This window comes from Parus major, chromosome 8, assembly GCF_001522545.3.
Source record: "Parus major isolate Abel chromosome 8, Parus_major1.1, whole genome shotgun sequence".
NCBI classification, from domain to species: Eukaryota; Metazoa; Chordata; class Aves; order Passeriformes; family Paridae; genus Parus; species Parus major.
The window spans coordinates 9,621,148-9,735,314 of NC_031777.1; the positions used below are offsets into that span (position 1 = coordinate 9,621,148).

Below are 114,167 nucleotides of genomic sequence, written 5' to 3' on the forward strand. Positions count from 1 at the left end.
ATCTCTTTCATATTACTTATTTATTATTTTCTGTATCACTGCTTTCCTCTAAAAACAGAGAGAGCTCTTATAAAAAGAAGAAATGCCTAGTTCACTTTTACATGCCTGTTTAGAGTTAATTCTTAAGTTTTTATTGATACAAATCAAGGTTTCTGCTTTTTGCATTCATATTGGCATTAAAGCCCAGTAAACAGTTCTATTAATCAAGCATTTTGTGCTCCAAACTTTGGCTCCTAAAGATGCTCAACATGACGTCACTCCAGTAATGAAATTGACACCAAAAAAAAAAAAAATAACAACATTCAGCAGCATTTGTACCCCACTTCAATGGTTTGAGATAAACTCAATGTCATCACATTAATGCCAGTGTCACGGTGCAAGCAACAATGACATTGCAAGTTTAGTACTAAGGTTAATATCCTCTCCCCTGAGGAATACTTGTGCCTTACTGTATGGAATGGTGTTAAGCTATAAATTATTTTAGGTAGGAAATTTAGTTAAGAGTTCATTAAGATGAGTTAGCCATGAAAAAGTTCATTTGGATCTAATGAAAAGTGTTTTCTGCAAAGGAGAATAGCAGTACAGCAATCTATCTGTGGTGGAAACTTGTATTCTTTTTGTTCATAAAGCTTTAGGATGACTTAAAGATACAAATACTGCTTCAATTGCTGTATCCAAACATACATTATATTGCATATCTGTCAACCAACAACTTGTGAATAGCTACTACTGTCTAAGTTTATACCTGACTGCTCCTGAACCTTTCTGTTAAAACCATAAAAAAAATGTTATAGGGATGCTATTTGCACACACACCTCAATAAAGAGGGAAATTATTTAAACACAAAAATCACATACTTGGTAGTGGACCACATGAAGTGGATTTCACTAATAATTTTGCCAGGTCCTTTGACATCATATGGCTCACTATTGTACTAACCAAGTCATAAATGCAGGGTGTCAAAAAAAACCTGACTCGGAGATCACAGTAATAACTACACAAAAAGTGTATTTTTAAAAGTATATTTTGCCACAAGAAAATCCTGTTAATACTGTTTTTGAAAGTTGTGAGCCCTGCTTGGGCTCAGTGGGTGCTTATGTGTTGAGATTTGGTTTCATTTGGTTTGCCCCAGCCCATCACAGTCATCTGTATATGCTCTGCAACATGGTCCAAAATCAATGTGCAGTTGAAAAGCACCAGATTATCACCAAGCTGCTTCTGCTTATGTGCTCTCAAACCAGAGATGCTACAAGGTGTGACAGCAAAAGTAATCCACAAACTAGACTTCCACTGAAGGAAACTAAACTCCATCAAGTAGCAGCATTCACAGCTAAAGAGATGCAAGATGGAACAGTGGTTTGACTGGTGAATGCCAAGCACTCAGCAAGAATGCCATGTGCTAGGAAGCGTTGGAAATATATCTGTTCTTGAAAAACTGATCCCTAAGCTAGATACTTGAGGTTTGCCATACTATTCTGGTTTAAATTTTGCTGTCATGCTGAATAGGCACATCTCATCATACCAATGACCCACACAGCAAATCTCTCCATACCCTTCTGGTGGATTGTTGTAGCTGTGTCACATCCAAGTGCAGAGCTCCTGAAATTCGGATAATAGAGGTAGTATTGCCAGCATTGTTCCTTGCTGTAGAGTTTATTTTGGAGTAATTATTGCATTTATTTACACAGCCCCAAAATAAGACTTATTTAGTTAATTTCTGCCTAACCTTCCATTCATGTAGCATCACAAACAAATGAGGGGAAGATGGAAAATTAGAACAAGCATTTTTACAATACAGGGCAATCTTCTATAGAAAGCTCTATCCCAGTATAGCTCTTCTACTGTGGAGTACTAAGCCCAGGGATACAGATTCTGAGACAGCAGGAGGAAATACTAGCTCCTGTGTTAAAATGCAAATGTTTTGAATAGGAAGCATGTGGCATTTCTGATAGACTCATCTTTGGGGAATGAGGATACTGTTCCTCTCTGCTACCCTGACCAGCCATACTCTTATGCATATGTATTTGGTCAGAGCCAAGCACTGTAAAACTGCAATCTGTTTTGCTGAATATTATCAGTCTTTCTTAACAAAATACCATGAATATGTTGTCTTCTAATAAGAATGTCTCAGTTAGGAAGGATGCTTTGGAGCTGAATCAAGTTGAGCACATGAGGATCAGAGTGACCATAGCGAACAACAGAAGGGCATCAGAATAGTTTTGTCCACTGGTAGATTAAAGACAAAACACTAGTTTACAAACAGGGAGATAAGATTTGTTCATTGTATGCCTCCTCTGCATAGCATTGAGGAACATGTAGTTCTCATCATTTTACATTGTAATTTCCCTCAAGGATACGGTTGAAACAGCATTTAATTTTGACTCCACAGCCGAAGTCTCCACTGGTTCACTTGTAATGTCTCAGTTTTATCTTATCAGTGTAGCCAAGTCTCAGACAGTGATTTAAAGAGAACTTGATCACATCTCTCTTGTGCTCAAATACATTTTTCCCTAATCACCTACCCAGCGGATTTTGACAGCTTTCACTGCAATTACCTCACTGGTGACTATGCTGCCATCACATGGCAGAGTAGTTGCTCTGTGCATATTTCAATGAGTTCACCAGAATCATTAAAACTTTTTGGATAAACGAAGGCAGAGATAATAACAGATTGCCAAGGATGTAGCCCTCTATACCCATTCACCTCTGGAAAGACAACACAGTTGGACTCCAAACCCTTTTGCATGCATCTGTCAAGTCCTGTGGAGAATCCAGATCCCCTGGATCACTCCAAAAGTTGCCACACCTAATCCTGTGAAGAAAAAATAAAAACACTATATCACTCCAACTGGAAGAAATCTCAGAGCATCTCTGTCCAGCCTCCCACTCAGAGCAGCTTCAGCACTGAATCCACAGCAGGTTTCTCAGGGTCTTGCCAATTCCAGAAAACCTCCAGGGCTGATTGCACTTGTTCCACTGCTTCATTACACTGACAGTGATTTCTTTTTCCCCACACCAAACATTCAAATTCAATTTCTGACCACGTGCTTCAGTGAGAACCTGGGTCCATCTTCTGCTTTTGCATTTCTCCCTGCTTCCATCGTGCCTTCTCTCCAGACTGAGCAAGTCCTGGGTATTCAGCCTTTCTTCACAGATCCACTGTTTCAGCACCTAGGAAGCTTGATGGCCTCCACCAAATTCACCCCAATTCAATCCCTTCTTCTCTGTACTGGGCAGGACTCAAAACTGTGTGAAATAATTCAGTGCTTATATACACAATCACAGCTGCTGTTTCTTTGCATTGAGTTATAAAAGATTTTAAACCCTTCAGAATCAATGAAACAGGTCAAAGTGTTTTAGCTGAATATTTCTTGATGCTTAATGGACAATGGCTCAAGACTCCATTGTGCTTAAATTTCTGCAGAGCTTTAGAGCAACAAAAGGGAAGTACAGGCTGCCTGTTAAGTGCTGGCATTTTGACTTAGTTGTATTTTCACATCCTCCTGTTGTAAATGACTCTACAAGGTGATGGTCAATAGCAATTCAGGCTGAGCATCACTATTGCTTTAGAAGCATCTTCTGTTCATCGCACTAGATGGCATCCAGTCTGAATTCTCTCAAAATATGTATAAACTTAGTCAAACTCTTGATCAACAGCTTTAAAAGAAATATTGGCTTTGTGTTTGTGGCTTGGTCATGAAAACATTATTCAGTGACAAATATTCTAAAAGTCCCATAAAATACAATCCCCTAGTATAAATCAAAGAGGGTAAACCTTGCAAGGCAATATCACTGATGTCTATTATCCAAATATGATTGATTAGCTGCTTGCCCCAGCCTCATCTAAGTGCCAATCTAGGGTACCCAATATGATCACATTTGCTCCTAAAAATAGCAAGAAAATTTGCCCAGATAAAACCTGCCACCTTTATCCTAATAGCACTTCACATCAGCATCAGGAAGTTCTTAAAAAAAATAGGCCAAAATAACTCACTAGCAACAGCTACAATTCCTATCAGAAAAAATAAAAAAGATGCAAGGAAAATTCATTGCAATTCAGAATTTGATTAATAAATAGAATGGGGGTGTTACAGACATTCAGTGGCTTCTGTACTAACAAGACATTAAGAAATCAGAACACTTAACAAATCCTCATTTAATCTGCTGAAGTAAAAATCTCTGATGGAAGTTTCACAGACAGTTAATAGTATTAACCTCTATATATTGGAAAGGATATCCACACATTGATAATATTTTAGGGTCGCAGTAGTTCTGAATTGTACATCAAAATTGTACATATTCTTGTTCATCCTTGTCCTATCACTACATGACCTTGTAAATATAGGCTTAATGGAAATAAAAAAACCCAAACCAGATTATATAATATAGTAAATGAAAATAATAGGCAAAGGCTTTTCTGGAAGTCTGATCTCAGTCAATAAAATACAAATATACACACACATTTATATACACATATATAAATAACAACAAAAAACATGTCTGATCACAGATTCACAAAATTATGTGCAAAATTTTCATGCCAAATCTGAATAAAGTGTATCTGAGATATACTGGTGGCAGAAATTTCTCATTCTTTTAAAATTAGAAGTATGGGGATGGGGGAAATCATACTATATATTACTGTGTTGAAAGTGCATAAAAATCACTTCCAACATTCTCAGGAAAGAGTAAGATGAAAATATTGCTATCACATGACAAGTTTAGGGAACCTTTTTTCCAGGGTAGCTTTGTTGACTCCTGAAAGTGGAAGAACTGTTTAAAAAAGAGCCTAATCCCTTTAGAGCATGAAAACTCCAGTTATGAAGTGGTCAGACTTCAGTTAAGTGCCTCTAGCCCTGCCTCGTCCTCCACAGTGGTAAGATCTGACAAGATCTTCATACAGAATTATGCCAGAGTTTGGCACTGCCATGTAATCAACAGTGAATTAATCAATGGAATTTATATTTTAAAAATAATGATGCTAAAGTAATTTCCTTAGTAAAGCCACAATAAAAGCGGTATGATCAATGTGCATTAAAAAAAGTTCCTATTTTAAATTCCTATTTTACCTTCTACATGATTTTTATCTTAATGCCTTCATAATGCTTGTAAAGTGTACAGTACTTTACCAGCTTTGATACACTAAAATGCCCTCATAAATTGTATTAAAGTAGGTTTGTTAAGCATTCCTAATACAGTATAATGCTGGCAATGCCAAATGATAAGTGACAGCCTGAATCATAAATGCTTTTCTAAACATGTTAGAATTGGTTTTTAGCATTGGATGTTCTGGTCTGATAAGACACTCCTACACTAAGGCAATCAGTGGAAATTAGCAATTGGCATGAAAATGACAAGAAATTGCATTGGGTTTTTCTCCCTGCACTCTCATTATGCCTTTGTGAACTCTATAAAAAACAGATTAAAGTGAAAATTCACAACTAGGACTGATGGAACAGTAGGAAAGTACTTTCCAGAATTAACCAGAAGTATTTTAAATGTCCAGCTGTTATTCCATGCAAGTCACACTTGAACTCATTGAATATACCCTTTGCAATGGATCCAATCTCTGCCAACCTCAGTTGTGGCACTCAACTTGCCTTCTTTTATTAATAAGATACATGCAAATCTATTTACATATAGGATAATGCATAGTAAGTGAGGGTGAGCTAAGAATTAAAGTTTGGGGATTGTTTCTTTTTTTAACCAAAACCACTTTTGTCCTCTTACTTTCAAACATATGAAACCACATATCCCAAGTGAGATCTGAGATAGAGCTGCTAACCCCACCCAAAATTTATGTTATTTATTGCTTTCAACCTCCTTGGGAGTTAAGTTTTGTACATATATTTTGTATCACTACAAGACATACAGGCTGCTAAAGGCACCTGTACTAAGATTCAGTTGAGAATTGAATAATCAATGCCAAATCTTAAACACATTTAATTTTTAAAGGCCAAAATAAGCTCTTTCTCCCTTGTTTTCTTTCTTAGAACAGATGCACAGTGAACTTACTCTGCATGCTGACAGGTTTTTGGCTGCTTGTAAATCCTGAAAATATTGATCAGTTAAAAATATTCGGATGCTTGCATCCCTCAATTCTGCTTACCACAGCCTTTCTTCCTGGTCAGCTAGGAGAGCACCAGCAATTTTGTTATAATGATAAATGACCCTCATAGACAGGTCACTCTTTTTTACCTAAAGCCACAATTTTCTCCTTCCTTTAGGTCACAACCTGATTTTTCAGGGTGACAGATTTATTACTTTCTTTGTGTGCTAAAAAACAAATCACCAACAATTGCTCAAAATACAGTCCTGTCACAATAACTTTGAGCACTTCCCAGCCAGAATGATGCAATACGAGGTTTTTTTCCTGTTTTCAAAGCAGCAAAATCACTTGTACATTTACCAGAGCTATTGTGAAGAGCCATTTGGCTCATTTCATTATATGCAACATGTCCAGGCTACTCGCCAAAGAATAAAATATTAAATACATTATTAAAAGCACCAGTAAGTCTTTCATGATAAGAGATGTCACTTTTTTTTTTTAAGTGAGTATCATGAAAGAGTAGCTGGTCTGACAGTGAATTAAAGACTTTTGTGTGGAAGTAGTGAAACAATATTTTCAAAAAAACAAGTGAGCTTAAAGGGCATTTCTATCACATCCCAAATATCTGGACCACAGGGGAAACTCAGGATTGTTATTCAGTAATATTTGCCTTTCTAGTTCTCCTGTGTCTCCAGGAAGACTTTTTTCCAAACATGTGTGGATAACACAGGGGTCTCAGGATGACAGTCCCATGTAATGTCAAAGAAACTAAGACCTCTTTTGGATATAAGAAAAACCCAAATCCTCAGTCCCCCAAACCTTGTCCCAGCCACAGTTAGCTGAACAAGCTCAATTTGACTAGAATAAAAAAAAGAAAAGAACACTAAAGCATGAGGTTTGGTGCTTCTCACACTATGTGCTGAGGAACACTACACTGGAAGACACTCACCACAGCTGGCAACTCAAGGACAGAGTCATGAACAGCCTTGGACCAGAGACCCTGACCAGAGCCTATCAACAAATTTATATTTGCCAATATATAAGAGACATACAGGATCCACACTACTCACTCTAATGCAGGATCCACCAGTGTTCTCTGTGTACAGTGTAGTCAACACACTGACAGGGTTTAATTTTTTATCTTTACTCTTAAGTATTAAGTCTTCCAATTGGAAAGTTATGGGGTAGATATTTTATAGGAATACAGGAACGGCCAGGAAGCAAGCCAGTATTTGGGCAAAAGTAGGAGGTTTGGGTCATATCTATATAGGGTACCAGGTAGACCAGCTGTGACAAAAACCATTTTGTTTGTGACAAAATTATGCTGTCTAGCAAGAATCTTATTTAAAAGGCAAAAAAATTCTCAGCTACAAAGCACTGTGCCCTTTGTTATGAAGATGAAAATGTAGTACCATCATCAAAAGAACAGACAGCTTTGCGTCTCATATGGTCTTGGTAAAAATTACTTAATCACTTTGTACCTAGACCTATCCAAAATCTACAGCAATATAGCCCTTGCTTTTACCTTTGTGTCCTAGGATCACACAAACCTCAGAGAAAATACTAACATTCACCTTACATACTAATAGCCATCACAATAGGAACAGATTGGCTTGCATGCTTGGATGCCAGTTTTGTGCAACCAAAACCAAAGAAGAGGACACCAGAGGCAGATATACTTCTCTATTTCCTGATGAAGCTTGCAAACAAGTGCATTTTTCTCTTATGAACATCCTCTTATGAATCTGCTATCAAGGACAGCTTAATTGTATTTCTCAGAAGTTGGTAATATTCAGTCATATAAGAGTCATCATCTGCTTTCAGCACCCCTTCATTGTGATGCTGGTAGAGGGGTTTGCTCCAAAAAGCACCAAGATATTCTTCAAATATCAACAGTTACAAAATGTTCAAATCATTCCAAATACATAATTTGGCACAGGTAAAATTCAGTAGTGCTGCAACACAGCTCCAGCCCTACAATCCTCACACTGGTAAAGCTCCTGCTGAGCTCAAGGTGTTTCCCTGCATAGAGACAGGGGAAACAGACTGAACTGAGTACATTTTATAGTCTGTAAATTCCAAGAGCTGGGTTATCCAAACTTCTCATTTAACACAGAGTTTCAAACCTTGATTAGTTCTGGTTTTCACCTCATAACAATATACTTTTTACTAAGCTGCTGTCCTTATACCATGCAATATTTGTAGTAATATGCCATTAAACATTCACAGTGTAAACATGTAGTGCTGGTTAATGCATAATTTAATAGAACAACTTTTGATAACCTGTGTGTAGTGCTGTAGAGTTCATAAGGTAACAGATATGAGCACAATGAAAGAAATGAAGTAGAATTATTTCATTTAGAAACCAGTACATCCTTTGGAATAACTCCAAATAAGGTCACTGGAATGAATAGCATAGCTGAAACTTCTATAAAAAGATACTCTGACAGAGCAAGTGATGAAAGGAGGAAAGCAAGCACTAAGAAGTCCAGAGCTAAAGCAATTAAGTGAGACTAAGAAAGAAAAGCTCTTGGGCTAAAAGACCTGCTTGTGTGTGTCAATTCAAATATCATTAGAAGTCCAAATATACAGAGCTAGAGAAAGCTCAATTTTTTGCTGGAAAACTAACATTATACCTCAGTCTTCTGGGCACAAATTGAGACATTGTGGTCCTGTATGGTCTTCTATCTAACTGTGCTTAACATGCACATGGGGATCCCAAGGTGTCTCATGAGATCTCAATATAATGCTCACTTTGTCCTACTACTTACTTTTCATGAAAATGTTTGCAAACATGAATATTTTTCACCATTCTACAATGTATTTCCATTATCCCGAGCCTACACAACTTGCAATAAATGCAAGCACCATCTAGTTGCTTTTTAAGGAATTTTGACTGCACTCCCAGCTGCAATCCTGCACATATATATGGCTGCCTCCAGCTGGCAACCCTCCTTCAGAAGAGCCACATAATCAAACAAGTTATTTCCATTTCCCCCTGATGGTTTTAATGAGTTAATCTCTGAGATGTCTTCAATTAAAACCCAAAGATATACATAACAATAAACAAAATCACACAGTCATAAGACATGCAAAACTTGCACTGATCTCCAGCCTAAGTTCTGTGTAAGAGTATGGCTTGAGATACAGATTCTCAGGAACAGATGTACGTCAAGCAAGCTACACACACCATAGCTGTACGGGAAAATACAGCCTGAAAAGGGCTGCTTATCTTTACTGATATGTAATGAAGACTATTTTCTCTATGAAGCTTTCTGCATTGTCAAAAGAAATTACTACCTTTTCAAGAGTATTCCCTGAAAGAGTTGGTGATCATTAGCCAGCTTTATTCTATTTACTGAGATAAGGTTTACAGCTCTGATACAAGACAAAATTCTCTCAAGCAGCTCACACTAAACTTTTAGCACAGAAATATCAAGACATTAAAAGATGCATTCTTAGCCATGACAGCTGCTGATGGATAGAGGAACTGACTTACTACAAGGTAGAGATATTCACTAAATGAGCAAAAAGTAACTGAATTGTGTGACATTGTTGTGTCAGTTTACTGTCACTGGGTCACAGAATACTCTTCTTGGCAGACAATTTATTTTGCAAGCTATAACAAAACACAAAGTTAAAACTGACACTTTAATTTAACTTGTCTGGCCCATATTTGTACAGGTCACATTCTGTGACTGAATTACTCTTTTTTCCCCTCATACCTGAGAACTGGCAGAAAACAACCAGTTTATTAAACTAGATTTTTCCCTTCCTTCCCATTAAGGTAACATGTGAACCTATACAAGGTGCTTTAAACTGATAAGTAAACAAACCTTCCCACCTGGAGTCATTAGGAGAAAAATCTAAAGACTTGCAAGCTAGTTTAAACACACAAAACTGGGGAGAGCTTCTCACTAGAGTTGTTCACAAGCATCTCAAAAGCTCATCTGCCGGGCCCTCTCGTGATTACGAGCCGGAACATGCCCATTAGACTCACAGCAAAATAAAAATCATACTGTTGTACCAATACAGTGGAAAATGCTACATTTCCTTGCATGGGTGCCAGCCAGCACAGCTGCTAGAACAAAAGTTAACGTTCAGAACAAAATCACCGTGCTATGACCTCATTCTGAATGTGGCCCTTTCTGAATTGAAGGGATAGATAGACAAAAAAAATAAATCAAGAGTAGCAATGGGGGCCTGCCCTGGTCCTATCTTTACTCTGGGTGAAGCAAAACTCTGCCTGCTAATCCAGATTAAAGAAATTAATGCCATTAAACATATGGACAAACTTCTAAATGGGTTTTCCTCAGATAAACTTATTTCTGCAGAATTTTAGGAATAACTACTGCAAGCAGAAATAACCCTCAGAAACAGCACATATACAGGCTTTTACCAGCTTAAGCTACTTATACAGAAACCTTGGGAAATACTGGCATGAGAGAAAAGTGCAACTACTTATACTTAGGGGAGAGAAAAATTCTGTTAACACAGTTGCATTTTTGTTTGCTCACAGTAAGTTTTCCCCAGTATTTCTGGCTTTTTCCCCTTTGACTCTAATTGAGATCACTTCCTTGTAAGGGTGATTTTGTGCCTCTTTGTCTTTAGGAATTCAAAAAAGACAAGGAAGTCCCTGGTTAGAGAAGTCTGGCAGTTAAAATCATGGGCTTCCTTCCCTAACTTGTCTTATACATCACTTAATATTTGACAGTCTTGTTCACTGCTTCCCTTTCTGTTTTTAGTGATTTAATTAAGTGTTTACCAAGCTGTTTGCAATCTTCAAATCAAGGCCCAAAGATGTCAGTTAACAGCTGTTAATGGTCAGAGTTGACAAGGATTTGTCTCAGCTAGTCTGTTTTAAGAAAATAACGACATTAGTGACAAGACAGGTACATTTCCACTCACCTTGTTTGGATTATGTTGAAATAAGGATGATATATGTCAGTACCATACATTTCCAGAGCATGTTTCTAACAGCAGGTTTTGGTTCACCTAGGTAAAATGAGCAATTCTGCATTTCTGCAACAGCCTCAAGTCAATGTGAGGGATTTTCATTCATATTCTGTTCTGACTGTATGCACAGGGTTACTTAATGCTTATTCCACAGCTGTAACAACACCTACAACATCTCAGGTGCAGACAATGAGCCATAGACATTTGCACCTATGAATATCAGCTGCTACTTTTAGCTAGAGCATACATTTCTGCCACTGTCAATCACCAGGACCCAGCAGGACACACACTTGGATTGCACAAGACACCTGCACATGCCCTGTGGAGCCAGAATGGTGAAATCCCAGCAGACAGAGAGATAACCACCGAGTGGAAACAGTAGCACATTTAAATGCCTGCCTGCATACTATGAGGCAGCTTTATCAGGGGAAACTGAGCTTTTGGCAGGACATCCCAGAGCACAGTGCTTCCCACCCCCTCATTCCCCCAGTTTAATTTCTGCATGCCTACCCTTTAAGGACCTCACTCAAAGATCACTGATGTCAACAAACTTAGAAACACAGAATCACTTTTCCATGAAGGATCAGATCACATTGAACCACCACAGGTTTGTTGTTGGCTTTGTGCACACATGAGGCATTTACCATAGATCAGCTGTTACAGTTTGCTTGTTTCAGAGGTTATGGAGTCATATATAATCAGAGCTCTGGCTTTCATTTAATGGTCTAAAATACAAGTTCTGCTCAGTGAACTTAAGCTCCTGAGATACAGTCCATGTAAATCAAGCAAAATTGTTCAGCTCTTTCCATACTTAAAGTATTATTCTGACACTGGCTTCTTTCACTGGGACTCTTTCTAGCTTTCACTGTCTCCTCACAAGTTACTTGAGAGACAGTTTTCCTTTTCCCAGGCAGCACAAGCAGGCAATATTTACCCCTCATCAGTGAAACCCTCTCAGCCTCTTCTTGCTCCAGTGTGTATAGACATGGAAAGTAAAGCAGGCATACCTCATTGGAATAACCACTCAAATAAACTCACAAGTTATTTAATAAAACAAAACATTTAAGGAAAACTTGTCCATACCTATAATGGCATTAGGCATTCAGACCATAATAATACGGTTAGTCTTTATTCCTGGGCCTTTGAACGCCTTGCCACCCTGTACATCAGATCAGTAAGCACTAAAAAACATCAAATTGGGTAACCCTCTTTCTAATTTTTACCTCCTTAAATCTTCAGTTCTCATCTCTTGGTAAAATCCATTTAAACAGGGCCCACAAGTTAATGGTTAAACTTGTTGTTTGTAGTACGATTAATATAGGTCAAGCAGCACAATAGTTAGAACTGCTGAGGGGGAAGGTACATAAAGACACAGTAAGCAGTTCAGGACCTTATTACAACATGTCTATCAAATGCATGGTTACAAACAATGTGCCTGATTCATCAAAAAGATAACTTCTGCTGACAGTACACACTGTTCCCTGGAGTCTCTTACACATTGCTCAAAAATTAAAATTGGAAATGTAAACTACACAGACACATTCTTGCAAATGTGAGTATCTTTCAGCACAGTGAGCACTTCTATGCAAAAGAACAGATACAGGCTGTGGAATGAATTCAGCCTTCATTTGCATCACCAAGTACTGGAGAAATCAGCAATAGCTATGACTTTACTCTGCATTTTCTCTCAGGTAACCAAGGGAAGATTTGTCCCACCAGACCCAAGGACACACATTTTTCACTGTGGGATGCACATGCATAATGCCTACAAGAGGGATTACCTTATGCTTTATCCAAGAATATTCAAAAGGGGAGCCCTCTATGTCTCAAAAAGTTAGTATTTCAACAATACTGACAGTAAGCACTGTTTCAGAACTAATGGCACCTTAAAATTTCACAACATTAATTACTTATGCTCAACATCAGTCATTCACTCTCTGCCAGATTAAATAGACATCATTCCTGATTTGAGTCCCCAGACCCCTGGCAAAGGTTCCCAAATCAAATTCCCAGATACCTTGCTGGAGCAAAAGCAAACAGAATGGCCAAGTTTCAAGATTGACAGAACTCACCATATGTGGCACTGAAATACCTCCCTCTTCTCAATACTTAGTGTCATGAGAGCATGAACATGAGGTTCACTTCCCCCAGAAAAACCAAGCATGAAAAAACCAGCTCTTCTGAGCAAGCACTTGGAAAGTACAAATAGCATTTCAAACAGTTTCTCACTTTTCAACTGAAATACTTCTAATGATTAGACCAAAGCAAAAGGATTTGAAAAACTTCTATTCATGCCCAAAATCTAGCAACTTTAATTCCAAAAGGACAAATTAGTCTATTGTTAATATGGAATGGAGGAGACAGATTAAATTTAAGCAGGAAAATTTACTATGTAACAAATTACAGAACTGGTACCAGACAAACAGAAGTCATTGCATATTGATGATGTTCATAGTATTTTATTTCAGACTTCTGTGTTTTCCATTGTTAAAAATGGAAGATCATTTTCTTCCATTTTTCTCACTGATAGAATACTTTGCATTTTTCTGATAACTGCTATCCCTTATTTCAATGTACTTTATGAACTTTGGACTAGATCTTCAACAAGTGTGAATCACCGTAGCTCAATACTGACTTTAATAAAACTGTTTTAAATCATGCTACCTGTAGAGTGATTAACTGATGCTGCACCATCCTGTAGACAGAGAAGGGACATGTCACAACAGAGTGACATTAAAGCAGATCTCAGGTATGAGGTTACAAATATTTTATGAGATAAAAGCATCCTGTCAAATTGCAAAAACTTTAAAACTTTTAAACTTAAAACTTTTAGAACATTAAAACTGATTAAAGTTCACCAGAAGTATTTAACTTTGTAGATTTTATAGACTATTATGTATGTCTCATCTGGAGTATTTTCCTTTAAATGAAATCATGTCACACAGTTAAAAATTCACTTTTGGAACTTTTCAAATTAACTCCATCACATTTTATATATACATTACATAAAGACAAACCAACAACCATCTCTGCCTTCTCATTGTGTTCATGCTGATAGGGCAGGCCAGGTTATAAAATGGTTTTCTTCAACACAAATTACAGCACGATAAAGGGATTTTTATGTATTTATCTGGCCATCTTCTATATTCTATATTCTAGGTCCTCTCTAAAAGCTTCATGTGTTGCACTTCCCTCAGTGGGATGAGATGTGCTCCACTTTAGCACAGATGTACAGGAAACCCTGCTACAGAATAGTTCCTACTAACAAAGCTGAATCCTTTTTGTATAGAAATTGTTTATATTAATGAAAACACTATTGTCTTTCCTGAACATCAATAAAGCCTTGATTGAATTCATTTAGTAATTATAAAAAAGGAGATATTAAGTAACGCGAGGTAAAAAAAAAGTCGGCAGAAAGTTAAGAATAAGAAATGATAGAGTCCAGAGAATGTGATGTAATTGCCTGTAAACACATGTGACACGGTAGGAATAGTGCCTCAGCTACTCAAGGGATCTCTGCCCAGTCAGCCAGGAAGAACGAGTCAGCTGTGCCCTGCTGATGTTCAGATTCCTAAGGGAAGAAGGAAGGAGCTTTATCTTCTCCCACACAACACCACAACTTCACTGTAAGTAGATACTTGCTGAATTTCAGCTAACATTTTATTCCATTTAAAATGAGGAAATAAGACACTTATAAATCCAGCAGAAACTAAGTTAGCTAGACCAATTCTACTAGCCTCTAAAACATTGTTCTGATTATGAAGGTATGTGTTATATTTCAGTGAATTTTACCTTCTGTTATAATAACTGTTCTGTTGAAATGCAATTTTAGGATGGATGCAACTAAAGCTGATGATGTTGCTAAAGCATTTGGTAAATATTGATAAATCAGTACAATTCCACAGCAATACTTCCAATTAGGTTAGCTGGGAGGACAACAATTCTCTACAGCCCTAATTTAACGCCACATTTTTGTGAAACTGGTGTTAAATTCTGAAGACCATTAAACCCTAATAAAACCTTTTAACAAAACCTAGTTCCTTATTAATGAATACGTGTGTCCACTTGAGAAGCAGGTGGACAGCCCTGGAAATGAGACGTTTGGCTAAGAAGAACCACAGCCATGTACTGGTGGTGCCTTACCCAAGGCATGTGCACACTCTGCAGGGAGGGCCCTGAGGAGGTTTCATCTTGAAGTTTTATAGTTTAGTAAGGATTCTCCTCTTGGCTGGCATGCTTGAAATGTGAGAAACTATTCCAAAACTACAAGTAGTGAGCTCTCCTTTACAACATTTCAGTAACATGGTAGGACAATAGGGCCTTTGTGCTTCAGAGTGACTCTAGGACTGAATCATATCATCACAGTAGTTCAAAATTCTCTAAATGGCTTCTCAGAACAACTAAATAGCTTCTAAGAAGAATGGCATGAAACCATTTGAGGCTTAAGGAGAAGCACAAAGTACCACACACTGCAGGCAGCTTTCAACATTGTGAGCAACAAAGTCAAATAAGATAAAGTGAGGATTCACCTCCTTCACTAGCCAGCCAACTTGGGTCTGCCTGCTTTAAGGGTGGTTCTTTTTAAATTCTGCAAGCAGAATGCTTCAGGCTTTCAGGTCCAACCTGTAAAACACTGCCAGGTCTCAGAGTTTCCCAGTATATGCTGAGGTCTTGCATGGAAGATGTTTTCTCAGAGGTTTCATTTTAACATGTGTAACTTGTATTTTCTAATTAGCTCATCTCAAAGATTTAGCAGAATCAAAAAACAGCTGTGGTATTTCTGGGATGCTTACATTTTGCACAGGTTGCTCAAACTGCAATACATTGAAATGTGATCATAGTTGCTTTTCAAGTTCTCCAGCCAATAGACCACTTTCAGATAAATGTGCATTCAATTTGAAGTTCTCAGCAGAATTGCCTCCCATGTATGAGACCATTTAGACATACTGATATGGTCATCTGAGCTGAAGACTTTCTCATCAACCTTTTGCTAAAGGATCAGGATTAGTTTAAAATCCTATAACAATTATAAAGCCCCAGAGCTAAAGCTTTCTATCATTGCTGTGGAGATTGAGGTTTTTACCAACCAAAAAAAGTTGTTTGTTCTTTTTAAGAAAGGGTTTTTTAAGGCAGGACAGGCCCTTTTTACGTTGTAAACCACTCAGGCTGTAGTTTCACAAATGGTTCTGCTAAAATAGCCCAGACCAGGAATGGGATTTCAATACCCCTATCATGCAGAGCAGTCAGAGGGACTTGGGAACAGAAACATTGTGGATTTCAGCTTTCCAGCAGAACCTGAAGAACCAAATGCCATGCTGCAATTAAGGCAAACACTATCACAGGAGGTAAAGGAATATACTATAAATTCAAAGGTTTAAAGCAATCCTTACTTTTCCAGACTACAGTGCAAGAGCTCAGACTTGGACTGCTAGTACTGCCTATTGTAGTATTGCATATATAATTTACTGTACCCTTTTTGATATAATCATTTCTAGTAATAGCAGCAGTGCTATTACTGCAAGCAGCAAAAAAGCCTAACCTAGAAACATCCTCAACATCTCTATAGCAGAAGATTCTCTGTGCAGGTACCAAGATTTCAGAAATACATGGGAAGCAGTAGCCAAGGCAAAGCTGTCCACAAGCAGAGACAGGCCAGGCAAAGAGAAAAATAACATCTACAGCCAAAAGGGAGGGGGAATAAAATCAAACAGCAACAGAATAAAAAAAGCAAAAGACTAAAATGTTTGCGCTTGAAGTAACAACCTGTGCTGTGGAAAAAATTCATGCTGTGGAAACATTGTTAGCTAAAACTATTTCGTTTGAATTCTGCTAGTTTCTTAAGTCTGCTGATACTACAGGAGAAATGATATAAACATTCCACTTAACTTGCTGCCAAAATCCTAGGATCTGTTGCAAAATTACAAAAGTTTTGCAAACTTTTGAAATTTCAAAATAATATCTCATCTCTTCTCAATATTTTTAACAAGTATAGTGCCAGTGACTTCACTAAAACAGATCTTAGCAGGATGTTAGTAAAGGATTCTAGGTCAATATTTCTTCTTCTAAAGAAAACCACCTAGACTGTTGAATTCTCCATCAAATGAAGCCAGTGTCTCTCTGTACTTGTCTAAACACTGATCTCCAACCAGAAAGAATTCCCACTCTATTCCATCCTACTTCTGTTATTCATTGTTTGCCATTTCCCTCAGTGTGCTTTGCTTAAATAATTGATAAGCAATTATCTATTTTAAGCTGAACAGGTGCTTGCTCCAAGACAAAAAAAAAATCAGAAACATACATATATAGTATAGTCTGATGCCTTAATGAGAGAAACCTATACGAGGCAAGGGTCCAGGGAAGGCAAGGAAACTTCTTTCATAGCCAGATAGGAATGTCTATACTAGCATCCTACTCTGACTATCAGAGCTTGCCATGCTGTTAATATGAAATGAAAAATCAATAGCTATTGTTCAGCCACTACCTCCCATCAACTGATGCCCCTGTGTCAGACATGGGAGTGGGTTAATGGTAAAACAAGGCACAGAGGTTGCTAGAAGCATGATTGAGCTGCACATTACAAATGTCCTGGCCCTAGCTTCACACCTATCAAGTGCTCTGTCCCCTCTTGGGACATTAGTGAGCAGCTAGGACAAGCTATGCATCCACACAGCAATCACCTGTCTTGGAGCTACTGCAAGCTTTTCATAGGTAAGATCTTGTGAGGGTCAGTGAATGTCCTGTCCAGGCCTTACCAGAGGGAAAGAACATGGTCTTCTTAAGTGTCTCTTATGGTGAGCTATAGGAGCAAAATCCTTCCCCTTCATCCCCACCCTTAGAAAAGAAAAACAAAAAAATAAACAGAAAAGCCCTACACAACTATATATCTATAGGAAGAAGCCTTAGACAATCAGACTGGTCTGAAAAGCCTCCACATTCTAACTGAAAAGCACTTCAAGCCCCCAGCTTCTTTATAGGAGTAGTTATTGCTAGTTTATAGGAAGAGGTGAGGAGAGCACCTACAAAAAGCTTCAGGGGAAAGCAAGAGGCAGTTGCACCCTAAGAGGAGGCAAACTGGGAGTTAGAGCAGCAAAACCATAGACTGGGTAGGGAACTCACCAAGGGAGCACAGTCCCACAGCAGAAGAGCCAGCCAAGCAGAGCAGCAGCACCAAGTCCTATTGATGCTCCCATGGTGTTTTCCAGAGGTTGTGAGCAGTTCTCCATCTTAGCTGTACACATTGTTGTCTGGGCCACTGAAAAGCACTTCAGTCTAATTGGATTGTTGGCTGGGGTGACCAGAGGAAAGAGTAACATTTTTAGGATGAGAATAACATAAATTTGAAGTTAATGAGGGTACCTGCACATCTCTTCATATTTCCCTGTAAGGTAGAAGTACCCAGAAGCCAAAGTCTGAGACATAGAACTTGGTACAGGCACTACACAAATAAGATTTGCATTCCACTGCAAATGCATTCACAGCCTAATTTAAAGCCAGTTTCTGAAAGTCAGGACTTCTCAGAAGTCCCAGGTGCTACTACTTTCCCCAGAATTATAGGTACTCCAATTCCAGGGTCACAGCATTATTTTTTACTGTGATCTAAGTACATTAAATAAGTATACTGTTTAACAAACTATGGGCACGTTGTATAAAAGATACAAAAATATTAATTAATGTTATACTAATCTATTATTCATAAAACTGCACTAGGGAGATGATGTTCTTAAAGGAATTAGTATTCCTCAGATCTTAAGTCTATTTGGTCTGTTTTTAAGAACTGCAATATTTACCAAGAGTAGTGCCTAGATGACTTGGAAGACAATGAAAAAACATGTTATTTCAGTGCTATACATGCTCCTGAAATATATCCACTGGACAGAATACATTCAGCCTTTTATTACTAAGTTTACGTGTAAAGTAGTTTTTGTTCAGATTTCATTACATGCCTCCAGAAACCAACCACCTTAAGTTTCAAATTTCCAAGAGACAGACTAGTGCTCTGTTTAATTATTAGTGCCATAAACCAGAACAATATTTACCTGCCTATAAGAGAGCTTAGGAAAATCCACTTATCTCTCCTGCCAGGTGCTACATTTCTCACAGTTATTAATAAAATGATCAGAAATACTTATTTCTGAATGGCCTTTACCTGACTTTTCTCTCCTGCCCAGTGTTCTTCCTGATGAAAGTCAACTTGAAAACTGGAAAATATTCTGCACTTGCTCACTGGGAAGACAGAAAGAGTGACTGCTCCTCTACACAAGATCTGACCAGCCAGTTGACCACTAAGCCTTGATTTCTCCTCCCTCCAAATGGAATGTGGCCTGTCAAGTGTGTTTCATGTGGCTCTGCAGTTCATCAGCCTCCCTACATCCTTCTGTTCCTCGTGCAAAAAATGAGTTTCAGTAAGGAGAACCTCCTCTGCTGACATATTAAATGCCCCTCTGCACTGCTCTCTTCTGCCAGTCTTTCACCTTTCATTAGCATTCAGCTTGCACTCACTCCATGGTCTCAAGCAAAGCCAGTCTGTGTGGTGTAGCACACATGCACCTTCCTTCAGGAGTAGAAATTAATCAGAAACTCATCAGAGTACTCAGGGTCTTTCAAAAATTAGTTTCCTGAGGTAAGATTCAGTATTTCCATCCTGCCTCCAACTAAGATTTTGGAAGGTTTGTGTGATGGGAAGACAGGGGTAGGAACAGAGCCATCCCTATGTCCTATGTATGTGTCTTAAAAAAAAAAAAAAAAAAAGATAATCTAGATGCCATGTTCAGAAGGTTTTAAGTTCCACTTAAGATTCACTTTATGACCCCCTCTCACTTCTTTCTCCTCTCCTCCTATCAAAGTAATAAATTCCTGATATCTTATTGATAGTGTTCTACGAAGAAACTGTTGTCTGTTCCTGAGTGCTGTTTGAGATGATGGATGAGTTCACAACACCTGTTACTGCTACATACGTGCAAGTAATTTCCCCCTGCCTGTTTCACTGAAATCTGTTCTTTTCTCACAAAGTCAAACAATCTGCTTCCATTACCAGTAAATATCTCCTAGATAAGCTTTGGAAAGGTCCAAAACTATTTAATAACTTTCTCTTTGTACACTAATAAGATAGACTAGTGGGGGGAAAAAAGGTGTACAAGAAATTTAAATTGAAGCTACTTACAAAGATAGCCCAGCAGATTAAACTCCTCATGCCATGGAAATGTTTTATCTCTTCAGAGCAGAGAGCTAGCACTAAATCTGAGTCCCAACAAAGCTCATGCTATTCCTTTAATTAAGGCTAAAAGAGAACTTTTGTGATCCACAGCTGTATGCTTCCATCTGCACAGAACTGAGTTTTACCTGATTGCCCATTTAACCAAAAAAATTAGTTTACAAATGTCTGCACTTATCTCCTCCTCCTCTAGACATTCATTTATCACCAGGAATATTCACTGAAATATTCTGGAATTATTAAGGAAAAGTTACAGGAACCAATTTTATAATTCCTACAGTCCATTATTCATCTCCAAATATGGTTTACATTAAATTGTATTCATCTAAACAGAGAACAGAAACACAAGAGACTAATATATTCTGATAAATGTAATCGAGGAAAACAGTTCATATTTTGACACCCATAAAGAAGGTACCATGCAGAAACTTCTGCTCTCCAGAGTTCCTTTCCTATATGCTGAAGATCCTGAGTAAAGGAGCTGCAGACACTGAAATGTATTTTAATGTCATTGCACTCTACTCAGATGATAAACATAAGGTGTAAAATACATACAAGCAAAAAACCAAAACTAACAAGAAATTTCAATATTTCAGTCATACCATAAGACCAAACAGGAACTAAGGAATTAAGGATCCACTGATAGAAATTGCTTAATAAATTAAACCTTCAATTTCAGTGCTGAAATCACTGAAAAAATTGAAAAGGTAAGGATCATCAGATATATTGGGATTCTTCCAATTGCTTTTACAGAACTAATAGGGAAAAGGCATAAAACTGTATTTAAATGACTTGGTTTTGCATATGGGAAATAAAATAAATGAAGATGGAGAAAATACACTGAAGCATCCAAAAGAATTTCAAATGTCTGTGATAGATCAGGAGGAACATTGGAATGACTGAAATAGAGGAAAGTTTTAAATGAGTGATTTCTAGATCAAAGAACAGAGTTTGCAAATCTCTTTGCACCTATACAGCACTCCAGCTGAAACCAACCAGACTACCCTTGGGACCAGAGAGCTCATGCCTGGAGGGTGCCATGCCAGGATCAATGCCATGTTTGCCCTGAACCTTCAGCAGAATGAGGATCATGTCCCTCGTTTGATGTATGCTGTGCTGAGCACATAGCTTTTCTGAGTTGTATGGATAATAAAACAACAATACATTGAGATGGCATAGGAAAATGATAAGGAACATGCTGAATTCAGATAAGCGATATCCAAAATGTTACAGGAAAATTACAAAATCATGACTGAGCTCACTAAATTTACACCAAGATGTACTAGTCAGGGATTAAAGCTCTTTGAAAAGGTCATTTTTAATTTTAGTCCATTTTTGAGGCTCATTTCTTAATATTCTTATGTGCCCAAATGAAATGCTACCTATGGGAATGCCCATGAGAGTAGAAACTCCTTTTGACTCCATTTTTGTGGTAGATGGTTGCAAAATAATTTGATTTGCGAGTCAAAGAGGGATTGTTGCCAAGCTTTTGAAATCAGAAAGTTTCTTTGAGGGACATTTGTCGGAGGGACAAACAAGGGACAATTTCATCATGCAAGAATTAGCTAAACAAAAAAAAGAAATTAGAAGTTTATCAATTAATTATCTTCCTGGAAGATCTGAGACAGAAAAGCATGTTTGAAATAACAAAATTAACTCATCTCACCTTCTCAGGATGAAAAGAGGGAAAGGAAAGAAAGGCAGGGAGGAGTATTGAAAACCAAATAAATACAAGATGAGTCTATGATGCTCCAAGCACAGTTATGAAAAGCTGTTCTGAGAGAGGTCAGAGGCTACCTTACCAGGGACTTACTCGTGAGAAGTTACAGTTTCAAATTCCTGATCAAGAAAACTAATCAGCCATGAACTCAGGTCCTTCAGTGGCACAACTCATACACCTCATTTTGAATTTGTTTCACTTGGACTCCAAGTCCAAGTGCTAAACACATCGAGCTGCTGGACCACAGGCTGGTATAGGTTGTCCTGGAGTTTCCCTAGGAGCTTCTTTTCCCCCACTGGACTAGGTAAAAAGAAAGGCAAAGAAAGACTGTCTGGTTATGCACCTGGCATACATTCCTCTGTCCGTGGAGACAAAGTATCAGAAAGGGAAAAATAGGACATTTTTCAGTGACCCTGACATTTGATACTGATGCAAAAAAGGAAAGGAATTACAATGTCTGGAGCCAAATGCATGAAGTTTCTTTATATTTCCTATGATTTAATATCTCTCTCCCCCACATATGGCAGGTTCCTTTACAGAAACTATTGAAGACAGGCCAACAGTGCTTCAGCAATGTCTCTGATGATACAATGGAAAGTTCCTAACCACAGTATCATTTGCAGCATTTCTCATTTATTTTATCCCCAGCCCCCAAAGACATGCCTTTTCTGACGGAATAAATATTTCTTTCCACTTTTTATGAATAGAGTTGAAAATTTATTTGATAATCAAATTAATTAAAAGAGACAGAGCCAAATTACTTAGGTTTATATCAAATCTGTTTTAAAAGCTGGCTTCCAGCTTTCACTCAGTCTAAACAGATGAAAAATATCAGCAACCCTTAAAAAATACTCACAGTACCTGTTAAACCAGATTCGTAAATTAATTTCTTCCAGTGATATATAGGAAGATAAAAATTTGGGAAATCAAACCTTCCCTCTACAGCCTGTCCTCCTTCCTAACAGGGCCTCTAGAGGAGGGCAGTACTGCACAGACCAAGTGATAATGCAGGTTTCCTGGCTGCAAGGTCCAGTCACTGCTTGGTTTGCCACACCCTCCCCCATTTTCAAACCAGCTCTCAAAGTCTCATCCTAGCCAACAGAAGCAGTTCATTTTGTGCATGAAGTAATCTGTTTGCCACTGTATCACTATATCACCATGACAAAGTATATAAAAAGGCATGTGCTGCTTTACAGCCCTCTGCAAGTTTAAAGAGAAAAAAAAACTCTGACTTCAAGAGACTTCAAACCTAGCCCACAGTGGAACAGCTCCACTCTATTCTTCTTTTCAAAAGACCTGAAATATAAAATATCATCTGAGTATTCAGGCTTGGGTCTGATCTCACAAAGAGTATGCAGACTTAATCTATTGGCCTGGAGCTGCAGAGACAGTCAGTGGCACTGCTGACTGAGGCACACTGTGCTCAGCTTGGAAGCTGGTGTGCCCCTGCCCTTCCTCTGGACAGGGTGGAAGCAGAACCTGACCCACTCACAGCTGAGCTGAAACATCACCCAGTCATCTGCATAGCTGCCCATTTTTGTAAAAAATTGTTTAAAACCAAACACTTGACAGCCATTTCACATGCTGTGGGTAGGGTTTGTGCTTCACAGCCTTAGAGGTGAATGCAATACACTACATATCATAATCCTGGGATATCAATGTTTAACCATGTTGTAAAGCTCTTTAGCGAGAAAGTAGTATATGCTTTCAACTAAATGGCTACAACCTGGAGCTACTCTCCAGCCTGAGGACTGGGGCAATAAAATGGTTTTGTCTGACAAACTATCAGCAGAGATTTGCTGGTGCTGTTAGTCAGAACGTAGAATCCCCAGCACATTCAGAAGCCTCCCTTAAGGAATTAGAGTTTGATTGTTTTGCCATCCAAAGAGTGTTTACAGAAGACAAAACGACCATGCTTGCTGTCCACTGGGCAAAGAGGTGATGGCATCAAGAAAACAGGTCATAAGTCTGAGTTTATAGACATTACGCTCATGTTGGTATGGCTTTTCATCCACTCAGTATGATCTTATGACCCCACAACTTTACAACCTTCCCCTCTCTGGGCTTCACAGCACCTCTCCACTCCAGGTTAATCATTTCTCTGCCATTATCTGCCAACAGTTCTTATCTCTTTTGCTGTCACTTTATAACAGGGTCTCTTATCAAGCTGTACTAAATCACGTGATGGTGCCAAACCTATCACAAGTTGCAATGCTTCTGATTAGAGACTATCATGAAATGGGATATATGGTTTACAGCAGGTCACTAATGCTGGAAAAAGTACAGAGTCCACTCAAAGACATGCTCGTTACTTTCTGAATTCTTGGATAATTTTTTTGTTGTTGTTGTTCGTCACTCTGACTTTCACTTAAGGCTATCATAGCCTGGGTCTCAAGGCCAGAAAAGTTTACAGGCTGCACCTCTCCTGTACTCAATGCTGTACCCCTTGTACCCAAGGATACGATATATTTACACCTAACAATGTCTTCTGGTTCCCACGCAGCCATCATACAGGAATCTATAAAACATGGACTTACATCTGCTGGTAAGTAACAGTTTTCTAACAGTTTTGAAGATTCTGTATAAATATATTAGATTTGTGGCTATCCAAACTGAAAAAAATCACTACAATTGGGTGAGCCCATGACTAATTTGCACATATATTTAGGCTAGAAACAAATTTACAATGCCTTAGAAAATATAATAAAAAATATAAGAAAAGTAATAGTAATAAAAATAATAGTAAAAATATAAGAAAACAGATGATAATCCAGAGAGTAATAATTTTCTCTAGAGATGCAATTATCAAATATTTATTATTTAATAATTAACAGTATCTTTATTAGGATTGATAACAACTGTGAAATTGTGTGTGTGCATGTAGAAACATTTGCAAAAAAATTAGATTTAAATTGCTTCTGGCCTGATAATTCATATTGAAGAAAACCTCAGGAATAGTTTTGTGTCTTTTCAGTAATACTGTAGTTTCTGTCAAATGCAGATTCTTTCTTACAGCTAAAAATTAAGGTATGTCATTCAGTGGGAGTGGGCTGGATAATACACAAGTCAGTTAAGACTTCAGAGCAGCAAAGAAGTGAATACCTTCAGTAGCATATGGAAACAGCACCCACTCCCTTTCAGAAAGCCATCAGGCACAGGTTGCTCTGGCTTGCAGGCACAAAGGGCATTGCACAGCCAGCTGTCCCAGCATGTCCTAGGCTGTCCCAGGCTGTGGCTGAGTCCCAGTGGGTGCATGTCCCCACCACCTCCCTGCCCTTCTCCATACATTTCCTGTCTCAGGCCATTCTGTCTCTCACCACACACCTGGAGCAAGGTGTCTTTGCCAGGGCGAACATCCCCTGTCCCACCAAGCTGTCCCCAGGCTGAAACTGGGGCCAAGCAGGGCTGCAGAAGGCTTACCAAGGGAAGCCTCTCCTTCATGGAGCAGAAGGTGCTTCACAAGCCAGCACAGCAGCACTGCAAGTTCCACAGCCCAGGGTTTTGCAAGGTTGTGGCTCAGCACAGCAGTTCCTGGCAGAGATGAAAGAAGGGATCTTTGGCCCACAAGTGGAATCAGGGCACGCTTTCCTCCTCTTGTCCCAAAGTGCGTCATCACAGCTCACCCTGATGCTGGGTGTGATGTGGGCACCTTGCCATCCAGGGAAGCTTTGGGACCATGATGATGGAGGGTGCAGCACCAGCTGCAGGAAATAGCCTCAAACAAACTGATCTTTATCTTCTGGGTGGAGCTGCTGCTTCTCCCAAGGAAGGAGCCCCATCTTGGACCCAACCATGTTTCAGCCAGATGTCCCATCAGAGTCTCCATGCTTCTCTACAGGTATGGGGTGCTCCTCTGCACAGCTCTGCCCCCAGAAATATATGGAAAAAGGTGGCAAGTCCAGCTTGCCCTCCAGGTTTTTAACTGTTACTCCTTCTGGTTTGCACAGAGGAACCCTCTGGATCCCTCTCCTGAGAAATAGTAAAATAGCTATTCATCTCACGTATCTGAATAGTGGTCACTCAGATAAGGTTTCTTAAGGTGAAAGGATAAAACCCTAGCAGAAGGGGGAAATAAGACACCTGGGATATTTAGACCAATTAAATGCCATTTTCATGGTTCAGAAGACTGGCAGGGCTCGATTCCCAAAATCAGGTGGATATGAGAAAACAGATTGCTACAGAGAGTAGCAGAGACTCTCGTCACCATACCATTTATACTTGTGCTGTGTCATAAATATACCAAGACAGATTCACAAAGCATGGTCCAGAAATAAGCAGGCCTAAATCTCGTGAAACTTTCCAAAATCCTCTGTACTCTGAGTCAGGGGAAGGATTCTGTCCTTCCATGACACTACTCAGCCAGAACCCATGGTAAGCTCCCTGAAAAGCTCACCTAACTCAGCCTTGTGAACTGATCACCACATACCTGAGGGTTAATTGGAACCTGCACCAACCTGTTGGCCTCTGCTCACAGCTGGGGGAACCAAATAGGAAGGAGCCAGATTCTGTTCTTATTTGCACTGGGGAGTGATTTTTTAGGAGAAAAAGCTGTCCTCCCAGGGTATAAGTACAGTCAGCAGCAGGGTCATGTGCTCATAAGAGTAAATCCTATCCCTAGATTTTTGCTTTTGTCCAGTCACGCCTGGCATCTCCTTCACTTTTTTCTTTCTAACCAAGGCAGAGTGGGTGGGCTTGTGAGAGGCTGTCACAGCCTCTGCAGCTCAGCCCAGCAGCCCCTCAGGCCAGGGACACTTGTTGCTTCCCACCACAGAGGCTGAGTTGTCCTCGTCAGGGAGCACCTGCTTTGCTGGATGCACTCTGCACATTCCCCCATCTGGCAATAAGTTAGTTTTTGCTATAAACCACTGGCATGTCACAGCTTCCTCCCAGCAACGAAGGCATCTTCCAGCTCCCATGAATGCAAATCAGACTCCACTGATATAAATAGCAGTGGATCTCTCCCTTGGAGAGCAAACACAACCAGCCTGGAGCTGGAGTGTGAATGGGCACTACCGGTTGTTGACACCTGCTTTTAGGTTTACAGTCATATGATCAAAGAGACAACTAGAATTCACAAAACCTTAATAGTACATCCTATCTTCCAGATGAATGAACACCATATGAACTTATAAAAGTTTTTATGGAAGTGCCATGATTTTTTTCTTCTATCAGATTCTGAAGCAATACAAAGATACTTGGCTAGTTTTACTTTTCCTGTAATCAGCCTCTTGTCTTAGTGTCATCAGGGACACTATACAATTTTTATAAGCATCAGCTATGATTATTTAACAGAAATAACTATTTAATTAATAAAAAAATGGTTATTTAAGAGGAAGAATAATCTACTTGCAGTTTTCAACTGTGACATTTTTCAGCTTGTAGAATGTCCTCAGGCAATTAACAGTATTAAAATCGGGGCTCATGAGTTTGAGTGAAGTTAGTTTTTATGTTTAGTAGTAATAGGAATAGTAGCATTTTAATATGATTAACGAAGACAGCATATGCTATCTTTAAAAGTTTGGATCAGTATTTTGACCAGCATTTATGCAGGTATAACTTTCACAGAACTGAACAGTTTGAGTTGTGTGAGGGCTGTAAGACATGCCATAGGTTATTTTCTTGTATCAGTAGACTTTTGCTGTTACTCTTTACATTTATCATTTTCCTTCCCACTTTTCATGTCTTCATTTGCTTATACTGCAAATGAGCTTCCTACAAAAGGGGCAGTATTTACATTTACATCTAATTTTTTCTCTTAGTCTGATTTTCAATACCAAAATACATGAGGCAAAGGAAAGATTATGTCTGTGGTCTTCTGAGGGAGATCTCCACTACTGACAAAATGCCTTAAGCTACTTGTCTTTGTGGGTAATTTAAAGGTCAGTTCTCAAACTTTTCTTATATATATATATAGGGTGAAAATGAAGAATTGTCTTCAGGAGTTGTGTGTGTCTGTCTTGTGGGGAAACCCATTAAAACTTCTCATGACAGATCATTATTAATGCCTAGAGTTTACTAATACATTACATGAGTACATATATATATTATATCTATATGCAACCTTATATATTAATACATATTAATACATTCTTATGTGCAATGAAAAGACATGCATATGTCCAGAATCCTTATAAAGATTTCTCAGGGTAAACTATGCCTAGTTTATCTTTTCATAGTTTATGATTTTACATTATGTATGGATAAATCTTGGGATAGATAGATATGTACAAGTGTGAACTTTTTTCATTATAAAGATCAGCTATAAAAATTATTTTTAAATAAAGTTTTCCGAGCTTTGAAACATGAGGGAAGGGAAAAAGCAGACCTAGACCATCTCTTTTTTCCACCAGCATACCAAGGTCAGTTGCCTCAGCAAAAGAAATTTCATTTTTAAGCCTGTCTGTGCAGGATAGAAATCAATTATCTCTTATGATACAGAGACCGGCACTCAGCCCTGACAAGAGCCTTGCGGTATATACAAATATATTTGGAGTTCTATTTCCAGACTAAGCTCTAGCTTTTTAACTAGACGTTCCACACTCGGCTCCAAAAGGGCAGCAGAGACAGAAACAAAGTAGCCTCGTCAGAGAGTAATTATCTGTGCTGGGAGGGGGCGATGGGATGGCGGCAGAGGGGAGCGTCGGGATGGTCCGGGCAGTGCCGCGTCCGCCGCGGGCAGCGGCTCCGCTCCTGGGCGGGCGGGCACGGAGAGGAGCCCGGCTGCTGGACTCGGCTCCCCGCCTCCGGCTGCGGGGGAAGCCGCGGCCCCCGCGGCCGACAGCAGCCAGCGCGGTTCTCCGTCGCGCCATTAGCGGCAACAGGTCCAGGCAGTGCAGAACTAGAAGGCGTTTTCCGTACAGAATTCATGTAATTTCGGGGCCGGAGGGGAAGGGGAAATTTCTAACAGAGTACCTGCTTGTAAAACTGGATCTTTCTAAGGGCTGAAGCAAAAAGACTCCCGTTTGCTGCTGGTGGGAGCGATCCAGGGAAGCCCTGACGCACCCCGTCCCCAAAGGCGCCCAGGCATGCCTTAGCCCCTCCACGCCTTCCAGTTAGTTCAGCAGAAAGTCGGTCGGAAAGCTGCCTTGCAGCAAGAAGTGCCCGGCCGTCCCTGCCCACACGCGTGGGGGCCGCCCCGCCGCAGGGAGCGCACCCCGAGCGGGCAATGCTCACGGGGGCACGGCGAGGCCCCGCGCCCCGACCCGGACGGGACGGAGCAGACGGCGGCGGGACGCAGTTACGACACCTCACTGATGACTCACTTACCAATAAAAGAAAGGCAATCAGAGCGATGCTTTACCTCCCACTTGGCCCTGCTCACTCCTCTCTCCGGAGTCTCTTGTCATTCTGCATCACGCTGCTGCCAGGTGCTCATAACAGAGCAGTGCATTCCGGCGGGCAGCAGGAGCTCGGCCGAGCTTGAAAATCAGCCTCTCGGTCAATAACTGACCGTTTGGAATTGGCTCTCTTCTCTATGCCGGACCAGAGAGGAACGACGTCTCCGTAAAGCAAAAATGAATGATTAGTTGCATAAAAGAAAGGCAACAAACACAGACGTGATCCTTTGTGGAGTGCCTTTTACTACAAAACCTTACTACTTTCAGTCTGAGGCATCCACTCTGTTTTGACGACAGTGGATCAAAAACAAACCAAACAAAAAACACAAACAAACAAAAAAAAAAATGAGGGGAAGTGTATTTTTGTGTTTGGGGTAGACTGATTTTGTAAATTAGGGATTTTTGTTCTGGGTTGTTTGTTGCTTTGTTTTTTCTTTCTAGAGGGGACAGTTTCTTTCCCAAAGCCTGAGTTGGAGGCACTAGCAATCTCCATTTAATGAATCCCTAGAAATTGAATGCCATATCGCATCGGCAAAATGATGAGAGAAGACCGTTGGCTACGGAGTTTGGAAGGTTTTGAGGTACTCTGTCCTTTGTACTGTAGAGGTGATAGAGAGGAGATGAGAGGAGAGGAGAGGAGATGGAGAGGAGAGGTGATGGAGAGGAGAGGTGATGGAGAGGAGAGGTGATGGAGAGGAGAGGTGGAGAGGTGATGGAGAGGTGATGGAGAGGAGAGGAGAGAGAGAGGAGAGAGAGAGCAGAGAGGAGAGAGGAGAGAGAGAGGAGAGAGGAGAGAGGAGAGAGGAGAGAGGAGAGACAGGAGAGGTATATTTGACTATATTTGACTATATTTTTCCTGGTGTAAATAGTCTCGTAAAACTGGGCATGACAGGTGTGTGAGGTCAAGCAGCAAAATCGCGTTCTGAACTTTTCCAGCTGCACAGGGATCCCGTGCCTGCCGCACGCTGCCTTCTCCGGGGCGCTTCCCGGGGCAGCGCCACTGCGTGCCCGTGGCAGTGACAGCCTGTGCCCGAGGCTGAGTCGCTGTGCCGAGGACAAGATGCGTGATGCTGACTCCTTCCCCGAGCCTGGCTGAAGTCACTGCTTTCATTGACTGATGGCTGAGAGGGGGTCCGCGCTGGTGGGAAACGGGAATGTTCAAGGGGAGAGAAAGGGAGACAGGATGCGGATTTCTCTCCTTAAATACTTCCATTTTAGTCTTTTTGATCGGTTTTGGATTTAGACTTCCCAGTGGAAGAGTTTCAGTCCTCCGCTCATTTGCTTCTGGGAAGTTTTTCTTCAACATCTACCTTCCCCCCTCCCCGCTCCACCCCACCCCACCAACTAAACGCACTTTCGCTGCTTTGCTGGGAAGGTAATTCAAACCTTCTCCGAGACACCTTTCGACACAAAGCTCGAAGAGAGCATTCTATTTGTTTCTCATCGAGCAGATCATTCCAAGTTGGAAATATCTCTGCTTAGGGAAAAAGTCTTTGAAATTTGCTCAGGTTCTGTAGCTTCTTGGAAGCTGTAAGCAATTGGAGCTTGCCTTGAAATATCATCACACAGAAGCCTCTACCCTGGAAACAAAGAGGTGGAAAAGCTTCAGATTATTTAACATTAGAGAGTGAGGGGTTTTTTAATGTAAATGTACATACATTTAAATAGGGAAGTATAAAGTATTCCAGGTCTTGCTCTTATACTAATCAAGGCTGCTGGAAGCTCCCGGAGCCATCATCTTTTATAATTATAATTACACACGTCAATCAAGACCTTCAGGCAAAGTCAGAACAAGACAGGCAAACTCAGGAGAGAAATCGCATTAAAAAAAAAAAAAAAAAAAGAAAGAAAAAGTTTGGAGAACTTGGTAAGGAATGGAGAAGAGAATAGAAGAAAGGGTAATTAAGGTTGCTCAAGGCAATCATGAGAGCTAGAACTCCATGTTAAATTACATGTAGCCACAAGGGATCAGGTATCATTTATAATACGTACTGCCCTAAACTGTTACTTCGGAGAAATGTGGATGTGTAATAACCACTCCAAAGTATTTTCATCCATAGTGATAGCTTGCAGAGTGACTTTGCCACGTACACTCGGAACTCAATCCAAACAATTCCCTGGCAGAATGACACTAAGCCCCCGAGTAGGAGTGAAGAGCCTGGGGGCCGGTGCTGAGGCCGTGCCCGCGGGGGTGTGTTGTCCAGGGAGAGCCGGCCCTGCTCGGGCCACCCGCCTGCTGGGGCACTTGGCCGAGGTGTCAGCGGGGGCCGCAGCCCGCCTCACCCCGGCAACGCTCGGGATGCTTTCGCCTGCCCTGTCCGGATACGGTCTTTCCTTTCCCGGCTTTTCCCCAAAACGCGGCTGCCTTCCCGCAGCAGCAGTAACGAGAGTGGCAGCACGGAGCGCCCGTCGGGGCGTCGCCAAGCGCCGTGACCTGCGGCGAGCAGGAGAGAAGGGACCGGTTGTCCCCGATGAAGCCCAGCGGGCTGCAGGACCCAGGTCCGCAGGTGCCCTGATGATCTGCTGTAAATGCGCTTGGAGCTGTGCTCCGACGACTCTTCTCCTGCGGGAAAGGGCTGCGAGGAGGCGCCGCTCGTGTGAGAGCCGCCCCCGAAGCGCTCTGGCCGCCCGTCGGGCCCAGGCGGCCCGGCCGCAGGCTCACAGGGCCGGAGGGCCGCGGTCCCTCCGCGCCGGGGAGACCCCCGATCCGCAGCCCTCACAGCGGGCACCCCGGGGAGGGAGCGGAATCGGTGCTATGCTGTTGTCGCCGTCAGTGCTGAGCCGCCTGGGCTCAGCGCAAGGCGATGCTACATGGTGGCGCCTTACAGAGGGATTGTTTGTAACTAATGCACCTGGGAATAACTTCCCAAGGGCCGAGACAGGGTCTCAACCCGAGCTGCTTCTGCAGAAACGGGGTCATTCTCTCTAGATGGTTTCCAGTCAACCCCTTCTTAGCCATCGAGCTTCTCACACCCGCATCTTGCCATATTGCTGTCCTAAAACTTATTTGCAGACGACCTGTTTAATTGTGAAATCATAACTTGAGAAATAACGTGTTGGAATCGTTCTCCCGCTAGCGCTCCTGCCCGAAGGGGAATGGCGAAAGGTGAGAATGGAAGGAGACAGAGAGGTCCGGGCCTCTCTGAGCGTTGGATCCATCCCCCAAATATCAAACGCTGCGCAGAGAAGGGAAAAAACTTTTTACTCCGGCGTTGCAGGTGTTGGGTTGGCTAGGAATCTGCGTTGAGTTAGCAAAGGTCTCCCAGCTACCGGATGCAAAAAGTTAAGAGCACAGTCGAGTCCGCTTTCCGCATGTGGAGCGCTTGTCTCAGCGCGGGCTCACCTGCGGTCATCAGCACTACTGAATAAGTTCCAGCTACCGCCGGTTTTCACTATCGCTCTCCTAGCCGATGGGAAATGCAATACTCCGCGATGCAACACTTCCGTGCCCCACTTTCCATAGGAAGCAGTTTTCACCTCCGAACATTTTCAGCTCTTAATATATACAACATTTTATACTATATATTAAAGAGTCAGGGAAGTACGGGAAAACGAGCGCCCGGACAAGAGGCTCGGATGCTTTCCAAGGTGCAAATATATCACTCATCCCACACCACCAAACCTACGCGGCGTGGTAGGAACGGCGTGGAACCCCCCGGACCCTGCCGGAGAGAGAGGCATAAAGGCCAACGAAGGCAGGCAGACCTCCGACCCCACTCGCCGGGCTGCCGGCACCCAGCCGCCCCCGGAGCCCCCGCAACTCTGCGCCGCGGGACCGCTCGGCTCTCGCAGCTGAGGCACACACTTGCGAGAAACGAGTTCTTTGGGACAATTTTGGAAAATAGTGCCGCTTGCTGCACTGTAAGCCGGGGAATAGGAGCTCAAGCGATGGCTCTGCCAGGGCTTTGGCTTTTGTGCAAACGATGCAACTGGCACTGAGCGATTTCCCAAGAAGTTTATGAAATGGATACCCAATAAGCCTGAGTAGGTACAGCGAGCTCCAACGCTGTTCTCGCTTGCTTGTTTCAGACTCCAGGGCTGCGCGGAGGTAACGCGGCTGCAAGGACAGGGGTTTCCGCTGCCCACCCCCGCCCGCCCAGAGGGAAGGCGAGGGCCGGGGTCCCCGCAGCCGCTGCTGGCCGGGCTGAGGCATTGCCCCACCGGCCTCAGGAGAGACAGCGTGGCTGCCCACTGGCAAAGAGGCACGGCCGCTGAAGTAGCTTGGCAAGGCTTGTGGCCCGTCGGGCTCCGCTGGGGCAGGGAGGGGAGGCAACAGCCCAGACCCTCACACCGCAGCCCCGTTTAAGAACCGGGTAGGGGGTGACTGCGCTGGGCCACTGTGTGTGCTCCGTGCATGTGTGCGCGCTGGGGGTGTTGCTCATCCCGCCTCTGTCTTATTGGCTGCAGCGACGGTGTCGGGGCCCCCCTTCGCCAGAGACCTCGCTCCCTGCAGCCCCCGGGCTCCGGGAGCGCCTCCCCGCGGGTCTGGGGCTAGAGGTCCCGACTCGGCACCTCCGTACTTGTACCAGGGGGAAAAGGGGGAGGAGGAGGGGGAGGGGAAGGAGGAGGGGGACGGGGGTGGGAACCCTGTCCAGCAGCACCAGCGGCGGCAGAGTGCTCCGGTGCGCTGTGCCGCTACGCATGGATCGGGGAGCCGGGCTGCCGCCGTGCTGAACCCCGAGCGGAGCTGCTGCGGGCTCCCGGGGTTTCTCCTTCCTCCCCGGCACCCCCGTTCTTCCTCCTCCACCTTCTCTCTCCTCCGCTCCCCGCCGCCTGCTGCCCGACTACCGCTCCGCGGCTCCCCTAGCCGCGGGCACCCGGCGGCTCCTCCCGGCGGCCGGGGCCGCTCGGTGCTCCCGCTGCAGCTGGGCAAGGGCTGGCGTGGAGCAGAGGGAGGGAAAAACAGGAAGAGGGGGAAGAGGCAGCAGCCGCCGAGTGCCCCTTGCTCCAGCTAAATCTGTGCTGCCGTGTCCAGGTGCTGGTGCCGCGGACGGACACGGAGCCCCCAGCCCGGCCCGCAGCCGCCTTGTCATGCTACCCAAAGTGGAAACGGAGGCCCTCGGACTCGCCCGGTCGAATGGGGAACAGGGGCAGATGCCGGAAAACATGCAAGGTAAGGGGGGAAGACGCAGGGCGCTCCCCCTCCGCGCACGCTCGGGTTTCCCTCGGCAAAGCGCCCCTTCGTCCTACCAAAAAAGTTTGCGGCATTTGCTTGCGACCTGTCCCGTCACCGCCCGCTCCACGCCCCGTCGAGCCCTTGCCTTCGCGGGCCAGCTTTCAGAGTGGCTCGAGCGAGTACCGGGGGCCGGGGTGCCAGGGCCGAGGTGACAAGGCCCTGCTCAGAAGGTGCGAACGGGGCCGAGGAGCCGCCAAGCATCCCCCCGGCGCAAGCGTACCCGGGGGTGCAGGCGTCTCGTCGGACGCTGCCCGGCCTCGCTGCAGATCCAGGGGATCTCGGTCTAATCCCCGTTCCACGCAAAACTGCCTCGACGTTTATGGCAGGTGAAGTTACGTGCGGAAGTTCTGGCGAGCACCCCGCGTGTCACACACCGTCCCGAAACGGGACCCGAGGGCTCTGTCCCACGGGTGTGGCGCCCACAGGTACCGTGCAGGTGGCAGCGGCGGTGTCGCGAAACTTCGTAGGAGAGAGCTCTGACTCCATGGCGGATTTGCGGGGTACCCAGCAAGGCAGAGAGATGTCCGAGCTGGGATGGCGCTGGAAACATTTATGTGGGGTGGCGGGACCGAACTGTTCTCGGTTCCTCACTCGGGGCCGGCGTGGTGCTCGGAGAGAGGCGGTGCAGACCCCGCCGAGGGTCGGCTCCCTGCCTTCGAGCAGGCAACCCGGTTTGCCCGCCACGCCCGGCGCGACTTTCCCGGGGAAGAAACTCCCATCCCGGCTGCTCTTTAGAAATTATCCCCTCTCCTCTAGGGAGCCTGCTGGGAAGTAGGGCAGGGTGGGCTGGGGGCTTCGGCGGTGCTGGGGGCGACCCGACAGCCCCGTGAGTCTCCTGTGGAGGAGGTTCCGTGCAAGGGCGCGGTGCTCGGAAAACCCCTGCTTTCCCACGTTCTCCTACGGGGAGGGAAACTTCGTCGAAGCGCCGGACACAGGAGCCGCGACCGCGGGAGCAGAGGGGAGGGCCGGGCCCTCCTCCTCCTCCGCCTGCGGCCGCCCCGTGTCCGCCCCACGCCGCTGACAGGCGGCGATCCCCGGCCGTGCCGAGGAGGCTCAGGAAACGTTTTGGCGGCAGTGTGACGGCGGGATAATGCCCCCGAGCTCCCCGGGAGCTTCCTCGAGTGAAACCCCTTGCCTTGGTAACCCGGGCGGCCGGGCCGGGGGCTTCGGGCGGAGTCTGACCGTCCCGGTGCCCCCGAACGGTGGCAGCCGCAGAGTTAAAGACAAAGAGGCAACATCCTAAGCAGTCCAGCGGCGATGCCCAACGCGTCTCGCCTTGTTCCGGAGTCCTCCTCTGCCACAGTGCTTGCCGAACAGGTCGGAGGTTTAGCGGCAGGGCTAAACGGGAAGGAAACCGGCCCTGCACTGAGCAGCAGGGTTTCTTCTTAGGAGTAACCGCAGGCTGACTGCGCTCCTTGTGGGGGGAGCCCCGCTCGAGTGGGCACGCTCCGTGCTTTCATTCCGCATATTTTAGCACCCCGTTCTCTCCTGACCACCGGCTCCTCCCCGCCTTTTCCCCGAGCGGCAGAAACTTCAGGCGGCCCCGGCGTGCAGATTTCACGCCAGCCCCGGTAGCGGGGGACGCCGGGTCTGCCGGCCGGGCAGACCCTTGAGCGCATCCCCGAGCACGGCGGTCCCGGTTCGTGTCCCTCTGCCGACACGGGCACAGCTGAAAAGCGTCTCCCCCTTGGCCCCGGAGCTGCTGGCTGCGACAGCCGGGGGTGCCGGCAAGCAGCGCTCTCCCTGGCCCGCAGGGGTGGCGGTCTGCCCGACACGACGGGCATGGGAGGCGCGGAGGACGTCGTTTTAAGTGGTTTTGCGAGTAACTAACTTGTATTTCACACGGTGCAAAAGTTCTGGGTCTGTGAGATACGGGTTTAGTCTAGGTAAAAATTTGCGGGCTGATATTGAAAGAAAACTTTAAGGGAAAATAATTACTTTCAATATAGAAGTGACAATATTTTCGTTCAGCTTTTTTAAAGCTTGCCCCTGATCATTTTCGGATTAAATTAATTCTTTAAGTTTGTGATTCCATAAAATAAGGACTAGGCTAAAGGTGATCTATAAGTATAAACATTTAGAAAATTAAAACATAGATGCTGATGCGTTTTATTACACTTGCTAAGTACCATGCAGATTTGATGATGATGGGAAGTTGCATGTCTTCATGCAATTTGTCTTTTTAAATAAAACTTTTTTTCTCCCTGCTTTCAGTGGTGTGCTTGTTTAAGTAAGTTTCCTCTCTAGATGAGAAAGTTGCAGAATATTTGAGTTAGTAATGTCAATTCTAATTGAATATGCTATTTCTTTTTTCTCCCAGTGTCTCAGTTTAAAATGGTGAATTACTCTTACGATGAAGACCTTGAAGAGCTGTGTCCAGTCTGTGGAGACAAAGTGTCTGGGTACCATTATGGACTTCTCACCTGTGAAAGCTGCAAGGTTCTGTGCTAATTACTACATTAAAACACAAGTACAGCAAAAATGTTTCAAATATAAGCAGAAAAAAGTTATCATTAAATAAACCAGATGTATAATATTTTGGGGGTTTTTTTATATGTTTCTTAATACATTCACATAAAATAATTAACCATCAAAAAGCTTTAGGACGTAGAAGTCTCTGAGAGAGAGATCTGCACAAATGCAAACAACTTGGACTATTTAGCATTGCAGTTTTGTCATTGTTTTTTAGAATTTTGCTGTCATGATGTAGCTCTGAGAACAACTTTCATTGCTAACTGTGCTAAATATTGGTTTTAGTTGATTTATATTACTTTTTCTGGAGAATAAAGTAGGAAGATTATCCTTAATGCAGATTAGCTTTGCAAAATCTAATACAGCTTTCTTAAGATTTTTATTTTCATCCTTCAATATTGCAATGTAGATTTATGTGATTATAATGACCATGCATTTTTTTCATGCAAACTGTAACTTTCAGAGTTCACTTGACACACAAAGTCAAGTAACCAATTAACATATAAAAAGATGAATATACCTGTGTTATTCTGTTGTGCTATAAGGTTTAAGTAATTGTGAATTTATGACAAGTTAGATTTTTCATGTAAAAATTTTTGAAGGTTTTTTTACTGTTATTTAAGCAGTGCACTGTAAGTGAAGCTCCTTTGCCAGAATAACACCATTTAAAACACTTAGTTGCATGGAAAAATTAACTTAGTCCACTAGATTTTTACTAAAAAAATAAGCAACGAGAAGTGAATGACAAGCACTTACTATGCCTCCAGCATGCCCCACTAGGAAGTAAGATAGCCAGAGGTACTCTGTACTTTTCTTATCTTTGCAACAGCATTCCTGCCTATTTCATGTAAAACTACTTTAAAAGGAAGACTTTAATAATTCTGCAATGATTAAAGTATACAAAAGGAAGCAGTCAGTGTCACTATTTCTGCCACCGGTGTTAGAAGCACAGAAGGCTACAGCCTCCCTAAAGTCTCAGCAAGTTTTGACATCAAGTCTATAAAACATAGCACTAACACAAGAAAACCTGGTGGCTTTCTTCTGGGTTCAGCTGACTAACTTTAAATAAACTATGTAAGTGCTTGAATGGCATCTGAAATTTATCTGAAAATTATCTTACAATGATTTCCATAAAATGCTGAAACACACGTTCAAGCAAAACAGGCTAATTTTTGTGTCTATCATACAGGGATTCTTTAAGAGAACAGTCCAGAATAACAAAAGGTACACATGTATAGAAAATCAGAATTGCCAGATTGACAAAACACAGCGAAAACGATGTCCTTACTGTCGATTTCAAAAATGTCTAAGTGTTGGAATGAAATTGGAAGGTAAGAGCTATAGTCTTGCTGGTATCTTCAACTATACTATGAAATTATAGGATAAGATATTAATGTACAGTATTTTATATTTAAAAGTTATATAGCTATGGCTTTGAAATTATAATAAAAGGTTACTTTGTATGGTCAGTGAAATTGTTGCTTTATAAAAAAAGTCTAATAAGTAAATGGTAGATCACTACCATTTAGAAACCAGTCAGAATCTTAATCCATTTTGTCATGTAACTATATAGCTTGATATTTTAGGCTTTTAAAGTTTGTGAATTCCTGGATGTAGATTGAATAGTTTTGCAGCTTTTAAAAAAGACTTAATTTAGATAAAACATAAAATTTGTAACAAGCGTCCAAATTAGAAAAAAAAATATTCTTTTGCTATGGAGAGTGATCTGATTTTATGTATTTTATCTAGGATTGTTTTGGGTTTGGTTTTTTTATGTATGCTCTTCTGACAACAAGAATACAAAGAAACAGATAAGGGTTTTTCTCACACTGACTTGCCTTTGAGATTAGGAACCAAATAATCTCTGAAGTTGTGTCCAATATTTTTTGTGATGCTACACCTGCAAGGCTATTGCAATGGAAAGAAGATAAAGCGTGTTAAAATACACTTTTTGACTTCAATTCACTTTCTCATCTACAGAGAACAATAAAAAGTGTACAATACCTTTAAGATAACCAAATGCAAAAATAGAATCAACTTGAATTTGTGAATCATAAATGGTTCATTCTAACTTTGATATATATAAAATCTTAAAATTCAGATTTTGGAGCAGATGACATTTTTTCCTTGACCAAGGACAAGCTCCTAAATTCCTTACTGTTACAACTGTATGAAATGACATTCGCCCTAGATGCTTAACCAGAAAAAATCAGGCCAAGTGGGAAAACTACAAGCCATGAAGGGAACCAGAAAGGATAAAAGCCAGTCACCAAGCTCTGGCAAAGGGAAGCTGTTCATATAAATGCAGATAAACAGAAACATCAGCCTCCTGCAGTTTGACTGATTCAATAGTGTTGTATTTTCCCACAAAACTGAACTAGCACTGACACACTGCTAAACATCTAATTAAACATCTTGCATCATTGCATGTGCTTCCAAATTCAAATAATACAATTACAGGACATGTGGAATCCTTTTGTCTTTTTTGGCATTAAGAAGAAGAAGGATAAAATACTTTCTTTTAACTCCCCTCACTTGCTGACAATGATACAAGACCAAATTTTGTCTTCTGTCATTACACAAAGTTCACCTTAAATTTAAGTAGTACTTATACAAAAGCACTTGCTAATCCAATTTGGCTCATGGTTTTTAATTGCAGAGTACCTGTGAGGATACTGTGTATACAGATTTAAAATTAATTACATTTACTAGTGATGTAATTAATTTCATGCATTTGGTTTAAAGTCAACATTCAGCAGTAATATTGACAGCTCATTTTTCCTACAAATTCAACTTCTTTTTCGCTGTTTAGAAAATCGGAAGAACATGTTTTCTTAATTGTAAATACTTGTGACATTTATATGTGTATTTCCCTGATAGTGATACATATAGCCTTAAAAGTCTAGTTCATAAATTACCATGGACCAAAAAAATCATTAAACATTAAAGTCCTTACGATAAGGTACAGTATTATGCGTATCTAGCATTCATAATAAATTTTTAATGTCCTACTAATCCCTAAGATAAAAAGCTCAAGAACTTAACCTCCAGCAATCTCAGCAGTCTCAATGTGTCACCAGGCTGTCAAAGGTTCCTCTTTCAGTCTAATTGCCATTGGGCAAGGTGGGCTTGGTGAAAGTCTTCAATAGTCCACTACATATATCCCATGGTGACAGACACTGCGGTGACAGAGACCACCAGTATGACTTCCAAGGCAGCTGTTGAGTAGGATTTGTTTTAATTATTTCTAATTCCAGAGATATTATGAGCCAGAACAGTGTCAACAGTTTCTGTTTCACTTCTATTTGCCATGTAGAAGGCAGCAAGCTGACAGCTTTCTCTACACACATTCCAACTGCAGCTAAACATTTCCACAGAACTCAGCTAACTAGAAATCCCAAAGTTTTACACCAACCTGGATAGAATAGTCAAAAGGAAATGTTTCCTTTTTCCAAGAGAAATGTATTCCTCTTTGTGACTACTGAACATTTCACAATTTACATTTCAGATGTTTTCTGTGGTGGAAGGCAGTAATGGAATGATTATAATGAGACAATGTGGTCTGCTGGATACGTCTCAGACAAATTCTGGACTTCAGCCCTTGTTTCTTAATGACATAGTAGCTTGATATAGACCCATATGTACATTGAGACTTCCACATGATCCCATAGCAGGTGTGAAATTCCTGTAGCCATCCATTGTGTTTGTCCCCGTGTCCTAATCAATGTACAGAAAAGTCCTTCTTTGCTAGTAATATATGCATGTGACATTTAAATCACTAGAAAAAAGTGACATTTGTTAAGTCAAAATAAATACTTTCCTTAGGAATAAAAGTGCATCTCTGAATTTGGGGAAAAAAAAATACTTACATTTTTACATTTTTACATTTCTGCTCTTTCCTAATATATGCTTGATTAAGAATGTTAATTCCAAGTGTTAATAATGATTTACTTCCTCCTTTCCCATGACAGCTGTGCGAGCTGACCGAATGCGTGGCGGTCGAAACAAGTTTGGACCAATGTACAAGAGAGACAGGGCATTGAAGCAGCAGAAGAAAGCTCTTATCCGAGCAAATGGACTGAAACTTGAGGCCATGACTCAGGTGATCCAAGCAATGCCAACTGACCTGACAATATCCTCTGCAATCCAGAACATCCATTCAGCTTCTAAAGGCCTACCTCTGAACCATACTGCCTTGCCTCCTACAGACTATGACAGGAGTCCCTTTGTGACTTCTCCCATCAGCATGACAATGCCACCCCACGGCAGTTTGCAAGGCTACCAAACCTATGGCCATTTTCCAAGCCGTGCTATCAAGTCCGAGTATCCTGACCCTTACACTAGCTCACCAGAGTCAATAATGGGCTACTCATACATGGATAGTTATCAAACAAGCTCACCAGCAAGTATCCCACATCTGATATTGGAACTCCTGAAATGTGAGCCTGATGAGCCGCAAGTCCAAGCTAAAATCATGGCGTATCTGCAGCAAGAGCAAGCCAACAGAAGCAAACATGAGAAGCTCAACACATTCGGGCTTATGTGTAAAATGGCTGACCAAACTCTCTTCTCCATTGTTGAGTGGGCTAGGAGTAGCATCTTCTTTAGAGAACTTAAGGTAGGTAAAAATTTTATGTATTATAATTCAGCCAAGAAAAAAATACTATTTCTTACAATCTTGTACTTCAAGCAGGAAAGCATGGGTTTTGTTTTCTCCCCCCCAGGCACCTCATTCTTTATTTATTTGGCTTGAAGTAGGCAGACTATTAAAAGGAGAAACTGGCTGATGACTTCTACCGGAGCCTGTAATGTGCTGTAGCAAAGAGATTCAATATTCAGTTCAGCTTTTCTCTACTTTATTTATCACAACTATTGTTAACATCCATAGGGCCTCACATAATTCTACTCCTTCCCTGTCAGCATAGCTCACTCTCTAGCTTGTACTCAGGGTTGTAAGCACACCTGTTACACCATTCCACATTGATTTATGTAATTATTTCATTACCTTATTTAGCATATGGGGGAATGCCATTTCTGTCCATCTCCATTCACACATTATATAAGTTCATATTTGGAATATTCTCAATGGGATATTTTTTTATGCATTCCTGTGTGTCTAATTAACCACACAGACTGAAACCTAAGCAGGATATACACAGAACAGAAAGCAAGGAGGAAGCAGATACCTCAAGGACTCCTTTTGGTTCTGATCACCACTGATACATGGGGGATTCCTTTAGTCTAGGCTGCTACAATGACCTCTAGGCTCTTATATTTTGCTGGAGCACTAAGGAAATCATCATGCACTGCTTTCTGGTGGACAGAAATTTCCCCAGTTACATTTTTCAGACTTATTGTTAAAGCAACTTTGTGGTCTGTTATGAGCGGGTCTGAAATTTCAATTCTGAAATTTTAAGCCAGGAATTTGAGATCAGATAATAGATATGAACTGCAGTTTTTAACCACTGTCTTGATACAGAAATTAGCTCTGGAAAGAATAATCTTCAGTCTCAAAAAACCCCTCAAGATGGTGAACTCAACTCACTTCTGAATTTCCCTGTTAGATTGCTAGTTACTATGTCTGCTATAGAGAGATGTTTTTGCTATGAGTATTTGCTACCGAAATCTGTAAAGTTTTGTGACCGCCCATAATTTCTGACTACTTTCAAGCTAAGAGAATATAACTCAGCTTCCAAATATAAAAATTACTGTAGGATTTCACTGAGAATTGAATCTACATGAGTTAAGAACACAAAAAGGAGATCCATTGAAAAGCTGCACTCAAAGAGCTTGCTGCAACAGTATGTCTGTCATGACCATAAGGATGTGGACACATAACATAAAGCCAGATTACAAGAAAAGCAAGCTATATATGCTGTATATGCAACTCCAGCTTCTCTACATTTTTTTGTGAGAATTATTGCAGGAGTCATTGAAAGCTTAGGCTATTCAAAGAGAAAGAAGAGAGGAAGTTTACTCAGAGAGGAAAACCAAAACGCATTAAAGAGAGGAGAAGACTGCCATGTTTGCTATCTCAGTTGTATACAATTTTGTAGTCAGCTATAAGTCACACTACTCATTTTAAATCATTTGAATTTTGAAATTGAGAACATGTTATATTTCCAATAGACTATGTGGTAATTATCTGAGACCAGATCTTTCTATCCATACACTTTAGTCTAAAGTACTCTAGAGTTAAAAATTACTGTCTTTCATATACCTTTCAGTGTAAAAATTTTGAAGTTAGCCAAAAATCTGCCCGAAAATTACATTTATGATTAAAGTGACCAATTTTATAAGTATTTGACATGCTATTCTGGGAGCAGTTTTAAAAATGGCTTTCACCTCCAACCTCAGCCTGGATTATATTCTTCAACCAACCTGTGTTTACTAGTATGGACACAAAAGATTCAGAAATTTGTTTATAAAAATGCTGACCAACTTCTCCTGGTTCTGGATGTATTATACATTACTATGTACACACAGACCTCTGGAAATACATATATCTAAAAGTTTGCTACATAGAACCTTTGGCTTATGAACTGATTTTCACACATTTGTAAGAAGGCATTGCTTTCACCTTAGTGCTTGTACCCTTTGTATCATGGAAGCTTGGAGGTCAGACAGTTTCTTATCTTCTGGCATAGCCAGATAATTTTTTTAATCTGGACAAGATCAACAAAATTGCACAGCATTCCAGAACAATAACAACTCATTCAGAAATCCCTCCACATCCAAAATTTAGGGACCAGATTATACACAATGCTAAGAATTTAAAGCTTTTCAATTTCAAAAGCATGCTAGATCAGACCCTAGTTTTTTATCATCACTTAGTAACAACATTTCTCTTTTCAGCTGAGAGGACAAGAACAATATTAAACAGATTTCCAAACCTTTCCTGAATGTATCTCCCTTCTATCCATCCATGATTTCAGGTTCTTCTGATCAAGGTAGTAAAAGCATTTATTTCAGATTGCTCCACAGGACATGAGTACCTGTGGGAGAGGGTAAAAAAAAAGCCACCTAAGGATATGACATATTTTAAATGCAGAAGGAAGGGGAGGCAATTGTGATAAAGATGCAATTAGATTTTCAGAACAGCTAGCTTTGTTCCCTATCTATCCACAGCTGAGAAGTATGTATTTACTCAAAAAGATATTTTACTCATATTCCTACCTGTCTCAACAGCTGAATATTGAGATGACTTTCAGATAAGACAGGTGCATTTGCAGATCTCTGGGACTAAAATTTTAAATTACTCAAATAATTAAATAGTACAAAATTATAAATGTGGTTTATGTGCAATTCATCTGGGCTTTGTCGTGATGAGCGATGTCTCACACAACTGGCTGTGAGTTACAGGCAGAAAGTTTACAATTATTTACTGTATCTTTTCACTGCATTCTAAATTTTGTCTTACACTCTTGTCTCTTCAATTAATATAAAGGAGCAATCTTTTTCCTTTCTGCTAAATTTAGAGATTTGTAGTTATCAGAATTCAGGGGAAAGATATAAAAAATTCAGTCCATCAGTGGTTTAGGCCACATTTACCATAGAGATAATAACAAAACCCACCACTGAGCTACAGCTTTTAAGTTTTCTTTATTTCTTTCTTTTTGACTGCAGATTTGGGGGTTTTTTTAAGAAATCTCAAATGAAAAAAAATCGGTTTTAAAACTTTATTTTCTGAAGCTTTTACCAGTTTAAATTTAACATAATATTCTCACTTGTTGATCTACAAATTTTCATTGCCTCTTTTGGAATGTGTTACACATTTAAGGATGTAAAAGGGAAAAATATTGACTGCATAGAACTACCCACAGCATGGCACTGCATTTGAATATGACCTGTGTATGGATTTGAGTATGTAATTTAAGGGTAATGTTCACACTTGCTGAGGAGGAGATCCTGTCATCTTCATGTACGATATCAGAAACTAATGGAAAAAATAAAGAAGCCAGCTAGTCAGGATTAATAATAATGTCAGAGTAAGATCCAAAGCAGCCAATTATAATCCAGTAAATTTGAAATTTAACACCTGCTAAAATCTCAAATATCCCTATATGTCTTGTGAAGTCAGAACACTTCACAAGGAATAATTAAGTGATAAATTCTAGGTGTTGATGTTCGGCATTACTTTTTTATCCATAATGAGATATATTGTTATTTGGTTCTTTATACACAGATGAAATAATACAGAGGTAACATCCCATGAGACTCAGGATAATGTAATAGTAATACTAATAGCAATAGCAGTAGTAACAGTAATAGTAATTAATAATAATGGTAATGGTAACAATAGTAATAGTAATCATAATAGTAATAGTAATGAGGGCCTTTGTTTGCTATTCTGGAGTTGTTGAAAGCTCAGTAAATATAAAAGTAAGATATATCGATCTTATCCTCAGCTAAGAAAACTCAGGAATGCCCTGGGGATGCTAGATTTGTCACCAGCTGTCTTAGTCAGGTGAAAGGTCTTTGTACAAAGCTAAAAAGAAAATATTGCAAGAGTTTCTAGGGTCCAAAGGCTGCCTGGCCCCAAGGAAGGATACAGACAGCTTCTCTGGACTGGTCTTTCCTCATCAAACTACATCAGGGAAAATTCAAAGACTGCTTCCAGAGCTAACTATTCCTGAACCCATAAAAGAAAGCGTTCTCTGTCTGGAGCAGGAGAAACACAGGACTTGCATTGTAGAACAATCCTCAGGATACTTTCTTCTGGCGGAGAATCAGAAAAAATCTACTATATGTTAATAGTTACAGAAAAGGCACTAAAAGAATGGTGACTCACAAAAAAAACTACCTTGCCTCATTTGGCTATTTTAGTAAGGATGTCATAGGTCAAAGTACCATGTGAGCACAAACCTTGTAGTGAATGATTTCAGGAAGAGCCAGTGCATTTCATGGTAAAGAAGCTCATCCTACAATTATTCACTCAGTTTGCGAATTTAGACCATTCATTGATATCAGCCTGTATCAGGCCTGAGCCATATTTCTTGCTCTAAGTATAAATTTGCTCATGCTTACATTAGCTGTGGCCATCAAAGAAACTATGGTTTAATTACGTATCTCCAAAGGAACCTGTCTATAGAACTTGAATTGTACATTTTATCACAGATATTTTTGAAGCTCATAAACTAACAAAGGCTTAGCTTTGGGTTACATATTCCCCAGAAGTGCAACTGTATTATCAGAGTTTCAACTTATTTCTGCAAGTGCAAACTTAATGTGAATAGGATTAACAGAACTCCTGGAAACTCTTAATTTTTTCTGTGTAATCCATTTTGATAGATGTAATAATGTAATACTCTATATACCAGTTTAATTTCAAATTTCAGTCCATATGTAGCTAATTATCAAGAAATACATAGAAAATAAGGAATTACAGTACAGAAATCCAATTATTAATGGAATTAGCACAGAAAAGCAAAAAAATAGGTTTGGGTTTTGCTGGTTTTTTGGTGGACTTTCGGTTTTTTTGGTTGGTTGGGGTTTTTGTTCAGGTTTTTTGTTGTCTGTTTTTGTTGGGTTTTTTTGTTTTGTTTTTTGGGTTTTGGTGGGTTTTTTGAGAAAAAGATCAGCACTGAAATACTTTTAAAATTTTCTAAATGATGAAAGGTTGATATATTAGTAAGACTTAAGTAATCAAGTGCAATTTGATAACTTGAAGTACTTTTGGACTTTGTAGTGTGTGTTTATCAGGACAGGAAATGCAACTCACATAGCTGATGAAATAAAATTTCTGCAGTGTTCTTTCAGTCAGGGAAGCTGCCAGAAACTGGGGTGCAGGACTACACTTGATATCAGCAATCAGATTAGTTAATACGTTGTTAGGTGTAACTGCTGATTTTTAGTCTGGCTTCAGTGTATCTGAATCTAAGAAAATTATTCCTCAAACATTTGAAAATGTGGAACACATTTTTAGAATAAACTTCATATGATCTTCTGGCTCTTGTCTGGACAAAGGCTGTGACTAAACACTGTATTTCAGCATCCAGGCATAAATTGTGATTTAGCAGCCTTTCTAAATAGTTTGTTCAGTGCTGGCATGTGTTTTAGGCATAAAGAGAAAGATGACATTCTATTAGGCCCTTCCATGTCAGAGCTGGTACTTTAGTTTCACTCTGGTGTAGGATGTTATTACCCCTGATAGCAGGAGACTGAGTTTAGTCTCTCTGGATTTAGTAATTTTCTATCTAATAGATGTGACTAAGAACCATGTTCCGTGTAGGTTTTTTTGGAAGTACTGCCACTTCTGCACCTGAATGCACCTGCCCCCGTTCACCAGCAAAGTTACCCACGTCACTGTGAACAGCTGTGGTGAAGTAACAAAGTTTTGTTACTTACGGAGAAAATTTGAGCAAGTAACAATTCAAAAAGCTGCTAGCCCCTAAGTAGAGATGTAATAAATAGCCTGACACATGGACACAAGGAATCACATAGCTACAGCGCCTCTTGCTACAAGTATTCAAGCAGACACTGAGTTAATCTGAGTTTGAGGTATTGGTTTCACAAAACAGAAGTTTAATATTACAGTTTAATTGTTTTCCTTCAAATTGTAAGCTTCCAATTTGACAATTGCCAGCAGTGACATAGAAAGATTACTTGGGTGTGTTAGTAAATGCACATCACATTGCTGTAGGGCAAGATGAAAAAACAGCGCTCTTTAGATCTTGCATGCTGTGAGTGGTCCAAAGGGACGTTAAAGTTAACTTCTACAATAACTGCTGCATTAAGAAACTGAACAGGGAATGCTCAGCCATGTTGACAGTCTGTTGTATTTTCAGACATTTTTTAGCTGTAATTTTCTGCTGTGAAGGCCCAATCGTTTTGCCAAATGATGGAGAGCTTTACACATTGAAAATTAAACAATTCCATTGTCTTGGAAAAATCAGATATATTTCCTGATTTCACTTAGTAAGGTCACATTTTTATTGTCAGAATGACAGATCTTGGCTTGCAAAGATCTCCAGTTTTTTGCAAGTTTTTGCCCCCCCCCCAAAAAATAAATCCCAAAAAGAGCTGTTTTTCCATCTGAAAATTATGTCATTTTGTATAACCATGCTGTAGATCTTACTGCAGGAAGAGAACTTGTTTCATTCTGATCCAGACTTTTTGTATGGTACCTGTATCATTCAGAACCAGCACTTGTATACAATACCTGTATCATATTTCTGTTCTATGGGATGGCTCCCAGTTAGAGTGGAAGTTTGCCTCTATAAATTTATCAAGGCTGATCAGATTTAAAGATGTTCTTCTGTTAGCCTGTAGCATTTAGGATCACCTGCCGTAAGGATGAAATCCCAGCCATTCTGAAGTCACTTACAGACTTCCTGTTAAGCCCTGCTGAAGCTGCATCATATAAATGGATGTTCTTTTATACAGCCATATGAGAGCATTGTATGAACAAAACATACCTAGGAGAGTGAGAAACGGTGTAGTTCCTCACCACGAATGCTATTGGCGCTGCCTCTGGTAGCACTTCAAATATGTTTTCCACAGCACTCAGTCATCAGACTCATTATTGGACAGAAGGCCTGAAGCTGAGAGCTTTTAAACTGTGCTGCAAATCTAGGATCACTCAGAACAGGTTTTACACCTTTACAGCTATATAAGCACAGGAACATACTTAAGTATTTTCCATTCTAGCACAGTTTTATTCAGAGGCTAATGTTGGTTAAATCACAACACAGCATCTAAGCTCATTACAAAACGGATTTGAAACATTTGCTCTCCACGTGCCACAGAAAGCGCCGGGCACGGCAGCCCCATCGCCTCATCCTTACTGAAGGGCAGAGGCCGCCATCCTTCCGCAGGGCTACCGCACTCCACCCCCCTCACAGAGAACCTTGGGAGCCACAAAGACATGGCAGGATTGGAAGGGATGAGACAAGGCCACGAACCGGCAGTGAGGGAGCCCAGGGCCTTGGCTGGAGCTTGAATGGCGCCGTGGGTGAGGCCCAGGTGGGCCATGATGGCTGTTGGGGCTGGCAGGTGAGGCGAGGGGCTGTGCCCAGCGCAGGCATCAGCAAATAACATGGGAGAAAAGCCGAAAGCAATGGCTAACTCGAGCCACGTCTCTGCTCCCCTGAGGCTGCCTCTGGGCACTGAAAGGGTCGGGGCTGACGGCCCGAGGTGCCGCCCGCAGCCCTGCGCTCCAGTGCCGCTGCAGCGCGGGCAGGGCCGGGCGGGGCCGGCCGTGTGGCGGGGTCTGTGCCCAGCTCCAGCCTCGAGGGGCTAAGGGGCTCCAGCGGCCCTCCCAGGGAAGGGTCCTGTCACTTCCCTGCGTCCGCCCTCGAGTGGCTGCGGGAGCTGCTCGGCAGCCCAGCCAGGGAACCCTGTGCGACACGGGGACAGGGACACGGCGGCCGCCGGAGCCGCGGCTGCCCTGCAGAGAGGAGCCTCAGCCGGGCCGCGCCTGACTGACTGCGCGGCAGCATCCAGGGACACAGAAAGCCTTTCTGCTGAAAGGTGAACCACCGCTTAGTGTTGCTCTAACATTTCCCCAAATCCCTCTGCTTTCAATAAAGCCGAAAGGCACGCATCAAACTTTCCCCTAAAATGTTTTTTATTTGCTATTTTGAAATAGGGACTGAAAATTGTTGCTACTGGTATCACTACAGGCACATTTTCAGTGCAACTGCAGAAAAAACAAAAGGGTAGATTTAGGAAGGAATGAAGAAAAACTAAGAAAGTGATGAAATACGGTGCAAGTGGGAAAGTGAAGATGTAATTTTATGTAGACGTTCTCAGTGTCTTTTTTCCACTTCTGTAACCTGTGGAAGTTCAGTTATACATGGTTAGAAAAACATCAGGGTAGCCTGGGAAAAAAAATATTTTAACACTATGTCTTGGAAACACCACACTCATTAAAGCAACCATTACTGACAAAAAACAAAAAAAGAAACAAAGAAGGATAAATTAGGAAAATAAAATACCAAATAACCATAGTGCAGTGAAAAAAGAAATTTTGTTTTGTCTGATCCTGGAGTTTTCTGTCATACTCATCACTTGGAGAAGGAAAGAAACTAAAATCTGTTTTCGGAAATTCAGAAATAGAAATATGCTTTTTACATCTAAATACAGCTCTTGCATTTGTTGAAAGAAAAGTTACTTTGATATTTGTTGCTAAATAAAATCCTGGATCAAGTAAAATTAATTAAAAAATTAGTTAAGGCAACTATAAACACAGGAAATATACATGAATAAAGTGTTCTAAAAGTCAGGCAACTCTTTTAAGACTATAAATATCACTTAAGCAAGGCCACTATAATTAGCAAAGGGTGAACAAAAGAAGACATCCAGAAATAGATGGGGAGGGGGGAGGATAGGAGGGTGAAATGTCTTGGTTAACCTTATTTGAGTGTTCTTTCCATAGCATAGGAAATGGTTCCAGCTAGCTCATGAGTTCTGTTGGTATGAACTGATTTTAAAAGGACATTTCCATGTTGTCTCTATGCCAAGGAAATTCTTTTACTGGAGTGTTCACCGAGTACAGGAAACATCACCCTGACTAAGTGACGCTGAATGTGAGGAAGAATTGTGTCTTTATTCTGGTGTTACACTCAACACTGTCTCTTTGTTTCATCTGGATACCTTTTGGTATTTATTGGGGAATACTTACTGCAGTCTCCCAGTTTGTCCTGAGTAATGAGCACACTGGTGGTGCTGAGTCATAATCCCTCACCACTCAAGAAGCAGCTTTCTGCATTTCTTAGACAACTGATTAGTCTGAGGGATGATCCAGCACTTTAGATGAGGCAGAGACAGGGCTGTCTAGTCACATGCTGATCTGCTTCATCCTTCTTCAAGGTATGGGCAGAAAAGACTTAACAGTGATGGGAACCTTTCTCATCTACATGGCCAGAATTCACTGTGCAATAAAATAAATATGTACCTATAGCTGCTTTCTCTCCTAAATAGAGAGTTGGACAAATCAGTCTTGTATATAGTATTTTTCAGTGTTAGTCAGGCTGTGGTCATGGACCCAGTCTTGTACTGCATATCAGAAAAGCTTTACTGTAACCAACAAGAATTTTGTCCAAATAAGAAGTGCAAGATCTTGAATACTGCATTTCCATTTTCACTCCTAGCATTTGCCAGTTTTCTGTCTTATTCTTTAAAGATGCCTGTGTTAAGCATTTAAGTTTCATTTTCTGCATGTTACTTCTAAATGCCTTATTTGTTATCTACTTCTTTTCCTTTCTATTTCTTGGGAATTGTGCTAGTGCCATGGCCACTACATAGGCAGCAGTAACTGCAATTATTTGTGACTGTGGGCACCACTGACCTTTTCCTTCAACCAGTCAGTAGTTTCAGTGGAAAGCCCTTAAAATCTTTGTGCACTCTTTTTGGAAAAAGTGGAAATATTTGAGAAAAAGGTTTGTGTGTGTGGGTCATACAGGCTAGCAGTCACCATATTGATATTTCTGGAGCTCAGTAAAAATCAAAGTAAAACCACAAAGTTATTTAATCCTAAGTATTAACTTTCCTTCAGGTAACCGCAAAAGCATGTAGAAAGAATACCAGGTAAGAATTGCCCAAATTTTGTGTTTCTGCTCCTGTTAGTGTAGTGATTTCAACAAGCCTGTCCTGTGAATTGCGGGAGATGGCAGGGATGTAGTAGACTGGCTTCTTGGAGACATGAGACAAAATTAGCCAGTGGTGCAAATAATCCAGTGTGCAACTGGAAGCCAAAACTAATGTGTAGCTCGTACCTGGGTCACTGTAGTATAAAATTGTTTCAGTTTCTTTTTTGATAACTCCACAGTCACTGATGTACCTTTTATCTGTACATGGAGAGAAGAGCAGGACATAGAAAGCCAGATTCTCACAAACAAATACATACATATGTATGTATGTATTTGGATTAGTACATATTATACCCATGAAAAACAAGAACAGGCAATTCTTTGCATCTGAGGCCAAGATGTGGATTGTCCTAGCACTATTTGGAATATTTCCCATATTGATAAGATTCTACCTAGACTTTCAAGTCTTTGAGAAATCCAAAATTTCTCAGTAAGGAGTAGCACTGTCTTTCTGATGCAGGACTTGGAAAATAATGGTCCTTGCTTATAGTACAGTGAATAAAAAACAAGAATATTAACAACAGCAAAAATAGTAACAACTTTAAGCAGAAAGAAACACATGGCAATTGCTTTACATGCTCCATGGTTTGGACCCATCATTCACAAGATAGGTTCTCATTTTGCAAGTGTAGTCAAGAACTATGCTGTCTTCCTGACTAGGAATGAACTTTAAGAGAGAGTGTTCCCAGTAGGAAGGGTTAGACCTCAAAGTGAGTATTTACATGAGCAGCTCATTTGGTAACATTGAACCACATTTATTTTTAATTTGCATGCTTCTCCTTTAAGTCATACCCTTCTCCTCTTGACTTCAGTGGGAGCTCCACATGTTTCGCCTTTGATTCCACTGCATGCTGGCAACTCTAATTAGTGTTAACAGGAGTTCAGTGGAGTTTCTTGCTCTTCTTTCTCTGTAAAAGAGTTTACAGATCAGGAGTTGGAAATTTATCAAACTGGTACATGGTGTCTATCAAGAACGTATCTTCTTTTCTTCTTTTTCCCAGCCGAAGTGGAACTTAACCTTTTTCTAACAATGGTGGTGTAACTATGAGAAAAATTACATTGATCATTCTAACAAGCTCTCCTTAGTTGATGAAAAAAATTGCTTAGTATTGGCTTTGATTTTTTTAACAGTAGTAATTTCAGCTAGTTAACACAGCCTTACTGTTTCAATTGCTATTATAGTAACAGTGCAGTAAAAACAAGTTAGAGCAGCTCAATTCTCTGGGGCTGCAGCCTGCAATTCAAACTAAACCTCAGCCTGCTCTGCCCTATAGAAACTGCTTTGAATTTCAGAGATATTTTGTATAGGGACACTATGCTATATATTGAGCAAGACTGGGAGAACCTGGTCCTTTTTTGCAATGCTGCTCGTTTTATTAAGAATAAACACCCACAACCGAACCCTCATCATCAAACATCACATCTTGGAAACAGAAATACTTTTCCATTTTGAGATTTTAATCTCAGACTTTAATACCCATGTGTATGGACATACACAATGAACAGGAGCCACTACTTTCCTTCTTCATAAGAACTGTCACACGTGGCTTTCTGTGCTCACATAATCCTCCTTCCAATATTTCAAAAGACACAGAAATTCCCAGCATGATGATAAAGTTTTCCTGTGTTCCAATAATAAAAGTTGAATATACCAGCAATTTCCAGTTCCTCTGTGGTGGGGCAGCCTGTGAAGACTAAATCAGAAGTAGACAACCTGCAATATCAGTGTGGGAGTCGGAAACAGATGTTCACCAGACAATACAATTTGTTGTCACTGTCGATACTATATGGCACTTTTCCCAACAGAAATTTTCTGTAGTTGGAAAGGAATGTAAGGAATGATTCATGCCCCAAATTATTATTATTGTTAAATTACTGTTAATGTTAAATACTCCTTGCTTTATTTTGTTTCAAATGCCTGAATCAGAGAGGCACATCCACTCAAAAATACAATTAATTAATTAATTAAAAATACAATAAATTAAAAATACAAGCTGGGCTTGTAGCATATGTGTACAATGTAAACCAGTTAATTTAGGGCTTTTTTCCTCACGACAAGATATTCTGTTATATTATAACCAAGAGTCAAATTCTCTTCTTTAGAATCAGGGTAATTTAACCTTCACTTTTATAAAATATTTGCTCAGTAGCTATTTACAAAGGACATGGCAGAATGTAAATAAGACAAATTATTTCATGAGAATCTGTGTATCTATGAAAATTAAAATTTATTATATCCATATAAGAGTATTTTTATACATATAATAACATTTACAGTAGTGTATGTCTTGAAAATTCTAATAGGCCATTTGGGCATTCAAAACTGATCAAACACTCAAATGAGCAAAACCCTCTATTAGCATATGATGATAGCATATGATGCCTAGCCTTGATTTCCAGATTTCATGAATATTACAAAAGCAGATGCACTAGATCGTACTTACTGTAAAAGGCAATGGATTGGGCTAGGTGCTTTTAAAATTAAATATTAATTTTTTCAGGGATACATAAAATATATTTTAAAAAACACAGAAACCCTAAGTGAAACCCAAACTAAATACAAATTATGTTCAGTAGTAGTGTAAAAGAGCTAAAGATCTGACTTCCAGAAACTTTGGTTATAACACCTATATTTTACACGAAAAAGTAATGCTAGGTATTTTCAAAGATGAAGACATCTGGGATTTGACTTAGAGTTCAGTGAAACTGGTGGCAAAACTGACCTGTAATTGCTGACTGTTGTGTCTCTGACAGACTTTCTTTAGAGATATTAAAAAGAGGAAAATGTGCATTTAATCATACAGGCCAAACGAGAGCAAAATATTTTAGCACTATAAAATCAAACAGCTGTCTTATTTTTACAAATGCATGTGGTAACACTTCACAGTAATCTTTTTGTAATACTAATTTTGCATTTACTGTGTTTACTGTTGCAGCATTCTGCAATAGAGTGGTTTACTGCCGTACATCAGGTTTTAGTCAATGGGAAACATGAAATGATTTTCAGCTGTGCGTTTTGTTGTAACTGCTGCATGATTTAGCCTCAAGACCTATCCGTTGTCCAACTTTTTTTATGCTTTTAGATTTAGTGAATTTAGATATATTTCCGTAGTGAAACACGAGGTGATTTTGAGTAAGAGCTTGAACATTGTGAAATTTTCCAAGTGAACATGAGATGAAGCAGGATGAAATAGCTGATAAGGTTACACTTAGCACACTTGTAATCAATGTGCTGAATTTCTCTCTGTGTCTGTATAAGTGTATTTTTATATACATTCAAGGGTCAAACTGAGTTTTTCATCAACTAGATGTTGGCAAGTGCCAAAGTGATTTAGGATTAGAATGGGATTTAGGCTGATCTAGCTACAGTTGTATTTCTCATTTCATCATCATGCCAGGGATACTGTGACAGTTGTGGGTTTTCCTTAATTTATGAAATAGACAAAATTAAATGTCCATACCAGACATACCATTAGGTTATGGGGAGTGAAAGAGAAACACTGCATTAGGCTTTACTCTTTTGTCTGCACCCAGCAGAGAGTCCTGAATGTACAAAACAGCTGGGAAACTTCCTATGTGGCACACAGCTTGAAAAATGAATTCAAGATTTTTTTAAAAATCAATCTGATTTGGTTTATTTCAAGTGACTGTTAATCTGATTCTGTAGTATATGTCTTTGTAAAATATTAATAGGTACAGAAGTGTATTATCTGGATCTATTACATCATTTTTAATATTAATTCTACTCTCATTTTTACCATCATGGGAGTTGAATCCCAAAAAATATTTCAGACTTTGAACACTTTTTGTTGCAATACTAGAGACATCATTGCTCATACAAAGTTTTAGTACTACTTATAATTTCAAAAATTACTTGATTAAAATAGACCTGTTTGCAAAAGTGATTAATCCACTATTTTCAATGATGCTGATTTTTATGCATTAATTATTATCTGCAAAATGACACTTTGCTGTCTCTCCTTGTCAATTTAAGTATCTTTTTTGAAAAAGAGGGGTTTCAGAAGGAAACAAATGTTGATGTTCAGGTTACAGGGATGATTTCCAAAGAGATGAGAGAAAAAGAGATTACTGAAATTAGCAGGAGTGTGTCTCATCTGATAGTGAGCGGAGTGAGCAGCACAGGGAGGAGAAGAAACCCTTGGCCACCGCATAGTGCGGCTGTGTACACCAGAGTTACTTAGAGTGCTCTGAATCTCATCTTTTGATCTCGGGCGATATTTTTCTCTGTTATGTCACAGAGGTCACCTGGCTCATGTGTGACAAACTGCCTGCATAAGTCACAGTGCCAGTGGCAGAGATTTGTAACCATGTCCCTGGTCCATTGCCTTTGAATTATTTCGCAGGCCCTCTGCTTTACATTTACACTCTGTCGGAAGATGAACAGGGGAAGGGAGTAAAATCAAGGGCAGGGTCTCATCCTGAAGGACAAGGGGAAACAGGTGGAAGGTTAATGGCCCTGGAGCGTATCCACAAGCCTCTCAGGCTTGATATATGGGCCTCAGGCCTAAAACGGGCATTGGCTTTCAAAGATATATTATTTCATTTGAGGAGAGACATTCTGGAGTTCCTGCATTTGTCTGCTGATAGATGATCCTCTGTCCACAATTGGTTATGGCGTGTGAGTTTTCCTTGGGCCTGCTCCCGTACATAAAAATTTTGCTGAGCTCTCCAACCTTTCGCATGCCTGTGAGAATGGGACGTGTGCAGGCCTTTTGGCAGGCGGCTGGATTTTTGTTGCTGCTATTTTCGTAGTTCCTTTTGAAGAGCCAGGCAAGTGGGGGATGAAAGGCACTTCTGTTCATTCATACACGGATGGGCAGGGGCAGCTTCTTGGGGATGAAAATGGGGCAGAAGAAGATGTCAGGGACCCATTATGCACTTGTGTGTCTGCAGCCGTGCAGAAGTCACTCCCGCTGATCCCGTATTTTATACTGGCACATGCCTACAGAAAAGTTGAAATGGGAAAATAATTTGCCCAAGTTTTATGACCTCCTTTGGTTTATTGTATTACTGTTCTGTTAAGGTTTTGCATGTGCTTCAGCTTATGGGAAAAAAACTGAAATAGAAATTTCCTATCTTGAAATTTTTGTGTCCTTCTCTGGAATGTTTACCCCAGGCACCTCATGAAAATGAGACACTACTGCCCACATCTCAGCAAAGCCCCAGAGACCCCAGAGCTGATTCTGCTCAGTGTGCTGGACTGTGCTGCAGGCAGGGCATGGTGCCGGTGGGACCTGGCCCTGCTCTATCCCTTGTGGCCAGCTCAGAGGGGCACCTTGGCATGCACAAAGGAGTCTGGTGGCAAAGGCCTTGTTCAGAGAGAGAGTAAATCCCAGATTCACTGCCACAATGGCATTCCCATGGCTCCTTCTGTCATTGCATGACTGTCATAAATTCTGTTTAAAAACCAAAATTTTTAACAAAAAAATCCAAAATCTTAACATATATTTTTGTTTAATGTAGCCTACTTAACACCTTGTTAAATTCTCTTGATTTTTACCTGATTGTAGTTACTGTTACAGGATTGTGTATCTATGACCTATTACACATGACAGCATGATTTCAAAGCAAGTAGGATGTATATTTATACTATATAAAATATATTACTTTATGTTTGTTTTAAGAATAAATAACTGTTCCGTTTCAATGATTTTGCTTAAAAGAATATACATTAGTTATACTTAAATATCTCCTAATTTTACCTTTTTTTATTTTTCCCATGCTACTAAAAAAGCAAAGTAAATGCAGGACATATGACATAAGTTTCAATGCAGTTTGTTTGCCTTGCTTTTGCAACAGTAAAACTTGTACTTACATAAATTGTAAAAGTGTTATATAGGTACCGTGTTGTTTGAGTAACTAGGTTCTTCTTTTGCTGTCACTGAGCTCAGTTGCTAAACTCTCAGCTGCAGTGTGAGCAAGATCAGGCTCATTCTGCATTTCAGTCAGTTCCTGCAAAAAATGTGCTGGTGCAGTGCAATTATTCTTTCTTCCTTTAGTGTTCTGCAGAGTTTAAGTTAGACAAGTGAGCTAGAAACTTGAAAGATATTCAGTGTCTCCTGCAGCCATAGGAAGGAAATCTGAGGACTTGTTAAAAGGAAAGATTTAGAAGCAGAAATTCTACAGAGAGAACAGAACAGAGTGATAGCAGGCAGGAGGATCTGCTTTTCCACTTGTTGCTTTGATAACGGATAAAAGGCTGTCAAGAACTGCAGGCTACCAGCTGGGAGCAGATAGAGTAATCCCAGCAGAGGGTTGGCCTGAAACTACACAGGCATTCTTTTAAATGTTCAAGACCGTAGGAAAGTTGTTTTTCCCCTGCCATTGTCATCATTATTCATGATGATGTTTTCCACCCTAGTTTAAAATGTTGGTCTAGTAAATCTACCTTACAATACTTTTCTGTTTGAAATATAAGCAAATATAAGCAAATACCACGTAGTCAGAGATATTTCAGCTATTTCATTCAACTGCCTGAAGATTCCCAAAATAAATTCCAGAGAACTGGATCTGGATCTGCTGTAAGAAATCTCTGTCATTTGATTGTAAAGGTATATTGTGCCCAACGTGCAGATAATCATAGGAACAACTTGTAACCTATGTCTTCCTTGTAATCAACACTCTTGATAAATGAAATCCAGAGGCTGTGTTACTTGTAAGAGAATAGCAACAGAATGTCATTTGTTAGGAAAGGAGCCCAAGTGACCCCTGCCCAGTACAAACGCAGGCAGTGACAAACACAGTGACAGAGCCTGGCAGACCCATGCTACCGTAGCTGTGGTGATGTGCATTGTGCCACCAAGGTCATGTTACCAGCATGCTTAGACACATGCATGGCTAAGCCAGGTGCATGTGTTAGCATGTTACACATGCTTGACAAGATGGGGTGTTACAACCTGAATTATTGCAGAGAACAAACAAAAACATTTAAGCCCCAGTTGTCGTTCTATAATGTTCATTTTAATGATATATGTAGGGGTCTAGCTTATTTTGTATTCTTATGTGTAATTACCAATATAAAAAAACACCACTCATTAGTGTTCTGTTCCACTGACTTAATTATACTCCTTAATTAAATCTTGACTAACTGGGGGTCACTGCAGTGTCAGTGGGATTTGTCACTGTTTGTCAGCAGGTGTCTGGTCACATCTATTTCTGGTTTCCCTGTTGCTGTATGCTGTTTAAGAGCATGATCTTTTCTAAATGCAGAGAACAATTATGCATTACTTTGTTGTGGTTTGTGCTTTAAAGAAATGTAAGTGAATCCATTCTGTAATATAAGCACTCTCCCAATCTTTACATACAGGAGGTGGGGAATGTAGCAAGTATAAATCTTTTCAAAAGACAATTCATTACCTCACTGGTGCTCATTTTCAAAGGCTTGTTCTTCCTGCAATCAAAAAACATGGTCTTACTAATTTATCAGATAATCTTGTGTTCAACAGGCATAAAAATATATTGCAAATATCAATCCTGAGATAATACTCCTTTTCCTTATCTCCTAAACATGAAATGAATTTGAAACATGACCAGTAAGAACAAGCTAAATCAATATTACTTGCATAAGAAATACTACATGGCATGTGCTGCTATTGCTGTGCTGCTCAGAGTCAGAAGACCGAGGCTCCCGATTCACTGTTCCCTGAATAATTCAGTGGGAGTTCTGCATGTGCAATAAGGGCATAATAGTGCCATTTCTGTCTATTTCAAATTTACATGTTTTGGGTTTGTTATTTTAGAAAGTTACTTAGGGGAAATATAATTCCCATGTTTATGCATATAATAGGCACCTAATGTTCATCTGAATAATTGATTAGTCAAGTCAGGCTTTCATAATTAGCTATTGGCTTTCCAGTATAAGCCCACAAAACACTTGTCAATCTACAGACATTTTTAATTTATTAATATATATGTTATCAAAAGAGCTGCAGTAGTTACCTAGAAAGCATTATTTATTCTGTAGAGGCTGAGGAAGCATTTAGATTCTAGACATGTATTTTGAATCTGTTGTAACTTTCCCAGAAGATTATTTTTCCGTTCTGAAAGTTTTCAGAAATGTTCTCTGCCTATAAGCTTTTGTCTATAGTGGAAATTTGAGTGCCTTTTTTATTACTATTATTTTTAAATCCATTCCTACGTTACAAAGAAGTAACAGTGACATGTCCCATTGACTATAAAATAATGTGTATTACTTATTTACACTCAGATACATTACAAGCATCTAAATAGATGCCACTAGCAGATATCCTTAATGCAGCCACAAATTCTGTGACCAGACAGATGCATCTGTTGATAGCACATGTATGACAGTGATATTGCAATTACGAGTTGTGAAGCTGTATGGTGAATTTCAGAATCTCAGGATAAATGGTATTTCTCATTAACTTCATGACCTGGTTTGAACTCTACCACTATTCCAGTTTTGCTTCCTCGTATTTCTGACCAGTTTTCAAGTGGTTGTTTCTAAAGGGAAAAAAACACCTGTCTTACTCCAGAAGTACCTTGTGAGCCCACTGGCATGAAATTCATAAACCAAAACATTTGATTGTGAAATCCAGAATAAAAATTGTTCTTTTCTTACTAGAGGTATGTTAAAACAATTGAGGTAGAAATTCTGTAGTTTGTTTTACTGGGAAACAAACTTTATGTTTCCATTGGGAGGCAGCATTTACTTCTAGCACTTGATGAGTGTGAGGCATTGAATTTAAAAAAAAAAAAAGTGTTATTATTATTTCTGGAAAAGGTATTTCAGTTCTGTATATTCTATAAGTTTACTTACTCTTGGCCCTGTTCAGGAGAATCACCCTCATTTTAGTGAAAATATATAAGCACCAGCTTCCTAACAGTGCAGTCAGGACCAGAACCTTCCTGAATCAAAGTGCTTCTGAGACCTGTACTCTTGGATGTGTATTAGGTTCCTTGCTTTATAAGTGGAAAAACACAAATATAATATCAGGAGTTAAAACCCCTTCTGAATCTAAAACACTTCTATTATAGAATAGCTTCTCAGTTTGTTTGGAAAGGACATGACATAAAAACCGCAATTTAGTAGTAGGGAAAAGTAAGCCCATTTTGGTGGTGAGATTTATTTAACTGTGGCTCACCACTAGGAATTATGAGGTCTCACAGAATTCAGACAAGTTCTTGAGCAATACTGCAACATCTTGTGTACCACACATGTTCTGCATACTCTCAGCTTCTATTGGAAGGTATAAAAGTATTAGAATAATTCTCTTGAAGTTTGGTAACATACCTCCAATTGAAAAAATGCAAATATATTTCTAAGGGTGTCATAAAGTCCCTCTTCCCCAATATGACCTGTACTAATATAACCTTCTGTTATCTATTTTTATATCCATTCCAAAATAATCAAAAATTAAAGGCTGGGTTGCAAAGATCACAGTATCTCTGTAGAACTCAGAACCAAGTTTGCAACTGCTGTTACAGTTTTCTATATTACATTTGTACAGTGTTAACATTTTAATCAGTGCTATACCAATATAATTTTTTTTCTACTAGGATATCTTTAAGCATAGTAGTTTCTACCTGCAAAGTGTTTATAATTTAGGCTGGTGGGCTAATTAAGGATTTTGAGCTATGCAAGCACTGAAATGTTCACATTCTCACTATTAATGTGCAGAGTTTTCCTGGGTTTCCCTATCTGTTACCCTGAGTTCAGAAACATTTCCCAGTGGTATTGCATTGCTTGGTTCTTCCATTTAGACTTTGAAAGAGCATTGTTTTCAGAAAGTGTTTTACAACTGGAAATAGATGTGTCTGCTAAAGAGATTCATATTTGCATCATTAGACAGGTGATCTGATCAGAAGGCGGAAGAGAGATCATATACATAAACAATGAATTAAGATCCTGAATAGGATTGCTAGGGCTGTTTTCCTAGGTTCCAGTTAAATGAGGGTCATTATGTATGCTTTCAGATAAACTCACAAAGCTCTTATCTGTATAAACCTGATAGATCTGCCATTATTCTTAGTGACTAACAGAAGTTATATCATTTACTTTCATTAAAAATGCATTCATCCTTTTTTAGTAACCTTTTCCTAATTCATTGATTCAATTATACAATGAACAATAAAAATGTTCAGTATAATAAAAATAGAGTATTAAAAGTGTGTTATATACATAAATGTTTCATTGCAATGAAATTATTCAGAGTTTAAAAATATTAACAATATTAATATCACGCTCTGAGACAGAAAAGTGTACTTTTCTTTAGCATCTCTGAAATGGTATATGAAAAGAATGAGTCTTTAAAATGAGATGCCCGAAATGGTTGCTTACAGCATTACATGTGGTCATTCCATGTACAGACTTCCTGCAGAATTGGTGACATTTACCAGCACAGGTTGATTGAGGGACAGCAGAGTATTATAGAATGTATGCACATATTGCTTGTAAATTCTGTGAACCAGGCTCCTCTGATCAGATCAATTCTCCCCAAAGTCACTGGCCTCTGGCCTAACTGAAAGCGGACTGACTCCCAGGGCTGGACCTTGAGTTAATGCAAGTATTGAGAACATTTTGCTTGGTGAAGGAGCAATCAGTGCATGGCAGCACTCTGAGCTACTTCCACAGCAGTGGCAGCTCCTGCCATCCCACTTACACCAGCTAAATAATTCAGACCACCAGGACTTCAGTCCAGCTCTTAGTCTGGCAGCTCAGCCAAGACTTTCAGTGATTTTGACACAGCTAGTACTTCTTATAATTTTGTATTTTTTATTTATTAATTTATTAATTTGTTAATCTCTGTGGCAGGAGAGCACACTGTCTCTCAGTGGCTGTATTAAACTGTTCTCTCAAACGCTGATAGCCCGGCACAGCTGAGCAGGTGCCTATGTGAGACAGTTGATGCTGTCAGCTGCTGTGAAAAGCTGGTGTGATTTCTGCAAGCATTCCAAGACTAGAAGAGCAGAAACCACTTCATATTTTCGTTAGTCATCCCTTTACAGATTTCCTTTTAATTCTTTCAGCAAAGCAGATTATTAAAAGCAATGACCTGAGGTCTTCATTCAGATCTCAGACTTGCAATCCTGTATAATGTGCGCCGCAGGGCAGAGGTCACGCTGACGAGTCTGTTAATGTAGTCACTCTGGGATAAGATCAATCTCCATACTTCACCATATTGATCTAATAGCTCATTGGCACTTCCCTCTTTGAATTGATTAGCTCATGTGTGAAAAGAGATTGATGGGTTTGTGACCCTGAGGAGTCTGTCAGGGGCACACCCATGGCAGGGGAAGAGCATGTTTTCAACTGCTTCATTTGGGTGGCTCATTATCTGGGTGCCTCACGGGGAATAAGGGTCGTAACATTGTTTTATGAATTATTTACAACAAAACATCATGTTTTTCCTTCATTTGGTGTTCTGCCTGTGCTGAATCCATTCTAAGCAGAACCGGAAAAAATACACATAAATGGCCAAATGTACCAAATATTTGTGTAAAGGGAACCATGACATATAAGTGACCTTAAAAAGCAATTTTACTAATATAAGGTAATCATAATAGATATGAGGGTAGGAATAGTCTTCATGGGTCACCTAGTCCATTCCCCTTATGCAATGACAGAATATTGATGATATCTAGAAATTAATTACATTTTAATTGCATATTCTGGATAAGTACTTAGAGTGAATCTAGTTCAGACATCTCGGAGAACTTCACATGCACATTGCACTGTAGAAAGAGGAAATTTGAATGCAACATGTACAAACTAAACTATGTACATTCTTCATTTGCTAAAAGTAACCAAAAATACCCCCACATTCAACTCCACTGATCAAATAGTCATATATTTGCAAAATGCATATATTTGATACAGTGTATTGGATTTTGGTGGAGTGCGTGCTCACGCAAGAGGAAATATAAAAGGAGCTGTCTCAAGAAACTGAATTTAGAAGCTGGCTTATCTTAGGATGTGCTTTAAAAATGTGTGCATTATCAAAGGCTTTACAGATACAAAGCAATAAAAGTAAGGACTTGAAGCCTTTTGTTGAAACCCAGTCATTTTTGTATTTCTGTCTGCATATGAATTGTAAAATCGGTCTTGAAGACATTCATAATGTAAGAATTTCTTGTGCACTATCCATTATACAGGATTCTGTATAATGCCACAACTATTGGTATTTCATGGTTACATAGGATGTCAGGTTATATGATTATGCCGCAGTGCAAAAATTACTGAGCAAAATATTCTCATGGTGTTGTGAAGCTGACGGTTATATTTATATAAGGAGACGGTGAGTTTCACTAATAATATCTTGTTGTATTATTTAACTGGATATTCTGGGTTTGTTTTGCAGGCTGGCAGTTTAGATTGAAAGACTGATAATTTTATTTGCAGAGAAATGTCCATGTATGCTCCATGCAGTCAGGAAAACATTTTCTGCTATTTGATTTATGGTAACATAAACTAAAGACAGTAATAGTCAGTTCCTTCCCTAAAGACCTTATAGTCAAAAAGAAACAGACCCTCAGGCAGATTAGCCAAAGAGTGAATTCAGCCATTACCTGTCAGTGACACAATGCTGAATATTTGTATAATCTTGCATTCTTTTATACTTTTAAATTATTCAAACTATTCTATGTGCCAGGAAAATTGCCCAGATATAGATTTTAGTAGCCATATTTTAAAAAGTTCTAATACAACTCAGAAAAACTTATTAGAGGCAGAATCGTGCATTCTACTTTGGTAAAACCAAGATAAACCTGGGACTAAGCAACAAAACTTCTTACGTTTGGGTGTTACAGTAATCTTTTAGTCATGTCAAACCCTCAGAAATAGAATTTGTGTTTGACATAATTACAAACCAAAGTAACTGTTTTTTGGACCTAGATTAATAGTAAATTGCCAGATACTTGCACATAAGCAATGCAAAAATTGATTTTTTTAAGAAAATGTTATTTTATTGCAAGCTGTTGCCTATTGACGAAGTCTGAAACTTAGCTCCTGCAGTTGTGATGTGTGGTGCACTCATGGGTGAACAGGAAGTAATTAGAGCAGCCAGATTTTGTTGTTAATCATCCCTACTGTCATTCAGAACCAAGCTAAGAAAAGCCCAATAAATTAGATGTACATACTCTCTCCATTTTTCCTAAACACACAGCTAATATAATCTTTGCCTATAAGGTTTGTACTCATTCTGGGTTCCGTACTGCAAAAGTTCCTCTCACCAACATACCAAACAACCCAAATAAAACTAGTATCGTCAAAGATATTTTTAAAAATTAATATTAATCCTAATTGCAGACCTAATTACAATATGGGACCAGAGCAGAGTTATGACAATCTTACTTTAATGATACTTCAGAGATTTCCAAATTAGACTACAGGAAACAGGAAGTAGGAATAAATGAAACAAAGCCTAATGAAAGGATGAATGGAAAAAAACATTTTAATATACACTTGCCTGTTCCTTAAACATTTATTCAATCAGGACTTCCTGTGATTTTTAATAGCATGGCTCTGTCTGCTCTTTCACACTTGGCTCTGTTGGGAAAGGAGGTAATTTTTTTGAAGACGATATTCCTAGTTGAAAGGATTTCGCTAGATGATAGTAGCTGCATGCTGAGAGCCTCCTGCAATGCTTTTAAGATAAAAAGAGAAGTAGTAAACGTTTCAGATCATTCCTGTGTACCTTGTTGGATCATGCATCACTACACCTCCACAACCTTCTTGTATGACTTCAGCTTCCTTTGGTGGTGTTTTTAAGCAATTTTTTCTATCGAGTCAGATGGATACTGGTTTAATACATGACAACACCCATTCATAAGGCTGATTTTTCTTTCATTTTCTCTGTTAGCATTGGATCTTCTTTCTCATTTAATCTCTGCCCCAGTGACTTACTGTTACTGCTGCAGCCCTCAGGATGTAAGATAACATTTCTGTATTTTTTCTTCATCAGTATACCATCTCCTTTCACATCTTGACTGAAGATACTGTTTCTCATGATTTCTTACTGCTTTTGCTGTGGCTTTTTCTGGCTGTTCTACTACAAATCAGAGGAAAACACAGTGGAATTAATTTGTATGGCAAGTGCAGTGTTCCACAGTAACACCAGCCTCTACTGCCAAAGTGTATTACAGGTGACTCTGTGCCCAGCTCTCAGTCTGGAGACTCTACATCCTTATGTTTCCCTGATTCAAGTATGAGCAGAAGGAAATACTTGCCTTTCCATAGTTGGATGTCTGTCAAAAGTTTAAAGAGAACTATGAAAAGTAAAATATAAACCAATATATTTTAATTCCTGAAAAATATTGCAGTGCCATGCAATTAAAAGATTAACATTTAAAATAAAAAAATAGTGATATGCTAATAACTACAAATGGTATGAAACTTGTAATGTACTGCATGTTTTCTGTCCAATCAGTGTCCAACCCTGACTGTCATTAATACTCACCTGGAAAATTGTTCTTCTCTCACTTACAGTGCTCTAACATTAAAGTAACATTCTTTTTAGTCACGGCTATAGAAGATTATTTGCGGATTCTTATTGGTGTAATTGTGAATACAGTCCCCCACTGCTTACACAAACCAAAAAAAAAAAATTGTATATATCACCTGTTAAAAGGGAGTAAAATTATTCTTCACTTATGACTTGACTTTTTCCCATACTCCACACCCACTTAACAGCTGTACTGGAAATAAACACTAACCCTATTAAACAGAAGAGTAACCACGTAGTGTAATTTAAATGAGAGCTGATTCAACTGATCTTAAAAACTCATTAGTTTTAAAACACTTGTTTTAAAATTCATTAGTAAAAAACAGTGTTCTGGGGCATGCAGCACTTGAAAGAACGGGACCTTAAGTGTGTTGAGAAATTACTCTGCTTGCCTGTTGCCATATTAAAGACTGCTTTCTAAAATTAGCATCTTTTTTGTCACAAGTTAAAAATATTTTCCATATGATGCCTACTTGATCAAATTTTAATAATTTATTTTGTCAAAAATACATTTTGTTCATACTAGAATTTTGTCTTTGATATTAATAATCTACCTCATATGTTGTATTGATCTCTGCTGAGATTTGATGTTGCTGATACATAAGAAATTTTACAAATGAGAGCTAATGTTGGAGTTTACCTGTTAGCTCTTAGAATAAGTTTCAGCTGGAGCAATATGTAATGTAAGAAAAATGAAATAAAAATTTATCCAGTTAATCATAAAATAGGAAAGAAACATTATATAGAAATTAGAAATGAGATATAGAAATTATATAGACATTGAAGATCCTTTCAAATAATGCACATACATATGTGACCTGGAGAAGACCACGGAGGCTTTAATCACAGGCTGCTCTACAACAGAGTGAAACTGCTGATTGAATATATTAAGAATAAATTCACCAGCACTACCATAAAGTTTACTGGACTCAGTCTTGTCTTCTGATTCCCCGAGGGACATCATTGTGCAGCCTACAAAGCAGATCAGACCCGCAAGGCTAACAATTAATCAGGTGGGACTAATTCAGATTTTATTGCAAGTCAAGGGACTGATAGTCACACGAGAGCTAAGGATATGCTCCAACACAATTCTGCAGTTAGTTTGTTGACATCAGAAAAAACAGGTGTATTTCTAGAGAAATTCAAGCAATCAACACAGCTCTAGTACCAAAATTGCTACATAAACTACATAGCTTTATCTAAATCTTTTACAATTCTAGACCCAACTATGCATAAGCTTAGGCTGTGCTAACATCTGTAGAAATACTCATAGGAGTAGGATTTTGAAGGTAAATTCTGTGGGTCTGGTGCTAAAGAAGGTACCTCCTTCACTCTGTGAAACTTACGGCAAGAATAATTAATTTTCCCCTTTCTTTATCTTTTTATTCACTTTGAGAAGCAATAAACACTGCATTGTAAGCAAAAATTTCTGTTGGGACTAAAAAGAAACACTTTTCTTATTTTCAGTTAAATAAAATAAAAAACACAAGCCACAACCACCCAAAAAAAGAATCTAACAAAAACACATTTATAATTCATCAGAAATAATGCTGACTGTGAAACACCTAGTCATTTTCATGCAGTTTACACAGAGATAAATGTGAGGAAAAGGAGAAGAAATAGGAGTGCTATGTGTTGCATTTGATGCCCTATATAATACTTACATACACAGAAAGTTTATTGTAACAGCCCTTTCATCCGATGCTTGTAGAAATGAGATTGATCATTTAGCTTCTCCTTAATAGATGGGAATACTTTCTAAATGGAGTCCAAAGATCCATAAGAGAGATCTTACTCTTTAGCAGGATCACCATCTGCTGCCTGCCCCTACTCCTTCAGCAATCTGAGGCCCCCAGACTCGGGCACCTTGTGTTCTATTCCAGCAAGAAAACAGAACGACTGTAAGCCGATGCTCAAGGCTGCTTTGTTAAAGTATTTTGACTCTCTGGAAGATCAGCACTGAAACTGGGAAATGGCTGGGCAGTGCTGCTTGATCCCCTCTTTCCCAGTGATCTCACACAGAGCTGTCCAGGGCCATGAGAGGGGAGAAGCTGTGGCAGAGCCATCACTCTCGCTGACTGCACTTCATAAGCAGGAAACATTGCTTGCCTTTCAGAGCACGGGCAGAACACATGCACCCCTCCACAGTTTGGAAAAGTAGAAAAGTGTAGGATTTTCAAATGTCGCTTTATACTATAAATACTTTGCCTATGTGCTTTTAAAAATTCCAAAGTAGTTTGATATTCCAAATACTAATGGTTCCATAAGCAGGGAGTTAATTAAGCATTTTAGTCCTCTCTTCCTCTTTCTCAGTTCCCTGCTGTTGAATAAAGGATGAGCACATCAACCTTTCTTTCAGAATGGTATTCAGCAGTTACTTTCTTCTATGTGGACACTGATTCACACAAAGCACATAGGAACTTAATACCTTGGATAGAAAAACTTCCTGTTGAAATATTCTGGTTCTGACTGATGAATTCAGAAGTCACTAAAGAAAGAGTTACACATACACACAGGGGCACATTCCAACTGCACTTGTGTAACAGCCTCTGTACAGGCTGTAAAGGAGCAGGAAAAGACACACACTGAAGTATTTCTGTATTTATTTTCATTTTTCAATCAAGACAAATGTAAAGCACTACCAAACTTGGATAGAGTTATATACCCTTCATGCTACAGCTAGATGAAAACAGGACAGTCATTTAACCAAACACAGACTTGTAAAGTGCTTCACCTGCCTTCACCTAGTAATTTTTATAACACACAGGTTTCTAGTAAAGAGCAGGAACAATCATAGTTAATATTAAATCATTTCTTCTTGAACTTTGTAGCATTTTATTACTGAGGTTATAGGTAGTAATCACATTTTATTAGGGCATTCACTGATTCTGAAAGTTATGTGCATTCACTTCTAAAACCACATTGGCTGTTACATACTGTTTTTTGACAGCAACCTTGCACAGGAGGCTTCCCACTGTTAGCAGCAACCCATCTGGAGAGTCCAAATCCTTCCCTACCTATATAATGATATGGAAACCATGCATGCATTGAGGAGTAAAAAATAGTCTCTGGAGTGCACTTGTCTTATAAAACTTTGATTTGGGGTGATTCGCACCACTATAGCATAAGAAAATGGAGTAACAACTCAAACTATATGTCTGCAATGACTTGTGAGTGATCTCCTAACTGCATTTGAAAGAAAGTTCAACCATTCCTTGAACCCATGTGCTTCAGGCTGAACAGTTCAGACAGATGTTTAATCACTTCATATTCACTAGGAAATGGCTATTCAATGGCCGTAGAATTTAAAAGTGGCACTATGAGATGAATGCTTCATGTTATTCCATATTTGCATTCCCTCTTAGAAGCATAAGTAAAAATAATTCAGCTGAATCCAGCACAGTTTTGTCACATAAATTTCAATTATTGTGGTTTTTTTAAATCATTAGATACCCTTTTAAATTTTTAGTAGCAGAAAAACCCAAAGCTACAGTGGCAGGTTGGTGTAAATGAACGGAAATGAAAAAGGATTCTCCAGCTTCTGAGAAAAGGAGGTAAACTGGGTAAAAGGTGAGCACATTGTTTAACTGAATCTGCAATAATTATAAGGAAAATATTTAACTTGGAGCAACACAAAAAACCCATGACCCTGAAATTTTTAACAGGTAATTCATCAAGAGTCAGGCTGAAAATACCTCTTCAGAAGAAAAATTGGAATAAATCTGCAGTTGTTGGTTACAATGCAAAATATTGTGAAACACTTTCCTAAAAGAAGGACACAGTGTGGTTTTGATAAGATTAAGGCGAATTTCAGCAAAGCATACACATTATTCTTCATTTTACTGTTTGACAATTTCAGTGTTGTTCTTCAGAGAAAACAAAAGTTTATAATGATTAACATTCTGTGCTGTGGGAAGCATACACTCCACAACAATACTACTCTTGTGTCACACTAGCCTTCCTCATCTATAACATCAGCACAAATAGTTTTTCAGATGAGTAAGCAGCATTTCTGAGATAAGTTCTCACTTTAAATATAATTGATAGGGTGTGATTTCAGTGTCAATAGAGGCCTTAGCAAGGCTTACAAACTCCCACTGAATCCCATATCAAAAGCCAGGGCCCAGCTGAGGGGAGGCCAGGGATTAGCAGGCAGATCACTCCCATTCCTATCTTTTTCTTCTGCCATGAGATAGTGTGTCACCACAGTGCTCAGGGTTAGACTTTTCCTCTTCAAATTGAGAATCCATTTCCTTTGCTCCTGGAAATACCCTATGTGGCTTGCATTATATTGGCAAGATAAATTATACAAAATAATAGATGCATCTAAGTGTATTCTCATGCATAGCTGTTTTGCAATACTTGTTAGTGGAAAACTCAGAAAAAGAATTCTTTAAAGTCACCTTGTAATTGCAGCTGATGGTGTAGGATCTCAGACATGCCACCAGAGAATTCTGTTTTCAAATCTGTATTCAGACACTTGACAGAATCAAGTTCACTGTGCAGATGAAAAATACCACACCTGTATGTTGTCAAACCACCATTCTCTGCTTCTCTAACAAATAGTACTTACTCCTCTGCCCCAGCAGCATCATTTGCAGTCACACAAACCCTCTCATCATCCTCACCTTTAAGGTTTTATTCAATATCCAGCTCCCCTTTGTCTTCTCCCACCACCTTCTCTCTTCCTTTAAAGCAGTCTCCTAAGCACTCCCTTTGCTTCCCTTGTCACTTAAGAGCAGTTTTACATGTGTGATGTTTTACTCATTTCAGACTTGTAATATTATTCCTCTTTGATGCCATCCTGCCTGCTGGAAATGATCTCCCACTTCTTTTGAGACACACACCATTCGTTACCTTCTTCCACATCTTTCTTTAAAAGCCATTTCTTCAGCAACAATTTCCAGTTAGGCTGTCCCCACTGTTGTGTCTTCATCTGAATGCCACTTGCCAGAGAAGGCCTAAATTTAACCATCTGGGCACAGTATTCACTCACACTTTTGCTTGAGGCTCGATAGCTATCAAATGGGCATCTCATTTGACAACTTGCTTAGGTTGCCCAGGTTACACTGTCCAGTGTCAGTGTTCTATTATGGCAGGAGCAGATGCAGAATTGGGGAATGTTCTTGCAGCAGGCAGGTGCTGGCCACATAATGCTTAACTTTAATTTATAAGCATTTGTAGTAGTTAGGACAACAGGAGCTTTTTTCTTGTTGGTGTTAAAACATTGATAATTCACTTAAAGATCCCCACAAACTGAAAAAACCCTCAGAATTTAGCCAGCAGTAAAAGCTTGTGAGCTTGTTTCAATTCATTGTATACCATAATTGAAAATGTTGTTGATTATGTCTAGTCCCAGACTGGAATTAAATATCTTGGTGACAGAATTTTACCTTTTCTCCTGCTTACACTGATAATGGCAAAGCAGCCTTCTCTGGCTTTGGAGACAGAAGACTGAAGTCCAATTTTCCTGTGGAAGACCTTCCTCTTCAGAACCAAACTTGAGTATCTTTGCCTTCAGGATCAGTTTTAGGCACATTCAGTTTAAGGCACATAATTGTTTAGCTCAGAGGTTGATTTTCTCATTTTGACAGATAACATGTTCTGCAACCTATATATTGACATGCCGCAGAGACACAAAGGTGTTTGTGGTCTGGCTGCACTTACACACGTCATAAACTTTACCAGCTCGATCTAACATAAGAAGTGATGCATTACTGGTTTTGTTCAATGTGATCTAAATGCTTTTCCTCATACCCCTATCTTTCAGAAGTAGGCTGGAACTGGTCATTTGTCTAAGTTTTAGTCATACAGAATCCTCATTAAAGTTATGTTTCTTTCTTCCTAGTGCAAACTGGGAGGCATCAGCTGCCTCACCAACTTTCTTAAAATGGCAAAAGCAGCTGGATCTAATAGTTTTCTGCAGGCAACACAGTGTTTGGGATGTGTATAGAGCTGGTTATGCTACCTATTTTATGGGCTTTCACTGGTTAAATTACAGTAAATACAGAGGAGTAGAATTCATGAACCACTAGCAGATGTTTGCTGTGCCAGGAACAGACTATGTGCAAAACATTTTTTTCTGATTTTGCCATCTTGCACTGTTCCCACAGCACAGGCTTGGTAATGATAGGATAAAGCTTGGGTGGTAAGCTTTGATTGTGGACTAACTCCTGTTGGGATCTTCAGAAAACCAGACCTGTAAAGTGTGGTTTGTTTTCAAAAACCAGTGGCTGAGACAGCTGGCTTACACTGGAAATATATAGTCATTTATAGTACAGACCAGTGCTTGACCTCTTATTCAGATATTAGGTGTTATGACATGGATGCTGAAGGTTTAAACTCTTGCAAAATTTGTTTTCTTTGGATGTAAGCTGTCACAGCTTTGTGTGAAATGGTAATTTGGATTACATTATTATGGTAGTGTGATGTCTTTGATTTTTGTGATTTTTTTCAACTCCTTTTAGTTCAGAGGAGAAAATGATCAAAGAATAGTTTCATGTAAAAAGCATGAGTAACAGAATCTGTGCATTTCAAATATCTTTTTCAAAGAATTAATTTAAACCTGGCTCAAGTGTATCAATGTGGTGATTTACTGTCCTCTCCTGAACCAACAAATCACTTGGTTGAAATAGTTTTGTATCAAATACATGTTGTGGGCAGGGGAAGAGATTTTTAATATCAAATCAGCCTTGTTTTGTGTCTGTGAGGGAAAACATGAATGGCTGCACACAGCCTCTTGTGTCTTTGAAAGGTGAAGGGAAGTTAAGACATAAGGAAGAAGCAAAGATTTCAATGTTTCAGATGTTAAAAGTCTGAGCTATGTGGCAAGTGACTGGAAAGAGGGAGACAATAGCAAGTAACTTTCACAGGTGATATTACAAAAATCTATTAGCAAGAAATGTTACTCCCTTCTCTGCTACACAACTAGAAAACAAGCCTGACAGAATAAAGTTCTAAAATTCATTAGGTTTTATAAATATTTTATATTTATCAATATTTGATAAAACTTGAAAACATCTACTGCATTATCTAATTCAGCTTATGCAGGATTACTCCTTGTAGTGTGGTTTCCTGTGTATGACCAAATCTAGTTTTAAAGAAATTGAAATGAGATTTATAGCATTTATAGCCATTTTAATCTGTTCAGCATTTGCTATCTATGCAGGTTCTTAGAGTCCTTTCAACTACATAGGTGCTATTACGACTCTGAACTGTAGCAAGGCTAATGTATGCACCTCTCAACTCTTTCAGGGCAAAGACATTGATTTTAAAAAGAAATAAGGACGCTCAGTAAGAATAGGTTCAGAGGATATTGATGCTTACCATGACTTAATTTCATAGTCTACCTTCCACTAATTTGTGATTTTTTCCCCCCTCCATTTCCATGAAAATCTAATTATTTTTCAGTCTTTAAGTGAAGAAGACTGAATGCAATTCAGTTGCATTTAGTCAGTTTAGGGATAAATTTCATTGTCCTCTAAGACATAGGTCACAAATAACTTCAGAAAATCTTCATGGAGGTTTCTGGTACTGGGTGCCCAGTATGTTCCTTCTGGTCCCAAATCCACTTAGGGATGTGTTTCACTGTTCACCACTGACTTCTGAATTGCCTTTCTTGCCCTACCAATAACACCCAAAGTTGCTCAGCTTCAGTTCATTAGGAAGTGTTCTCTTTTCATAGCACCACAGACATTTTTAGAGAGTTTCTTAACCTCTCTTCACATTTTCATTTGCAAGGGACCTGTCTCTGACTTGGGCCTGTTGAAGAAATAACCCTTCTGGAGATTCCTTATTATTCCAGAAGCTGAGGTTCCAAGATGGGGAATAGGAGAAAGTTTACATAACTATGCCATAGTTAAGCTTTCCTAGAATCTAATCAGGAGTAAATATTCTATACATTTTACAGATAAAGGCCAGAGCAGTGTTCTGTTTATTCAACTGCAAACAGCAATTTTGGGCATGAATAATTCTAGACAGCATTTCTCTTGATGTCAGCCAGCTGTGTGAAGGAGGACTGCCTCCCTAGTGTGATGTCAGACTTACTCCCTGAGTGATGTCACCAATGTTTTTGTTTCCTTTACAGGTTGATGACCAAATGAAGTTGCTTCAGAACTGCTGGAGCGAACTCTTAATTCTAGATCACATTTACCGGCAAGTGGTACATGGGAAAGAAGGGTCCATCCTTCTGGTTACTGGGCAACAAGTGAGTATGTGGTCTGAGAGAAATAGTTGTGTCTTGTTTTTATAATAATTTTCAAAATACCAGGAGTTTTACTAGGTCAGAAGCACTCCTGTGTTCTCAGAGATCCTCCGCAAGTACTGTAGGTAAAATAACTTGTGCACTCTATTTCTAGTCTGCTGATTACAGATAAACCTCAAAAAGCAAATATAATCATAAACACTTTGCTTTTCAAATACTTCAGTAATACTTCCTCAGGTAGTATTTCCTTGGGGCTAAAGCGGTTTCTGACAACAGCACTCCCAAACCTGATGGTTTAGGTTTAAGCAAGTACAGTTTTTCTTCCTTTCAGAATTGTGATTTACTGAAAAGAAACACTGTCTGGGACAGAAATCTAGAGAATCTGCTGATTACTACCTCAGAAATACCTCGCTTTTAGAGACATATGCACACGTGTGAGAAACTCGGCAGCTGAGACATCTAACCACAGGAAAATGATTCTGTCCATAGGCTATAAAAGCAGGTACTGTCTCAGGGTGTGCAGGTTCTGCACAGCTATCCAGGGGTAATTTTTTCATGTGTCAGATACATGGATCTCCCAAAATGCAAGAGCTATAGTAAATACTACAGTAGTAAATACTAAGATAACTGTGAGAAAACACAAAATAGAAAGTGTTGTCTCCATTATGCTTTCCAAAGCACAACAATCTTGACAGTAAAACAAGGAACTTGTTCCTAAGATTGTTATTCTGCTTTTAACAGAAAAAAATAAAAATAAAGAAAAAAAAAGAGTGAGAGTATCAAAGAAAAGCAAAGAGTGCCTGTACATTATGTTTCTGACTTGAAGTGAAAACAAATGATGGCTCTTTGGCATTTAAGTAGCTGCAAACTGTCTCAATTTATACACACACGGAAAGAGCTCCTTTTCCTGTGATACACCATTTGTGTCTGCATGTTTTGGAATCTGCTTACAGCTCTACCCATAATTTTAAAGCTGCAGCCATTTCTTAACACTAAAAGCAAATGTTTGTAAGAATCAGAAGGATTCTGATTTTTCTGTTTTCTAAGATGTCTACAGTAGAAGGGAGAAATGATTGACCTGTTCAAGAAAGGAACTGGGAAAACTCAAATTCTAGCTATGGAACTGACACCTGCACTTGATGAAAAGTCACTAACCTATCTCAGATATCATTGTACTCCTAATTATATTAGCAAAAGTTAGTTTAGTTGCATTACTCTTGAATTATATTGATACCATTAAGAAAACAACTGATTCCCTTTCCATTTCATGCTCTGCAAGATAGACAATTTTACTGGAAATAATTGTATTTACCACACAGGATGCTTGTTTATAAAGCTATAAGTATATTGACAGGTTTCTGTTCCTGAGAGAACTGCTAAATTAGTGTCTTCTTTGTTATGTGATTAGCACTGTTTTAAAGGTTCTGAGTGCCTAAGTCCCACTGAAATCATTAGAGGCATCTAACTACCCTTAAATTCTAGCCATTGTCCCCATTTTCCTACAGTAATAATTTTTACCTCATTAACCACTTTTATCTTTTCTTGAAAATAAAAACCCCAGCTGTACATGATCTCAAGGCAAAGCAGAGCGTTTCTTCACTGCTGGACAACAGGTAGCAGGATGCTTATTAAATGTGCTGCTTGCAAATCAGCAGCTGGCCTGGGAAGCTGTGCATTTCCAGGTAGTCTCCAACTAGGTTAAAACCTGGCTATATTGCCAGCATTTAAATGACTGCATTCATTTTTGATTATGCTTGTAAACTAGTTTTAATACATCCTTTAAATTCAATTTCCCTTTCCCATGCCAAAATTTGTCATTTTGAAGTTGGTGCAAGCACCCCCAGAGTCTCCCATCACCTTCCTTACTTGCCTCTTTGCACTTAGGCTGAGAGCAGGAGTAATGTCACTACAACAGCAACAAGAACTCTACAGTCAGTCCTTTTTCCCATTTCACAATTCCTAACAGCTGCAGAACATACTCCCATGGATGTATCACAGGTTCTCTTTGAGAAACAGGGAGGCACTAGACCTGAATTACAGAGTCTCTGGCTGCTGTTTCTGAAATCTCCCTGTAACGCCCATTTTGTCCCAGTTTCACTCAGCTCTGGCCCCACTGGATCCTCAGTGAGAAGCCAGATTGCTTCCAGGAACAGGTGCCTGCCCCCTCTGGGCTGTGCATGGCACACGTTTCACACAAATGCTGCTGCTGGTAGTCCAGGTGTTGCAGCACTGCCAGTGCTGTGCCACTACATGACTTGTATGCAATTTCTGCATCAAAAGTATTTACTTTAAACCAGCATCTTTTCAAATTATTTTCATGGGTAAAAATCATTCCTTGAAGAAATCCTTTTATTTAGATGGACAAGGCTGAGTGAGCTAAGCAGAAATTTTAAAATATCTAGAATTGCCAGAGCTACACATCTTAAAATCACAGGATAATCCAAGCTGGAAGGAATTTTTAGGATTCACCACTTCAATCCCCTGCTCAAACCAGGTTTCTCAGGGCTTTGTCCAGTTGGGCTTTGAGAACATCCAAGGATGGAAACTGCAAAACATCTGTGTGCAGCCAGTACCACTGCCTGACTATCTCCATGGGTAGAAAGTTTTTACACAGTTCTACGAACTCTTTTTTTTTCCAGCTTACACTCAGTGCTCATGACTCTCCTCCTTCCTTCCTGAGCCCTCATGCAATGCACAGAGCCCAGGAGATCTTGTTAGGAAAGACTGAAGCAAAGGTGGCACTGAGAACCTCAGCCTGGTCTGTGCTTGCTGCCACAAAATCACCATCTGAATCCAGCTGCAATCCCACATTTTCCTGGTTTATCTCAGACTAGCAATTCATCATCCCTTGCAAGTTTCAACTACAGCTGAACCCTTTTTTAACATTATCACTCCATGGCAGTGGACATGGACATGGATGGTACTTCTACATTACCTATCCTGAGCCATTCCTGGCTTCAGCTGCTGTGCACAGCTTTTGCACATCCCTTCTCAGTAGTGAGTTACTTTTATAGACAAGTTGATCCAATATCTCTTTTCCTAAGTGTCAAAATGGACCATCATTGACTCAGACTGCTGCACTCATTTGTTCAAGTGTATTTATGATAGGACAACTACGACTGTGCCTGTATCCTCTGTAAAATAATTCTGGGAAGCCTCACTTCTAGACCTGGGCATTATGATTCTTTGCTAGTGCATCATTCCTGCATGCTTTCTGATTACTGTCCCGATCCTTTCAGTTCCCACAGAAGAGACAGGGGAAAACCATGCCACCATTTCATAAAAAATTAGTTGATTAAGGTGTGGAAAGCACTCTGACACTTCTGATGAAAAGTGCTGTAGATGTTTTTATTTCTGCTACCAACAAAGCACTATGAGCAAAATTACAGTCAATCATCTGGCTTTCAAAGATAATAACTTTAAACTGAGGACCTGAGCTAGATTGCCAACTTTATTACCTGAGAGATCAAGCTTATTGTCACAAGTTAGCAAATTTAAGACCTGAGAAGCCTTACTCCTCGCTTTCCTTAATATATCCCTCCATAAAAGCTACTCATAAACACAGTCCTTTTTACAATCACCATCAAGGTGGAAGCTGTAAAGGGGGAACTTACCATCACTTAATTAGAACATACCTTCTCTCTCCACTTAGACTGCACAGCCTCTGTTCCTCAGACACAAAAGCCAAAATTTATCCAGGTCCCCAGGGCAGTACCACTGTCAGTTCTGTACTAAGTATCTAAAATGGGCTAGTAGTTAGAAGAACACTTATTTTCAAACACACTGGCTCAAAACCCATTACTTTAGGGCACTCCTATCACATTTCCGTATCTGCATTTCTCTCAAGCCACTGGCTTATGGGTATTACTCAGTGTCAATCCACTGTTCCCACGTTGATGGGGAAAAAGTGCAGTCAGCAACAAACTAGTAAGCTTTGGCCCTTGTACAAAAAGAGACTGTGTTTTATTTTATTTTGTTATTTATTTGGGGTTTCATAAATTAAGCTCTTTTGTGAATATGTGTTTCAAGAAAGCACTTTTTTCAGATCATTACAATTCCTCAGCAGTTCCTCAGAAGCTAGTTCCTCCCTGTGCTACACACTTCATTTTCTGCACTAAGTACTGCCCCTCAGCAGTAGCAATTACCATTTCAAAAGGAAATAAAGTAGCACAAGTGCATTTTACAAGTCTCAAAATTTCATAATAGAAAACAGCTAAGGAGTGATTTGCAATGTGGTGGTTAATTGTAAATCATTGCCAATATGCTCTCCACATGCTGAGTTTTGTAGGCGTGCCATGCGGCACGTAATTTTAACAGACCATTCCTAAATATAGAATTTTAATTCTGCCAACCTGACCACTTTCCTCTTGTATCTTCTACACAAGCAATACACTGCCAGCACACATAAGGTAGATGATAAAACTCTGCACAGAATATTGTTACCTGCGCATTTTCCTGCAGCAGTCAATGCACACACAACATGTGACTTGTAGCCTCATCTGCTCCTTTTGTTCATGCTTACACTCCACTCATTGTTGCCAAATATTCCCTCTGCTGAGCTTGGCCAAAGCCTTTCCAACTAAAAAGGCCATCCAAAAATGTGTCTAAATCACAGATTTTTTTTTAGATTCTTGAAACTATTGATTTAGTTGAAGTCATCATGAAACTGCATGTTTACACCTGGACTTGTATTCTAAAGCACAGCACCAGAGAAAGAGCATGAGCTCTTGATGGTATTGTCAAGAAAGATCACCCTTGCAGAAGTATCACTGGAGTACAAAAGTACAAGAGTGTTAGAGGAGTGACCGCAAAGGACATCCACAAGTCATAGGTATAGAAAGCTCATGGATATCTAGTGGAAACCTATTACTTCTTATGTTTCTTGAAATTAGTAAGTATCTTTTCCCCATTAGATTTGTGTTGTAGTCAGTGAGGCTTCATAGTTGTGGTAGGCACAAAGGGGGTATTGGCATTTGAGGGCCAAATCTAGAAGCCCTTACATCAGCAAATAAACAAAGGAATTGATTCAAGGTGGATACAAATGAGGTCAAGCAATCATTATTTCACTAGTCAGTATAATATTTGCTCCTTTGTACAGTTCCTTACTCTAGTGGTTTTGGTTTCTGCCTAAAGGAAAGCAGTAAAGTTGTGGTAGTTGTTAAAAGGACCTCATGCCTTATGAAGATATGAAGATATTATGCTGGCTGGTCCTTGGGGATGAACTAGATGTGCTCAGTTCAACGGGTAAAACACATCAAAATTCAGTTATAACCATGAAGTGTCCTGAATTCAGGTTTGTCCAAATATTTGTTACATATTTTGAGCCTTTGAACTAGCTACAGACATACCTGTGAACAACCTGATCCCAATTCACATGTGCTTTGCTGTGTTGCCATGAAACCATCATAGCACTATGCTTTTAAGTCTAAAATCCTGTTTCCAGTTAAAGTTCATGGAGACAGCACCTGACATGAATCCTTCCACACCAGAACTCTTCCATTTCCCACACCTAACAGCTAACGCTGTTGTCTTCATGGGAAACACATTTCTTTTGTGTTTTGTACACATGGCTCCCATAAAGAAAACAAAAGTTATTTGCCCGGAGTCTGGCAGCAGTTCTTCAAGCCTGTTAGTCTCCAAACCAGTCCTATGCTAGTGAACTAATCTGTCAACATAAACTCATGTAAAATCCCATAGCTGATTTTAAGCTTGCCCAGAATGAAAGACAAGATGTTCAGAAACTCAGTTTGAAGAAAGCACCACATGAGTCTGTCCCAACTGCTTGTTGGAATAGTGATAGTGATGGGATCCAAGGTGAGCACATCCAGTCTTGACTACTCATTGGTGGGAAAGGATTTAAAACGGTAGGGCAAAAATTTGTGTACAATAAGAGGGTCTTAAGGGGGAATGAATTTACATGGTTCAAAGCTCCTGAGGAAGCAGTTGAGTTAGCACAGCCTTGTGAGATGTTACCCAGACATTCACAAATTTTTTTCCAGTGATTCTTCGCCTTCTGATGAACTTTACTGTATATCAAACTCAGCAGTGATTTCATATCATTTCATCCTGATAAAAAAACCTCACAAAAGTATATTATAATACTTTGGTAAAGAAATGGATTCTATTGTACTCTGCAGTACTTTGGAGTGTTACTATTTGCATATTATAGTTAATTATCAAGCACCATAACATCATCCTAGGGGAAAGGGCCACTGGCAACTTAATTCATTATCTTCTATTATTGTGTCTCACATTAAAATGACAAGCATCTTATGCTGCATAAGTCAACACAATTTTAATTAATATATCCAAACCCGATAACCAACAGATACAAGCATATCTGTGGGTTTTGTCCATTCTGAAACCTCCTAAATTTTTCTATGTAGGCACCTCCTCAAAATATTTTCCATATTCATTTGCTCAGAAATGTAACAGAAATGTTGTTTCTTAATGGAATAATTACATGAAAAGCTCAAAATTATAATAACCATTAATAACCACTGCAGTTTCCACTGAAATCTGTATCTAGGAAACAGTGGAAAGATTGCAATAGTAAATGAGCATCTTTGCTATATACTGAATGCATGCTTCTGAGATGAGACTCATCCACCCACTGAGCATCTACTTGAGCAGGGTCAGGGCTCAGAGACCCAGGGTAGGTCAGTGTGGGCCAGCCCAGGCTTTCAGTGCTGTTTGTAGCTGAGGAGAGTGCACCAGAGGAGCAGCCCCCAGCAGCCAAAGGTACTGGCCAGGGTTGCACCCCATAGAGCAGGAGGAGCAGTATGCTCCCTTTGCTGCACCTGGGCACCCACTGCCTCTGCCTTCGGACCCCAAACTCACAGTAGTCTAATTTACTAAATCCAGTACAAAATCAATCTTTTATTAACTTCAACTGCCTTAGTCTGCTAGATCATACTGAATAGAGCCCCAGCAGGGGCCTTATTCCTTACTTGTTCAGGTCCTGTCTGGCTGAAAGGAATGGCATTCAGGGATAGTCAGTACCTGACAATGCCATCAACAAGTAAAATCACTGTAATAATATTCTGAAGATTATTTCAAGCTTGCTGAAGCATTGAAAGGGATGGTGCAGTTCCACACAATATTTCCCCATGATACCATAGTCATATTCTAGAAATCAAGCACTCCTTAATTTTAGAAGAAAAACAAACTTAATTCCACCATTAAGTGTTACACTGTTTTGTGAGCATACAGAAGAGTTAATATCAGAAGCCACCACCTGATTCCACCAGAAAAGTTACTATCTGAGCCCAGTAAAACCAGGAACTTGTCTTCAAAAATCTTTAACTACCATGAAACACATTTGTAGAACAAAAAACCACAGGTGCTCCCTTTATTTTTGGCCTTCAGCCATAGCATTTATTTAGCCCAGGGTACAGGAGGAATTCACACTTCTGTTTGTGCAGCCATAACTTCAGCCCATTGTTTTACTTCCAAATTAGGTTATGTGGAAGCTTTGACAAAGCTGCTGTTTTCAAAAATGCCAGACAACATCCTCAACATCAAAATCAATGTGAAATGTAGTAGTATTAATTGGGATGCAAGAACATTTGCATCAATATACAATATTAAATAAAATGTACAATATAAAGTAAATGCTAAGACTATACAATTAAGCATTCTGCACAAAATCCAAGCTGGTTTAATCTTTCTCTTTTAAAAGTGCTTTTAATCATGAATTGGAAGGCAAAAGAATTAATACACACTTCAGCATCAATTTCTGCATAAAGGACCAAGCAGCCAGAACAGTGTAGTCTTTAATGTGACCACTTTTTCAGAATAGACATTAACTGAGGCTTTTTCATGCACAGTTGCTTTTGTATAAACTGATTGACACCTTTGGGGATCGTCTTTCCACTGACTCATAATTTTGCTCACTCTTGAAAAAAGCCTTCTGCACACCTACTATTCTCTAGTTAAAGCTGAAAATTCAACTCATCATATTTACACAATTAAAAAAAAAAATCCATTCTGCGTTGTTTTTAATTGCAAATCCTACTCAAGGGACCAATTCTCCTGCTTAGGAGGCAGCCCTGTGCCTTCTACTAGAGAACCAACTGCAGTCAATTATGGTAATGAAATGTCAATAAATATAAAAATTTAATACAGCCTGTTCCTGGTGAGTGGCAGATGAGGACTTGCCTCCCAGACAAATTTGCTGGTGCTGCAAATATTAAATGCACCTGAAAGAGGAGCAGGTTGCCTGAGAGCTCTCCAGTAGAGGGATGCTGGGAGATCCAGGCATCTACTGGGTTTTTCCATTATGGCATAATCGTTGCACAAAGGCCACTGATATTCTTGACATTCAGACATCTTAACTTCTTATTATGAAGTGAGTAGCATATTTTCCCCACAAACTGGAAGCTCAGTAAGGGATTTTGAGCTTCCCCCTCCCGCTTAACAATTACAAAAGGGAAATTAAGTAGAAATTAAGTTGATCTTTGAGTAAAAATTATTTGAGGTATGTTACTTTATTTGTTCTTTTTATTTATATAAGTATATATACATCAAGAAATACACATAAATGCATCTATAGAAAGAGTAATAAATAAGAGGGGAACTAGAAAGTAGTTTTTGAAAGATGAATAGGCTGGGGTTTCCAAAGATCAGATCGTAGTTTAGCCACAGGGTTCTTTGGCTCTGAGTAAGCAATTTAATGTCACTACTTCAAGTTTCCCCAGGTGTAAAAGAGCAATAAAACCTACCTCACAGGATACTTCAGCATAATCCATAATCCATGCTCCAACACTGCAAAGTGTTGTTATTCTTAACCTCCATTCAAAAAGTGTAACCTCATTTTTCTTGTGCAGTTGCCTCCAGTCAGTTGATAGGAAGCAATAAGACTACATATAAATGAAATCACTTATTAAAAGCCAGTAATTTATTGGTTATATTAAGGTCATTACCATGAAAAGTTAATTTTAGTTTCTTTTAGTCATCTTTCTATCTTTCCTTACTGAAATCATGGGAGGTTAAAAGTATTTTTTTTTGCTGCTGCTGTTTATACTTGAGCAAAATCAATTCAATAGTTTTCAAATAAAATAATTTTTTAAAAAATTAAACTACATGCTCCTTAACAATTTTTTTAAAGAAACAGATTTTAAGGGATCAGAGAGTAGAAAAACTAAATTTTGCAGTATTGATTTGTTTCTTGTGGTGACACCTTTCCATTCTTTAACTACTTTTTATAGAAAACCTTTAGGTCTCAGCCAGTTGGCCAGGAGTGGTTCTCTGGGGAGCAAGCAGCACACTCACCAGGTCATTTCCATGGGACAGTGGCACTTGAAGGGGACATTGAGCACTCTGATGAAAAGTGGGCTGAGCATTGAAGCTGAAGCTGCTGCTCAGGTCACCCCAGTTCTGATAGAGCAGTTACACCCTGCTCCACACCAAACCATTGCCCTACCCTGGAGCCTGCCCACCCTTCCCTTCACCTTCCCATCACAGCATTCCCACAGGCTGTACCCTTCCCCACTGGTCACTATCCTGTGACAAAGTGACACCTTCAGAGTGGCAGGGGCCAGGGCAGTCTCCTGCATGGAAACATCCCCCAACAGGAGTGGCATCAGCCAGAACAGTTTCAGCATGCCAGGCTTGGGGAGGTTGCCCAAGATTCAAGAATCACCCGAGGATGAGTCAGCAATGACAGACTTTAAGTATCCTGTGCTTGTGAATATTCCCTTTTTTAATAAGTGTATTAAGTCAAGCTTTCTGTTGGATCTCTGTATACAAGAAAAGCTCCAGGCAGGTCAGCCTGCCCTGAGAACCAGAGGCAGCATGACCAGCAGAGCCCAGAGCAGCACCACTTGCCCCCTAGCCCAAGGAAGGAGCTCTGTGCACTGCGGTCACTGCTAGGGACAATGCAAGGGCACCTGGGCTGTCACACACCTGCCACCCTCCTTCCCCTGCAGGACAGCATTTATCAGAACAAGTGAGTTCCAATCAACTCCAACAAATACAGGGGTTTTGTGTAGCTGAGGAGAGCAGCAACCACCCACACAATACCTCTGTTTCCTGTGGGAACACACCGACATTTCTGGGCCTGAATAGATGTTTCTGGCCAAGTTCTGGACACAGGACTGTTTCCCATTAATATTGTTGTGTCCCTCTGAAGCAATACAGCCAGGGTAGGCACAAAGCTCACTGCATCAGTCATTCTTTGCAGGATCATATGATTACAGTGAGAACAGGAGACACCAAATGAACAAAACAAATTTAGATGTGGACAACTCCCAGTGTTATAAGCAGCTCTCATATTTAAAGCTTCTAAAAAAGCTAATACAGACAAACCAGCACTCACAGTGATGTCATGTACCATTAAGATGTATGGTTTAATGTTGTTTCCAATATATACCACTGGGTTAAAATTGGTTTATATATAAAATCATCTTGACTTGATAATATCATTAAATTAAGAGTGATTTCTATATCCAGGAGTATCCTGGTTGTATATTATTGCTTGAAACATCCTGAAGTGTGGGCATGACACCAAGATAGGAATACAATTCTCTTTTACAGGTGGATTATTCCGTGATAGTATCCCAAGCTGGAGCCACCCTCAATAATCTTATGAGCCATGCACAAGAACTGGTAGCAAAGCTTCGTTCGCTGCAGTTTGACCTACGAGAATTTGTCTGTCTCAAATTCCTGGTGCTGTTTAGTTTAGGTAGGTACGCTCTAATCTTCATATTTTTTGTTTTTTCTAAAAACGTTGAAAATATTTTGCTTTTCTTCGATTTTTCATGAAACATATAATTTTGAAATATGTTTAATGGAGTTCACAGTAATCTGTCGATAATTTTTTAATTATCAGGTGCAGGAAAATTATGTATAAGTATTATAAGTGTGTTTCCATGGAAATGATTCTTAAAACCCATGGAATTTAATGGAGAATTATAAACCTTCTGTATTTTGGTATGTGAATACTGAATTTTCCAGTATAAGGATAAAATTCTATTAGACATCCTAGAGAACAGTGGAAAATACAGATTGCCATGTTCTTCTATGATATTGAATACAGTTTTGTAAAGCACATGGAGTGAGGATATGGTTGAAATTTCCCTCTTATTCAAAGGTGTCTGTGGTAAGTATAAACAATCTTCTTTACATATGATGGCTGTCACACTGTAACCCATAAATCAGGAATGTATCTCATAGTTTTTTAAAAGTAAAAGGAACTCCTAAAGTGCAAGTTAATGATAATAGCTTTAAGACAGAGCTGGCTATGAAATAACCTTTAAAGGGAAGATTGTTTTGTACTAGTGGAGAGGACAGAATGGGAAAGATACTTATGCAAGACAAATTAGTTAAACCAGTCCCGTCCAATAAATCAGTTGAGAAAAATCACTGGTGCCAAGAATAAAAAAGATCTTAGGGAGATGGATTCCTATTGACTTCATGGGGAGAGATTTTTCTGCCTGTCCTCTGTTTCAGGTTTGCACTTTGTTGTAAAGCTGGTCTAAATGAACTTTGCCCAAGTGAATGTTTTTTTCTGGCAGACAGTTGAAAGGAGAGACTTAAAAACATAAATAAGGTCAACCCAGCCATATCTCCATAGCAAAATCTCCTCTTTTACTGAAAAGGTGTTTTTGTCTGCAATGAGAGTGACCAGGGAAGCCAAGGACACTATGAGAGATATCAGCAGTGGTGACATTTAGTAATGCTTTCCTTTCGTTTTCAGTTTAAACAAAATCTGTAAAGGTATAAAATTCTAAAAATAAATTATTGTAATACAATTGCAAGTAGACTAAAAGAGACACTTTTGATCACACGGCAGATCTCAATTACAGTCTTAAATATGTCCTTCCTAGGGACTGTAACCTCCTAGGTTACAGAATTTGAACCTGCGTGATTTTAGGTAAAGCTCCCTTTAAATCCAGGGAACATAAAAGACCAATATTTCAGAGGTACAGGGGACAGAACATGCAGAAGATAGAAAATAATTCTTTTACAAATTAGAATGAAATAAGAATGATGCTAACAGAACAGATCATTCTGAGGTAAGTCCATTTTGAATCCTAGGAAGAGATGATGGATTTCCTTGGTAACTATTAACATTTTGTATTCAGGGCTTCATTGCTTCAATATCTTAGATTCAGAGAAGCAAAAGCAAACCATCTGTTGCAGAAATTATGTTTTATGAATTAATCTGATGGATAACAAGAATTCATATTTCCTAATTCCTAATAAGTAGGTTTTTCAGTCATTATACAGCGGCACAAATAAAGCCTGTAGCTTTCTTCTGATAAAATATTTAGAGAATTCATGTCAGTTCAGAAACATTTTAAATTAGCTGAATAAATGAAGTGCATTTGAAAAACTCTCACATTTAGGGTGGTTTTTTTTTATTTAATGATTTTCATCAGCTGTTCTGGTACTTTGCACTGATTTAGGAATCATTCTCACACCTCTAGCTCTTCTGATTCTGCCAGGTACTGTGCTCAAATTCTGAAGTACTTGGCAGGACTAACTTGCAGACTTGCAGCAAGCCAGATTACCCAGTTTTTATCTCATTTATGCTACTATAAAATGAGCTAGTTTTGCTGCTAATAGGAACCTTGTAATCACATAACTTGCACGTAAAAGTGATGAAGCAAAGACAGCTCCGACACCTTTAAAATCAATTAGTTCATTATTTAACATACTGCAGAATTCCACTTACTAATAGTCAGAGCTCTGACTCTGCAAAGAGTAAAATGTAAAGATGTTACCACTTGACACACAGGACAGAGGCAAATATTTAACAAGAACGATAACAAGATTGAAATGAAAAACGCAGATGCACTTTCCATCTAAGCACTTAAGTTTGTGCCCAAAAGAACAAATGAACCATGTAGCTGAAATTAATAAGACACCTCACAGCCTAAGAGCAAGCCACGTTTAGAAGTGTCTAACAATGCTGGTAGGCATTCAGCAGGGCTGTCAGAACTAGCTAAGCATCCAATTCTACATAAATAACTGGGAGCAATTATTGTACCTAAGTATCTAGGTGCATTTAGCACATATCTGTATCTCTTAGGCATCTTTACAGAAAACTGGTCCTAATGCCAATAATGTACCACTTAATAAAAAGGAAATTTCAAAAACCTCAGCTGTTGACAACCTGGCCCTGTAATGTTTAATGGAATAAAAAATGCTGCAAGACATAGCCTTTTTACATTTCTGAGGATGTTCATATAAATATTAACCAAGCCAAAACCTTTTACTATTGTTCTTTAGTCTAGTGCTTGATTGAAAAAGAAATGTCTACTACAAAGCCTCTCAAAAGCAGTATGAAATTAATAATCCACAGAATTAATTTATTGAGAAGAAGTTGGGTTTTTTTTTAATAACTGTATAGATATGAGACTGCCTTGTAAAGCTGCTTGTTATTCATGGCTGTACCATCCTGTCTGTCTCTCCACAAGACAGCAATTTCCTTTAGGGCAAAGAATTTGGTCTCTGCCTTTTTTCTTAACATTTCAGAAGTGATTATCTTAGTAAACTACCAGTAAAACCATGTTCAAAACCCAAAGCACTTAGAATAATTTTTCAAAATAGAATTAAACTATATCAGTTTTGCTTGCTAGATTTTAAATGAAAGAGGTAATTGTTATCTACTCATGAGGAGGTCCAAAGGATTTATACAGGAAAATCCTTTTGATTTTTGGCAGCATTAAAGAAGATGCTGCTGAGGCTTAGCCAGATGCATATTAAATGTAGCTGTTGTGGCTGGCAGTGCATAACTCCTCCTGCAGTCAGATTGCATGGCCCCACCTTGGTGAGTGGGACCCCATGCACAGGAGCTCAGGTCCTTTCACCAGGGCCACCTGCTCTGGCTGGGACCCTCTGACCAATGCTGCCAACTACATAATGGTACAATTGACTCAGCTGTTATTCAGTAAGCCAGAAGAGTTTGGTAAATAGCCTCTTTAGTGTGATAGCGCTTTAGTTCGGTGCTATCAAATATTTAAATATGTAGAGCTACGTAATTTTTTAATTCCCTCTCTCAGTTGCAAAAAGCAAATGGCTTTACAGGTAGGTAGTTCTTACCTTTGTAAATAAAAGTCTTTCATTGCAGTTCCCCTTGCCAACCCTTCTTTGACTGATGTTTACATTATATCTGCAAACCCCAAGCATATCTGTTTTCTGGGACATCGTTTCTGTGATTTCACATATAGAGATATTCTCCCCTTAATTCCACCTTAGGAAATGAAGATAATCCATATGTCAAACCACAATTTAACTCAGGTATGTCAGCCAATTTTTTTTTCCAGTCTAAACACAGGTGAATAAAAAAAAAAAAAAAAAAAAAAGAGCAGTTCAAGAGATATGCAAGTATGGATTTCTCCACTTCTTTGTTGCATTTGACAGGTTTCCTCCAATGAAGCAGAACCAATATGATATGGTTATGATAGGATATGATAATGCAGCAACTGTAGTCACACCATTGATGGAAAGTTAGTGGCCAGGCACAAATTGAAAAAATGGGAAAGAATAAAGAAATCTTTGACTGACTTGAGTGTTAAACCTACTTTTAACACTCCTCGATGAGCTCATGTCCAACACATGGAATGCAAACATCTGAGAAAGGTGCTGATGACACTGTCCTGCAACCATTTATCAGATTTACCACCAAATACAATAAACTTCTCTAACTTTCTGAAAGCTGGCTAAATTGAGGATAATGTGAATTCTTTACCCTAATCCCAGAGTAAAAATACAGCAAATTTTTCTATAGCATGTAACCAGTACAGGCTGCAGTAGACATTATCAAAAAGTAGGCCAAAAACTAAGTACAAATGATTTGTCTTTAATAACTGCTGGCTTGAATCAAGAAAAATTACAGATAGAAAAAGCAAATGTGTCAGTTTATCAAGCTCTTTGAATTTTCACTACCACATTTGACATTAGTTTGGAAATTCCTCTCTCCTTGTCATAAATCAGAATTAGAAATAAAACAAATAAACAAAACCAAACAAATCACCTCACATATGCTGTTGAATTGTCTAATTCTGGAGCTGAAATAGATTCATATGCTCCACTGGGAGATGCAATTTTGACCTCACTAAAGCCAAGAGAATTTTATTTTTTTACTGGAGTCAAAATTCACTTCTTATCACAAAACAAAATTCAAAAGAAATTTTCATCAATTAAATTTGATAAATTGCTAAATTTAAATGATGCTTGAAGAACCAAATGAGTGCCTCAAATGAGATATTTTCTGTCATCTTCCTTTCACCATCCAGTAGCTTTATGGACTGGTCATTTCACCTGAAATCAGCCCTTTTTTTCTCTTTACAAAAATTTCCCATTTGTCCTGCTAGTTTTTATTAAGTGAACTCAGCAGGGATGATTTTTCAAACTCCCATCACAGCAGTTTGTAAAGTGAAATGCCAGTAGGAAAAAGTTAGACATCATTTGACCCATGTCCAGGCACTTTTCCAGCTGTGGAGCTAAATGCTGGACTAGGCAGCAGCTGAGTGGTACTGCTCCCTTATCACTGTCAGGACACAGAAAAATGTACTTCATCTGGGAAATGAAGGCTTATCAATGCAACTGACAAATAATTGCAGAGCCTCTATTGATCTCACATCCCACGTAATGTGAGAAAAGAGGGTCCAGCAAAAATAATAAACATTAAATCGTAGTGGACATCAAACAATGGGCTCTTGCTTAAGCAACAGAATAAAACCCTAGCAAAAAAGAACTCGGTTTTTGAACAAACCACAGTCTTACTTAAGCAGAAATTCATCTAGTTCTGCAACACTCCATTCTCATTTCTGTTAAAATGAGAGGAATACTAGCAAGTTAAGAGGGATATTAGGAAAGGAATCTTTCCTTGCTTTTAATCTCCGTAAGGTGTCAGAACTGAGATGGGAGGAGGTATTTGAAGTCCTAGGCCCCACCATTTGCACATATGAAAAATAAATGTGCCTGTTAAGATCCTAATGCAGATGAAAAAGGCTGAAGGGAAGCACATTCAAGGCAGATTCTGCCCCCAGCACTCACAAGACTCGAAGGTGTTCCATTCAAACATGCACTCAGGGAGCAGGAGCACAAAGCCTGCCTGTGCTCTGTTTCACCTGGTGCAGTAACTCACATCGATGCAGCTACACACCAACCTGAAAAAATAGCTATTGGACTTTTTAATGTACTTTATGTAACATCATTGTTCTAGTCATTGTTCTATTAGATTTACAGACCAGCGGAATCTCTGCCTCAGGGAGCTTGCAGTCTAAATACACAGAAAAGATTTTTTAAATGGAGCAGCAATGAGGCTGTCAATACTTCCACTTCCAAAACTTTTGTTGAAGGTTTAATATCATACGTATGATACGTATGTAGACAGGAAAAGAAGAGTACAAGGATCAGCTGGAGGTAATATAACAGGGAATATTGGCTAAATTTTGTACTAATTATGATAGTTAAGAGCACACAAACAAATATAATAGGAGAATGAAATGAAGGAATTAGTGAGGCAGGAGGTTTTGTCAAACCAAAAGGAAAAGACGAAAGAAGACCAGAAAATTAGATAGGAATCAATTCATGCTGGATTATAGATAACTAAGTGTACTACAGATATAAAGATATAACAGAGCAAATTTTGCATGTAGATGTTGATTGCAGATAAAGATGAAGTAGGTTCTGAGAATTTGAAGTGAGAAGTATTACATGACAGTCTTCCTTGGCAAGCCAGTGCAAGTAACTAATGGAGAACTTAACCAGGCATGGAGTTGTCATTACAAATAAGTTCACTCCTCACTCACAGAGACAAACAGTACTTAGGGTTTAATGCCTTCTTCAAAGTGGTCATTCTTGCTGTTTTTACTTTTGGGAGTTTGTAAATACACAACTATTTTTATAGGTCTTTTTATATGTGTGTTATTTATAATACATGTGTTTAGTTGGGCTGCCATAACAGGTGATTTTATTTTAACCATTGGCAGTTTTCTTAGATTCATCCATTCTGTTTCCCAGTGCCTGTACAATTGCACTTGGGAAACACCAGTAAACCAGCAGTCGAGGGGTTTTGGAGGGCACGCTGGCACAGCTTTCAGGCTCCCCCACATTACATCTGAATTTAGAAACATACTTACTGTATACCTGTCCAATTCAGGCTGTCTCAACCCTAATGTCCAACCAGAGTATGCACTGGAGGCTAATACTAGCAAAAAAATACTTCCCAAACTTTATGTAATCATTTGGAATTCAGGAAGGATTGATTAGTATTCAAGATATGCAACTGCTCAATATTTATACCAGAGAGACTTGGCAGAAGCAAATAAAGGTACATAAAGCTGATGCTTGTCTTAATTAAGTGCAATATAATAGGTGTTGGGGATATTTTTCTTAGTGAAGAGAGCAGTTTAGCAGTGAACCAGGAATAACTCATTCTGAAGTTCAGAGTTTAAAACTAATCAATATGTATTTATAACAAGGGAGGAACTAAATATAATTTATTATTAGCTGACAGCTAACTAATAGATAAAATCAAGATTAATTTAAGTACCTTTTTCCACATACCAATTTCTGACAAAAAAAAAAATTGTTCCCTTGGAGTCTTCATTGGTTTTTGCAGTCTATTTCAAATAGACTTTTTCAAATGACTATCTCATATGTGGAGTTCCTGGGAGTGAACCCAAAAATGGGTAATGAGACATTTAGCTAGGATGATCTTTTCACAGTGACAAACTTATCAATAGGAATATTTCCTAATTTTATGGTGAGGAATCCTTAATGGCAGGTGACATTTTTAAATGCTCCTTTAGAGTACGCAATCTGCATGTGTGCTGATAAGCAAGCATCGACTGGCAGACAGCACAGGGATCACGGACACAGTCCCAGCACACCCAGCCCAGGCTTCCCTCAGATCCCACTACAAAAACTTTTGAAAGGGAATGAAGAAGGTGGATAAATAGATCTGGCATATTAAGCATGAGAGGCAGAAAGGAGAACAGGAAAAGGACTTGGTCTGGAAAGGTGGTGGGTGGAAAATGAAGATGGAATTCCAGGCAAGTGCAGAGCAGGAGATGACCTTGTGACACTGAATGACTGATGACAGGTAAGGCAGGAACAGCCACAAGGCCTAGAAAGTGAATGTAGCAGAGAAAGGAAAGTTGCCAAGACAGGGAAGCAATGAGATAGGAAGGATAATTTGTCAGCACCATTTACCACTGCCAAAGGGTGCTGTGGTCACTGAGATGTTGTCTGCTGAAGCAATGTGGTATCTGGTAAAAATTTAATCAACTAAACACATCCCCTGTGCATGTCCCATGGAAGTCAGTGAGAATACATTTGCAGGATTAGCTCAGTTCGGGATAAACTGCATTAGAAACACACAAATTTAAAGGTGAGGACCACTGTCTTTTGGAAGATCTCATCTCTGGATATAATGAAAGCTCTGCTTCTTTAAATCTTAAGTCAAGATGGTGCTTCTCTAAATTATTATACTAGAGCTCAGTCAAAAGGTACAGACTTGATGCTCAGCTGCTGGATGGAAACTTATGGCTTGCAGTGACCAGAAGACTGAAAGAAGTAACTTCATAGTCAAGAAGCTGAAATTTATCATGACTTCTAATTTCAGGTTTTACAGATACTTCTGCATTTGAAAAATCCAAATTTGATAACTTTTAATGTGAACAGTTACCAGTGATCTTGCACAGTCTCCCACTGCTGTGTGTTCCACAGTGCCTGGAAACCAGGGATCCCTTTTCTTCCTAGGGATGATGAGGGCCAGCAGAACAGTTAAACAGCCAGTCTGCCCCTGGAACATTTAACTCCTCTATGGATCATAGGCAAAGCAGCCAGGCTACTCCATTCTGCCGCTAGAAGAACTATTTCACTTTTCTACTTTAACCCTCTGGGAAAGTAAAGCAAATGAATATGGACAAAACCTCATTTCAGAATAACCTCATGAGGGACGTTCTCCTTTGATGGATGCAGCATTGCTCAGCAGAGAAATCAACCCTTTTGTCTATAATTCTGCTTCTCACTCCATTACTTTGAAGTCTCTAAAATAATATCTCAACTATGCAATCTGGTAAACAAAAGCAATAGTTATTTATCTCTGTAAATAGTGGTGAAATCCAGAGTATTGAAGATACTTTTTAGAGTAGAAGCAGATTGGAACATTGAAATCTGTACAGATTTTATAAAAAACACCATTTAAAAAGGAATCTGACTTAAAATATCTTTATTAAATTTTGAGACAATTTGATCCTTTCCTTTATAAATCATTTAGCATGAAAGTAGTTCCTTGCTGCATTTTCAGGGTCTAAAACTTCGCAAAAAAATTTGACAACTCATCTTTTGAGGAATTATTTTAGAAGTGTACTTAGTACATGCAGGAAAAAGTAGTGGTTTTTTGCCCTGGCTTTTATTTCTTTATGGAAAAACAAAAACAAAGACATATTCATTTCACTTACCTGTCAAAACCCATAGCAAAGCCAAACAATTAATAATCAGTCCTTAAATTTCTTATAGGTGCTAAATGATATATAGAGTGATGACTTTGATAAACAATGTTTTGCTCTTGAGAACACTATTTCAATGAGCTGACAGGTTTTAGTCCACCCTCCTATTCAGATGGCACAAAAGTGCAGGCAGTATGAAAGAAAGTAGGACAGTATCTGTCTTCCAGGTATCTGTCTTAATGAAATCTACAATCAATGGTATTGGAAAAAAAACACATAATAGAAAAAGAATAAAATACAAATGCTGGGGTTATGAGGAACAATTCAGCATTAAACCAATATTTGTTACCAAATAAAATTTTAATCATTCATCTCAGCCGTGCATGTAGGATAAAATTCTTCCAGGAATCCCAGAGAAAGCCTTCTGTTTCATGGCTGATTGAGTTTTTTGAATAAACTACACTAAATTATAGAGGAGAGTTAATAATTGCTGTTGATTTGTCCTGATTTTATTTCATTAAATGCAATGAATGCTGCAAATTCATACCTCATGTAACTGTTGAGTACAATGGCATTATTCGAGGCATGAATTTGATTCAGTCTGTTCATTACTTGGTTATGTTGTCTGCTTGTCTGACAGCTGCAAGCCATGGAAAAAAGATTAACCATCTTCAGCAAGTACTTTTCCTTTTCATGTCCTTTTTTTCTAAAATGCATATTTAACAAGGTTTTGAAATAACAATAGGATTAGATGCTTGAGAGAAAATTAGGTCATATATTTGTTAGATACAAATCTTGCAAGTAATTAGAAACATGGGTATCAAGCAATATTTGTATTCTGTACTGTTGCCTTTGTGTGGAGACAGTGGGGATTTCAGAATAACCCAATCAGTGTGCTCTGCACATTTTCCCTATTATGTTTATAGAATACTAGTAAGGATGGCTTTTAAACACCTCCTGTAAGGGCAAAAAATTACCTGTAAATAACTCACATTTATTGGTGTCTCTACTTTTGCAATACTTTTACGATTCCTTGCCATTTTCAGACGTAGAGTTCCAAGTTTAACAGTATAAATGTATTATATAGGTAACAAAGGAAATACAGTATTACAAGGAATCTTTTCAGCTGCTGTTGGCAGAAATCTTTAACAGTAACTACTTTCGCTAGTCAAGCACTTGACATAACATGGGGATAAATGGTTATATATTAAAATACAGATAAGTGAATGAATATCCTTAATCTTGGAGCCACTAATACCACCCTATAGTCTTAATTTGAACATATTCTTAAATGTTTCACTGAATGAGATTAACTTTGCAGTGGTAACAGACAACGTACTAAGTACTTTTAAAACCAGAATATACAGACTGAAAACAGCCTCATGTATTTCTAGTAAAAGAACACATTGCAGAGGCTCTTGCCTGAAAGTTTATACATGGATAATGTTGGCCATTTACTGGAGATGCACTGTAGACTATAGCAAATTTCCCTCTTTTTCATACCCCTTTGCTGCTTGTTCAAGATCGAGCACTAAATAAGAAACAAAAGCAATATCTGTCTCCAAGGGAATTAAAACAGAGAGGTGAAATACTCTAAAGGAACACGGGAATTAAAATAGAGAGGGGAAATGCTGTAAAGGAATGATGAAAAGAAATCACAGGTGAAAAAAGGGATTGCAAGAAGGATGAGAGAAGAGTGGCAGAGAAGAGGATATCTGGGCAGATCAGGAACCAGGAGTAATTGATAAAAACAAGGAGCAGCAGTTGGGTGGATCAGAGGAACAGAGAGAGACTGGAGAGCTCGAGATAGGAGTCAAGAAAATAGGGGGAAAAGGCCAGGAAGGAAAGAGAAACCATGGAACTGTGATCAAAGCCAAGCCAGAAGTGGAAAGGGAGGAAACAGAAGCAAACAGTAATGAAACAATGAAGAAAAAATCAGAAACAAACTTTATGGCCCAGCCTTGAACACAGCTGGAATCTTGAATTAGGAGACAGAAGGGGACTGTGCAGAAACGCTCTTTCCTAAGCTCATGGCTTGGAGTATGTCCCAGATTATTTCTGCTGGCAGCAAAGGGGTGGGGGATGAAAACTGCAATTCCTTGGATTCTGGCAATGTTGCTACCAAGACTGGATGAACCCTTCAGAGCAGGAGTCCCTAGTATTGCCCTGATCCTGTGCAGAGCCATTTAGCATGGGCCAGACTGAAAGAGTAAACCCCAAAATAGTCCATGTGGCTTGCAAAAATTTAATTTACACCTAAGGGTCATTTCATTTACATCCTAAGGGCAGTTTAAGAGTCTTGTGTGGTAGCTTGAGAAAGTCCTTTCCTCTTGTCTAGAACTATCATGTCCGGGACACATTTATCTTTAGAGAATGGAGTCACAAGCAAAGTTGAAAACGGCAGATATCAAACTTATATGCCCTAAAGAAGTGCTGGAAAACAATGCTGCAAAATGGAAATATCTTCCAGAGAAGAACATTGTGAGAGGTTACTGTAGGAGCATTGTCATCCAGACTGCACACTGTGCTCCAGCTTCTTACCAGCAGTACTTCCTCACTTTGAGACAGGAAAAAAAGACCCTCACAATTAATTAAAACCATAGATGAAGCTACCAGAGATGGGCCAGGGAGTAAAGAAGGAACAAAGCAATTAAGAACTTTCCTGTTAAATATTCACTAGACATACTGTAAAATCCAGAGTTTGTTGTGCTCCTCAAAAATGCAGCAGAGAGAAGCAGACACTTTCATTACTTACATGCCTTTGGCTCCCTCCAGTTCCACAGGATGCTGTGGAACTGGAAACACTTACAGTAAATGTATTTTCACTGCATTTGCCTTTCTTGATAAAACACCTCCAACATTTTGATCTCAAGAATAATCAGCTCTTTTGCATTTTCTTTTCAACTAACTGCAGACTTTTGCAAGTTAAAAATTAATGACAACTTCTCTTCCTCTTTTATTTTTTAAACAAAACTCTTCTGTGCTCTTTTCTGAAAAAAAAAATAAAATAAAAAAAATTTTTTTCTGACAACCTGTAACTATTTGTCTAAATGGCATTCCCAGCACTCTTTCTCCCTCCTTTGTGGTAACACACAAAACTGATTCCACCACAACAACCCCGTTTGTGGAAACCATTATTCTGGAGATGAAACATTGTGTTGTGTCCTTTACCACTATTATGGGCAGTCAGTCTGTTAGAACATATTGGACAATTATAGGTTAGTCTTTTCAGAGAATGCCATGGGTTTCAAGTTAGCAGTAACCATCTATCAATTCTTGAGATTATGCCATGATTTACTGTCACAGCATCATGCATTCTCTGATTTTCTGCCTCCTGTGAAACATTGTGCTTTCCTTTTCTATTGATGTATCAACTATAATAGTTACAAGCAGCTACAGGAAAATCAATAGTGAACTTTCTTTACTGTGCACATAAAGAGTACCATGCTCTGAGAGCACCTAACTCTTAAATAGTCACCAGCAGTAAGATACACTAGAGATGTCTGTTATTTTGGTCTAAATGAAGGATGTCTGAATTGAAAAAAACAGATATTTAAGATTTTTGACACCACTGGATTCTATGTCAAGTTTTCCAGTAAGTGATTTTTTTTCCCCCAAAGTGTCAGGCTTGATTTGTACTTTCTGTACTGTTATCTGTGTATTTTTTAATACAAGGCTGACAGAGGAAATTAATACCAAAATAAATTGCTGGGCTGTGCTTAACTTGGTTGGACAGAAGTGTCAAGAACTGCATTTATCTTTGTTGAACTAGTCTATCTTATTAGTCAAAGCAATCTGACTGGTGAAGAGACCAATAATCTCTGTGTTAAACACAAATAGGATAGAGCTGAAAGAGGCAGCATGGTGTTACGACACACTCAGAGGTACTCCTAAGGCTGTGCACTAGGAAAAGCACTGAGTTGGTTTTCAACACAGGGTTTGGAAAAAATAGTGTAATTTTTGGTTTAAAAATATTTGTCTGCCTCTGGGAATAAATTAACTTCCAAACAATTCATGTAAATGACGATAGGAAAGAACAGTAAGCATGTGAGTGCATTGTCTTGAAGGAGCTCAAGCCATTTAGCATTTCATGTCATTTCCCCAGCAAATGGGCAGGAGTCCCTGCAGGTGAGTGAGCAGCTCTACTCCAGGGGTTAGTGGTAACTTTGGCATTCTGAGACTGATTTACAGCTGTAAATGTAGTGGTTGATGCTCAATACCTTCGATTTGAAAGCCTGAGGATTTCCATGAAACTAAAGCATGAGGATGCACATGTGTGTGCACATTAATTGTATCCTGCCAAATGCATCTTCCAGCATCTGCCATGGCTCCAAGGCTACAGGAAAGCACAATTTCTTGGCTAGTGGGGATCTGGAGCCCCATAATTCATGCTCCTCCTGTTGAGCCTTGTGACTATGCTGTTTGTGGAAACATCTCATCCCTACCTGACCAAAAGATTTCAGTCTGAGCTGAGCAATGAGCAGAAATCTGGAGTTTTTCTGCTGCTGTTCCTTACTGAATTGAGCAATTGACTGAGCAATGTTAAAAATGAGCCAAGGCAGTACCTTACTAAGAGTGTCCAGTTCTTTCTGACCAGGAACTCAGAAGTAGCTGAAAAATAAAACTCTCTCCTAAGAGCTGCATGTTTGAAATGCAGGTGCAAGAGTATTTGCTCTATTTCTTACTTCCCTACCCTGTCTGATTTATGAGCAACCATGTTGTGTTGCCAGAGGGACTTTCAGGTGGGCTTTTCTTTAGATTTCATATCTGTATGTTTAAAAGTTTAAGGAATAAGGATGGAAGAACACATCCAAATTTTTTGAAAAATAATCAAAAGGCTCTTTGAGTGCCTCTCCAGTGTTTCCTACAGGCAGCATTGACACTTGCAGTGTAGTTGCAGTTGTTCCTATTTGGGCTTCTGTCATCCCATTTTCCAAACCATTTCCACAACTAAGCTCAGATATCTGGGACAGTAAAAAGTGAAATTTTCAACTTCCACTCAGATCAAATGTCAGAAACAATATGCTCTGAAATACTGCAGCAGAAAATTATCTCCCCTAGTTGTGTTTATTGTCCATGAAGGCAATACTGGCAGTACTCCTTTGCACATTTAAACAAACTCATGGGCTGCTGCAGTCAGGTGTGGTAGTGATCTGGTGACTGGTAGACTCCTGTTTATAACATTATCAAACATGTTGGCACTTTTCATCTAAGCCAGCATGGGTTTTTGTCAGTGCTAATTTGATAGGGGATTGAAACAACACCAGCTTCAGTGTACCATCAATGTCCTGTGAGCTGTCTGCAGCCACATTTACACAGAAAATAACTGTAACTGCCTAAAGTAGAGTCCACCTCTTAATAATAGTAGAATTCAGATGTTTGGATAATGGGCATCATATGTTTGTTTCTACTGCAGTGCTTTCAGGAGAGGGCAAATAAATGAAAGCATTTCATTTTATGTTATTTCAGCACAATATATAATAGTTCTGTTACTGATTTCCACTTCTGTCTTACACAGGCAGAGGTGACTGTCTCTTTCATGTTCTTTCTAAACTAGAATCAGCTTCCACTGATGCAACTTGGTTCAGTGAAAAAAAACCTCCAAACTGTTAGTGCAAATATTGGCACATAGAACTAGTAAAACAACGTCTTGGAAAGTCTCAGAAAAGGGTAGAAACAGATTTTAGAAATCAATTACTAAAAGGCAGTTAGTCCTCACACTAAGCATTGTCTGAAAATAGAGCAAGAGGCTTAAAACTCTGAATTATTTGTCAGTTATGTTGACAGAAATTCATAGAAGAGTGCTGTATCTCTTAGACTGGCACATCACCAAAACACCTTTGCTTGATTCTCCTTCTTTCAGTGAGAATATATTATAATAATTCTTGTTCCTGTGGGAATTTGGATCTAAACAAAAGAAAAAAAACAAACCATATTCACCCAGTAATAAAAATCTAGTATGATGTTCAACCATTATCTGGAAAGCACTATAATGATATAATCCAAACTGGCTGATCTAATATTTTTAACCAAGTTGAAAAAGTTAGAAATATAATAATTAAATGCAAATACAGTTCTGATCCCAAAGACCAGAAGAATGCCTTTAAGCTAGTATTTATAACAAGAGCTATTTGACTGAGTTCTCTTGTAAATTTTATCATACCTGAGGCAGTTTTCCTCAGTCGATTAGCTGGAAAGCTGAATATATCCTGAGGCGAACCAGACATCTAGTACAGGCTAAATTCAACTACTGGAGCTTAAATTTGGCTTAATATATCCCCACTTGGATCTGCCTGTTTAATTCTCTTTCATATGATAACGTTGGTTTATTCATAGTCTGGACTTGCCACCTGAACAAACTGTACCTCATATCATATTCTAATGGAATAAGAAAACTTTGCAAAAACCACAAAAGTTCCTGACTGAAAATCAAATGCAAATTTGGGATTAAAAACTGTTTTGTGAAGCGACTACAAGATTAGTACAGAGAGATTTTTCCCCTAAGGAGTACTGCTTTTTATGATCATCCATTTTTTATACTCTGCAGAGACAGATGGGCCTTATAAAAGGATAGAGCCTGATACTCAAAAGGGCTTCAGTGGCAGCTGCATTTCTGTGTTTTAACCTCAGCAGAAATTTATATCCCATATTTTCCCAGAAAATATTTAGATTTCTTCTTTTTGGATTATATCACCACTTGGTCGAGTTCCAGTGGCAGCAGTAGAAATACCTCTGAGATTAATCTGTTCCATTATTCCTACTTTGAACAGTACTTGAGTAGCAAGAGAGGGATAAAAAGGGAAAGGATAGATAACGTGCAAGCTTCTCATGAGAGCAATAAAGGCAAACATTCAGAAAAGTTACAAATGTCTAGGCAAAAGCAGAGCAAAATTTTTCTAGGTAAAAGCAAATCTCTCAAAAATCTTAATTCCTTATTTTCTGAATATTCAGCTTCTTCTCACCTAAATAATAGATAGTTTTTTGCTCCACTTAAAACTATACCACACTATTATTGCAATTTGCATGTAACACCCTTTCTGCCTCAGTTCATAACTTCAAGGACTTTGTATGATGTCCTATCACCATTCCCAGGAACTTCATAAATATTTATAACATCTTAAACTATTCACACCCTACAAATTGCAGGCATTGACAGATAATTCCCTTAAAACAGCAACAACTCTTTGTGCTATTGAAGATTAAAATGATGTTGCAGAAATTAGCTGGGGAAACTCTTTGGTTCAATAAATTTCCTATTTAGTCTCATTTTTTAACTTATCAGAAGCCTGATTTCTGCTTTTATGAAATTTGATACTGTGATGCTTCTGCTCTGGCTGTAGATTTGCCTCTATGTAAGCATATATATTATTTATTTATTTATTCATTTATTCATTTATTTATTTATATATAAAAGCTTTGTGATAGCATGATAATTAGCACTAGTTTTGTTATCAATGCTCATTCTAACTGACTATTCAAAGACAAACATTTATAGCCCAAACATATAATATGACCCTGGGATGAGGTGAGGAGCTCAGAAAGAAATGAATTTTGACTCACTTTCTTTCCCGGTTTATCTGTGGTTTATTTCTGCCCTACTTTACCAGTGTGTGCTCACATACAAATATGACCATGCCTCTACAAGACCACCAAAGTGGTTACACAGTTTTTTCCTAGAAAAGAGATTAGAAACTTAGACTGAGACTTTTTTCTAGGATTGATCTGTCATTTACCTTAAGTGGTCACTAGATTGAATACTCAAACCAGCCTAGGAGCAGGAATCAGAAGGCCACATCAGCCCAGGCAGGTTCCATTTCCACCAGCCTACAGAGGAAGGCAGCAAATTTGGGTGTAATTACATAGGGTTAATTTGTTTCAGTGCACCAGCAGAGCTTCAACCAGAAGACTGGAGCACACTTTGAACAGCCTGTAACAAGCAATAGCAGGGACATTGGCATGTTGAGATACTGCAGTTGCTTGGGGAATTTCCTTGAAGACACAACAGAGCAACTGCTCTCCAAATTCCTCTTCCTCTGTCATGTCTTCAAAGAAAGCAGCAGCTACTCTTCTATGTGGAACATAATCCTATCAGTGAATGTTTAAGCATGGATTAAAATACCTACAGAATAAACCTCTGGGCTGTGGATGGGCTGCCCTCAGTCCCAGATGGGCAAGAGACAAGCAACATGTTTCACTGCTGACTACAGGACAGGAGCCAGGCTGGGACTTCAGCAGGGGCAGAAGTGCAGGCAGACAGGGAGCTTTAGAAAGTGAAAGAAAATGAGGTGGTAGTGGAGTTTAAACATGGCAAAGATGAAGTGCCAGCACTGGAACCACTGCTTGGGTCTGTGGTCTGTGCCCACATCTTCTGGGCAGGGCCATAGTTTCATCCCCACTGTCTCCCCACACTCCTGGCTGTGTGGCTGTATCTGGATATATTTTCCCTCCCAAGCTGCAGTGAGAAATGCTGGACTTTGTATTTAAGGGAGTAGCTGACTTTAGATTAGGACATTAGGATAGGATCTGTGAGCAACACTTCCAATCAGGAGCCTGACTGGATCTTGTTTTATTTTGTTTCAATGACCACCGTATCACCTATGCCTCATGTGCAAGTAATAAGGATGTTGGTTCCTGGGGTGTCAGGACAAGAAGTGAGTGGAGATTTTGTTTGTTTAACTTCCAAGAGAGTAAATGCAGCCTGAGCTGCTGAAAGTCATGCTGTTTTATTTTCCTGAGTGACGACTCAGTAGTTACACCAGTCATAAAGATAAAAAGACATTTTCTTTTTCAAGAAATCAAATTAGGCTTTGCCCTTTGTCTTTACTGGGACTGTAAGAAAAGAAACAACTGAAACATAATAACCTACTTCCACAGTCACACAAGGGAGGAATCCACCTTATTTCCCCATGTCTCTCTTCTCATTGCAGAGCTAACAGTGGCAAAAGCAATTATAAAATTACTCACAAAATCAATAAGCATGGTTTTTAACCAACATCAGGAGCTTCTCAGTAAAAATCCATCATTTTACAATCTTAGCACAGAAAAATAGGCTTCAATATTTTAAGTAGCATTAGAAAGAAGTCTACCACTATAAAGCAATGTGAAAATGCTTTAGTTGAGTCTGAGTTGTTCTGAAAGAAACCAAAAGTCCATCAAGATTGAAAACTGAGGGAGTGAAATAGGATCCAGACTAAGAATTACAGCTTGTTTTCATAAGTACCTTATTCTCACTTTAAAAATACATACAGTCTTGCCCAATACATGGGCATGAATGAAACATTCTGCTATAGAAGAATTTAATTAAGATTTTCAAAACAATTTGTCCTTTATCAGATGTTACATTCAACCAAAAATGAAAATTACTTTGTGACCCTAAGAAATAGTCAGAGATGGACTGTTGGACTGTTACAGATAGCTTAGCCACTGCCAAGAAAGAATCCCAAAGACAGGAAAAGTTTTCTACACATTCAGTTTGGACTTGGGAGTCTTAAGAAAAGTTCTTTTTGTTCTTGCAATGTTGATTTTTTTTCAAGGTTTGGAAAGTGCTGGATAAATATGCAGCTTATCACTGATTAACAAACATCTATCAAAAATTGTTTCCCATGACTTCTAAGTGAGTAATATTCAGCACAGTCTTGCTGTAATAAAATTGAGGGGAATTTTGCAGCAAGGAGCTTATCTTTACCATAAATCTTCCTTCATTATAGCACTTTGTCTGTCAAGAAGGCTTAGCTATAGAATGGCATGCATCTGCCTTCATGACAGATGTGCTATATGGAGCTGCTGCTGTTGCCCTTAGTTTCAGTGAAGGAGAATTGTGGGTAATTTTCAGAGATTAGCACTTTATCAACCATTGCTACACTTGCCTTTAAAAAAAATTTTAGCATATGGCAAAAATCTACCTGTGTTTTAAGTCCTGTTATGCACAGATTTTGCAGGACTAGCAGAAAGTAGGAGAAAAACAGTACAAAACTGTTCAAATACAGGGAGGTTCGGTAACATCACCTCAGTCCTGGTTAATTCCCCTTCTTTGAACTATTTTGGGATAAAAACCTTCACCAGAATTAACATATTCCATCTTCAGTCTCAAATGGGAATTGGCCTCACACTAAAGCCCCTGATGAGAACCCCAGCCATGTGAGGACGCACATTATCGCTTTCCCTGATAAAACAGAATGTTTCTAAACAGAGGCAATGCTGCTTCTTAATCCATGCAGCATGGCTGGAAAGAACCAGGAAAACCTCTCAGAGGGCAAGTGTGAAGGCCCTGCTGCTCTAAACCACCCTCAGCAGAATTTGGAAGATGGAACAGTTTATCATGAGCTCATCAGTCGTTCCAAAGAGCTGCTAACTGCTAGAGGCATTGGGTTTCAATAAAGTCCTTAAATGATGGGGCTTATCAGCCCCCTCGGGGTGAGGAAGCTCAGGCCAGGGCTGGTAAGGAGCTCTAGTGCCTGGAGAATCCCTGAGAGTGGAAGAACCCTTGTGAAAGCGAGAAATCATCTTTCCCATGGAGAGGCCCAAAATCTTATTTTGCCCTTGCAATGGTGCAAAACGCAGAGAGGCAGCTGAGCTGTGTTCACACCTCTTCATTGCTTCATGGAGAAACAGCACTGAATAAAAGACATGAGCAGTAAAATTTAACCAGCTTTCTCTGGGAAATATTTAGTGCTCCCAAGGAGTTACTATTTTTCAAAGTTAAATCTCTCATTCTGTTTCATTTTTCTTTTCAAAATTCCCAGACCAAAGGAAACTCTCAATAGGTTAGTACACCCCCAAATTTTCAGTATTTCATGTCTGGAATATGAGAGAGAGAAAATCTCTCTGAAACCTAAATATTTTTCCCCTCTAAAGACCAGACCCATTTTGGGGGAAAATATGCAAAAGTGTTCTCCTTGTGCTGAATGCTGTATGCAGTTTCAGCTGCATACAGCATGCGTTAAAACGCACAGTTTTATGGCAGATGTAGAAAATAATCAAAATGGGGGGATATCTGGGAATACTGGCAGATTTTTACTGTGACTACAGAGCAGATCCTGACACACTATAATACTGTTTTTGTCTTAATCGTCAAAAGTAAGCTATAGAGAACAAAAATTCTTTGTTTGACAGAAAAGCAATTGCTATTTCTTGTAAAACATATAATATATTCCAGAAGACCTAAGGGTTTACTTTTCAATAAGGATAGAAAAAGATGCATGCCCCACTGTGAGCTCACAGTAAGGCTGTTTCATGTAAAAAGTTGGTAATTAGTCCCTGAGTGAATAAAGTAGAAGAGCTAAGAGACTGATACTTTCTGTAGCAACACAAAACACTTTTTCTAGCTGCTAGGATTTAAAGGGTGTGTGGGTGGGAGTGGGGGGACCTACTCCTACTCACTTAATTTACAAGCATCTAAAACTTCAGAAAATGATTTCTTGCATTAAGCTTAAACATGTGTACTTTAAATTGTTACTAACCGATGTAAAGATTGATGAGACATCCCAGTTAAAAAAAAAATAAAATAACAGGAATGAGGAATTATGTGAAAGCATAAGGGATGTCCTGCTCTACATATCAGTAGCAGATTTCAGGCTCATTGTACATGACTGCCTTCAGCAGTTACACCGGCATTGCTTGGTGTCTCACCAAGTTAACTCCTTAGTAGCCAAAGGAGATACTTGTAAAACTAAATCTGTTTAGCCAGCCACTTACATAATAAATACTGAGCAAAAAAAAAAAAAAACAAAGTCAAACCAGAGGAAAAACATCTACTTAAACCCCAAATTTATTATTTAATCTCATTTGTATCACTACCAACTAACACTAAGTACCACCAGTGAAAACTGTACCATTTCTTGTTCTACCTGCATAACTTGAAGTTACTGAAAATAACTTAATATTCACATTTCCTTTGCTATTACCAATCTTTAGCAGAGCTACAGTTCATGATTTTATTTCCAAAAAACCCATACTTTTTATTGCAATTATGGGTTCAGCAAACCTATTTTTTGATGATATATAAATATCCAAAGAGAGCTTGAGACATTTAAATGGAGCTTTACACAGAGGTCTCAGCACATATCCTTTGACTTCTCTCTGTTCAGAGTGTCTCATTTGCTTTACTGCAGCACTCACTGTTAATGTATATGAGATAAAAACACATATCAAATGTCATATGCAGAGATCTTGGTCACTTCAATGAGATTCAGCCCAAATCAGGTTGCCTCTATGTCCCTGCTATTGTAACTGCAGTTCTGGAGAGGTCTACACACAGATGAATTGTGTAGTGATGTCCTAAACTGTGATTACTTGGACTGCCTCTGATTCAGTATAGAAAGTCAGGGAAAATCTACATATTTTCAGTGTAACATGTTCACATAACACTACAAGCACTGAGCCTCACCACAAATAGCAAGAATTTGTTTAGAGGGAAGAAATTAAAAGTATTTGTCCAGGCTGAATATGGCATAGGATCCCAGAACTACTTTTTGTTTATTGTTAAGATCAATTGGACTTGTTTTTACATCTTGGCTGCAGTGCTTCTGTTGCCACATGGGAGCATTGAAGGAACTGTCCACTGAGATGAGGAAAGAAAAGAACACACACCTTCCCCTGCAGTTCTGCAATGCCCCTGGGACTCCCTGAGGCCACAGAGCAGAGGGGTGTACAGGAGCTCCTCACACTGCACTGGCACACCCACTGCCAGAAACCACTGATCCTGTGTTTGGGGGTAATATATAATACTTAGAATATTATGCCTCCTCTTGGAGTATGACATCAATACAGCTAAAAACAGAAGAATATGTGTATCTAAAACACATGTTAAATTTGCCACTTTTGTAGAAAAATATTAAAAATTTGCAATTCATAGATTTTTTTTTTCTTCTTAATCTCTGTAATAAATTATCTTGTGATTTTTCAATAAATATATAATCCATGCAATAACATTTAAGCAGGGGGCAAAAGTAATAGTGAGCCTAGTTTTGCAAGAAGCCAGCACAGTCTCATACGCAGTATGGCTCTAAACAGAGAGCAACAGAAAGATGACCTTTGAATTTAAAGGGGGTTGAATCAGCTAACAGTTTGTAAAACTTCCTGACTTTTAAAGTTATTTTTACAGAGGAAAAAAGAGTTCCAAATACTGATTCTGAAATCATCATACGTTTTACTCTGCTGTTTAACAGTTTAATCTCCAGCATAATGTCTGTTTACTGTGGGAGTTTTTATGTTCTAGCAGTTCATTCATGATTTTATTTTGCATCTGAAACAACCTAATTAAATTAATTGTGACAGCTGATACTGTTTCTTTCTTAACTTTATAAAAATATGCTTAGAACACCCAATTTTTAAACCAGGTTACACTAGCTACAAATTACCTTGGGAGTTTTCTGTAGGTACATAAAATAATAAACAGCTATATTTTGTGTGAGAAAATGTCCAGTGTAATACAGGAAAACATGATTATCCAGAGATCTCCAGAGACACTGGCAAAAAGACTTTGGATAAATGAGTTTGAATAGCTAAGGGACAAGGCATAGCAGCTTTGAAGTTTCCAGTCCTCTTTACTTGGGATAATGTAAAGTTCAGATGATTCTTGTTGGACAGCCATCACAATTTAAATATTACTGGTGAGTTCCTAAAGTCAATTAGCAAAATTCTGGTGGATGTTATATCCCCAGTTCCCAAACAAGCAGCACAAATCCAAGAGTCACTGGCTTCATTTCCCCAGTGAAACTGGGACAGGAAAGAGGCAGGCAATAACAAGCCCAGCAGGAAACACTGGTCCCGGCTCATGCAAGAGAGAACCACACGTGCAGCTGGCAGCCAGCACATTCCAGAGCGGCTCCTGCTCAATGCCTGGAGCTCTGGAGGCTGTGCATGCTGCCACTGGGAGCCATGGCAGCTTTCCTATCCTCTTGCTCTAAAGACAATGTTTGCCTCCTCCAACCATTTCCCTCATGCTCCAGCACAAAGTTATGTGCAGGAACCAGTATTTGCTCTGTTTAAAGCACTTCCAGGAAAAGCTGCAGTGAAACCAAATTTACACAGCCTCCTAGGCTTCTGATGGATCAGGTGACTGATGTGTGTTCCTGTTTTGCAAAGGAAAACACTTATTTCCCCACAATCAAAGGCTGGCATTTACAGTGAACCAAATTCTGCCAAATTTTCCATCTCCTGGGCTCCAAGGATATCCCCAAATTAACAGATTTGTCTATATACGAAGTGAATTGGCAGCAGTTGTGCCTAGTAGCACCGTGCTTTAGCCTTACAAGAAAGTGCTAAAGTACTCTACTGATGGTAAAAAATATCAAACACAACCAAAACAAGCTCTCCCATCAAGTGTACTTAAATCAGTTCCCTCTTCCTGTATTAGAGCAGCACTCTAATTTGTGAGCTTTAGAATAACTTCTGCATTCACCAGACATGGTAAAAGACAATTCCATCCAAGTTGTTTTTACACAGGGGAGCAAACAATGAGGAGATAATATACTGGCATTTATCTCTGACGAGCATTTCCAGAGCTTGAACTGGCTGTATAGGAACAGAAGATAATCAAACAGAGGCAGAGTGAACAAACTGTACCTGCCATGCTGATGTAAATGCCCCGTTGTCCAAGACCAGAAAAAAAAAATCAGTGTTGGATTTCAGAAACCATATGCAGGTTAAAGGGCACCATTCTTATCTAGTATTCCACCCAAAGGACAATGATTTCATTTTATAAAGATCATTAGTCAGTGAAATATATATTTTAGAGAGTTTCTAGTAGGGAATATTATTTTGGCAGTCACTGGAGTGTACCAGATGGTTCATTAACATAGGCTAGACAAGTCAAAGGCTTTCAGAATCATTTAGAAAATGTCAAACAGAAACAAGAACACTGTCACTTTTTATTAGAATTAACTACATCATACCCTGGACACAGATTTCACCTTGGGTCAGAAAAATTAATACAGAATTATATGAATTGTGTAACATAGTAGGTTAAAGATAGGGCTTCCTCTTGGGACTCATTTGCTAGCAATATATTATGGTCTTCTACTTTAGGAATCCTCAACCTTTCTTTTCGTTAGCTATGAAAAGAGCTGACCTTGCTCAGACTCCATTGGTGTCTAATTGATTTGAGGTATATGCAGAATTTCAACAAGACACTCCACTAAAGCTCTTTTGTGATCATTTTCCCAGGAAAGTTGGCAAAAGGGTTCACTGAATATTCAGCAGCTTGTAAAGTATGCTTTTGTCAGGAGGCAAAAAAATACATCTCTTTAGTGAAACACTGACTTCGTAAACAGGAATTAAAATGCAACTGAATTGTTACCTTTTTTTTTTTTTTATTATCATTCAGATGTCAAAAATCTTGAGAACTTCCAGCTTGTGGAAGGTGTTCAGGAACAAGTGAATGCTGCTCTGCTGGACTACACAATGTGTAATTACCCACAGCAAACAGACAAATTTGGGCAGCTTCTCCTGCGACTACCAGAAATCCGGGCCATCAGCTTGCAGGCCGAAGAATACCTCTATTACAAACACCTGAATGGGGATGTGCCATGTAATAACCTTCTCATTGAGATGCTGCATGCAAAGAGAGCATAAATTATACCCATTACAGCTTCTGCTTTCAAGGAAAAGAAATTATTCTGAACTGCTCCAAGCAACACTAATTAAAATGTGGTTTTAAGACTTTGCAAAATGGTATAATAATCAAATACTAATAGTAAATAAGTGATGTATCAGGGTATTTGCATTGCAAACTGTGAATCATATGCTACACATCCCCAAAGGAATCTATATAGGACTTTATGCTGGAGTGAACTTACCAAGTGGATACCATCACCAATGTCAACATGAAAAAGGACAGAATGATCCTTGTATATTTAACTCTCCTAATTGCCAACATGAAGAAACCTAGGTGAAAAAAACTTGATCTGTATTACTGAGCTAAGATGGTGGGGAATTTGAGTGCACTAAATTCCTTCACTGCATAGAAGGACTCGTAAAACAGTTACAACAGATACAAAACTGTATCTACAGCATCTTCTGTCATCCTTACAAGAACCCAACACTTACTTCTTCTGTGCTAAATGATGTGGCATCCATTGAACAAGCTGTAAGAGAGAGCTGGCCTAGGCCACGTGCTGTGTGCTGTGGCCCCCAGAGGCTGGGCCTGCAAACCGCTCCTAGGATGAGTCTGGTATCCAGTTAGCTTGGCATTCTTAACTGTGTCCTGAAGTTTGTTTTGTCACGTGTCCATGTTGTTCTATCAGGCAGTATCCCTCTTCTACTGCTCTTATCAGATAGCTGTTAAGTAGCTAAGGAAATATTCCAAAGTAAATTAGCCACTTCAACTGCATACTCAACCAGGGCAGCAGCTAAAAGATGGCTCCACTCTATATTTATGGTTGTTTCCAAATTAAGTAAATGGAGATATTTTAGCCATCCCAAAAAACACTTTCTTTGACAAGAAAACAGAAATTAGGACACCAAATACTGATGTTAAAAAAACTAAAAATAATTTTTTTAAAAAGAATTTTGTGATGAAAGAAGTGACAAGTGAATTGTACAACCAGATGATGCCATGGGGCTTATTAAGAAATGATCCTTAAAATTTCCAGTAATTTGGAAACTAAATTTCAACTCGAACATCCAATATCTAATGAAACTTCCTGTTTTTAAAGTTAGGTAATGCACCTATTTTACGCAAAGAAAGAAGAGTGATACTGCTGTGTCTGTGTAGGCCAAAGTCTGCTGCAGAACAAATATTAGAAAAGAACAAACACTTCTCTCTCTGCCCAAATTAAGATATCAGTATTAACATGTAGTGCCACATTTATAAGTCTTGCCTTATTTCATTACCCTTAAAGGTAACTGTGCAGATGTAGATCAACATACGTTTCAAAATAAAGTATTAATCTCTAACATTGACAAAAACATAGTGTTTACATTATTTAGGTCCTGTGGGGAAAAAACTGTGATAAAATTGCAGAGCAGTGATTTCCTTATTATTTCTTTTAAATTGGTAATTATTTTACCAGTACTTAATTACTGTATGTCGTGAGACACTAAAATCAATAGGGGTATTTCATTTTGACTTTAATTTTTGAGATTATTGGCTGCACAATCACTTGTAGAAACTGTATAAAATCCTAATACTTTAATTTTTTTTCATGAAGATTGCTGGCTTTTGAATAGTTTATTTATATTGTATATGATAGTTTTCACTGTAGACAAATATGATGCTAATTTATTGTTCTTTGGTTTCATCTTTATATAAGATATAGCCAGAATGAAGAAGCCAAATATATGTGTTTACTGTAGCATGTCTTCAAGTTAGTGGAACATAGTTCAGGGATGCAGAAGGGTCTTTACAAATTAAAATCATTCACTTGATTAAATGTCTGTAAATCTTCATAATTCTGAATGTGGTTTATTTAAATCTATTGTAAATTATGTGAGTTATAACTTTTTCTGTTTCATGTGAACTTGAAAAGGTGCATTTCTCTCACTTTTGTCCAACCATTCATACATTGTATACCAAAGACATCAGTTATTACATCTGCATTAGTACGAAGCACACTATTTTAATTGCCTGTATTAATCAGCTCTAATATTCTGTCCATGCATAGGGTACCAACACAGCAAAGCCAAGTGTCTGCAACTCCTACTTGCCTGTCTTGTACCACAGCACATGTGTACTGTCCTACAGACCTCGTCCACCACAGCACAGCCCCTCAGCATCCCCCAGGGCACATGAAAATAACTGAAATATTATTATTTAAATACCAGTGTTCTCCCTCAAATAAATAAAATTAACAGTAAAGTGTGGGTGCTGATTGACAGTGGCTGTGAAATACACAAACAAGATAAGTGTGGTCATTCTTCCCCTTTTGAAAGAAAAGCAAAGCATTAATTCAAGTGTTTGCCTTCTTTATTTTCTCTTTTTCTTCCTGTTGAAATGCTACAGTGAACCTCACTGAATATTAAGGAGAAATCTGAAAAAAATATTGCTAACTATTCACAGCACCATTATCCTTATACAGGACAGAGGAATTAAAATAAGAATGTACAAGAAAGGAACAATTTAGGTTAATGGAAATGGTTTCATATAATTAAACATGTATTTGCCCACATCCGGGGTTCCAAGAATCCCATCATATTGCTCAAAGTACATGAACAAAACAAAACAAATCACAAAAAGAACCCGCTCACGTTAATTGTTAACTACTTTGTAACCAAGCATTTTCTTCTGACTGCCTTATTGATTACAGGATATATTAGTTAAAGCAGACTAAAATTCAAAAGGTTTGGCTTTGGCTGGTTTATTATAGTTGTTCTGTGTTTGTAAACAGACAATCTGTAAAGTCTGGCTATTTGTATTACAGATGTTCTGCAGCTGCCTTGGATTTAAATCCATGCAACTCTTAGAATGTGCAGTGAGTTACTTGTTGAAGTTGAAGTTCTCTTACTGTATCAGTGAAATACATATTGTCATGTCAGTTCTTGCCAAGAGTTTCTCATCACCAATGGAATTATTTTTTTCAGTATTTCAATAAATATTGATATGCCCATGCTGATTACTTTATAATTGTCTTTGTAATACCATCATTCCACTGAAATGAAGTATCCGTCAAAAATCAGTTACTTAGAAGAAGAGAGTACAATGCAGGAGAAATATGATCACCAAAGAGAATTTGATACAAGTAGTAGACACAAGTGTAGAGAACAGCACCTTCAAAAGTTCAGACAGCAATGGTGGGTGACATTGCCTAGGCTGAAGCCAGAAAATGCAGCTAAAACAGATCAGAAAAGCTGAATCTCTAATCAGAAAGAAATTTACCACTTAATACTTTCAAATTAATACCTTTGACCTCGTACTGCACACTCATGTAATTTTCACTTCACATGTACCCATAAATACTTTTGCAGCCAAAGCATCAGGGAGAGAAAATGACAGAACAAAAGAAAATCAGGTAACAGGATCCACCAGAGCTCAGGATAACCTCTCAGCAATGTAAATACATGGCAGGGCCAGGGGCAAACCCACAGCTTCCAACACAACTGCCAGTGCAGGCTGCCAAGGAGACAGATGTTACTGCTACTAGAGAAAATATTTTCCTAAAGTTGCCCTCTGGCTCATTTGATTGCTGTTCTGAGAGCAGGAGGTGAAGTGGTCCAAGAGAGCTTGTCAGCTGTACCCTACTGTTTTGAGACCGAGTCCAGTGCTTCCCCTGAACTGTCTGGTAGTTGAAATGGGGCTGTTCTCTCAGGTGCCAAATGTTAATGCTTCAAGGGAAAAAAAACAAGGCTATAATTAGTTATTTACAAATCCTGCACTTGAGTGAAACAAAGCTGGTTTAGTGTTGCAATAAAAGCAGAGTAAAACACAGAGGATTTGTTGGCTTACAAATGAGGAAGGATTATTTTAACTTTTAGAAATCATAACTGAAAACCATGGTTTTGCAGAAGACCCAGGGGAGATTTCAGGGTTGATATATTTTAGATTGTTTCCCTTACAAGAGATAAATTTTGGTGTGATATATTTAGTATACACATTACATGTTTAAAGTATGAGGGGATTTATTTTTAACTGAGTTTCACACTGCTTCTGGAACAATCTGCTGTATATTTTTATTGGAAACATGGAAAGAGAGAGTTCAATGTAACACAGGTCAAATCAGTACAATACTTGGTGATCTTGACAATTTCCTGGAATACTGAATAACACTCTATTAACCCCTACCTTGAAGCCCAGAGTCTAAATACATCACAAGAGTTTTAATAATATTTTTACCTTCTCTGACAGAGTTGCTGTTTTTTTTCCAGGGAAATTCTATATTGTTGCATCTGTCAGAATTTGGAATGGCAAACAGCATTAAACTAACAGCAAACCAAGAAAGTTGCAAAACTTCTTGGGGCAGATCCTAGAGCTGTGTTACACTATGATACTGGCATGAGCCCAAAAATTTCTGTGACAGTCGAGCAAATTCAGTTGCACTTATGTAGAAAAAAGACTCATTTTCTAACGGCAACTTGTCAACAGAAAAACTTTTCCTAAATAATAAAGGTAAAAGGGGACCTGACCCTCAGATGGAGTATAGAGCTGACATCTACTCTGATGCCATTGGATCTCAGCAGAAAGCAGCAGCACTAGAAGCTACTTGATAGATAACAGTCTGGTCTGGCACACATTGGTGGGACAAGATGTAGATTATCTGTATCAAGCAGAGAATTGGGTTTGCTCCAATACATAACAATATGCTCTCTATTTTGCTGACAGTTTTGAAGTCTGGCATGCATACTTGGACAAGCAATACTAGGTGAGTTTTCACCATTGCCCCAAGAAGATCTTGACCCATTTCCATTTCACTGTAATTTCTCTAAATCCTACATTTAGTGCTGTGAATGTCCTGTGCATGCCCCAGGGGACAATTCAGACTTGAGTTAAGCAAGGTGGTGGAGCACAAGCTCCTGATGGTTTCTGTATCCATGAAAGCCTAGACCACCGCTGCCCTGCCTCAGCAAGGACCGCAGGGCTTACCATTAGTTGCTAATAAAACAGAGGCCAAAACAAGCAGCACTG

The 114,167-nt window shown here is 39.3% G+C and overlaps 1 protein-coding gene and 1 long non-coding RNA gene across 5 annotated transcripts; both read left to right on the plus strand.

Annotated features, from left to right (window-relative positions):
- Nucleotides 1-14,508: 14,508 nt before the first annotated feature.
- Nucleotides 14,509-20,712, plus strand: LOC107208246. The gene is made up of 2 exons (XR_001523135.1): nt 14,509-14,631; nt 19,174-20,712. It is a non-coding gene; the product is annotated as an uncharacterized LOC107208246 (long non-coding RNA).
- Nucleotides 20,713-24,171: 3,459 nt separating this feature from the next.
- Nucleotides 24,172-112,169, plus strand: NR5A2 (nuclear receptor subfamily 5 group A member 2). Of its 4 annotated transcripts, XM_015636428.3 has the most exons (8): nt 24,172-24,481; nt 34,249-34,386; nt 36,770-36,888; nt 38,111-38,252; nt 40,893-41,539; nt 74,082-74,201; nt 84,735-84,882; nt 108,936-112,169. In XM_015636428.3, exons 1-8 carry the CDS (start codon nt 24,418-24,420, stop codon nt 109,181-109,183), a joined length of 1,626 nt encoding a protein of 541 aa, XP_015491914.1. In that variant the 5' UTR covers nt 24,172-24,417; the 3' UTR covers nt 109,184-112,169. The 4 variants fall into 4 exon arrangements, with proteins under 4 accessions (XP_015491914.1, XP_015491915.1, XP_033372250.1 ...); XM_015636429.3 differs by lacking the exon at nt 34,249-34,386 and having other exon boundaries at nt 24,173-24,481; XM_033516359.1 differs by lacking the exons at nt 24,172-24,481; nt 34,249-34,386 and adding an exon at nt 34,799-34,874.
- Nucleotides 112,170-114,167: the final 1,998 nt, after the last annotated feature.

Coding starts and splice junctions, on each gene's coding strand:
- NR5A2 (XM_015636428.3), top strand. CDS start 24,418: ATGTCTTCTGGTTCCCACGCAGCCATCATACAGGAATCTATAAAACAT. Junction 24,482..34,248: donor ACATGGACTTACATCTGCTG/GTAAGTAACAGT, acceptor TGCCGTGTCCAG/GTGCTGGTGCCGCGGACGGA. Junction 84,883..108,935: donor CCTGGTGCTGTTTAGTTTAG/GTAGGTACGCTC, acceptor ATTATCATTCAG/ATGTCAAAAATCTTGAGAAC.